Genomic DNA, 144,179 nt, shown 5'->3' with positions numbered 1-144,179 from the left:
TGTAGGCTTTCAAACAACGTATTATATCTTACATGATTCTTAGCTAGACTGGTATTTAAGTGTTGTGTTATTTTCCATTATAAATATATTAGTGTTTCTTTTTACTCGGAAGTCATGTGACTTCTGAGTCTTAAAACCATCTGTTGTAAATCAAAAGGACTTCCGGTTGATAACTGCTTTAAAAGTACTTTCACCGCGAAAGAGATCTGACGGATGAATATTAAAATGTGTCATATTGATTATTTCGTATAAATATTACATATACGATTGAAATTTTGAATCATTAGTATTGTGTGGATGTGTAATTCTTAGGGTAGTGATGAAAGCGCTGATCCCGTTGTAAGTAATTAATCTTTTTGGAAATACAGAAAGAATAAATTACCATCAGATGATTATAAAGTTTTTAAAATACCTATAAATATCTCATGACTTCCGAGGTTCAACTTTGTCATGATATCAATGAAAAGTAGTGCACCGTTCGCGTAAGATAACACGTTCAATAAGTCTTATTGTGTCATTTCTGAATCCAATTTAGAACCGTGAAACCTTAGCAACGGTCATTAAACTGACCCTACAATGAACACCATTGTAAATTACACCACGACCTATAAATACTTTGGCCCGTTTGGTTTAAAATAAACTAAGTTGATGCCTAAACCCAGTTTATAGTTAAAACAAGTATTTGAGTTTGAATTAAACTGTTTCCATAAAATGTATTTAAACACAGTTTAGCTAAACTTAGTTTAAAGAGTTTTTAATATACAGTTGAAATCTTAAACCACGAATCGTCAAATTAATAAAAGATAGGTCACTGCAGATAACTTTATGCAGATTGATAAATCATGCACCTTAATTTTCTTACAATTATAAAGTATTATTGTAATCTCATTCTTACGAAGTAAACACAAAAAAGTGTTTTAAAAAGGATTGTGCATCGTTTAAGAGTGCAAATGGAATACTCTGCATGACCAAAAGTTTACGTTATACCGAGCATCGCATGCGAGGTCGATATACGTTTCAGTCAGGTGTATCAGACACGCCTGCAGAAGTGGATCAGGGAAGTGAATTCAGAGTGAAAGTCGTCTTTGCGTTTACACATAGCTTTTCGTTCGTTTATTTTCTTTATTCAACTTTATTTTTATATTTTTTGCTATTATTTTTTTTAATTTTCTTTAATTCTATGTTCGATTTATCTTTTCTTCATTAAGATTTGTTAGTATTATTATTTTTCATCGTTCGTCTATTGTTAGTTAAAATGCACTCTATGAGCGTTCGTATATCGTGCGTTTTTTATGAGCGTCCGTTTATCGCTCGTTTAATCGCACGATGGGAGCGTTTAATTATCGTGCGTTTAAACGCACGATTTGAGCGTTCGTTCATGGTAGGAGTTATGTAAATGAACGCCCCTAGCGGATTTCGGGAAAAAACGTTGTCGTTGCCGTTACTATGCGAATCATTTCCCTTTGGCCACTGACTAAAAATGTTCGACGGCAATCGAAATTCCCGTGAATATTTCGTTCGTAAATTTTATTATACTAAATAACATAACCTTAGCGGAAAAGAGAGACCAGAAGATGTTGACGAGAAAGACAAAATAAATGCACACGAAAGTAATAACGACAATTTGGAATGAAGACAGGATAGAAGAGTAGTAGACATCTGGCAGATATGCTGAAAAGGTGTAAAATCTGTATATAATACTCCTCTGTTTTTGCATGATTGCAAATCTGAGCGAAGATATGGTCTTGGGAGCATTCTTTACAAAAAAAAGAGAAACTCCGAATAAAAATAAATGACCAGTTATGTTTCCGCGAATAAAATATTTATGAAAATAAGTTAGACGAACGATAATTTAAAATCATTTGTATGGAAAAGTGGATTCGCGTATATTATTACATTTTTGTAAGTAAAAAAAAAAACACAGAGAAAAAGAAATAGGTAAAAGGACTGAAAGCTGCGCTGATGTGTCTTGTCAAAGAGTCAAACAAAAGGAATATCGCCGAATAAGTACAGTTTACAAAATGTTATAGGATTAAACAGCTATTTATAGATATAGTTTTGGACAATTTAATTTTGGGGCGAATTTACTCGTAGTTAGATTTTAAGCGTTTGTAAGAGACAGAATACCACACGGTATATGAGACCAGGGCGGATTCACAGATATTAAAAGGTGGGTTCCAGAGAGGTAACATGATAATATATGCTTACAACTTATCGATGTAAGTAACGATAAGTTATCGCGAAATTTCGCGTTCGTCGAAATAATAAGTCAACAATTCAAGTTATTTCGCAAAAAGTCAACATGATTTATAACAATGTATACATTTTGTAGCTGACACTACTTGGCATTTTCATAACTTTAAACTATAAAAGTGCGATAGTTTATGTCGACAGATATCAATATGTTCACGACAAGTTGAGATAACTTGTCTCCATTTTGTCACAATAATTAGCTCTAATGTGATATTGGTAAAAAGCTATCGCAAAAATATATATGTCGAAGCTACATATTGGCATGACTCTATAAGTCGTGATAATTAACTCGAACGGTCGACATAATTATCCTTACTATCACGAAAAATTATCGCGACTTTTTGAGATAAAATTGTCATTTATGTCGACAAAATACACCAGTTATCACGACTTTTCGAGATAATTTTTCGCGACTTTTATTTATCTTGATGACAGCAATGGACTTCCATAGAATTCGAACCAAAATAATGTGGTAATCGGAAAAAAGTGTGTGTGTGGGGGGGGGGGGGGGGTCGAGGGAAAAAGCACAAGATATCAAATTGGTATCTCTACAACAAAATATAATTTACATCGATTGTTTAAATTAATCGTCAAATTGCAAACATAGGGTTAAGGTAGAAGAAAAGAATCGGGATCGTTTTCAAACGGATCTAACCACACAAGCTTGATGTTGTAAATTGTCAAAATTAAACTCATTAACATTTATTTAAATTCACTATTCTGATAACAAATGACGATCAATTTGTCTTTAAAGTAGCACAATAAAATTCACTTGGCACCGTAGCACTGAGCCAGTTTCTGTGATATTCAGGTTCGTTGTCACCTGGATGAATGAACACAAAACTCACTGACATCTTGCATAGTTGAACTACAAACTACTAGTTTGCCTTCTTTTAGTTTTTCAAGTCAAAATTCAATTTAGTCAACTTCAGGTGCCCTTTTTAACATGTACATGTACTTTTCATAATACAATTTGTTATCAGTTGATATGCTATAACTTAAGTGCTACAAATAACACCATACCGTAGACTGACACCATTCCTTAGAAACCTGCATGATCAAAATTACTATGCCCCATGAAATATCAGTTGCCATTGACAAGGGTTTGCAAAAGAGGGGAAGTGGAAGGGGTTACAGTAGTTTGACAGGTGCACATTACACAAGTAGAATGCATTTTTTTCATGTCTGACATTTATAAGCTCTGTGTCAAAAAAACAAACCCTAGACCCAACGTGAAAAATGACATGAAAAGCAGTTATTATGATGTATCTCCAACAAGATTGCTATGAATAGCTATACGTCCCCTGCCGTTGCAAAAAAAAAAATTGACATGCAAAAGTTCCATAACTCCTGTAAAATTTATTGAAAAATAAATGGCGGTGTAGTGATCTATTACATAAGTTGGTAAACAATCTTATCTTACAAAAGGGTGACGGACGGACGGACGGACGCAGTGGAGGGTAGAAAATAATTAGAATTGGTATGTACTACAATAAACTGATTAGGTTAGGTCAGAATTATACGTAATTCGTAATTCACCTGTATTTCTACGTCCCATTTCCCCATATGACAGGGAATAAATTCACTTTAAAATAATTCACAAAATCAGTATCTCAATTCTAAGGCACCTATTGTGTAATACTTTAAAAGATTTCCCAGCATTCTTATCACTGTCAGCAGGTGTCTCCTTCAGTAAGAATACAATTTCTTCATTAAATATCACCCCTAGACCAAATATCACATATGTTCATTGAGCTTTTTTTATCATTTAGGCCATACAATAATGCAGCGATCATGTATCCATTTTTTTAATTTTGAAGAAATCTTTTTTTTCGATACAAATACGTGTTATAAAATAAATGAATATACAGAAAATGCATTCAGTACTAGGTGGAAATAAATGAGATGAGTACTTTTAAAAGTATGGTTCTGCCTAAAAACCAAGCAGGAGGTGATTCATCATACCTTCAGATAATCAATGTAACGGTCGTGGAAGGTTGTCAAAGCCAAGGGGTGGTGTTGGGAATGGGCTCTCAACATCATTTTAAATGCCTCTTTCGGCGTGCGTCTCAAACAGCCTCTGACAACTAAAGTCCAACTCCAACCTTCACGACGGATTTTCCAACTGGTGGACCTGGTCCGGCCGTTTCGACTGACTGGAGAAGGGGCTCGTAAACTTTGTAGGGTGGCCCATATAGGAGAAGGAAAACTCTGATCTAAAACCTCCGCTGCGGCTACACCCTTCGACAGGGAAAGGCTTCAGGAGACAACCTCGATGAAAATCTAGAACTAGGAATCTGTAACTTCCTTCCTGTACTTCCAGGATCAAAACTTCTGTTCAGAAGCTAAGGGTGAGATAACTCCGACTGAAAACCTAGAGTGCGGAAGACGGAGGTGTTAGGCGATATAGCGCACTCGAACAGACCACAACACCACGCACAAACAGCCAAAATGACACTTGAAACCATAAACAAACGATTTGGTGCTCGCCCTGTGAGGACCCACCAGGCAGGTGCAGTGCCGGGCTCTCTGTCTCGAAGGAGCCTAACCAATGCTACTGGAGGTACCTTAGTTTCGTCTTGTGGAGTCGGGGAACAAACAAGGAGAGCCACTGACCATAGAAAGATCAAAGCGCCACACCAGATCTAGCTTTCTGTACTGACGATATACACCAAAAAATCAGTAGAAAGGTATGTGACCAGTTAGGAGGCAGTGATTATCGACCTGTCATGATATCCATTGCAGAAACAACAACATCTGAGTATGCTCAGCTACCAAGATGGAATTACAAGAAGGCAAATTGGAGTATGTTTCAAGCTAGAACAGATGCACGTACAAGGGACATAGAAATAGAGGGAAAGAATATTAACAATGTGGTGAAAGCATTCAACACTGTTGTATTAAAAGCAGTAAAGGAAAGTATACCAAGAGGTGTAAGAAAGGACTACAAGCCATACTGGTCCAGTGAGATACAGGCAACACACGAGTCACTCACAAGGACAAGGGATGATGTTGAACTAAATCCAAGTCAGGAAAATAATATCAAACTCCAAAAGTGCAAGGCCAAACATCTAAGAACAAAGATTCAATACCAAAGGAAAGGGTGGAGAGAGAAAAACATTATCTATGGATATGGAAAAAGATACAAAAAAGCTTTGGAACTTGACAAAAGCACTAATTGATGAGGGAAGCAAAGGTGAAAAGATCACGCTAGAAGTTGAAGGAAAAACAACCACAGGGAAAGAGGCAGCAAATGAATTTGCTAAAGGCTATGAGAAAGAAAGCAACATTGATATTCCACCATCACAGAAAAAAGACGTAAGAGCTGAATTGAGAGAAAAATCAAAGGTGCCAACACATGGACTTATGCAGAAATATATCACCATGTTTGAGATGAAGGCAGCCATCAGAAAAATGAAAATGAAAAAGGCACTAGGTCCAGATAACATCACCAATGAAATGCTTCAACACCTTGGCACCTTAGCATTAACAACTTAACTAGAGATTCTCAACCTGAGCTGGTGACAAGGTCAAGTCCCTCAATGTTGGAAAGAAGTCATAATGATACCAATATTGAAGAGGGGAAGAACAAGTCGAAAGCCTCAAGCTACCGCCGAATTAGCCTAACAAGCAGTTGCTGCAAATTAATGGAGCGTATAATCAACAAGCGCCTACAGACATACTTGGAATCGGAGCATATTCTTGGTCATGAACAAGCTGGTTTTAGACAGTACAAGAGCACAGAAGATCAGACAACACGTCTATCTCAAGTAGTCGAGGAAGCATTTCAATTAAGGAAAGTAACGCTAGCTGTATTGTAGATCTTCAGAGAGCATTTGACGAAGTTTGGAAAGATGGCCTTCTTGTGAAACCTCTTAGATTTGGAGTAAGTGGAAGAATGTACAAATGGACCAACTCATATCTGTACAATAGAAGGGCAAGAGTACTCGAAGATGGGAAGCATGTCCGAAAAATTCTTCTAAAACACACGTTTACCACAGGGAGGAGTATTGTCACCGACTGTCTTCATACTCTATATGAATGACCTAGTTCCAGAGCTACCCAATGGTGTACAATCAGCACTCTACGCAGATGATCTTGTCCTCTGGTGCTGTGAAGAGTATGCAACTACTGCAAGGTACAGGATACAAACAGCATTAGATATGGTAGTCAAATGGGCCAATGAGTGGTGTGTTACCATCAATAGAGAGAAAACAACAGCAATTCTCTTTACACTCTCAACTAAAACCCAATCTGTCAAATTGACCATGGATGACATCCATATCACAATGGAAGATCAACAAACATACCTTGGTATAACCTTCGATAAAAGACTTACATGGAAACAGCATATAATGACACCAGAAGCCAAAGCCAGACGAAAACTAAACACTATAAGAAAACTTGCTGGTACAAACTGGGGTGCTAATGAGAAAGTTTTGAAATCTATCTACGAAGGAAATGTACGTCCACATCTAGAATACGGCTATAGTGCTTGGATGAAAAAATTTCACCATTAGACTCTAGATAAAGTCCAGAATCAGGCACTCCGCATCATCGCAGGAGCCATGAAATCAACACCTATTGATAGTATGGAGGAAATTACAAGCATACAACCATTAAGTAAGAAAAGAGAATGTAAAGCTATGATACAGACTACCAAATATCAATGCTTACAAAACCACCCAATGAATAAGAGACTGAAACAACTATCCTCAGGCAGACTCAAAAGATCAAGCGTCACTCTAGAAACAAGAGTATTGCAAAGAAAACACCAAAAACATGTACCTAAGCATGTCAAACGTAAAGATTTTAAAATGAATGACAAACTATTTGCAGAGAAGGAGGACAATTTAACCATTCAGACAACAGTTCCGTTACTCAAAGATGAATAATCAAACATCGTCAGAAAAACCGTAACAGTGAGCATGCTGGAAGAAGAGTATCCATCAGAATTGTGGGCAATAGTTTACACAGACGGTTCAGCCACAAATGCGACAACATAAGGAGGGGCAGGTATCTACATAGAATAGCCAAATAGAGTACAATAGTCGATGGCAATACCAACAGGATTACATTGCTCCAACTACAAGGCTGAAGAAGAAGCACTCATGCATGCGGCAAATTACATCAAGGCAACCGCAGAAAATATGCAAGTAGTATTCCTGACAGTTGCCCTCTCCGTAATACAAGCACTGACCAAGAACAAACTACCACAACTTGAAAGAGCCATTTATGCCATCCAGAGCCTTAAAACTGCCATACTGTGCATACCTTCATATTGTGGAATCAAGGGAAATGAAAAAGCAGATAAGCTAGCAAAGGAAGGCGCTCAACAACAGCAAGATGAAAATCCTGTCTGCTACACAGAGATGAAGACCATCTTCACAATACCCCTCAGAAGCAAGATAGCTACCATCAACTAGTAAGATTTTAGCAAACTACAATCGTCAAGCTCAGGACAGGACACAACAGACTCAACCAACATATGTTCAGAGTTTTGAAGGTCATACCATCACCTATGTGTCCCTGTGGAGAAGCAGAGCAGAATACAGAACACTTTCTGCAGACGTGCAAGTTACACCAGGCACGGAGAGAGAAGATATGGGATAAACCAACCTCCATTACAGAGAAACTGTATGGACCTGTAGAAGACGGCCAGATTTGTTGAGGAGACTGGCATTCAAGTGTAATGGCGAACGACTTGAAGAAGATAATGCAGCGATCATGTATCCATTTTTTTTCAATTTTGAAGAGATTGTTTTTCCCATATAAATACGTGTTACAAAATAAATGAATATAGAGAAAATGCATTCGTAAAATATAGCAATAGAAATAGAATGGTTAGACAATGCTACACGTATTTGTAAACCGCCTTCTTGAAAAACCTTGTTTCTCTGCCTTTTCCGTATTTTTAATTCCCTTATCAACATCTTTGAATTCATTTGAAACTGAAGAAAAAACTGTCAAGGGCCTTCTGTTCACTAATTTTGCTAAACGTACTACACATGAAACAAGTGTCGTAGCAAGCTCAGCCTTTCATTTACAACCGTATAACATGTAAAGATCTGTGACGTCGCCGAAATAAAGTTTGACGTCACCGAAAAAAAGACCTGAAAAAAAAGTAAGTATTTCCACTTTAGGAGAGCATATGACAGGTTAACGAGTCCCGTTGGCAAGTGATTTTTATACATCTTTCGATAATCATATATTATTTTCAAAGAAAATTCTAGGCACCATTATTCCACAATACTAAGAAACAATTTGATCCCTGACTTTTTTTGAAATTTCCTTACATACTCTATGTATTTTCATCATTGTACTAGTATATTTCAAATCTATGTACTTAGAAAACGAAATCCTATACGATGTCATTTTTTTCTGTCATATGATTGCATTTGAGTCGATTTTTCCATTTGCAAAATTTCAGAAAAATTCTAGGACGCGATGTTTACGTATCTCCTACCTTAAACGCACGATAGATTGGTGCGTTTAGGTTGCACTATACAGATGGGATTGAGGTGCACTGTTTCGCACACAAAATTGACCCGGTCTAATTTTGTAAAACTTAAAAATAAAAGGTGAAACTTGGTGGAAATATTGATTATGGGTAGTAGAACATTTGTACATAAATAGATGAAATACTTGTAAAGGAAAGAGGTGTTACATGTAAATGCATGCCTTAAGCTATCCGGAAAAATTCAGGTCCTCGCCGGATAGGGTTCTATTCCCTGCACCAACTGGCTGTTTTTCAAAAATGCAGTTTCGCACGTTAAGAATTAAAATCATGAACAAATGAGCAGAAAAAGGTACACTATTTATTTGTTATTTTTTTCAATAATGCCATGTCTGCATACTTTTTCTGGCAGTTATTTTAGAAAACCTATCTTTTGACAATTGACGTTTGGAGGCACCAGAAATTCGTTTTGAAAACTGATATATTGTTTTATTATGTTACCATGGCTACATATTTGCATGCCAAAAGAAATTTTATTTTCATGAACTCATTAATGTAAGGTTTTGAAAAATATTTACTTTTTACAGGAAAAAAATGTTCGATTTGCTTGTTTAAATGCTTAATATCTTTGATTCCACATATTGTCATACATTTATCTGCAGTGACCTATCTATATAGTGGAACCCTAGGTATCGTACGGAAACCTAAACGTCTCAAGGAGTGTTTAAATATTATGTTTTTCAATAATGAGACCATTTAAGACAGATCATACCTTTTACCAATGCAAAGCGGTCGTTTTTTAAATTTTTATCTTAAATAAATTAACTAACATTATTTTAAAAAAAGCCACTTTTAATTTGTGGGAAATGCTTCTTGTGGAAGAAAATTACGCAAGACAATTAATAAAACAAAAAAACAAAAAACAAAAAAAAAAAAAAAAAACAAGAAGAAATTAATTATCTGTCAGAGTAGGTAAAAACTGTGAGATATTTAATTTTGAAACGTATGTAAGTTTTAAATATGTCAATGAGTGTCAATGCTACACCAGTTTTCAAAGACCCCGATGTAGCAAAAACATTGTCCACCATACATGGCAAATATGTTGTTGTACCAGCTGACAAAGCCCAAAACACTGTTTTTGTAGAACGTTTTTCATTTTCATTCAATGTTTATTATTAGAGTTAGACACAGAAAACAATAGCAGTAATAAGACATATACTGCTACCACACTTTCCAAAGAAGAGATAGTGGAACACCAAAAATGTGTGCTGTCCTCTTTTGGTCTATCTACCAAAAGACGATGATTATGATCTACCGTCTATGTACACTGAATTCCTAAACTCTACAAGAATCCATAGAAACAACGCTTCATAGCTGGATACGCAAAATGTACCACCAAACCTCTTCCAAATCTTTTAACTTCTATACTCACAGCTGTCAAAGAGGTTCTCCAATCCTACCTCGTCTGTTGTTTCTCCCGTAGTGGTATAAATTCAATGTGAAAGATCTTTAGAAACCCTATATTCAAGATTATTATCAGAATAACATTAAAACCTTTAATTTTTCAACTTTTTATAATTCTATTTCCAGTTAAAACAATCCCGTCTCAGACATTGTACATCGTTGTTACTCCAAAAAAAGCGGTACACTTAGATACATATATGTAGTACTTTGTAGATATTCTTCATACTTTTCAAAAACAATTTAAAATCATCTTCCAAACAAACAGAAAAAGATATCTTCAAAATGCTGGAATTTTTTATTCACAACATATTTGTCCAGTGTGGTGGACACATTTTCCAACAAACGGTCGGCATTCGAATGAAAAAAAAAATGTGCTTGTCTTCTTGTTGACCTATTCCTTTTTCTTATGAGGCTTATCTCATAGCTGATATATATCCAAATGAAGGAACATTGTTTAGCTAGATACTTAAATCTCAGTTTCCGCTATGTTGATGACGTATTATCGTTTAATAATCCTGGGGTTGGGGGTTTTATACATCGGATCTGCATCAAAGAATACTACAGATAGTGTGAAGTCAGCCTCATATCTTGACCTACTCTTAGAAATCGATAGTAAAGGGAACTATTGACCAAACTGTACGATAAATGCGATGACTTTTCATTTCATATTGTCAATTTTTACTCAATTTGTGGCAACATCCCTTCAGCACCTGCGTATGGAGTTTTAATATCACAACTCAAACATTATTCCAGAGCTTGCTGTAATAATGCAGACTTTTTGTGTCGCGCTAGACTTCTTACAATTAGACTTCTGGAACAGTGTTATTTTGCTACAAGATTGAGGTCATCACTAGATGAACTCGTGGATCATTATGGTGCATCTGCACCATAAAAACTGATTTGTTCAACGTGTCATAGTTGCCCTTTCCTCCTTCGTCTACCCTGGACTTGGCTTTTTATGAACTCTTACTATGAACTTTGCTGGTGTTTTTACCCTACCAGTGCACCTGGTTCATGATCCTTGTGTTTAGTGGAGTTCTTGTAGGTCATTTTACTTTTGTTACTTTATATGTATTATTTTGGTTATTTTATGTTCTTTGTTGTGTGTGTATGTTTTCCATGTCTGGTCATTGTCCCCAGATTACATTCTTTTGATTTCCACTAGCATCTTGGTTCTCTTTATTACTATTTATACTTATAACGCGTTATTGAAATCATGCATAAAATGAGTTTTGATAAGAATTGTCCTAGATTTTGACTTTTAAAGATGAACCATAAGAACTTCAAAGTATAGCATTTTGAGGGCTTGTGTTTTTCTTGAATAAGATAAGATGAGTTAAAATAAGTTTTATTATGATTTATTTAAATTTCATAACTACAAACATAAACTCCAAAGAGCTTTTTACCGAATATAATATAACATCAATACCGGTATTAGGCATGAAGACATTGATAAAAGATATATATACTAAATCATGCAGCAATCTGAAGCACATGACTTGCATAACATAAAACATAAACACTATGCAATACACAAGAGGACATAAGATCTGAAAATTGGAAGATAAAATTTACACAAAGTAAAAGAAAGTTATTTGCATACTGAACAGGGACATTCCGACCCAGTCAAGGATTGTATTATTCTTTTTCGAGTTAAGATAGATCAAACCTATTACACGGAGTATACTTTTCTGTCATCTTGCAAAATCATACACACACATATATACTTTTTCTTCTAAGTACTAATAGTGTTTAAAATGATGTGAAAATTATATATCTAAATTATTTTAAATGATTTTTTACATGAAAATTAGAATCGTAAAATTAAAGAAAAATATTTTTAAAAGACCTATATCAAGGGGAGATAATTGGTGGGACAATGTTCTATTGAATTGTACAGGGAATTTTTGTTTTTGTTGTTTTTTTACAATAATGTCACATTTATTTCAAAATTGCTTGTTACAAATAACTTTGGGATTCCAAGCATATCCTGATGCTTCCTGTACATTTCCACTAGTCAAACTAGCTGCAAAAGCAATAAATAAAACAAAATAAATAGAGAATTGTATCTATAAGGTACGAATCTACAATTCACATAGAACATTGAAAAAATAATATGCATATGCGTTCAGTATGTATTTATAAAACACAACAAACATAAATTAACTAAAATAATACATACAAAGAAACAAAAGTAAATGAGCAACTCGGATTCCACTAAAAACTGGGAGCATGGACCAGGTACACCGGTAGGGTAAGCGTCCTCTGATTGACACCCACCGAGTTGCTCAAGTTAAGTCCGGGGTAGACGAAAGAGGAAAGGAAAACTATGACACGTTGAACAAAGCAGTTTTCATGGTGCAGATGGATACACCGTAACGATCCACGAGTTCATAATGACGACCATAAAACTTCTGTAGTGATGACTTCAATCTTGTAGCAACATAACCCTGTTTCAGAAGCCTCATTGTAATATATCTAAAACGAGCCTCTTTGGAACTGAACGAACTGGAATTGTTTTGGTTAGAAAGATATATTGAAATTGATATGAAGGGACCTTAGAAGAAATCTGGTTTGGATAGGTCATTAGGTAATTCGCATACATATACAAATGTAAAAAGAAATATGTCATTCTTTCAGGCAGATTATACCTTTTGCACGAAGCATCTGTTAATTTCAGTCATTTTGCAAATTCATACGAAAATACAATTGATCTTATGTACCTAATTAGTACATCCATGTAGTGTTTGATATGATTTAAAAAAAAAGATAACTTGGGCACTGGTTTTCTTTTTGAAATATGAAGGTCAATTACAAGTATTCCTTTTGTTATTATATAAGAAATACAATCCATCGACATGTTTTTATTTATCCTACGACTAAACTTTCTACTATACAAATAAAGGGTTCAAGTTTAAAGGTGCCCTCGTCGATTGCCGCGCTCAAAAGATTGCTGAAAAACTATTTTGGATAAATTGTGCATTTTTAATTTAGAAAATGTGGTTGCAGGATAAAACAATACTTGAACATCGCCGAAAATATCAAAATATTCATTTGTACTCGCTTTGAAACAGTCATGTTAGCACGAGGAACCCTCACAATCTGACTTTCTAAAGCTCGTCAAATGAATTTGATATTTCACGGCAATATATACTCTACTTAACATTCATTCAACATCATCTTTGGTCATAAATTTGACAATTATGTAGACTAAAAATTTAAGAAAAGTCTGGTTCATTATATTAAGGATATTTAAGTAGATGCCAGTCTAGATCATACATAATAATCCAGAAATCACTTGAAGGCGCCCCATTTTGGAATTTCTGAATCCGCCACTGAAAAACATGCACTTGCTCCAACTTCAGATTTCGACTTCTGTGACATCAAGCAGCATCATGTGAAGCATTTTATGTTTTCGTTAAACATGTAGTTACAGCGATAATAAGAACAGGTACCAACAATTGTTTGGTCTTTGTTAGTCTTGAATGACCTGAATTGGGGCTACTTTTTAGGCCTTAGCATCAATTGTGCCGTTAGCTTCTTCTTTGGTTTTCTTGCACTCTTGATGGTCTTATCTACAAATGATCTTTTTCCTTAAACCATTTCTGAAAGAAGCTGATAGATACGCAAATAAGATACAAGTTATGGGCACAGTAATGCATCTATAGGCCCTTTCAGTTATTACTACTATTTCAAGTGCAGCTTTGGTTTCAAGGCTAGCCACTAAGTTTGTATAAACAACAGTGAAAAATTTCGGTAAAGCAGCAATGAGAAACATTATGGTATTGATAGTGACGACAATAATTATTCTCTCCGTATCTTTATTTTTGCCGTCCAAAGTTTGAAACTGTTTGCGGAATTGTTTTTGTTTCCACAGTTTTCTGATGAGAAAAAAGCAGCACAAGACCATACCTAGAACAGGTAATGCATCTCCAAGGACGAATATTACAATACTTATAGCTACCATTGTCTCTCCGTCTTGTTTGATTTTGTTTATTTTATATCTACAGACTTTCACGACCTGTTTACTCTTTTGATCCAATGTATAAGTTTCCTCTGTTTCGAAATAAAATAAAGACAAAGTTAAAAGACTGATGAAAACGAATGCAATGATTGAAAATGCAATGCCGATGTATTTTGCAGTGAAATATTTTCTGAAAGTAAAAGGCGCTTTAACGACCAATACCCATTGAAGGGCATGCGCAACTTTCACCCAGTGTCCAATGCAATACAAAACAACTGGAATAATAGATAATGCTACGCGATATAAAGTACAATATTCGTATTCGATGTAGTTTTTGTCTTCAATCGTGAAACCAACAATCGTTGCACTGTGTACGAGAAAAGAGCACAATTCCAACGTCGTATATACTGTCATAAAACCATATTTCTTCCAGAACTGGCGTTCCCACAAGAGAAAACTGGTGAAAATCATCAGAGTTGTTGACAATACCATTACTGCAGGTTGAAAATAGGTATAAAACATCAACAGAAGTGGTGGAATATTATTCCTTGGATGAATAATTCGACTATTGAATGAGGTTTTGAAAGATTTGTCGAGTAATCGGCCCTGTATTATTTGTAAATGGGTCAGTATTTTCTCAAAGATATCTATATAAAATATACAAAAAATCAATTATAGATAATGTATCTATAGTTCGTAATGTGTATAAAATTTGTAAATACAAATTATAGTTTGTACAAAATCTGACAGTAAAAAATTAAATAAATTTTGAAAATGGTTTTCATAATTTTTTTTTCAAAGATTCATAAAATTCAAACGAACTGTATATTCTTTTGGAACATGTCATATTACGGTCCGTTTGAAGTACAAAAGTAATCCAGGGACAAAAATCAAACATAGAAAACAGACACACACACAACAAAGAACATGAAGTAACTAAAATAATACATACAAAGTAACAAAAGCAAATGAGCAATTCGGATTCCACTAAAAATACATATATATACAAGCATTAAATTTTAGGTTTTTGATCATCATGATCAAACTACTTTATGCCATCGGTTCATCGATTGATTGTTCATTCTAAACGCCCAAGCAGCGCAATATTTCAGCTATATGATGTACATAAAATGAAAAATGGGATGGGAAATAAGGATAGTAGGGTTGTCAAATTTTGATTGCCACTGGGTTACATCACCTGGGGGATTACAACCAAGTTGCTCTGTGGGCAGAGCGCCCTAGCGCCCGGCTAGGGTTCTGAGCACTATTGAGTCGCCTTTTACGATAGGGTTAACGCTGTTGTGTGCCTGTTGTTTTGACACCCGGACCCGTACGAGACTCGGTTCATTAGATTGAGACTTCTATACTATTTCTAAACAATACATAAAATAAAGTCCAAATGTAATCCATTTAATATCATTAAATACATCTTCTTTATCAGTAATAATGTTTTAGGCAATCATTCATTATATTACTATAATTGATATCTTCAAAAACATAAAATCAAATAACAATTTAAGTGACCCGTTTTGGCCTGGAAAGATGTTTTGTAATTTGTCGAGAAACAATAAATGTGATGAGCATGTGCCATTTAACACAATTATTAGTGAAAATATTTTCATCATTTCGCCACTTAAAAATTGGCGGAAAAATTCAAATCGATAAAAAAGTGCCCATTATTTGGAAAGTCCTATGATCATCTAAAATTGTTTTCCAAGGATGATGTTGGTTTTATTTCAGTATAAGTTAGTCCATGGACCGCATAAGTAAACACTGACCTCCCCCTCCGGAATTTAAAGGACAATGATGTTTTGATACTAAAATATGTCGACTTTCATTATTAAGGTGTTTGCCACATTACTGCAAAGTATGATATTTTTAAAAAAGAAGGTCAAGTGCTACAATTTCAGTATTTTAGTTTTTACCGTGGTTAATTTTTATTCGGTCAGTAACTCGTCAAAACGTAAGAAATTTAAATTCGGTATGGGAGTTGTCAATCAAACCTCTTCTCAAAGCATTACGTAATTTGAATTGTATTCAGTTTTTATTAACTTAAAAGAATGCTACCCTTACCTCAATAAAATAGGAAACTTCTGAAAAAAAACAGCATTCGGAATTTAATGCTTGCTAAACTTTTTTTGTCGTAGAAATCTTCATTTCATTTATTAATTTGATTTCTTTTTTATTTCTATCAGAGAAGGGAAAATGGGTTGTTTCGGTCTTGTTTCTCGATTTTGATATTTTTAACGTTTATATCTGTTGTACCAGATATGGTACCCGTGCATGTATTAGTTCTTACCAAGTCATTATGAATAGTTATTACCAATTTTATGTGGACTTTCTATTTTGAAAATAAAATTTTGATGACCTACTCCATACTTCGATACGGTTCACCGGTTCAACTCTGCATGGATAAATTTTCATGTATAATATAGGGAATGAAGCCTCAGTTTTTAAAAGGTTTCGTATTTGGTGCCACGGCAAATTTCAGAAAATAATATGTCATTTATACTAATTTGTGGTCAAGACTAGTCTGCAAGGTTCGTGAATTCCCTCGACATAGACCACGTTTGACAGAATGATTAAGATTTGACGTTTCAGTAGTGCGTCTTTTTAAATATTGTCTCTCTTTGATAAGAGTTAGATTGATCACACGCTTTATATGGCAACGTCTGATAAAATTGTCCAGAGGCTTGAAGGTAATCATAAGAGAAGAATGGTTTACAAAATTGTCGACCACTTATTTTCCTAAATGTAAGGGTAATTTGTTTTCAGAATGCTGAAAGAGTAATCAAGGGAACCAAGGTTATAGCGGTAATAAAAAGAATTTAATCCGGAGACATAGACCATACATGGAAAACAGACAAACACAACAAAGAACATAAAGTAACTAAAATTATACATACAAAATAATAAAAGCAAATGAGCAACTCGGACTCCACTAAAAACTGGGAGCATGGACCAGGTGCACCGGTAGTGTAAGCGTCCTCTGCTTTTCTAGAAACACCCGTCGAGTTGCTCATTAAAAGTCAACTCCGGGGTAGACAAACGAGAAAAGGAAAACTATGTCCCGTTGAATAAATCAGTTTTCATGGTGCAGATGGATACACCACAACGATCCACGAGTTCATGATGACGACCATAAAACTTCTGAAGTGATGACTTCAATCTTGTAGCAACATAACCCTGTGCCAGAAGCCTATTTATTGAAGTTCTAGCGCAATACAAACCGTCTGCGTAGTTTCGGCAAGCTCTGGCATAACGTATGAGTTGTGATATGAACACTCCATACGCAGGTGCTGAAGGGGTGTTACAACAGATGAAAGGAGTTGACAATACTGAATGAAAAGTCATCACGTTTGTCGTAAAGTTTGGTCAATAGTTTTCTTTTACCATCGATTTCTAAGTGTAGGTCAAGATATGAGGCTGACTTCACAGTTTCTGTAGTACCCTTTATCTCAAGTTCTTTGGGGTAGATGCGATGTATCCAATCCCTGAAATTAGGATTGTTTAAAGATAATACGTCATCTATATAGCGGAAACTGAGATTAAAGGATCTAGCCAAACGATATTCTTTCTTTCGGATCAGATCAGCTATAAAGTCAGCCTCATAAGACTGAAGGAATATGTCAGCAAGTAAAGGAGCACAATTTGTTCCCATTGGAATGCCGACCGTTTGTTGAAAAACACGTCCACCACACTGGACAAATATGTTGTCGATTAAAAATTCCTGCATTTTGAAAACATCTTCCTCTGTATATTTGGAAGATGATTTGGAATTATTTCTTACAAAGTATGAGGAATCTCTACCAAGAATTATATATTTGTATTTAGGTGTAACATTTTTTTTTTGAAAAACATCGATGTATAATGGCCTATTCTTTTCACACCCGGACCTGCACGGGGCTCGAATTTTTCAGGATCCACATTGAATTAATACCACTACTGGAGTAACAAGTGTTGTGGTAGGACTGCAGACCCTCTTTGACAGTTGTGAGTAAGCTTACCCTTAAAAGATATTCATTTAATTGTTTATGGGTTAAGTAAAATATGATTTAATATTACAAAATCTCTTTTGGGGTCTTTAAAATATCAATGTTGTAAACGATACAAAAATCTTTGTATTTGTTTAATAAAATCAGTGTACGATATATATTTTTGTTTTAGGAAGATACCTGTATAGTTATTTATTTTTTCTAAGACAAAAAGTGACTCTTTAGGTTACAGACCACCAATTTAACCAATGAGCATTTGGAACGTACGCAAAAATAGTCCTACGCAGAAATTACCCCTGTTCCTCATAGTGCTGTGAAAAAATTTCTCATCTTATTTAAAAAATTTAAACAGTTTCTGAAAGGAAAAACATTTCTGTACATTTTATAGGTACATTTTGCTTCTTGTGATGTGAAGCCTAATCTCCATAATGATTTTTAAATATACCCCTGTCTTGTGAAAACACTGGGATTTCCCATGCTATTTATAGACCCTTCACTTCCGGTGACCAGTACTGCACTGCAAGTCTGCTAACCCCACATGCCATTCTGAGGATTGTGAGCTGACATATGTAGAATCATGCTGATATATAGTCCTCTGCAAGTTAAAGTTAAGGTAAAGTCCAGAGAAGCCATTGAATATTGTGAAATTAGCATAGAAGCCTATGGAAAGTGGAAGTAGTGGTTTTTAGCCTTAAGATGAAGCCATGGCAAAATGAAAAGTTTCTTGAAATAGCTTTAAACTACTTGAAGATCTTGTTAACTTTGCCATGAGAGGAATACACTACAAAAATCCTTCAAAATATGCATTTTTTTAAGTTATAGGTCCAAATTATGGAAAATTGGTCTTTTTGGCTGATTTTTATGTCCTATCTTGTAAAAAGTGTAGAAAATTTAGTAAAAATATCAAATATTAAACTTTGAGGGCTATATTTACCTAAATATGGTGGTAATAAGCACTTGAAATCAAGTTTTGTGTAGATTTGGGCAAAAATTAGGTTAGAAATGAGGAAAAACTCACTTTCATTACTGTGGTTAAGGCCATATCAGCATTCCCCTATGGCAACATGGAAAATCCATTATTGAGTACTTTTTTTGCTTTAGGTGCCCTTTACTGGTCATGTTTTAATGTGAAAACACTGTATTTACAAATTTAAATCCAAATATATCACCTTTTGTGAAAATTTAAAGATTTAGGATTTTTGACATGTGATCAAGAAAAAGGGGGAGGCATGTCAGAAATAAATTTTTAAAAATAGACCAATTTCTCAGAAAATGATTACTTTTAAAACTATTTCTTCATTAATATTGTTAAAAAACAAGTTGTGACTGATATTTTTTATTTGAAAAGTCAGAAAAAGTTCTTTGCAAATATTTAATGCATTTAAGTATGGTAGAATATTGTCACTTTTTTGCTCGCACAACTTGGTTACCCTATATTTAAAAATCAAATATTTAAAAAAGTGCTTTTCACATTTCACTGAAACTTTGCAAATGCATTCAGTATGTGTGTAGGAAGATACCTGTATAGTTATTTATTTTTTCTAAGACAAAAAGTGACTCTTTAGGTTACAGACCACCAATTCAACCAATGAGCATTTGGAACGTACGCAAAAATAGTCCTACGCAGAAATTACCCCTGTTCCTCATAGTGCTGTGAAAAAAGTTCTCATCTTATTTAAAAAATTAAAACAGTTTCTGAAAGGAAAAACATTTCTGTACATTTTATAGGTGCATTTTGCTTCTTGTGATGTGAAGCCTAATCTCCATAATGATTTTTAAATATACCCCTGTCTTGTGAAAACACTGGGATTTCCCATGCTATTTATAGACCCTTCACTTCCGGTGACCAGTACTGCACTGCAAGTCTGCTAACCCCACATGCCATTCTGAGGATTGTGAGCTGACATATGTAGAATCATGCTGATATATAGTCCTCTGCAGGTTAAAGTTAAGGTAAAGTCCAGAGAAGCCATTGAATATTGTGAAACTAGCATAGAAGCCTATGGAAAGTGGAATTAGTGGTTTTTAGCCTATATGCGTTTGTAGCAAGCATTTATTGTTAAGGAGTTCTAACGAGAGTTAAGGATAATGTTCATTACATTAATAGGTAGGACATTATTTTGTATTGTTTCCTCGATTTCCTAACAGGATTTTATGCTCTCCCCTTTCATCAAATATTTCAAATTTCTGTATGATACACATGTGTTTCAACGGATAACATACTATCAGCAGAGTATCTGAAGATAGATTAAAGCAAATTAAAGCTAATAATCGATTTAAATTAATTCATTTTGAGTACTGGTCCTTTGGAAACCGAAGCCGAAAAATATTAAAATAGACTTATTCAAAAACTTTCTTATATCAGGTTAAACGCACATATGACAAGACTTGAGTAATTTTTTTAGAAAAGCAATGTGTTGTTTCCTGAAAACTGGAAGGATATATTTTCAGTCGTGATTTTAAGAAAACCCGACATTTACAAAAAAAAAATGAAATTTTATCAATGAAAAATACAATTTTTCTTCAATTTAAATGAAATGAAAAGTCTTTGTAATTGTCATAAAAAAGTAAAAAGAATTATTGATTTTAAGCTACTATTTGAATATGCCTTGCAAAAAGTATAGAGATAAGATTTTTTTAAGATATAAAATGTACCCATAATGCTTTTACTAGATGTGTTTTTTGGCCGAAAAACTTTACTGCTGCATTCAAATTGATGTTTTTAACACAATATCGTTTATTCTATTTAAGCGTACAAATTGCAGTCTCTTAATAAAATCACTGTTTTGTTTTGTTTTTTTAATTTTTTAAATGATGTGAAATAAAACAAAATTTGTAAATGTATGTGAAGGAGGATACTTTTGGTTACTGTTTATCTATTGATCTATATTTTGTATCTCAGAAATCGGATGTAGTAATGATTGACAATCAGTTTAAACTTGTTACAAAAAATCTATATGAAATTTGAAGTGCAAAGAGTAATCAAGGGAACCAAGGTTATAGCGGTAATCAAAAGAATGTAATTCAGGGACAAAGACCAGACATGGAAAACAGACATACACAACAAAGAACATAAAGTAACTAAAATCATACATACAAAGTAACAAAAGCAAATGAGCACCTCGGACTCCACTAAAAACTGGGATCATGGACCAGGTGCACCGGTAGGGTAAGCGTCCTCTGTAAATTTATTACAGTTTTAATTTATACCAAGCAATCTTTGAAATTCTGTCTATGCTACAATTTTCACAAGAATCAAAAAACCCCGGTGCTAACAACACTTTTATTTTGTTTGTGTGTTTGTGTGTGTGTGTGTGTGTTTGTGGATGAATGAGATATGAAAATTGACATATATCATAAAATCCAATATCGACACAGTACAAATACAATATGTATGCGATTTTCTCGTTATATTATAAATCTCATTCAATCTCGCTCAATATAGTTCCGACCGATGTGTTTGAATTTGGATACTTTCTACCTATCTAAGCTTTTTGACGTACATTTTTGCTGACAGTGCCCTCGTAATGGTACGGCCAGTTCTAGATAAAAAAGAACCACTTATAGTTATTGTTTATTCATATACATAAATACATGCTATAGGACATTGTGGTGCGATTTGTCAAAAACAGGAAAGAAAGTGACATGACATGATCAGTAGCAGCACCATGAACATTATGTTGATCTGATTTCCTAACGACAACAAAAATGTTACTTACCATCTGACATTTTGAATCTTTTCTTGGCAACAAAAAAAATAATTAACAAACCCTTACTTAAATAAAGATGAATTTGCAATTTGAACCATCAGTTACTGCATTGATTTTTTGTAATAATAATTAAGAATAAAAGAGTCTGTGAAGTATCAGACCAATCTATCTCGAATGGCATCGGATTACTTCCTAAAAATGTGTGAACTCATTATATTTCGACAAGGTTTTTGTGGATTGTCTCTGATAGCTTCACAGAAGCTTATATGAGGCAAAAAAAGCGAAAAAAATCATGGTCACGATTTACGTATTCGTTACCACAATATGATAATCTGTGACCACAATATGATAATCTGTGACCACAATATTCTTATTAATGGTATCGATTGTAAATTCGTGTCCACGGATTATATTTTTTTCTGAACAAGCTTTCATAGCTACATGTAGGAGACGTTCACTTGGTTACTTAGTTGGCGATTCACTCAAGCACAGCTGTAATGTTTATTGATGCGTCAGAAAATTTTATCTGGTCCCTTTTATCTAAAAGAGACAATTTCTTAAAATATGGATTAGCACTAGCAACAGCACTAGTCTTGTCGTAGAAGGCGACTAAGTGGTATTCAGAACCCTGGCCGGGGACTAGGGCGCTATGGCCACAGAGCATCACGGTTGTATGCCCCTTGTGGTTGAATGGGGTACCCCTGGTGTGTTACATGCTGGGGTTGTCAGGCTATAATACAGAAAACCTGACCGCATACCATAGTGGTGCACCGTGTTTGGAAATATGCCACGTTCCTCGCACGTAAAAGAACTCTGCTGTGGTAATTGGTAGGAGTAGTAACCTTTGCACTCCCCCCCCAGGAGGCTAAATTGCCCTCTCCCTATTTTTAGTGACAATCAAAATTAATCGACCCTGTTATTCTTGTGTCTCATCCCATTTTTCATTTCATCTTCAACATTTCATGTTCATTTTATCATCCATGTCATGTTCATCGCCTGAATATAGCTGGAATATTGTTGTTCGGGCGTTAAACCCCAATAACCAATCAATAAGTCTTCGATTCTGTCTATTCGTTCTTCGTAAGGGACAATGGACCCAGTAGGTGACTATGACCTCGGACCATATGTATGCCTGATTGCATTGATCTATTTTAGCTTGATGCTAGAGCTTGAACAGTGTTATCTTGGTATCTGCAGCAATTTTATACCAGAACAAATACGTCCTTATTTCTTCGAACGTGTTGTGTTGACTAAAATGACCAGTTGACAACACACTGTGACAGTTTCCTGTCTTTAGATTTGCGGTGTAACTAAAAAAAGTATGGTGAGATTGGTTTTTACACAGACAGTACAGATCATGGCAATGCAATCGCAACTTTCGACTCTTTTTGTCAATTGAATGATTCTGAACATAACGTATATCCATAGTTGTACCAAAATATTTGTTTGGATTTAGGATATCTATGTGATTGGTTGGATTCCGTACAAAAACATTGGTTCAATTTTTATCAGTTGAAATGACAGGTAACGATGAGCCTATATTATGCTATGGTTGAATAGCAATACTTGCAGTTGGTGGACTGTCGGTTTTAATAGATGACAAGACAACTGATAATGTGGGTACTGTTACCTCCTTTAAGAAAACTTTGTAAATCATCTTAAGTTGACCAGATTCATGCCATAGAAATACTGAAAACGGAATCATTATAAAATGTATTACATTATCTTTTATCAAGCTTATTGCTGTTGAAATTTTCTCTAGAAGTGTTTTTTTCCAAATTTAATTGGACACGGATAGTTATTCCAGTCCCAAATGATAATGATGTTTAACCAATAGCTCTCAGGTTAACATTGTGTGTTTACTCAGATAGAGGCTTTGATTGAATACGGTATCTATAGCAGAGCGTTTTTGTTACAAATATAAGGACGGACATAGATTGTATTTCCAGATGATGTACCAGGATTATCATATAAACATACCTCGATTTTTTTTATTCCAAGCATTGTAGGCTTTTTTTCTTCTTAGTTGGGGTTATTCACTTTTTTATTATTTATATTTACGCTAAGCTAAGCCACTTCACAATTTATATTATGCTAATATATGATCAATACCCGCTACTGTTTAACGATCTATTTAATAGTCCCCTGTTTGGCGATAGTGGTCGACTTCTGTTGGAACTTTGTCTTGGGTACGAAACTGCAAAATGACAAATTTGACCACATGAATAACATTCACTGTTGCTTTGGATTCGCCTCTCTGGGCTTCTTGATTTTGACATTAACCTTGAATTGTCTGTACATCTGTAAGATGTAAATAATTTGATTAACTGACTTTATCATTTATTGATTGTCTTCCTTAGTTTTAACATTATATCACACTTTTCGAGCAATAAATATGTTGCCTTAACTACTACTCTTATCTTTTGTTCTAGACTTTCTTTGGAAGTTATTCTTTTTACTTCACTATGTTTTTCTTCAAAGAACCAAACGCTGATAGGCGAAAGCTTCTTTCATTTACTGTGTAGGCTCCTCCTATGTTCATAAGAATAATATAACTTGTGTACTGGCTTAGTTTAGTGTAAATATAAATAAGAAAAAAGCGAACAACAGTCACATATAAAAGGTAAAGGGGGACTAAATACGCATGAAAATACAAATAAAACGTAATAAAAACAGAATGTGCGGCCCACATTTTCGGGGTTACGACAAAAAGTATTATATAAAAAAAGAAAATTGTCAACCTAAACTTAAGACAACAGTTAACCTTCAATTTGATCTTGATCTTATCTTTATTGAAAACGCGTCAAGTTCAAGAAAAAAAATAACAAAATACAAGTGAAATTAATATGATATAATAAAACAAGTGAAAACAGCCATTGATAATAATATGATGCGAGTTATTTTTTATTTTATTGTTTGTTCTCTACAAGGCGATCTCACAACCTCCACTAAGTGTCGCCTATGCACATAAACTATTTTGCACCGTTTGCAAACCATAGCGTGAACCATCTTTTAATTTGAACATTTGGCTTGGTCAATTCCCGAAGTAACATATCGAACTGCGTGACCAACTGCTTACAATGCCTTGTGCCTTTCTAGCTGGCAGGCGTCTCGTAGCACTTTTGTAGAGAGAACTCGTAACAAGGTGTGATTTCAGACTCCCCCTTTTTCTATTGGCAATTCAAACAATCGACTTCGACATCGGACTGTGGATATCAACTCCGACAATAGTATGATATTTTGATGGGTCATTTCAATACTTTTTTATTGAATATTTCTTGGTGCTACTGTTTCGGATTTTTCCTGCTTTTTAAACCTGTATTCAGAGACAATAATAACTTCAAATATGTGATGTTGACGGTATGATCATTACAGAAGTTTTATGGTCGTTATAATAAACTCGTGGATCCTTATGGTGTATCCATCAGCACCATGAAGACTGATTTATTCAACGGGTCATAGTTTTCTTTCTCTCGTTTGTCTACTCCGGACTTGACTTTTTATGAGCAACTGGGCGGGTGTTTCTAGAAAAGCAGAGAACGCTTACCCTACCGGTGCACCTGGTCCATGCTCCCAGTTTTTAGTGGAGTCCGAGTTGCTCATTTACTTTTGTTACTTTGTTTGTATGATTTTAGTTACTTTATGTTCTTTGTTGTGTATGTCTGTTTTCCATGTCTGGTCTTTGTCCCTGGATTACATTCTTTTGATTACCACTATAACCTTGGTTCCCTTGATTACTCTTACTAAATTGCGGAATCACAGAGACCTTTGCAGGTATCGCACGGTCGGATGACTATTCGTAACTGCCCACGCAAATGTGTTCTGATTACCAGGACCTAAGGACTGACAAATGCCATTTTAACCCTCTACGAATATTCTGAGACACATCAGGGCTATAGTTCGTTCCACTTAAACAGGGCCCTGGGTTATGAAATATAAAAATAAGTGAATCAATGCATATTATATTAGAAACAAAATTTAGGCAAGATTGGAAGCTATTTCAGTCAGCACTCTTATCTGTCACAAATAGAACAATTTCTGAATAAGGAGTATATGCAGGTAGCGCACACAACCCGTGAGCTCCAATGTTATAAAGCAGTTTGAAATAAGGCGCCATCCACGACTAGAACTACGTCGTATTAGCAAGATTGTAGAGGACAAGTCTGCAGACGAAAAGATCTGTTCTATGAAGAATACAATAGATCAAATTGAATATTGTTAATTTAATTGATTTACGTATTTTGGGGCGACCCCCTATATTTATCTGTCGTAGTCCACAGTCAGGATTCCGATTGCGTGAAATATCTAATGGGAAAATAGTAGTGGAATAGTGGGGACATGGATCCGTTGTTTGGCAATATGAATAAATATTTGCGAATTAGAAAATTCTGGATTTCAACTTTATACGTATGGTATGTTAAAACGTCGACCGTAACATATTGCATAAATTTATCAGGAGAGCCTTGGTAGCCAACGCTTGCTTTTCCCTACGCTCGATCAGCAAAATCTTCTAGCTCTTTCTTGTTGTCTGTCTATCTCCTAATAATGTGAATCATGTCACTTCTCCCAAATCTCTGATTCAGCTTCCCATACGAAGCTATAAAGCTGTCTTTTACATGCTACGGTCTTGAGCTATAGAATGTCAAGGCATTTTCATTTAAACTGTCAATCACATTATCAAGTGTCTTTTTATTCTGATCATTCACAAAAACCAGCTACAATGTATATGCATAAATTGAGTTTAGAAGGGACGCCAATCTGATCCACCATCAAATGTCGACATTTTTGGAAATTGTCTAGACTCTTTTGAATTTTAATTTTTATTACGCCCCTCTTCTTTAAAGTTATTACATGTATTATACCTTGATTAATTATAAGAATCTACTTAACGATTTTCTGCTAGTTGCTTTACTATATACTAATACACTTTCCTGAGCGGACTGGTTTATACGTCTGTCAATCTCACATTTCATCATCTAAAATTGTATAAAACTATTATTACAAAAAAAAAACAAAAAAAAAAAAAAAACTGACAAATACTTAATTGATAACAAACTACAGTTGTTTATATATATGTACCCAAATGTACAACACAATATCTTGCCAATCAGCTGACCTTTATTTCCGGTTTGCACACGAACCTATAATATTTACACATCATGCACATATGCAACACACATGCAATGTGGGCCAAGGTAACATAATTTTTTGACTCGATTACTAAGAAGAATTTTTAAATGAAACACATATCATAGAAGTATTTCAGATATTTGTTTTGTTTGGCGATATATTTCTGTGGGTGTTTCTACCACAAAAAAAAAACAAAAAAACAAAAAAACAAAAACAAAAAACAGAGGACGCTTACCCTACCGGTGCACTTAGTCCTAGCCCCAAGAATTTTGATGAGTACAGGTTGCTCATTTTTTGTTGTTTCTTCGCACAACTTATTTTGGTTATTACGTGCTCATCCTTTTGCGTGTCTATTTTTCCTGTCTTGGTTCCCTCGAATAGTCTTCCGCATAATAATTTCCAACAGATTCGACGTAAATTTCAAATGTGAAAGTCATCGATGCAGACTATCAGCAAATAAATAAAATAAATAAAATAATTTTTACAACCATTTTCCCTTAAATACCAATGACAACCATTGTCAAAATAAAGATTATCTGCAATAAATAAATAAATAAATATATATATAGGTCTGACAAAATCCCAACGATGTTAGAACTGTCAAATTTGCGATGCAAAATTTTGGTCGTTCCCTCCGCGGGAGTCGAACTTGTACCGCTGTGACATCTATGGCAACACCGCCTCCACAAAGTCCAGCGCCCTAGACCACTCGGCCAGCTAGGCTATATAAAAATATAGCTTTTGCTGGCCGGGTCATTCCTCATCGTAGGATTAATCTAGGGCTGTAACTTAGTACACGATGTATGGTAGTACGGGACATTTCATTTAGTTGTTATTATGTAGGATAGAGGATCAAATTAATGATGCATGTCACAACAAATCAATATTATACAACGTCTCAGAATATGGCGACTCTATTCGCTACACTGCTCCATCGGATCAAATTGATACAGGGAAGATATGTAAACGTATAGATATATATAGTTCGTAAGAGAATGCTACTAGCGGGCGTAGGTTTTAATATTTTTTCTCTTCAGAACGACAGCAGACGCCTTATATTGCCACATCAGAAAGTACACATAAAATTTTTTTATACAAATCACCGATTATGGGACATAATAGTTCATTATCAATAAAGTAAAATGTAGTTTGAGTTCAAATACATCCGTCTCCCATAGGGAAAGCCTAAAATGATATTTACTTTTAAGGCTTTGAGTTTAGGTAAATACAATTTTAGGCTAGCGATCGCTCAAACGCCAGGAAGAATGATGTGGACCAAAATGGCTAATGCTCATCAAAAATCGTATACCAAATGGACTGAAATCAATTTAGTGGGTATTTACTTGCTTTAAGAAACGTTGCACTTAAATTATATAAATATAACGAGAAAGGAAATGGTCTATATATCAGAGACAACAATCCCACCGGGATGAACAATGTCAGCTCAAGGCCACCCATGGGTCAGGTCTTCAATGCACGACGAGGAACCCCTCAAAAGTTAGGACAGGCTAAAACTGGCCCCCAAACATTATATACAGGTACAACAAAATGGTTTCTCTATGTACTCCAGCAACATAAACGTAATCTTAACGTGAAAACGAAACAAGTCATACATAGGTAAGAAATTCCTTACTTGGGACAGGCGCAAAAATGCAGCGGGGTTAAAGTACGTTGACGCTATCACAACTCTTCCTTTTTTTTAATCTGGCCACCGTGGAAAAAGTATTAAACGATTTAACACAACTAAAAATTACTTGAAGTTGTTAAAACCGAATAAAGAAACTGATTATACGTTACACAAATGAACAAAGTACTAATAGCAGTCAAGTGACACACCGGCTCCAGAGTAGTTTAAACCTACAAAAAAGTTTTGTCCTGATCGTTTGTAATATCAATCCAAAGTCGTCCAATGCAGGGTTGAGAACCAAGGTACACCACACGTCATACAATTAAGACAAAACCCATGTCATGCCGAAAACTGCTTTTAAATATAGCTTGTTAGTTTCAATGTAAAGACCCTGTGATCAAGTCAAAGTTAATACAAGAAAATGCTATCTTTACCAATTTGACAACAATATCATAACTATATCCCTTACGAACTAGCCTATCTAACGGTTAAGTCAACTTATTGGGTGAGTATTCGCCTTGCTTTCCGTGATTTGAAAAGAATATTACCATAAGATACCCGCACGTATTAATCGTTTACAAGTACATTTGTATTTGAAAATGATTACAGCTGAAATATTGCTGCTCGGACGTTAAACCCCAACAAACAAACAAGAAAATGATTACCTTGTATCATCTTATTTACGAAATGTTGTTTAGAAGGGTCTTTATGTATTCTAGACATAAATTGTGATTCGTAACAATACAGAAACAGGTCTACAACAATTGGTCCACAATTGGTTCCTTTAGGAATTCCAATACGATAAACAGTATCGCCAAAGCGAAGGAAAATGTTGTCTAACATGAATTTGAGTGATGTCAGTATATCATAAGAAGAACAATTAATGTATTTTTTAAATGTTTTTCGCTACTAAGAAAACTCGAACGAATACGTTCACATCCCGATTTATCAAAAGACCATTTGATAAGATATTTCTGTGTTCTGAGATCCTGTTGTGGTGTAGGGTAAAGAGTAGAAAAATAAAAACTTTGAAGATCCAACATGGGCATGTATTTTATCAAGCACTTCAATCGACTTTTCAACGCTGCACAAAAATAATTAATTCCACTATTTCATACGCTTTGTAATTAAAAAATACAATTAATTTTATTTTTGGTATCGAGCGCACTAGTAAGTAAAATAGAAAGTCTGGCCTGTTGAACAATAACTTAAAGAGGAAATAAATATATTTTTTGAAGGTGAATGGTAATTGGAAAGCCAGTGCACAGTAGGAACTTTCAAGCTACTATATGTCCATGTAAATAACAAATTGTTTCTGGACGTATACATAAAATTATTGAGCGAACCCTTCGTTTACATTCATAAACAGTGTTTAAAAGTGCCAAAAAAAAAAAAAAAAAAAAAAAAAAAACACGTGAAATAATCATTCGTTTTTTTCATACAAAAACAGACAAAACCTTTTACAGAAACCAATGCACAATTACAACAAAACGAAATGTGCGTGCACAAGTCTTGATGTGTGAAGATCTAACATAAAAACAATCATAAATATTACCTATAATACTTGTTGACTGACAAAAATAATGAGCATAATATTCTCAAGTACACTTGAACGTTTGACAGGAATTTATTTGGAAAGCCGAAAAATAGTAAAACAAGATTATGTATTAGACCATCGCATCTCCCGTTGCAAGATACAATTCCAATAAACAACAAAACAACATCCCAAAGAAGCCTTACTGGTCCAGTGGCCCTTTTTACAAAAATTCGTAAGAGTAAAATTAGTCGTAAGTTATCACGTCACAATACTTTTATTTACTATGACGTCATTACTTACGACTAATTTTACTCTTACGACTTTTTGTGGAAAGGATCTCAGAATTTCACCATCGTATGTCAACATAACTAAAGCTTAAGCGTTAAAGAAGCAGCAATTGCTCAAGTAGCAAAGAGATTCATCACCTGAACCTAACGTAGACAACTAAAGCGGGAGAGGTTATCAAAATGCAGGATTCAAGCCAGTCATTGTTCTAAAGTCTTCAGAATGAGTATGCAAAATTGATTGTCATTATAATATTTTTTAAACAAATTCACAAACTATCTAATGCATATGAATGTACAATCCGTTTGATAACCTTTTGTTGTTTTTTAATTAGATTGTTTTATATTATTTTGCGAATATTTTTTAAAATATTTTTCTACTAATTTTAATTTCGTTGTCTATTTATTTGTTCTCTTTTTGGTTTGCCCCGTGGGGGTCCGGGTGTTAAAAGAATATGCCCGCAGCAGCACTACGCTTATCGTAAATAGCAACTAAATAGTGCTCAGAATCCTAGCCGGGGGCTAGGGACCTCTACCCACAGAGCAACTGGGTTGTGTGCCCCAGGTGGTGGAATGGGGTAACCCTGGCATGTTACATGCTGGGGTTGTCAGGCTATTATACGGAAAACCTGACCGCAACCCATAGTGGTGCAACGTGTTGGTAAAGATGCCACGTTCCTCGCACGTTAGAGAATCCTTCTGTGGTACTCTCCCGAAATAGTAACCATATGGCTCCGACACCGGAGGGTAAATTGGCAAACACTTCCCACCTCTCCTTATTTCCAGTGGCTATCAAAACTATTATCGACCCTGTTAGCCTTGTGTCCCATCCCGTATTTCATTTCATCATCATTTCATGTAATCTCCTGAATATAGCTGAAATATTGCTCCTCGTGCGTTAAAATCCAATAATCAATCAATCTTTTTGTTTTTATGTCATTGACATATCTGTTGTATATAAATTTCTTTGATGCTGAAATTAAAATACTGCTTATTGTATTTCTATCTAAGTTCTCCGACACACTAACGGCATAGGAATTGTAAAATACAAAGCGAACTATATTTTACACAACATTAATGTTAACTAAGTCAGGTGTATCAGAAAAAAAATAATGTACAAATAATTTCGTAATTATTTTTTGTCCCGATTTTCCCAAGTCTCACGAAATGTCAAAATTCCACAACTTTTGACTTTTGCAACGAGGCACTCTAACTACGAGTTTTCCATACAATTAGTATTACCATATCAACTATTTACATCTGTGTATATGCAATATGCATTACCTAAGCTTCAAGAAAATACCAATATTATTGCGATAATTATTGCATATAAATTTATATTAATATAAAAAATCTCAGAAAATGTCCGAGATGGCAACTCTAGCGAGTCGTATTTTATTTGCATGATACATTGCGATAAAACCCTAGAACTGCCTGCAGAAGTTTTTTGTTAATGAAAAAGTAAAAAAACAACTATTAAAAAAACAATTATTAAATTATAATTTATTGAAAATTCTTAAAATGGGTATATCAAACTATCATTATAGATAAGAAAAATAAATCTTCGGCAGAAAGAATTGTCCTGAGATAAAATAAAAAACAAATATAAAAACCAAACGTATAAAATGTCCGCCGCTGGCAATTTATAAAAGAAGGCAGAGGAATGTGAACAAATATTTGAGGAAAAGAGAAAAAGAACATGAGCGAATGAATTGAAATATATAAGAAAGCATAGAGAAATGAGGAAAAAGCTGATACATAATATTGCAAACTCGTCAATGAGTTTTCATGATAGAATGAAAAAAAGTCAATCAAGCACTACCAAGCACCCCAAACAGAAAGGCGTTTTGATGGAGTACTTTACACAGATGAAGTCCAAGCATCCTCCTACGATGAAACATTTGGCACAAATGAAAATAATGAGATCTCCTGAGGAAATGGAAGACAGTATGCTTGCAGAAAACATGCTTACTGATGTTAAAAATGTGTAAGCTCAAACTTAATCATCCAGACAAAAAGACGCCTTGATAGAGAAAAACAGGCGTCGAAAAGTTGATCGTACTTAATGACGTCACAATCTAAAATAACATTGTGAGCTCATAATTTACGATCGAGTTTACACTTACGACCTTTTGTGAAACCGACGCCTGGCAGCTGTGAAAATATTGAAAAAGTAAATGTAAGACCGCAAATGCGTATGGAACGCCTAAACTGCCTGATGAGTTACACATTTGTTTATATGTTGTCAATTCTTTGCTGTGGTTTTATAATTACATGGTCATTGTTTTTTTTTACTTTATGTAGGAACATTTTTATATTATGTCGTTTTGTCTTTACGTACTGCCATTTCGTCTTTACGTTCTGTAATTTTGTCTTTACGTTCTGTCGTTTTATGATTACGTTGTGTCAACATATATTTAGGTTATGCAGATTTATCTTTATGTGCTGTGGTTTTTTATTACGTGAGGTCGTTTCATCCTTATGTTTTATCAATCTCTAAATACTTTATGTGCATCTTTATTTTCTTTACGTGAAGTGGTTTCTTCTTTACGTGATGTGGACCAAAAATATTATGATGACATGTGACACCGGAACTTTTCGATCCTGTAAACTACAAATCATAATGAAAGAATATTTCATCGGCAAAAAAATGCAAAGAAAATGCAATTGGCCATTAACTACTCCTAATGCTTTGAACAAGCTACAGTAATTTGACGTTTCAGTGGTGAATAGTTAAAAAAAATAATGAGAAATCGCTATATATACTTACTTTTTTTCTTTATATAGTTCTTGGAAGAGATTCCTCATACTTAGTAGAAAAAAATTAAATAATCTTCCAAATGTACAGAAGATGTATTCAAAATGCCGGATTTTTTTTATCGACGACATATTTGTCCAGTGTGGTGGACGCGTTTTTCTACAAATGGTTGGCATTCCAATGGGAACAAATTGTGCTCCCCTACTTGCTGACTTATTCCTTCACTCTTATGAAGCTGACTTTATGGCTGATCTGATCCGAAAGAAAAAACATCGTTTAGCCAGTTCCTTTAATCTCAGTTTCCGCTATATAGATGACGTATTTTCGTTAAACAATCATAGATTCGGGGATGTGATACATCGCATCTACTCCTACTTGAGACTAAGAATACTACTGATACTGTGAAGTCAGCCTCATATCTTGACCTACACTTAGAGATCGATGGTAAAGGAAAACTAGTGACAAAACTTTACGACAAACGTGATGACCTTTCATTTGGAATTTCCCTTTCATCTGTGGCAACATCCCTTCAGGACCCTGCGTATGGAGTTTTCAAATCACAACTCATACGTTATGCCAGAGCTTGTTACGCAGAAATTTTGTATCGCGCTAGACTTCTTACAATTAGGCCTCTGGAACAAAGTTATCTTGTAACAAGATTGAAGTCATCACTACAGAAGTCATATGGTCGTCATCATGAACTCGTGGATCGTTGCGGTGTATCTATCTGCACCATGAGAACTGATTTGTTCAACGTAACATACTTTTACTTACCTCTTTCTTCTGCCCAGATTTGACTTTTTATGAGCAACTCGGCGAGTGTTTCTAGAAAAGCGGAGGACGCTTACCCTACCGGTGCACCTGGTCCATGCTCCCAGTTCTTATTGGAGTCCGTGTTGCTCATTTGCTTTTGTTGCTTTGTATGTATTACTTTATTTACTTTATGTTCTTTGTATGTATTATTTTGGTTACTTTATGTTCTTTGTATGTATTATTTTGGTTACTTTATCTTCTTTGTTTGTATTATTTTTGTTACTTTATGTTCTTTGTTGTGTTTGCATTTTTTCCCTGTGTGGTCTTTGTTCCTGGATTATGTTCTTTTGGTTTTCACTACAATCTTGGTGTCCTTGATTACTCTTTCGTTTGTGGTAGATAAGCATTTTTAAAATGATATGGGGTTTATGTATGCCAAACATTCATCGTAGTTACTTCTTTAAAACCTTATACGTTTTAAATTGATGGAATCAAACAAATCATGTCAAAGCATTGATATTTTAACCAAAAATATACAATTTACGTGCTAAAATACATAGTAATCTGTTTCTTGTATTCAACAATTTCATAGTATGTATCAGTTTAAAACAACTAGTTCTTTTTCGTAGGTATTCCTATCCTATAGATCAGTAACATATGTCATATACTCGTCGACAGGAAGAAAAACTGTTCATCCAAGTTCAAGCAATCAGTGTTTTAAAGCGATATGTCATGTGACTTTTCTTGTAATGTTCCTTAAGATGTGAGAACACTTGTAGATATTAACCCGTACATTGACAAATTTTCTACGGTTTCGGGGTTTTGGTCAGACAATAGAAATACCTCAAACCATTTGGTTAATTGATCCATAATCATTGATATTTATTTTTTTTCAATAGATACGTCTGATTGCATTGATCTAAAGTAGCTTGAAGCTACAGCTTAAGCAGTTCTTTTTTTTATTATGCAGTCATTGTATACCAAAACGCTTCCGTAAATTTCTTATTTCCTTATGAGTTTTGTGTTGACTAAAATGACCAGCTGACAACTTACTGTGATAGTTTTCAAGGATTTCTATTTGTAGATTTGCGGTGTAACTAAAAGAAGTATGGGTGAGATGGTACTTTCCGCAGATATTACAGAATATGGCAATGTAATCGCAACTTATGGCTTTTTTTGTCAATTGAATGATTCCGATCATAACGCATCTCAAAAAATGTACCAAAAGCTGTTTGAATTTAAGATATCAGTGATTGGTTTGATTACGTAGAAAAACAATTGGTTCATTTTTATCAGCTGAAATGATAGGAAACTATAAGTCTAGATTTTTTTTGTCTTAGAAATACTGAAAATGAAATCGTTTACACTATCTTTTAAGCTTATTGCTGCCCACATTTGCTTTAGAAAATCAATTCCCAACATGTTATCAACAAAATCCTATTTCAACAGTGCTTTTCCTTTATTTCATTGGCACGAAGACCCTGTCTGGTCTTTGTCCCCAGATTACATTCGTTTGATTACCGCTATAATCTTGGTTCCCGTAATTACCTTTTCTCCCAATCTCTTATTTAGCTTCCCACACAAAGTTATAAAGCTGTCTTTCACATGCTTAGGTATTAAGCTATAGGATGTGAAGCCATTTTCATTTAAACTGACAATGACATTATTAAGTGTCATATTCCCAAAATCAGCTACAATGCATATGCTTAAATTGAGCAGAGAATGCACGTCACTTTGATTCATCAGCAAATGTCAACATTTTTGGAATTTGAGTTTTATTTTTTATTACGTCCTTTTTATTACACATATTAAACCTTGATTTATTATGAGATTATCTACTAAAGGATTTGCTACTAGTTTCAGTACTATATACCAGTACACTTAATGGAGCTGATCGGTTTATAAGAGTAATCAAAAGAATGTAATCCAGGGACAAAGACTAGACATGGAAAACAGACATACACAACAAAGAACATAAAGTAACTAAAATCATAAATACAAAGTAACAAAAGCAAATGAGCAATTCGGACTCTGGGAGCATGGACCAGGTGCACCGGTAGGGTAAGCATCCTCTGCTTTTCTAGAAACATCCGCCGAATTTCTCATTTGCTTTTGTTACTCAGTTTATACATTCAGTTTATACGTCTGTCAATCTTACATTTCCTCATCCAAAATAGTTAAGTATTATCACAAAAAAAAGTCGACAAATACTTAAACGATGTCAAACTAAAGCAAGTAGCCAAAATGTTTATAACTTATGTATCCAAATGTACAACTCGATATTTTGTCAAAACTTTTAAAAAAGTATCTATTTTGTCTAGCAGATATTCTATGAAAAGTCATTTACATGTACTGTCGTTAAAATTTCCGACAACAATTACGAAAATGTTTTGTACATGGCAATGCAACGTTAATTTAAAAATGCACTTTATTGCTATCAGAACTTCCGATATCAATATTTTGGGGGAAAATATTGTTATCACTGTATCCGCCAACAATACTAAGAATTTTTGTGTAAGCAATAATACCTCGTGGTATTTAGACACGTCCGCACTTTTAATTGAAGTTTAAACAAGAATACCAATTACCTTATAATATCAGTACTATGGTTAATACATACCTATCATAAATTATAATATATTCAAGACCACTTGGTCAAAAGTTGCTGGACAGTCAGAAACACGTCCGTTCAGTAAGACATCTAAAACTTAACTCACCCATTACTCACAACTCTTGCCCATCAGCTGATTTTCATTTCCCGTTTGCCAATGCACCTTATGGTAATTACACACCGAGCACACATACAACATAAATTCCAAGTTAACAAAATTTTGATTCTACAAAGAATATTTAAATGAAACATATATCAAGGAAGCATTTCAGATATTTTTTATACGTTCGTAGACGTATTTCTGTGGGTGTTTTTAGAAAAACAGGATGTTTACCCTACCGGTGCATGCCCTCAATTTTGTTGTCGAGTTCGGGATGCACATTTACTTTTGTGTCTTCGTACGTGTGATTTTGGTTATTATATTATATTATATTTTTAACGATGAATGGGTTTTAAATTTATTTTATAATCAAGTACAATTTGCTGGTAATTCAACAATTGATCGCTAATAATTTCAGCTCAGTCAGTTTTTAACAACTGGTTTCTTTGCATAGGTTTTCCATCTAACCGAAACAAGAGACTACTGGTGCAGTCGATTCAAGCATTTTCGAGATTCAAGATTCGACACCCACAATATGACGGATATTGTTAGTTCCAGTTCGCCTGGGTTTGCGTTACGGTCATTGTTTAAGCCTATATAGCATCAATCGAACCATTATCGCTTTCTGTTTTTACTTCTGGCAATCTTAATGATCCACAACTGATCATCTTCCTGAAACCATTTCTGAAATTAGCTGAAAGATATGCAAATAAGATACAAGTTATGGGCACAGTTATGCATCTATAGGCCCTTTCAATCACTATAATTATTTCAATTTCTGCTTTTGTTTCAGGGTTCGCCTCTAAGTTTGCATAAACAACAGTGAAAAATTTCGGTAAAGCTGCAATGACAAACATTATTGTATTGATGATAACAACAACAATTATGCGCTTTGTATCATTATTTTTGCCGTCCGAGGTTTGGAACTGTTGGCGGAATTGCTCCTGTTTCCATATTTTTCTGATGAGAGAACAGCTGCACATGACCAGACCCAGAACAGGTATAATATCTCCAAGAACATAAACTGCAATGCTTATTGCATCTGTTGCCTTTCCATCTTGTTTAATTGCGTCTGATTTATATCTACAGACTTTCATGACCTGTTTACTCTTTTGATCCAATGTATACGTTTCCTTTGTTTCGAAATAAAACAAAGACCAAGTTAAAAGAGTGATGAAAATGAATGCAATGATTGAAATTGCAATGCCGATATACTTAACAGTGAAATATTTTTTGAAAGTAAGAGGGACATTAACAGCCAATACCCATTGAAGAGCATGTGCAACTTTCAGCCAGTGTCCAGTGCAATACAAAACAGTTGGAACAACAGATGTTGATATGCGATACAAAGTACAATATTCGTATTCGATGTAGTTTTTGTCTTCAATCGTGAAACCAAAAATCGCTGCACTGTATACGAGGAAAGAACACAATTCCAACGTCGTATATACTGTCATTAAACCATATTTCTTCCAGAACTGGCGTTCCCACAGAAGAAAACTCATAACAATCATCAGAGTTGTTGAAAATACCATAATTGCAGGTTGAACATAGGTATAAAACATCAATAGAAGTGGTGGAATATTATTCTTTGGATGAATAATTTGATTATTTAATGAGCTTTCATAATATTTTTCGAGAAAGATTTTCTGTAGCCGGTCCCGTATTTTGTCAAACAAATCTACATAAAAGATAAGAAAATAGGATATAGGATATTTATAATCAGTTTATACAAATTATAATTTATACAAAATCAGACAAAAACAACCAAAAAAAAAACCAAACAAACAAACAACAAATAAACAAATAAACAACAATTTAAAACAATCAAAGAAACTTTTATAACTTTATTTCTTGTACAGCATTAAGTGTTTGGATTTTAATCAGGATTAACTGTTATCTAAACAGCATATAAACAAAATAGTACAGTTTACAAACTAAACGATTTTGAAAAATTGTTTCATCAGACTTGCTTTCTTGAAGATCTATAAAACTCTTCAGGATTTAAATACCACATGTCATCTGTTCATCAGAAATGTTTTGTTACTATTTCTGAACAATATACAAAATAAAGTCCAAATGGAATTCCTTTTAAATCATTCAATATATATTTTATAATCAATAAACATGTTCTGGTCAATTGTTCAGTTTCACATAATGACCTTTGCTGTTAATACAATTTTAAAGGTCTTGTCTTAAAATCAAATGAAAAGTTGAGGGATCCCTTTTAGGTCTTTGAAGATCTTTGGTAATAAATTTGAATATTGGAAATTTAGTTTTTGCAAATGTGTCAAATATGTGATAAACATTTTCCATTTAGTAACACTTGCTGGTCAAAATCATCAAATTTCATTAATATGTATTATTAAAAAAAGGAAGTGGAGAGCAGTAATTTTAAGCAAGAAAAATGACGGGAAAATTAAAATTGAGAAAAAAATGATCTATTTTAGAAAAATCTTATTCATACCAAAACAAACATTTTCCGAAACTGATATTGGTTTAATTTCATGCAGTGTTATTGCAGTGTAAATAGAATTAGTAGCTTTTAAATGCAACTTCAAATTAATTTAATTAAGTTTTGGACCGGGTTTAAAGTTTTGAATTAATGTGAAATGAAATACCATTGTATGTGAAGTTGGATATCGTTTAAATATTGATATACAATTTGTACTTCTGAAATCGTTAGGAGTACTGATTGACACTCAGTTTATACATAGAAAAATGTTGAAATTGGAAATGTACGTTTATGATAACAATTTCCAAGAAAAAAAACCAACTCCAGTGCTAACAACAATTTGATTGTGTGTGTGTGTCTTTGTTTTTGTTTTTGTTTTTGTTTTGTTTTGTTTTGTTTTGTTTTGTTTTGTTTTTGTTTTTGTTTTTGTTTGTTTTGTTTTGTTTTTGTTTTTTTGTTTTTTTTGTTTTTGTTTGGGGGGGGGGGTTTGGTTGGATCTGAAAATCGACATATCTCATAAATTCCAATATGGAAACATTACATGGGCACTAATATTTTCTGTAAATTACGAGGTTTCTATCGATATCTAAAAATTCTCATCAAATCCCGATTGCAACAGTCAATGTTTGAATTTAGATTAATCTACGGTTTTTCAGTGATTGACATACATTTTTGCTGACATTACCTCCGTTTTAGTACGGCCAGTTTAGTTTCATTTGATTACATACAACATATGATGTAGATAATAATTATAATTGTTTAATAAAATGAATACAAGCTATAAAAGATAAAAATTGTCGTTCAGTTTGTCATATTATCGCACGATAGAGTGGAACCACCAGGTGCTACATCATGAATAAATTCAATTGACAATTATGTTCTTCCGGATTACAATGACAACAAAAAAATATTACTTACCATCCGACATCTTCTTGCCAATAAGAAAGCTAATCAACAAACCTTTACTGAAATAAAGATAAAAGTGTAATCTGAGTTTTCATCAATTTTGCTCTATCTATTTTCGTATCAACTTTTAAATAATCAGCGGTCTATGACCTAATAAGACCAAGCATTCTTGAATGGCATCGAACACGTTCTCAGAAGTATTTTTTCACTTTAATTCGACAACGATACTTTGCGAATCGTCTCGGAAAGCTTCACAGATCTTGGAGACGTTCACATGTGTACGTTAGACATCGATCATTTTACAGTCAAGGTTGGGGTCCAATTTCAAATTAAAGCCCCGCCCCTTAGTATGAAATTGATCTGTGCCTTATTGTTGAAACTCTCAAGCAAAGCTGCGGTGTAAACTGGTGCATTAGAAAATACTATTTAGGTGTCACTGATTTCATGATTTTGGACAGGCTTCAATTGATCATGTTAATTTGATACAAGTTAATACTGTCGTAATGTAGTAAGGGAAACAAATGTTTTGTCTTCCTTGAGGTAAAAAATCTGGTGAGAAAATATGAACAAGAGAGCTGCCTTCCAATCCATAGAGACCATAAAGGCATTGAGATATAACGATGATTGTGTTTAAAATTCGATCATTTACCAATTTATGTTATTATACTTCATATCAATTTGCTGAATTTTTAAGTAGCACTCCAGCTAAGAATCATGCAAAATGTGATACATGGTTGGAAAGCCTACATATTTTTATTTTTGATATTATGTTTCAAATGCTTCAGTAAACAGAAATTAACATTTGGTTTTTCGTACAACCCGTGCTCTTAGGAGATAAAAATTGTATAGGATGCACTATAGAATTCAAAATTAAGGGAGATAACTCTGTAAATGACACTCAAATACAATAGGATCTATTGGATTTTTAATGTTGATTATCTCTTAAGAGCAGATAGATTTGAATGAATAATTACACATTTCATAAAATAGATCCAAAAAATAACTTAATTACAAACATAAAAATATGTAGCCTTTTGGGGGGGTGTACCACATTTTTCAGATTTTGCATGATTCTTACAAAGACAGCTACTTAATTGGTTCAATACGAGGGTAATATTCTGTTCTATCACATGTCTGAGAGGGTGATAGTTTTTTTTTCTATTACCCTCTCGTGAAGAGCTTAACTGGTACCGATCAAAATTATGTACCAATTCAATCGTTGTCTGTAACTAATATGCGAAACGACCATATCAATAACTGGTGTAACATCGATCAATAAACGAATTTCAACAGACGTTAAATATTGCTTTAGTTAAAATGTCAAATCTACTACGAGTCTGTACCCAATACTTCCTAATCGTATTGTCAAATTAAAAAGTGACCGAGTTTTGAACTGGAAACGAAAGTGCTCAACTGAGAATTTATGCCATAATTGATACATTTCCATTCACTGCATTCTTGAAGTTTTTTTGTTTTTGTTTTTGTTTTGTTTTTGTTTTTGTTTTTGTTCTTGCTAATACTGCCTCGTAAAAACTTACGGTTACAGTTTGATTAAATAACTGATAAAAAAGAACAAATAAAACAATCAAATATGAAATAAAAGAAATTATACGTGTCCTTCAAATTATTGCATATGATTTAAAAGTTGATGTTCTCTTCAAAAAGTCTTTGAAAAAAAAAAAAAAGAAATCGTACATGTTTTTTTTTCAAAAGTATCTAATAACAGATGACATAATAAATATCAAAACTATTTAGTGAAGTGGTATTTAAATGGTATATTATAAAGAAAAAAAACTGTTATATTCGTATATGATTGCATATGCTGCATCATTTTTCCGCAATTTTGCATTACATTTTCGCAGAAATAATGTTACGTTTCTGCTTAAGAACCTTTGTCTCTTTAATATTATCTAAGGCTGTTTAATATCAATATCTTTAAATAATCAGGCAAATACAAGATTATATCAAATTTGGCCCGATGCTGATCTGGTGAAGGTTGACGCGAGGGTACTAAACGCGAAGGCCACGGATGCAGAAAACTTAATTAAGATATTATCAAAACTTTTTCGCAACTCAGAATCTATGAAGAGAGAATGGTGTCTACATTAGGGGGTGCTTTTGTGAAGTTACCCACCTTTTGAAATTAGTAAAATTGTTTCCCGAATGGCGCCCCTTTCAGCTTCAGCAAAATTTTTTCCGATGTCACATGAGAAATTACTTTTACCCCGTCACGTGATCAAACGGTCCGACGAAACACGTCATCAAACTTATACGGGCTTCTAAATTATATGAAAGACGCAGAATTTCTCTCGCATGCTGGTTTTGTTCAACATATATGAATTTTATGTCTATTTTTAATCGTTTTTATTTCACTTTTCACTCCTTCCTATGGACTATGGTCTGCATAAAAACTTGATCGCTGATGCTGAAAATTATAATATCTGCGAAGATTCCATGTGATGCCTAGGTAAATTTCAGCCACTGTCGTGGCTTCATTGACACAAACACGTGGATAAATATTTATAAACGCGTTGATAAATCATTTATATCAATAAATTGAATGAAATAGCAACACGTTATTAAATCTTATTTCGACAGAATTGCATGCTAGGTAAACGCAAACATTGATTACAATTACAACATTTTTGTGACCACGATAAACCACCTAAAGAGGCACCATGCATCTTTTTCAACACGTTAATGATTTATCTATTTCTTTATATCAATAAAGGAGTAAGTTCGGGAAGGATCCCTTTTGGCCTCGTTATTTGGGCATTTTTGGAAATTTGATTAAAGCTGATTTCTAGGTAGTAGGAGAATAGTAAAATGGTCACAAACACTGATTAAAAGATGTTTTTTGACGAGATTTATGACGTTATTCAAGAAATGGTAGTATGTATGTATGTAACTTTTACAACAAAAAAAAAAAACTTTAAGTTTTAACATTTCTGCAATTTTTAGATGTTTTTTGTGTGGAACGGAAGTGGCCACACATCTGTTGACTCAAGATATTTTTACACGGGTTGTAACTGACAATTATATGCAAAATATATAAAGATCGAGAGTCAACACGCATGTGGTCATTAATTGTTAAAAGATTGGAAAACTGCACAAAATTTTGTGTTTTCCAGCCGTTTTAGCAGATTTTTCCCAATCTCAGCCAAATTTGAAAGGCATATATGACTGTTCATGTATATGTTAAAATAATTAGCATAAATTAATCAACTATAAAACACTTTAAAGAGCTGGAAAAATAAAATAAAATTTTCTTCATGTAGACTGTTTTGAGGTCAAATTTTCCATTACCAAACCAACTTCTTCATAAAAAAATCGTTGAATTTATTGATATCAGTAATTATTGTTTTAGCATGTTGATAAATATTTATTAGCGTGTTGATAATTCATTTATTGATGTCAATATTTATTTTAACATGTGATTAACAATGTCATATTTCATTTATATCAATGAATAACGATTTAGTGTTATCAATAATTAAATCTTAATATCAATAATTAATTTGTTGATATCAACAAATGATTTATTGATATCAATAAATAGGGAATAAATTCCATAACGGCTTGACTTTATTATCTTATTGTAACCCTTGTATTTTCTTAGTCACTCTGTGCAATGCCGCATTGGGCCACTGATTTGTGAATACTTACATGGTCTGCCTGTTGCCTGGTCCTTTCACTACGCTTTGAATAAAATATTGTTAAACTAATATAAATAAACAATAGGCCTCTGGAGATAGTTTCAACTTTGCATTTAATACGTGTTTATTAAATAAAAAAGAAAACCATCTTTCCCGGAAAAATTATATTTTACCGTCGGAGGTTTTTGCTTTACGTTTCTCTTCAAAATGTCTGCGCCCATTCGCAAATTGTTGATTTTATCAGCTGACCTCAAGACGTAACAAGCATTACGATCTAAATTTTAAAATGGCTTTAATGAATTTTTTTCAACGAAATATACCACAAGGCAAACTGATTTTTAACTGTCATAAACGACTTCTTCATTTGTCGAAGAACCGTCTTTCAGTTACCCTTACCAGTGAACGTTACCCACAGTTAAAACGGGGTGCTTATTCTGAAGTCAATGACGAAGATCTTACTGTATTTGAGAAACTTATTCCTGGTAGAGTTCTAACTGGGACTTCAGAGCTAGATGGATATAACACTGACTGGCTAAAAACTTGTAGGGGATTTAGCCAGGTTGTTCTTCGACCGAAGAACACACTAGAGGTTTCTGAAATACTGAAATATTGTAATGACAGGAATTTGGCTGTTGTTCCTCAGGGTGGGAATACTGGTTTGGTTGGTGGGAGTGTACCTGTCTTTGATGAGATTGTTGTGTCTACTCAGCTGATGAATCAAATTATTAGTTTGGATGATATATCTGGTAAGAACTCAAGAGTTGTCCAGGACACATGATTTGGAGGCAGATTAAATAGAAAAATATCTCCGTATGCAAGGACATTTTGTTTAACATTCATAACTCTTGCTGAAGACTGTGTGCATCATTAGGAGGGAGACGGCAAAGTGAAATAAAATTCAGCCTCTACAGTCCCTGAACCGATCCGTGCAACGGTTTGATGGATTGATGACAGTTGACTGATTGATCGCTGACGGATCGATGACTGGTGACCGATACGATCCCAGTTTTGTTTTGTAAAATGATGAATGATTTGTTAAAAATAAATGTAAAATAAAATTCACAAAGAAAATATATACCGGAAACATAAAATATATTGACCACTCTGTGGTCGCGTGATGCGATCACCAGTTTGATAGATCGATTAAACGGATTGATGACTGATTGCCATTTTTGTTGCACGGAACGGTTCAGGTACTGTATATTATAGGATGTTTTCATATGTAAATCTTAAGTTTCCATACTTGCCAACTGACACAATTGAATCGTTTATTATATGATTTTGACCCAAATTCCAATTTTGTAAAAATGATCTAGACCCTGAATTCTAACCTCCAAATTAGTGTTTCAATATCACTTTGATCAGATCAGCACCAAAACAGTAGCTCTTAAGATCCTTTTTAGCTCACCTGTCGAAAGGCCATGTGAGCTATTGCCATCACTATGCATCTGTTGTCTGTTTTCGTTATCATCATCCAATAAATTTTTTTAAACATCTTTTCCTCTGCAACTACTCAACAGATTGTAACTAAACTTTGCAGGAACATTCCTCAGGGTATTTTTAACAATGCCTTTTTGGGGGATTTTTGATCTGGCAAAAAACAAGGCCACCATTACTATTAATAGACCATAAGGGTCAAATTGCAGAATTATGTAAATAACTCAGAATTGGTTGGGATTAGCTAAAATCTGGCTGGAGTAAAATTGTTCAGCATGATGAGTTGGACTTCTGCTGAAATTTTCTGAAAGATCTGGAGCCAGCTGAATGAGTTATGGGTCCTGAAATGGATTTTTTCCCTGAATTTTACATTTCCAATTACAGTTTCATTTAATTTACATTTATAAATATACATTTGTACTTTTTGCAATGAAAAACAATAAATTTAGCAAAAGTGATTTCTTGGTATAGCCAAGGAGAATGTTAACTTTATTAAGAGTACAATTCACAAAAAATAACTTAATCTTATTATGAAAGCATTTCCAGAACTGATGAGTCACTACAACTATTTGATAAATGTTCTTCTGTTTCCTCATCAGTTTTACAGAAGGGGCATAATTTGGATTCCTCAAGTTTTATTTTATACAAAAAACTATTTGTCGGAATAATTCTATATAAAAATTTATATTGAAAGTTGTATAGGTAGGAATCTTTACATGTTTTTTTTTTTTTCACAATAACAAAATATTCAGACCAATTAACTATCTCAATATCTAAACATTCTTCCCATTTCAAAATTTTTTGTAAAGGTAAATTTACAATCTTATTGATTAAATAATTGTACACAAGTTTAGGTTTGTGACATTCCATTAATTTCTCTGCAAATTAGTCTGTAGCTTATACAATACTATTAAAGTTATATTGACCGTTTTTTATTGTGTTTTTGATGTCTTTAGGAATATTTGCAAGTTTTTTATTTATCACACACCTTGATGCTTCACTATAAAATATTTCAAACCATTTACAAATTGATGGACCAAAATTAAAACTTTTCAAAGCTTTTTCCAAAAAATATCATTCAATAGAATCAAAGGCCTTTTCAAAATCTACCATTAGCAACAGTCCTTTGTGATTTTTCTCTTCCAGATAGTGCATTAAGTCATATAATAGGCATGTATTCTCATGATATCCAGTTAATGTAAAGGTTTATAACCATTTTAATGATCAGATTTCTTTAGAATGAAGGGTACATGTTCCTGCACAAGATGAACCTTCCAAAATCAATTTCTTTTCAAAACAAATTGTTTCTATGAACCACAATACCATCTATCCTCTTTAAAATGACTTAAGAATAAAAAGATTGGAAGATGTTCACTACATGTTCAAAAATAATAAGTGCAAATGTTTATGTTTTCTCAATTTTGTTGTTAAGTATTAAAACTTTAGAATTTCAATTAGGTTTGGAGGAAACCACCACAAAAGGGGCTTACTACGTTTAAGTTTTATGCATCAATTTTTCTTTTCAAAAACATTTTACATAGAGGTAATGGAGAAACAATCTAGACATTAACAGTGCTTGAGCCAAAATGGCCATTAGATGTTTATGGCACATAAAACCAGGGCAGGTAGAGTAGCAGGAAACAGACATATTATTTTTTTGGCCTCATTACAGGATTCAAACTCTTCATATCAGTCTCCCAAGTAACTCTAAAGAAAGTTTTATTGTTACTTCTATGGGCAATCCTAATCATGGCTGAGTTAAGACTTTTAACATGGACGCTGAGTGCGTGTTTAAGACTTAAAGTCTTGCATATTCCTGTTTGTCAATACATTATCAACATTAACTAAGTCATTATTTTTGCACATACTGAATTCTGTCCTTCAAAGAGGAAACCTAAAAGCTCACTTACTCTAGAAACTTGTACATGTATTTCAGGAGTACTAGTATGTGAAGCTGGATGTATCCTTGGCAGTTTATCAGACTATCTTTCTGACCATGGGTTGATTATGCCATTAGATCTTGGTGCCAAAGGAAGCTGCCATATTGGGGGCAACTTAGCAACCAATGCTGGTGGAATCAGATTCCTGAGATATGGGTCTTTACATGGTAGTGTTTTAGGATTAGAAGTGGTAAGGTCTGCAATTGGCCAGTATATTTTTTACTGAAGATTCTGAATTCATTGTTTGTTTTACGGGAGTCAGGGCCAGTTTGTTTAAGTAACAGTCTTTGTAAGAATCATGCAAAATCTAAAAAATGTGATACACCACAAAAAAGGCTACATATTTTTATTTTTGTAATTAAGTAGTTTCATGGGTCTATGCTATGAAATGTGTAATTATTCATTTAAATCTGCCTGCTCTTAGGGGATAATCAACATTGAAATTTCAATAGATTCTTTTGCATTTGAGTGTCATTTACAGAGTTACCTCCCTTAATTATAATAAGGCATATAATATGAGTGATATTGGTTGCTGTCTGATATCAACTTCCCAAGCTTTTTATACAACCACAAAACATTTGCAATTGTATAATGGAATGGCGATGTTGAGTCAATGTTATCGTTGTCTGTGTTGTTTTTTTCTAGTCCCTATTTTTTGTATGATAACTGGAGTATTAATTTGATTGATCTTAAAAAAAAATTATCATAAGGTTTCAAACAACAAAGGGATTTTTTTTTACATATACTGATTTATAGGGTTATGGGCCAAACTAATTGGGAATTCGGGACCAAAAAGGGGCCAAAGCAAGTTTTTCAAAGAATTGAACTAATTTAAAATGAGCAAAAGCATATGGATGTCTAGAATATTGCTCAACAATGTTCTATTCCCCTGTGGTCATACTGTGATTGATTTTGGATGTTAAGTTTTGAACCGTTTAGGAATAAGGGACCAAAGAGGGCCAGAAACAAGCAATTCTCTGGTGTCATGACAATATCTTGACTGTTAGACAATATATCTCTTTAGACGGCATGGCGTCATACCAGAAAAGGAGATCTTGGATTGATTTTGGGGGTTGTGACCTGAGTCAGTTAAGAATCAGGAGCTACAAAGGGGCAAGAAACAAGCATTTTTTTTTCTAATTTCTGGATGATAACTTAAGTAAAAGGGAATGGACCTCATAAAAATTATACCTTAAATGTTATTCACAAAAAGAATGGTTGGGTATACCTAGCAGGGCAATGCATCAGTACACCCAGCAGGGCAATGCTTCAGTATACCTAGCAGGGCAATGCATGAGTATACCTAGCAATGCATGAGTACACCTAGCAATGCATGAGTACACCTAGCAGGGCAATGCATCTGTACACCTAGCAGGGCAATGCATCAGTATACCTAGCAGGGCAATGCATGAGTATACCTAGCAGGGCAATGCATCTGTACACCTAGCAGGGCAATGCATCTGTACACCTAGCAGGGCAATGCATGAGTATACCTAGCAATGCATCTGTACACCTAGCAGGGCAATGCATCTGTACACCTAGCAGGGCAATGTATGAATATACTTAGTAGGGCAATGCATCAGTATACATAGCAGGGCAATACATGAGTCTACTTCGCAGGGCAATGTATGCAAACCCATACTTATCTGCATGTATAAAAGTCAGACCTCATGTTAACTACTGTTGTTTCTACATGTATAGAAGTCAAACCTCATGTCAACTCTATTTTTGTTTAAAAGTCTAACACATTTAAATAAATTGATATATGGCTGTCACCTAATCTCATTACTAAGTCTGTTAGGTTTGTTTTAATCTAAATCTCAGCTCATAACATAAACCATTGTCTCGGGTTTCTAGAAATTAATTATTTAGTCGTAAATAAAAGATCCTAATGCTTGTAAATGTGTATTGCATAAGTATCAAAATATAACATTGCATAATTGCTTAAGCCTAGGTGGGGAGTGATACAGTACAAAATGCTAGAAAACACCATTTACATAAGCACTTGTTTTTTAGTGCAAGGAATACATGTATGTAGCAATAAGAGAAAGTACAAGTATATATGGAAGGAATATTATGGGAACCATTATTTGTACTGTGAACAAAAAGAAGATAATCCAGAAATAATTACTGGATTAAAGAAAATAGATACACACAACAAAGAATATAAAATTTCCATTTTTAAGATCAAACACATTGAAATAAAAGTAAATGAGCGACAAGAACTTCACAAAAACTGGAAGCATTGACCAGGTGCACCGGTAGGGTAACCATCCTTTGCTTTTCTAGAAACAACTGGTGAGTTGCTCATAAAATGTTATATCCAGGATAGACGGAAGAGGTAAGTTAAATCCTTAGTTTCCAAAAGTGCCACACATGAGAGTCATATGATTTGCAGCACATGATTATCATATAAATCGTGAAAAATGTGATAATTGCATATGATTATCATGTTTTTCACAATAATATGATGATCATATGTTTCCAAACCAAAATTAAGATATGATGATTATCGTATGAAAAGAGCACAATAAAATTATATGTGGCACATTTAGTTGTGTGTAGGATGTTATATATGTGGCACATTTAGTTGTGTGTAGGATGTTAAACTTCAATCAATCAAAAACTTAGTTTCCGATTGTTATTTTCCAAAGCTTTTTGCAATAGTGGGAAACTATAGGAAGAATTGCATTTTACTGTCTGTTCAGGACTGGTTTCTGTCACATACTGCGAGTTCTTATTTTTGTGGGTATAAATTTTCGTGGTTAAGGGGAAAAGCACAAGTTCCTTGATTCTTGAATTTTATGGTATTGATGATCCTACTTATACAATTAAGGGTAAATAATCCTTATTGTTGGGAATCAAATTTCCTGATTTACCTTACCCATGAAATCCATAAAAATTTTTACCCCACAAACAAGGGTAACTTAAGTTTGTCTTGATGATCCATATTAAAAATGTGCACAGATTGTAGCTACAGTAACAAGGCAGGCACCTTTTGATTATATTGTAGAAGGTCAAGGTTGAGGTCTTGTTACTAATAATTCATTTTTGTGAGGTGGGTGACCTTGGCATTGTTCATGTTTAGGGAACTACCATTTGTTTTTTTTATATTGAGGACTAGGATGGAATTTGAATCTAAAATAACAGGATTCAATTTTTCGCTCACCTGGTCTAAGGCCAAGTGAGCTTATGCCATCACTTGGTGTCCGCGGTCTGTTGTCGTCGTGGTTAAAAAGTTTTTGACATTCTTCACCTACAAATTAAGTAGACCTACAGGATGTAAATGGCATGATTGTCCTTAAATTATTGTGCACAAAATGACCATTGGGATTTATCATCCAGTTTTTAGCCAATATCTTGAAAACTATGATAGAAAGATGTTCCTATGGTAAGTCCTACCAAAATCATCATCACTCAAAATTGTTGGACAATTCCTTGTTTATTTATTTCTCTTGAAAGGCAAAATTTAACCAAATGAGCAATTCAGGCTCCTGGGAGCCTCTTGTGTAAATAAAAAAAGATGGGTAGTTCATAAGGAGAAAATAAAAATCTTGTCTTGTCCTTGTTTTTCCTGTATTTTATAGTTTATGTTTCAAAAAGGCAGGCCCTATATTTTCTTTTCACCCCTTCATGAGAACAGATTGGTTGCTTCCTAAAGATGAAACTGCAAGGACTAGCTCAAAAAATAATAATAGCATATTTACTCAAACTGATTGTCAGCTTCTTATCCTTCAGGTCTTGGCAAATGGAGATATTGTAGACTCCCTATCTACATTACGAAAAGATAATACTGGGTATGATGTAAAACAGCTATTTGTAGGATCAGAGGGGACTCTTGGACTCATCACTAAAGCCTCAATACTCTGTCCACAAAAACCACAAGCTGTAAATGTGGCTTTTCTTGGTAAGTGATGTTCTTATCAGTGACAGATCCAGGATTTCAGGTAGGGGAGGGCATTAATAATATGAAAGTCTGAGCAAAGTGAGGCAAGACAATTTTTTGGAGTGAAAAATTAAGATTACATGCAAAACATTTTTTCCCCATTTTTAGAGGGATGTACGCCCACCATGCCTTTCCTTTGATATTTCATGCTGTAAGTTTTGTGTACTTCATACAGGAAGTCAGTTAGTGCTATTATGATTGGTTGGATTCTTATAATGATAATTTTCTAAGTAAATTTGTAGGTTTAATGTTTATTGAATTATGTAATGCCTTATCCTTAAAAAAAACTAAGCCATAATATGAGTTTTCTGGGCAAATGATGTCCAACTCTTTTGTAAGAATGTTTTGGTTTGACAGATTTTTAATATATTCCGGTTTTAATTAAGACAGGTTGAAGTTATTTATCTTATTAAATTAAACTTTATAAAGAGTATACAAATGTAGTTTTAAATAATTTTCTATTTTTTTGATGTACATTTAAAAAGAGCTACTCCACTTAGTGAATACAGACTGTATTTGTCTAATATTTTGGGTGACCAAGAAAGTGAAATTTGCAAAATATTTTCCCTATACCCTTTACCCAGAATTGTAGTGATTTTAACAATGCAAAGCAGTTTTATATGGTATGTATTGAAACCACAAAGTATCTTGGCCTTTCCAAACAATATTTAAAAGCAAAAATTCAAATTATTTTGAGCTAGAGTAGACTAATCTAAATCTCTTTTGGACTGTATAATTTGGTTAATAGAAGTGTTCAGTTTAAATACACAGGTACGAAATACATTTGAATAAATCTAAAGGGTCTATAGAAAGTGGCTGGTTAAGACAGGTTTTTTTTAGGGTTTGATTTAAACAGTTTTTTGCTGTATTTAGGGTTTGGTTTAGACAGGTTTTTGGTTTATTAAGGGTTTAATTGAGACAGGTTTTTGGTTTATTAAGAGTTTGGTGTAGACAGGTTTTTAGTTTATTTAGGGTTTAATTGAGACAGATTTTGGTTTATTAAGGGTTTGGTTTAGACAGGTTTTTGGTTTATTTAGGGTTTAATTGAGACAGGTTTTTGGTTTATTAAGGGTTTGGTTTAAACATGTTTTTGGTTTAGTTAGGTTTAATTGAGACAGATTTTTGGTTTAGTTAGGTTTAATTGAGACAGGTTTTTGGTTTTTTTAGGGTTTAATTGAGACATGTTTTTGGTTTATTAAGGGTTTGGTTTAGACATGTTTTTGGTTTATTAAGGGTTTGGTTTAGACAGGTTTTTGATTTATTTAGGGTTTGGTTTAGACATGTTTTTGGTTTATTAAGGGTTTGGTTTAGACATGTTTTTGGTTTATTAAGGGTTTGGTTTAGACAGGTTTTTGGTTTATTTAGGGTTTAATTTAGACAGGTTTTTGGTTTATTCTTGGTCAGGTTAAGACAGATTTTTGATTTATTCAGGCTTTTGTTTAGACTGTTTGTTTTTTGGTTTATTCAGGTTTGGTTTATTCAGAGTTTAGTTTAGACAGGTTTCACTGTATTATTTTTTCCTTTGACTCTTAGAGAAATTTTTATTTTCAGGTTGTGAAAGTTTTAATCGTGTTTTAGACATTTTCAAGGAAAGTAAGATAAAGCTGGCAGAGATTTTATCTGCATTTGAATTCTTAGATGCTGCTTCTGTACAGGTCGCAAAAGACAATTTAAAATTGACAGTGCCAATTGATGATAGCTTTCCATTCTATGTTCTGCTTGAGTCATCTGGTTCTGATGGCACCCATGACGAGGAAAAAATGAATCGCTTTCTAGAGGACATGATGAACAGAGGATATGTTTTAGATGGAACAGTGGCTTCTGAACCAACTAAAATACAGGTAAAACTTTTAAGTATCAGTCTGTATAAGAATCAGACATTGGATGAAACATAAACTAACCCAACACTTTGATAGTCCAATTTAACAACTTGAACCATCAAAATATAGAAATGAAGACAACAGTTTTCATTTTGGAGAAATCATGAAATTAAATTCTATTGAAATGCAAATGAATATTTCAAAAATCTAAATTGTTTATGACTGCAAATAAATGTTGTATAATAGTATCACCCTGCATTGTCTGTTAACTTTAACTGCATTGTTCGTTAACTTTAGCTGCATTGTCTGTTAACTTTAACTGCATTGTTCGTTAACTTTAGCTGCATTGTCCGTTAACTTTAGCTGCATTGTCCGTTTACTTTAGCTGCATTGTCCGTTAACTTTATCTGCATTGTCCGTTAACTTTAGCTGCATTGTCCATTAACTTTAGTTATTTATGATAATTTGAGTAAAACATGTAAAACTTGTCCAATATTTTTGAAATTTGAACACATTGTTCCTAGGGACATGGGGAGAGCCCTATAGTATTTTTAGGCTTTTGCCCCTCCCCTTTTTGGAAATAAGGGGCTAAAAGGGGGAAAATGGGTGTTATCATTAATTAGGAAAAGTTTATAATTCATGGATTTTTATGACTCAGATGTAAATGTATTTTTTTTAAATGCTATTTTGGAATTTGTGTATAGGGTAAGTTTATCTTTTTTTTAAGTTAAAGGGGTACAAATAATTTATAATTTTTGGTACAGTTTTGAAATTTTTAGCTCATGTACGCCATGTGAGCTATTGCCATCGCTTGTTGTTGTTATCGTCGTCGTCATTAACAATTTCTTCAAACATCTTCTCCTCTAAAACTGCTAAATAGATTTGCATGAAACATATAGTGATTGTTCCTTAGAGTATACTGCACAAAATGACCATTTGGATTTTTGATATGTTAAAAAACATGGCAGCCGTTACTAAAAATAGAACATAGGGGTCAGACAGCAGATTTTTGCATATAGCTCCAAAACTGTTTGGTTTAGCCAAATTCTGACTGAATAAAAGTATTCAGCATGATGAGATTTATCTGTGGTCAAATTTTGGTGAAAATCTGTTGACCCATATTGGACTTGTTGCCCATTTTGGAGGTTTTTTGCTGTTTTTGGTGTTATTACTTTCAAAAATTTTCTTCTCAAAAACTACCATACATAATTCAATGAAAGTTGGTATTTTTGTTTTTAGGATATCCTTATCAAAATGATTGTTTGGATTTTTGATAGGTTAAAAAACATGGCTGCCATTACTAAAAATAGAATATAGGGGTCTCACAGCAGATTTTTGCATATATCTCCAAAAGTTAGGTTTGGCCAATATCTTTCAATTGATGAAATATCCTTATTATAAGGCCTATGAAAGTCTCCAAGAGATCAAAGTTGTCAGATGACTCCATGTAAGGGTTATTGCCCTTGAGAGGTAAAAAATGACTTTTTTTTTTTACAGTTTTCAGCCTATATCTTGAAAACAATGATAGAATGAAACTTTCAGTTGCTGAAATGATTCTTATTATAAGGCCTACAAAAGTCTCCAGGGAGCAAAGTTGTCGGACAACTCCATATATCGTAAGAGTTATTGCCCTTGAAAGGCAAAAAATTACGTTTTTTGCAGTTTTCTTGAAAACTATGATAGATAGAATGAACTTTCGATTGATGGAATGATCCTCATGATAAGTCCTACCAAAGTGTTTATGTAGTCAGAATTGTCAGACAACTTCTTGTTAGAGTTATTGCCCTTGAAAGGCAAAAATTTAACCTGGTGAGAGATTCAGGCTCCTGGGAGCCTCTTGTTATTCAAGTGTCCTCATGTGCCCCAAGTGGACAGAGTTTGACATGCTGCAGTAGTATCATGCTGCACCATGTGAAGTTCTTTATGTAACACTCCAATGGAAAATTTCCAAACATACCTAGTAATGCAGAGAGCAAATACTAGTAGAATTTCAAATAGAGACATCTTTGAGTGAAATTATATTGTCAGATTTGTGTATTTTTTTACATACATGTTTCAGATTTTTCACATATTGACGGATTCTTTCAAAGACTTGTGCTTAAGGAGGTAGATCTAAGGTAAAGGACACAACTCTTGCAAATCATAGGAACGTTTGTATTAAGCATTTTACATCAATATCATGTAAGCATCATTGGTTTCATTCTGTTTCAAATGAAAGCTTCAACTCGGATAGGCTTTGATGAAATTGGGTATGATACAAACATATCACAGATTTCAAGAGTCATGTCCCTTACCCTACATTTGTAGGTCTACCTCCTCAAACCATGACCAAATTCACTATACATCCTTTTATCCTGTCACCTTTTTAATATATTTTTTGCTGTTGATGACATTTAAATCATTTACATACAAATGAGACACAATGTAGAAATATATTTTAATTATTTGAAGGAAAAATTGTATTTTTGACTGGTATTAACTAATGTGAATCATTACTAGTATACTAAAATGCAACAGGAAAAGTGTTCTTAACATTTATAATCATAAAGTGGGGGTAACTTTGTTTCACTTGTAAATCTTGGTTATTACTTCATTAATATGGTAATGATAATGGTTATTAAATAATATTTGGGTATATTATTAGTGCCACAAGAAACTGAATCCAGTGGTTTTGCCCAGGGACTGTATTATAGTAAATATGAAGTCCCTGCTCTGCCTAACGATTTTTTATTATTGATCATATGAATTTGTAAAGAAATGGACTAATGTATGTTTAGAACTGTATGATTTTTTAGGTGGCTTAAGGGCTTTTTTTTACTAGGACTAGAGTTTGGTAGGTACTGTATTAAAGGGAATTCGAAAGAACTGAAGGTCATATGCATGTGACTAGGGTAAAAAGATAAGATTAGGAAACAACCACTTTATTATAGTGGAAAAGACATTCCCTATCCTGCTTTTGGGAATACATTGGTCTTATCTTTTTCCTCTTCAGCATGCACACTATTTTTTTGTTGTTGAAGTATTGAAAATAAAATATTTGGGAAAGAAGAGATTCTGCCTTTTAACTTAAATTATGACCTGTCGCCTTTTTTTAATCACAAAAATTTAGATTCTGCCTTTTTATTTCAATTTTAATCTTGCCACCAAATAAAAATCAAATTGTGGTTCCTTTATTATTGACATGTTGGACATAGTTGGTACTATCCCCTGCCACCTTGTTTTATCACAAATTTATTGTCCAAGAATCAGGCAATGTGTTCTCAGGCCAAGAAAAAAATTATATGTGTGTTTCCAATGACACTCTGGAAAAAAAAGTAGGGTACTGGTAGTTAAATGGGATTTTTTTCTTTTTCAATTTTTATACATTGAGTCTATGGGAGATATATTCTGATTGTTAACAGTGTTTTTTGAAAGATGACAAAAGAAACTTTAGGGTACACTATTTTTATCTGATCAGTAAATGGATGGATAGGACACTTTGCTGTGTACCAATTTTTCCCTATTTTTGCAGTGGTCTGAATAAATATTACACACCAAATTGATTTTAAACACTATATATCGCTGATCATGTTTTGAAACTGCAAAAACTGATACCTGTGAATATGTTCATTTGAAAGAATCTGCGAAAATTAAAAATTGTGAAAATAAATACATTTACAGTACATGTAATAAGAAAACACATTTTTTTTTTATTTAGCCTTACCATCATTTGTGATTTGTTACAGTATATTTGGTCTATCAGAGAAAGATTAGCAGAAGGACTGATGCATGATGGGTATTGCTATAAGTATGATGTGTCAATACCTTTATCACATTACTATGGTTTGGTCGACGCTGTAAGGGAGAGAACTGAAGGCTATGTGACTAGGGTCATAGGTTATGGACATGTTGGAGATAGTAAGTAGCACTCCACATAAGAATCATGCAAAATGTGATTCATGGTTGGAAAGCCTACATATTTTTAATTTTTGATATTTTGTTTAAAATGTCATAGTAAACAGAAAGTAACCTGCGGTTTTTCATACAGCCCATGTTCATAGGAGATAAAAATTATTTAGAATGCACTGTAGATTTCAAAATTAAGAGAGATAACTCTGTAAATGACACTCAAATACAATAGAATCTATTGGTTTTTCAGTGTGGATTATCTACTAAGAGCAAGCAAATATGAATGAATAATTACACATTTCACAATATAGACCCATAAGACAACTTAATTACAAAAATAAAAATATGTAGCCTTTTTTGAGGTGTATCATATTTTACAGAATTTGCATGAGTCAGCACAAACTGAGAACCAATAAATTGTGCAGAATTGAAATAGCCACTATTGTTAACACTGAAATATATTGCCCTTGAGATGGGAAAAAAAAATAAAAAGATTTTTACAGGTTTTAGCCAATTTCTTTAAAAAATTATGATAGATAGAGAAAAAACTTTCACTGAAGAAATGATCTGTTAGATTACGCCCACAAAAGTTTTTTGGGTTGAAATTGTAGAACGACTCCATATTAAAGTTATTGCCCTTGAAATGGGAAAACTTTTTTTTCATTTTTTTGGTGATATCTTGATAACTATAATACATTTTATTGTAGATATAAAACAAAGACTTTCAATTGATGAAATGATCCTTATGATTAGCCCTACAAAAAATTTCCATATGTGTCGAAGTCATGGGATGACTACTTGTTGAGAATTATTGCCCTTGAAAGAGGAAAAATAACTTTTTTTTTGCAGTTTTTAGCCAATATTTTGAAAACTATAATGGACATATATATATATTATTTTTTCAGGTAACTTACACCTGAATGCCACAACGCCACAGTATAGTCAGGAGGCCATGGACTTATTGGAACCTTTTCTCTATGATTGGGTTGCTAACTTCAAAGGAAGTATAAGTGCTGAGCATGGACTTGGGTTTAAAAAGCGGGACTTTATCTATCACAGTAAATCGAAATCTGCTGTTCGTGTTATGTGCAACATTAAGCAGGTTCTTGATCCAAAGAGTATATTAAATCCTTATAAACTTCTACCATCAAAGATAGATAGTTAAAAACTTTTCACAAAGCCAAATTTTTAATCAGAAGTACATTGTAGATGCTAGTCATAAGTGCTTTGTTTCAGATACTGGGCAAAGCAAATCTGTGTTTTTATTGCAAAACAGTACATATCGGGCAAAGCAAATCTGTGTTTTTATTGCAAAACAGTAGATATCTGGACAAAAGCAAATCTGTGTTTTTATTGCAAAACAGTAGATATCTGGACAAAGCAGATTCTGGTTAATATCAGTATGGTACTGTTATATTTTGACATTGGGTCTAGATCTATTGGTGTAATGGTACCATGCTATCATCTTCATTTTCATAGACATTTTGGTTTATTAACGATAATGTGAGTATAAGTGGATATATTCTTATGAAATTTAACCACAAGGTGCCATACCACAAAAGAGATAGGGCTTTGGTTTTTGGAATTAAGGGACAAGAAACATACATGTACATTTTCAAAATGTTTGGACCAAAGCTTGAATGTAAGAAAGTTATCTATTAATTGTACCAAAAGGTGCCATATCTCAAAAAAAAGGCCTGAATTGATTTTGGGTGCATTGTGACTTGAACTGTTTTAGAATCAAGGCTAAAGAGGTATCAGAAAAAAGATTTTCATCTGCACTCTGCAAAGGATCACAAAGTCATCCGAATTTGCTAGTGGGGTTTTGGGGGCATGCCCCCCCTCCAGGATCCGCCACTGAATGATACAAGGTAGCAAATGTTTTAAGTATTAGTCTTTATAAAAATCAGACAGGAGTTGATTCATGCATGTCAAAAACCCACTGAACTTGCTTTTATTTCTCATTCTGAAATCGTTACTGGTCACATGACCAGTTTTAGTTTTTCATTGGTTGTTGCGCTTTTGAGGAAATATTGTATAGATTGTACACTAAATTAGAACTTTGAAAGAGTTATTGTTCTAGATTTGGTTGAATTTAGTGGGAGATAAATGTATAATTTTCTCATAAGTAACGACTTGAAAATTGAAAGGGCAAATGTTACGCAAAAATGCTTGTGTAGATTTAAATATCATCGTATGTTCGGTGGGTTTTTCTTAACCATGAAACACTTTAATATGGGCGGTGTCTGAATTTTGTATGTACTGGTATTTAAATATTATTTGCCAAATTTGTAAAACTGTTGAATTTATACATTGGTTTCTTTGTGTTTTAAAAATTATGGTTATGGGTTAATGCATTGATTCAAAATCTTGTTCTCAATAATACGAGTTCATACAAGTATTATAAAAATGATAGTTTATGTTGGCTAGCATGCATTTAATGGCATCCATATTCAGTTTAATATTGAGTTAATATACTAACCAGAATAATTCAAGTTTATGTGATAATTTTGTTGCTTTTAGATTGTTGAAAATAAAATTGTATTTTTATAGTTATCTCTTCGAAGTTTATCAGTTGTATACGGTCACTAATAACCAGGAGCCCTTTTCGTTTCATATTTCACTGCTTCATTTTCTGCTCTCGAACACTATACCAATGCGTGCATATACACCTGGTCGAGCTTTTAAAAATACAATGTTATTCAAGGTTGTAAACATTTGCTTTATCGCCCTTTGATTGGCATGAACATATTTTTATCACTTCAAACTGTCTTACTACCACTGCTTCCAGAGATCTTGTAAAGTTCTGTAAGGAACAATTAATGGTTTTTTGGTTGAAACAATTTAGGGAAAGTGTTTTCAATTATTACTTTTAAGTCTAGTTTCTAATAAGCTCTTTCAGTTGTTTGATAAGAATTCGAAAGTTTATTCACCTACATGTACAGATTTTTGACTGACGTTTTCTAATATACCCCAGGGTGGAATCAGTATTACAGGTTAGGGTGAAGTTAATATAATTTAAGGTAGAGTGAAGTGAGGAAAAATAACATTTTTTTTCCGGAGAAGGACTAGTGTAAAATCAAGTTATATCATGGGAGTAGAATTACTTTCCAAATTTTAGGGGACGTACGCCCGGCACGCCTTTCATGGGATATGCGCATGTAGCACTTTTCATCTTTCCGTTTGTCCTCACTTCGTTCAAAAAGTCAAACACTCTTTGTAGGATTTTAATTACTTAAAAAAGGGGAACGTGCTCTGTGAATGAATGTTCGAAGTAATTCTGTGATATCCTTCGAAAAGTTGCGTGTCCGTCTGTCTGGCTTCCAGAAGATAACTTGAGAACGGTTCGATGAATTTTTTTGAAACTTTGTACAGTTGTATAGTACCTTAAAAATAAAGTTATTAGTAAGTTTATTTTTTAGCAAAAAAAATCAAAATGCAGTTTTCGAATTAAGCCATTGGGAACATCTTGCCATCCTCCAAAGCAGTTAGTATACACTGTCCGAGGCAAGCGTCTGTGCGTTTCTGCCATATCAATGAACTATAAAATAATACCTCCCATCATCATTTTCTTGTTCTGGCTATGAACAATGTACAAAGTTAAACCCCTGAACACTTCGGGGGAAATTACCAACGGCTTTCCAACGTCAAAGACTTTTCCACTAAGTTTGTCCTAAACCCGATCACAGTCTGTCCAGAACATGGTAATTCAATCAATGTAAATTCTATGATATTAAGAATTCTTAAAATGACTTATCCATGGCATGGTGATATTTGAGGTTATCGTGGAAATGCAATGTACATTGTATACATTCAAAACTGGGGGTGGGTCATAGATGACTCTGAAATGAAACTTTTGCTGAACGTGAATTGAAAATTCGCATTTAAATTTGACAGAATATTAAAGTAAGCAAAACTGTGATGGAGGTAAAATTCTAAAACCTGTATGAAAATTCCTGCGAGTTTTCCGGACTTTTACGTTAAACTAGACCGGCCCGAAACAAGTGATTTATCCACATAGCAAAGTTACTTGTCCCTGCATTGGACACGGTCAACATCTGTGGCCTTCCTCGGGCTATAATAAGGTCATGATACTTACTGAAATTATATACCATTATAACTAGTAACACTGAAATAACAAAAGTCAATAGGTTTGTTAAAAGGAGCAGGTTCATTAAGGGCTTGCATTAGCCTTTATAAAACTGAATTAATTATCAAGTAATGAATGTGTGAATTTTGGAATTAAAATTGAATCCATACCATCTGAGATTACATAAGAATTTCTGATAACTTATCATTATAAGATCGAAAGGATTGCATGATGTTTATCCTAATTCAGAAATTTTGTTTCATTTTGGACTTCTTGGTAAATTTCCTGTCATATATTCGGCTAAGAAATGTTGTCCACACCCAAGAAACAACTTCATATTCAGTAAATACATTCTTAATTGCATATCTTATCAAACGCAAAAAATATAAAGGTGTTTCTTTGGTATGAATGCGTCCGGACAACGACAAAATTTACTATTCTCGGCAGTTTTTGTTTAATGACGTGTAATTATGGCAGAAAAATGATGTCATCACCACAATGAACTTAAGCCATAACTTATTCATGTTCTTTATATTTATATAGAAAACTATGCTTTGACCAGTTCTTGTGTTTTTTTACAACAGAATTGATACTTTGGGGCAATAATCATGTCCTAATGCTCCTACCCCTTTCAGGTTTCCCAGTGTCACCATTACATTATAATACAGACGAGACGATGGTGTGACCAGTTAAAATAACAAACTTAAAACGTGCTAGAGAGGTGATTACAATCACATACCGTAAAAATTAGAGGCACGGAGAAAAAATGTAGTTTTTGACAGTCTAATGGCAAAAACACAGACTTTACCTACATTGCCTCTAATTGAGAGAAAACTAGCATCCTCCACAATTGATTCCAAATTGTGTGTGAAATATGTATACATTTAAGTTAGAGGTCATCAAACCCCGTCTTTACACGGCGTTTTTAGTACAGATCTGGATTTATTTTGACGCTCAAATGGAAGTGGCAATGATTTTGGATTGTGGGCGGTGTACATAAGTTTACTACCTATATACCCAGACGACGTCTATTCGGATCTTGTGTCAATAACTGCTTCCAAGTGTAACGTCCGTCCCCGGAAGTAGAAGGTCTACCACGTTATTATTTTTCTTGGATATATGGATTTCTACTGTTTTTCAAGAGTGTTTCGAACAGTTACTTGTAAACGTTTGGGCATTGGTCTTGACGTGTCGCTTAATTAAACCACCCATCTTCGTTTGAGAATCGTTATTGAGATTTTAGCATTATTATTTGTATTTCTTCAAACCATCCACGCTCGTCATGACTTATGCAAACAATTCATCATTTACATTAGACTTCTTAATTTTCATTTTATTGTGCCCCATTCCAAGTTTTATCAGAATCGGCATTAAAATTTGACCAGTGATTATCGCACGAGACGATTTTATATTGACCACTGTGTTGAATTGCGGAGTTCCTATCTTCAACCGTACTGCTCTGTTTATGTTCGCAAACATAAAGATATAGATAGAATTCACCTGTATGGGATATGGGCATTTGTGGTAACGGTGTTTCTCCATCCTGGAAGGTTTAATCGGTGGAGATTTTCGTATAAAACAGTTATAAGGAATTGTACCTTATGGCTTAAAAAAAATCAGCGTTTCTTTTCCTTGCGTTTTCACTGTGTATTCGGACGGGACAATGGAAGAAAAAAATCTACAAGAAATGAACACATCAAATGGAGATAAAAAGTTTGTTCAAACTTCAGACGTCGAACTTCAGTAAGTTATCTTTATTTTACAATTTTGAATTAAAAAAAAAACCACAAGCATTAAAAAATCAAAGTTTAGATTAATTGCAAACTTATTGCAGAAATCCATGTCTTTTCACATTAAAATTACTTCATAATTATTTTAAGTCAAATAATTAAATGTTTGTCGTATTCCCTTGACCATATATAATTGTGCTATTTATAATTTTTATGCCAAGTTACTTGAAGGTAATTTTGTTTTGTTTATCGAATAAATACGACGTTGTGTTTTGGGTACTGAATTCCAGAAAATTTATTTAAAGCCACCCCCCTTATTTTTTTCTGGAATTTAGTACCTGACTGTTCCAAGTCGTTATTTCGGTCACGACTGTTTAGTTTTCCTTTAATTTACACTGTAATACTTTCATGATAATTCTAAATGTACATTGATGTACGGACAACCAAAATTCAAACTGGGTTGAAAATGCATACATAAAACAACCCATAACACCTGTTACAGTTCATCCAAATTAAATGGAATGACGGATAATATTTAAGCGCTGTCTTCCAAATATGGGCTGTATTGATGTGTTACACAGTTGAATATACGTATAAGCTACATGATGAATTTATAAATCCCCTCTAATGTTTTATCTACGACCTCATTTAAAATGTATTGAATATATTATGGTGATACATTGTATGAATTAATATATATGTAACACAAGATATATGTAAACCTTTTTTATATGTAAAAAGTTTCGTCTGTTTGCTTCCTTAAATTAGTGAGTTCGATTACCCCGGACTGGACTTTTTATGAGCAACTCGGCGGGTTTTTCTAAAAAAAAAAAAGCAGAAGGACGCTTACCCTACGTTTCACCTGGTCCATGCTCCCAATTTTAAGTGGAGTCCGAGTTGCTCATTTGGTTTTGTTACTTTGTATGTATGATTTTAGTTACTTTATGTTCTTTGCTGTGTATGTCTGTTTTTCATGTCTGGTCTTTGCCCCTAGATTACATTCTTTTGATTACCGCTATAACCTTGGTTCCCTTGATTACTCTTTGATTACCGCTATAACCTTGGTTCCCTTGATTACTCTTTGATTACCGCTAGAACCTTGGTTCCCTTGATTACTCTTTGATTACAGCTAGAACCTTGGTTCCCTTGATTACTCTTGTATATGTTGATGTTACAATAGTATGCTCTTCATGTTGATGGAGAAATGAAAGATACCAATCAATCAATCAATCAATCAATCAATCAATTAAACAGTGATTTTACAATAGATAGACAGTGAAAACTATCTAAACATAACCCTGAATAATCTGATGTTTCCAAATTCAATACATTTTGAATCTATATAAACCACGTTCCTAAAATGAGTACAATACTATAACAAGTCTGACTGCTGCTACAGAGTTCATATATATGTCACTTATAATACGTTATGAAATGGTTTTGTCTGAAACGAATTTGTAAATAAATAATTAACTATCTTATTTCAAAGCGACTGAAAGGCACGTGTTTTTCCGTTCATTTTTTACCCCCCCCCCTTTCTCTCCCCATTTGAAGTGTACGGTCAGTACGTTCACACACACTGAATTGTTTTCCATCAATTACTGTTATAAGATGCGCCAAGTATTGTTGTTGTTGTTATTAATTATTTCCAAAGTTCAATATAACGAGAAAAACTTTTTAATTGCCTTTTCTATAATTATTACCCATCTGTACAATTGTTTGTCTGTTATACAATCTGACCGGATTAACCTTTAATTTGTATTTAATATTGTACTTTGAAACCTGTCTAAACAAACCCTGGATAATCCCATAACCTGCCTAAACCAGACACCTTTTCAAAATCTCTTTACATCAGTAAATCATTTTGAACCTTGGTAAACCAAACAGTTGTCTAAACCGGACCAATTTTAAAAGTCTATTTAAGGAGATAAGCATGGGGTAATGGGCATATAATGTTCAATTTCATCAAGCTTTCATTTGAAATGGAACGAAATGAATCCAACTTACTTTGATGCTTAAAAATGCGTTCCACAACCGTTCCAATGATTTGTAAGAGTTATGTCCCTTACCCTAGGTGTACCTCCTTAAAGTGTTCAGTTTAGACAGGTTTCACTGTAGTAAGGACTTTGTCTAGAGTATCTTTATACATTTCTGTCTGTACTAAATTCTTGAAGTGTTATACAAGAGTATTCACAACAGCCTCATCCCTTCTGTCGGTAGAGCTGTAATAACTTACATACATGCACATACGAGAGTATTCAGAACAGTCCGATCCCTTCTGTCGGTATAGAGATGGGTAGATTCTCCAGAAATTGTTCGGTGTAGAAATTAAGGTAAATTACTTGAAAACAAATATCGAATTTAAATATATGATAAATAAATAATAAATTGTCTTTAACGTACACAATCTCACATAATTGCAACTACTTTAGTCAACATTCATAGAGATGGTGTACTTACAAGCATAAATCTAGGCGATTTCGATGTATACATGTATATTAGAATGTGGCGTTTTGCCCAGGTAGTGTTTATTTAAAGTCTTAATCTGCAATGGGTAGATATTAAGAAACTGAACGGTTTAGGCACCAATGCACTATATAAAGCATTGCTCTAGACTCAATTTTAGGAATGTCATAATATTAAAAATAATATGCAATGTCACGCAAATGAAAATTATATAAACGCATATTGCTGGTTGCATTTCACGCACGTCGCTTTATGCATATGAGTTTTTAACGAATCATGCGTGTTTTTGTGAATTATGCTTAAAAGTTCATGCGTAAGTCGGTTAGACCGTATTATAGTTGTATAAGCAGTTTTAATTGCGTGTGCTTTGCATGGCCAAGTGCCACTTTACATTTGTTAACGAGTTTGAATCTGTTATCTTAAGACTTGAACATAACTAAGAAGTAAAGAAAATTAAAATCTCTTGCCAAAGATTAAAACCTGTTGTACAGTAACCGATGGTACGATTTCAAGATAGGCCCTAGGGGTCTCCGAACTAACTCAGACCCTTATACATGTTTTATTATATTTGCGTAGGGATAAACATGTATATAAAAATTTTATATGCATGATATGTTGTTTCTAAAAGACACAAAAAAGCAAAAATGAAAAAAAAAAAAAAAAAAAAAAAGTAAAATGACAACATGAAAATTTGAGTTTTTTGTAAATTAAACCACATGAGCAGTTTACGTAGGGAAGCTACTATTTCAACTTAATATGGGGAATTATCAGGGGCGGATCCAGGATGTTTGGTTTGGGGGGGGGGCGCACAGTAAAAATAATTTTTAGATTATATTTTTGAAATATTCTTCTAGAGTGGGTGCAATGCAGATATCTTTTGTGGTAAAATTAGCAAGAAATTACAGTTTCAACCTAAAACCGCCTAAATCTACCCCTGACAACCCATGTTTTGCAAATTTGTTTTATTCCGGTTAACAAATTTATCAGCAGATTTTATGTGTTTTGAACTGTTTTCAAATTATAGGGGGTCGAAATTTTGCAACGCCCAGAAACTTCAGCTTTTTTTAAATTTTAGTCCGATTTCGAAATTCTTTCATTATTGGATTCCTCATGAGATTTCCTGCCTGCGTTTTTTTTCAATATCTCTTACGGTTTTCGAATTATAAGGGGTCAAAGGGGCTACACCCCAAAAATCGACTTTTTTAAATTTTTGTTCCAATTTCTAAATTTATTTCTCCCTTCAATCATGCTGCGCTCGGCGAAGCTTTTTATTGTCTGGTGCTTTGCTTTAATATCTAATATTTGACCATAGCTTATAAAAAATGATCCCGCACGGAGAAATTTTCGTTCTAAGCCACATATACAGAATTATTATCAAGAAAAAGAAAATAAACATAAATCGTTATGATAATAAATGAAAAATGTCGGAAAATACATGCTTGTAGAAACTGTCACAAACTGTTCTTTAAATCGTGTGAAAGACAAGAAGAATAAATTACGAATATATCAATTGGCAAGGAAATTATAAAGTTCCTTCTAGTCCATGCTGTGAACAAATTTCTTGATAAAATATTTGAAGAATTCGTCTGACTTCAACGTTGCATTCTTTAAGTTAATCCCCATATGTTTCACCATTAATTTTGTCACATCTGAGTTTTTCTAAGATTTTAGAATGATGTGGTTCCACATGGTTAATGGGAAAAGCAGATCGAATTCGTTTGTAGAAGATCAATGATAAAGCAGAGAAAACAAAAACGAATAAGGTTTTGCAATCCAACGCGTCGACAGGTGAAAATGCTAGAAATAACAATTCTACGCATTAAAAAAGAAAATCAGCAAATGTTTGTAGTTCATGTCAACGATTTTCGTTTGGCGGTGGATCATAACAATTCAACCGACATAACCATTATCTTTATGAAGAAACCCAAATTCTATCGATGATTGAAGTATTCATTTGTTTTGTTTTTAAATGAACTTTTAGACAGAATACATTTGTATAAATGATTTTAACTTTCTATACACAGTATACTGTGAAACCTGTGCAAACCGGAGATCTTTGGAACCGGAGGAATTGTTCCATTCAAGAATGTGTTCTGTTTATAAAGGTTCAAAATGCATTGAAATAGAAATTGATATGAAGCGACTTAAGTATAAGTGTTTGTAAAGATCAGGCAAAATGGGGAAAAATCAGAAACATGCATGTAAAAAACCCACGGATCTGACAATGTAATATCACTCAAGAATAGTTTCTCTGTTTGAAAATAACAATATTTAATCTCTGCAGCACTGGCTTTGCTCAGAAATTTTTCAATAGAATGTTATAAAAATGAGGTTTTTGACAGAATTGTTAGCCCTTGAATTGTTAATTTTCAGTGCATTTCAATGAAATTGTAACTCAATGGTCCAGCATGATATGGAAAATCTTGTCAGTTTTCCTTGATTCTGATGGTGCAAATAGTCAAATTACATTATCAAAATGATGTTTTTTTTCTTACCATGTTTCACCCACTGCCTGATTTTTACAAGGACTGACACTTAACTAAGAAAAAATCTGATTGAACAGTTCATCAGTTTATTTAGGGTTCGGTTTAGAAAGTTTTCACTGTACGTACACGGTAATATACGTTAACCTGTTAAGTACCATCCTGCATAAGAATCAGGCAATGGATGGCACATCATAATTCTCAATGTAGTCTATTTAGCCTCAAATATATTCAGTACATCTAGAAAATTACCTGAAGCATCTGTGACGTAGACAATTTTTGACTGCTTGTAAAGGGAAAAGTGCTGGGAATTTTTTCAAAAATTATAACTAAATTTGACCTGTCAATATCTTAAAAAAGCAAACTTCATTAAAAAAACTTTTATTTTATGGTTATTTCTGGATGTTATGAGGTATAATACTTAGATAATGCAAAAAAAAAAAAATATATATCTGCGTTTTTATTTTTCATTTTATTACCTACATGCTTACAATACTATGCAATATTTTATTGGAACACGCTCATCAATAACAAAGTGATGGGAGGCCTATTATATGATACAAACTGAATGCAAAGTTTTCATTTCCAACTTCGTAGTTCCCCATTGACTCATTTGATTTATTTTTTTCTTTTTTTTTAATAAACGGTAAAAGAGGACTGGTTGTAATATCGTTACACGTCAGTACTCTATCATGTTTTCTTATCCAAGAAAGATAGGAATTTGTGAGCAAAGGAATCGGTGCAACAGGTCTGAATTTAGGGCAAAATCGTGTCATTGGGTCGTCGGTCATGTGTTAATGATAAATTAAAATTTAGTGTTTCCAAGATAAACACTGCATGCCACGAATAGTGCACCAAGTCTGCAAAGGTATTTCATAACTACAAGACAGGATCTGTATAGTATTATGATCTTTTGTATTCATGCTGTGTACAGATAGAATTAATCTTATATGAAAAAAAATCACATTATAAGTGTTTGAACTAACCCTGAGCGGAGATGCCTTGATATTACACATCGGTGCATTCCAAAAAGCTACAGTTAGACAGAAATATGATTCGAAATGTTCTTCAGAGTTAGGAATCATTTTATGAAATCAATTTGAGAGTGCCGATTTAGCTTAGTGTAAACTGAGTAGGAGCTTGCCGCGAATCGCGAGCTTGTTGTCTACACTCGTGCAACTGACCGCCGTCCTATCCGATAAGATAAACCGGTTATTTCTAACCTACGAGGGGGCAAATCTCTGTTGCAACAAAAATATAATCATTTACGACTGTCGCCTGTGAGGTGTTAGCTCTTGTATAACTCATGTTTTACAAATTGGTTGAAAGAATCACAAAAAACTAGTTGACAGAGAAGACGTTTTTCTAGATACACATTAGAAAAAGCGAATGTAAATAAACATACCTGTGATGCAGCATAATTAAAGCTTAAAGTGACAAGTACAGAAAGTTTATAACTTTCAAATTAAGTCCTATATTGAAAAATGTAAGAATTGATGTGAAAAAGTGAAGAGGATAGGTTTTATAGCATTATAAACGTTTCAAGGTGAAATCTAAAGAAACTGCAGTTAGAACAATGTTGTAAAGTTGATCTGGTACATGGTCACGGAGAAGCGTCGGATCTGCAAATATTTTATTGGTCAAAGCATTGTAATCAATTTTGAAAAGAGTACGATGCACGCATGATCACGAACATTTCTTAAAATATCACAACGTATTCGGATATAAGAAGTGTGATGAACGGCCACATTGACAAGTGGTTTCGCTGGATCTTCATATTACCAGCAGTGGCGGATTTAAGGGAGGGTTCCTGGTGTTCCACCCCGACTTTTAGGGAACAGTTTATTATTTTAAGAGAAAGTGGACAGATATGAACATACAGTATAAGCTGTTTCTGTTCAATGTTTTGGGATCGGATCCCTCACATAAAAAGTGTATGTACTGTAAACGTATTAATTTTCGTGGTTGCTAATTTTTGCGGTTATCAGTTTTCGCGGTTGCTAATTTTCGCGGTATAAACAATTATTAGCGTTATAAAATGTTATCAATTTTGCGGGTACTATTATTCGCGCTGTTCTGTCCACGGCGAAAATAGCGTAAATTAGTACGTCTCGAAAACTAATACATGTACGTTTACAGTAATTAGATGGAGACTAATATTTCTATAAATCACAATACTAACACTCGTCGGCACTAAATTTGTATTCAATATGAGTATTATTTACACTGTTGTCGTCCAAACGAAACATATATGGAATGCTCTACCCCATATTACAACGCAAATGATAACATTAATCCCATCTAATTGGGTTAGATTTTCAGATAACACTAAGTAAATGGTCTTCCGTTGACTTCGATAACATTTGTTTAATAGTTATGTATCGTATCATAAAATAGAATAAAATGACAAATTTCATTTATAGAAAGCCAGATTGAGCAATTCGTCACAGGACGATATTTTATTTCACAAAAATTCAGGCCATACTGAAAATTACGTCAAAATTCATATCACCTGCTGTATCAACCAGGGATCTCTATATCATCCCGAGAACCACAAGGTCGAGAGTTGATACAGCATATGATGTCGTGATCATGACATCATTCTTTCTAATTAGACTTAAAATGTGTTTCTGATAGAGATGCGACATACGACTTGTGACAAAGACCACGGGGTGTAATAATATGTAAATATTGTAGCTGCAATTGTAAGAGGTGGTAGAGCAGTTTTTTACCCAGAGAAAATCGTTATGACCCCGAGGCGTAGCCGAGTGTGACGATGTATTTTCAAGGGGTAACAAGGGGACTATTTATCACCCTCTGAGTTTTTATAACACTGAATGTTTCTTTGTCATTCTTTATCAAACTTCAAGGAAAAAATCATTAAAACAGGTTGATGACGTCATAGCCATGTTACAAAATTTGATCTATGAGATGATGGACATTTTTTTTTATCAAAAAGCGTGTTACTTCTGAAATTGAATTATAGCAGAATATTACCCTCGTATTGAAACAATCAAAATTGAGCATAATGACATGAAATATAATAAAGGGTAAACGAATCAAGCACTTATAATGCATGCACAACAACTCAAATTTCTCATCTCTATATATGGTATAAAGATGTATACATGTACCAGCATTATCAACAAACCACCATTTTGAAATAATATTGTTCATGGTAAAGTTACTGTAGATTTAAATCGATCATGTCAGGTTATGGGTTTTCATATGGAATCCACTTCATATGATTGTCAAGTAGAAGTGCTGTGTGAAATATCGCGTGAATGTTCAATTAACATAAATTTTATATCTTAATTGAGTCTGCATTCGATTGTAGATTTAAAAAGGATAAAAAATGCACATCTCTAGAAAAAGGTTTGGGATTACTGGTCTTCCTGGCTTTAGTAGCTGTAGTAGCTCTGGCTATAATAGTTGCCACTCGATCTGATGACGGTATGTATATATATTGTATTTCATACAAAAAGTTTAAACAATTCCACTGGATTGGCATTATGTGGTTTTCTTTTCCTTCCTAGCTCCACCCCATAAAAATGATTGGTAATTACGACATACCATATCAAGATACATTTCCCTCTTCACTTTTCGGCCTCACCTTCTTCGTATAATCCGGTAATAGTCTAGCAAGAAAATAGCATCTCCCGCCACGAGTCAGTATTTGCAAAATACCGACTAAAATGAGAAGCTAACTGTGGGTCTGGATATTCATCAGATATGAAAATATTCATTGATCATAATCTCATTGACACACATTTAATTGTCCGTTCTTGGGTCAGAATCCTCTGTTCTATTTTCTAGAATATAACGAGAATGAATATGGCGAATATGTCAAAGAGACAACAACCCCACCGGGTCAGTTCAGTGGCATCCACGAAACTTCAATAAATAACGGGGAAACCCTCACACCACAGGTCAGGCTATAGGTGGCCCACAAACAACGTTATACACAGGTGCAGCGAAATAGTTGCCCCATATACTCCGGCATCGTAAACGTAATGTCGACCGAAATGAATTAAAAAAAGATGATCGATAAATCATTCATAAACTACTAAGTCAATATTTACGAATACTATTCAATCAATGTTATCTTTTCCCTGCACATACTTATTTCTGACTCGTTCTAGATTCCTCTTCACCCCCGACGGGATCATCGACGATGGACAGAAAGTTGTGTACGACGAGAGATTGTGTTTCTGCAGGTAAAAAGGGCAACTACGAGTCATTTAAAAGCTGAGAAATCTGAAACAGAAAATTATATAAGGTTTACGAAATTTACTGCTCAACAACATTGCATGGTTGCAATATAAAGTAATATTCATCTGGTGTTACGGCTTGCAGTTGAAATCAATGTTTATTAAAAAAATTAACACTATAAAAACATTATTTGTTACTGGGTAATTATATTGACTTTTTCATGTAATGAATCTCTCTAGCAGTCATTGTCGTCAGTTGTTAGTTAAACAGTGAGCAAAAGAGGTTTATCTTTTATCAGGAAAAATGCCAGCCTTTTTTGCAGAAGGAAATACAAATGAAATGCTTAACTGAAGTATCAAAATATACTTGACCTTTAGGTCTTCTTCAGGGAAAACATTTATATTGCTACGACGCGCATGCTCGTTGTCTGTCGTACTTTTAAATCATTGAAGAAATAAAATAACTGATTTTCCTTGTTCCATTCATGTTTCAGCATCCAGATTAACCGAGTCATTGGATGAATCTGTTGACCCTTGTGATAATTTTTATGACTTTTCCTGCGGAAGTTGGCGGAAAAAGACGATCATTACCGAAGATAGATCCAGCATTAACATGTTTGGAGTAGTCAGAGATGACGTGGAAGTTACTTTGAAATGTTTGTACAAAATTTCTATAAGCAATTATAGTTGATTTTTAGTATGAGACATATGTAGATTACATTCTTTTGATTGCCGCTAGAATCTTGGTTCCCTTGATTACTCTTTTAAACTTTTCTATGAGCCTTTGGCTTTACTATTTCAACTAACTTTGTGATGTATTGCAAATAAAATAAACAAGGAAGCATTTTCTAATAGCACAGCAACACATTAAAGTTAAAAATATAAACCGCTTATAAAAATAAGGCAAAAAATGACATGACACAAAATGGGCATAAAATTGTTTCAATAAACACCAAAAGCGATAAATATATTTTACTAGACCTCTTTGTTTTCCAATATTACATTTGCATCCGCTCAAAATTCTGTATTTGCATTTCGTAATTATTTTGTCGCCTCTCCGTACTTTATACTTCGGTACTTCCTCATTTTTCAGATTTACTAGAGGAACAAGCCAAAGATGGCGAACCAGATGCTGTAAGAAAAGCCAAGGATATGTACAAATCATGCATGAATGAAGGTTATACACTGTTTGTCACTTCCGGAGTACCTGGTGTCACTTCCGTTTTTTTGTGGGAGTTCATATTGCTAGTGGTTTAATTGTTTGTGCTACGTCTTGATTTCCTTATCTTCAGATTTCATATGTATATCTGTCTTGGTTTCTTGTTTTCATGTTCAGGCCAAATACTTAGATTCGACGTAATTTTATTGTTCCACTGTTGACACTTCGGTATTTGGTGAAATCAAAAGAAGAACCTTTCACGATGGGCAAAAATATATTTATATCTATTTTTTAAAGATCAAACTAAAGGCAATGTTATAGCAAATGGTATTGAACGCGATATTAAGAGCTTGACTTCAAAACGACGAAAAGAGCTGAAAAAACCTAACATTTGTAAAAATACATGGACTCTAAAGTAATTTAACACAGTAACGCCTTACCCTAAGGTGTTTGTACCATAATAATAAGTTTCTACTAGCTTTTTATATAATTTTATTTTCGAAATAATTTATAAATATTCTATAGTTTTCACATTTGGATGCGCATCTATTACACCATGTTACTAAAGAATATTTCAGTGCATATTGCATATTGTTGGAATGTTTCAGAAAATATTTTATATTATATTTTTGAACCTTTTTTCAAATTATGTGATCGGTAAATACTAGTACCAGATCTCTTTAATTTATCTTCTTTTTTAGATTTAATTGAAAAGTTAGGAACACGTGTACTAACGAATCTAATGAAAGAACTGGGTGGATGGCCAATGATTGGCACTTTTAATGGTATAACATGGGATAGCAATGCTTTCAACATCACCAAAGTCCTCCATGCTTTACTTAAATATAATAATCGTATTTTTATGGACCTATATGCCTCGACAGACACCAAGAACTCATCAACTAGAATACTCTATGTACGTAAAAACTCAAATCCTGAATAATATTATGCAGTGAAACCTGTCTAAACCGATCCTCTTTGAGACTTAAGGAGGTAGACCTAGGGTAAGGGACACAACTCATATAAATCATTGGAACGTTTGTATTTACCATTTTCCATCAATCTCATGTAAGCATTAAAGTAACTTGGATTAATTTTTTTCTGTTTCAAAGGAAAGCTTGAAAGGCTTTGGTGAAATTTAATACGATACAAAAATATCAGTGATTTCAGAGGTTATGCCCCTTACCCCAAGTGCTCCTCCTTCTTAAGGAATGGTTTGGTTAAGGAAGTTGGTCGGTTTATACCGGTTCAATTGAAATTGATATGATGGTATACCAGATGAAATCTTATTTGGACATATCATCAGATTTGTCAAGTTTCGGTTAATGTGGTTTCATTGTATTGGGGTCTAAACATTGTTAAAACTAATTGTATGTTATATTATTTGTTCAGATTTTGATATTTTGGTATTAAACAATCGATTCGATAAGATAAAATACTGTTATTTTCGAATATTACGCTGTTATTACTTCTTGGGTCAAGAATGGTTGACAAGTCCTAATAACAACATATGACAATGTGACAATGTTTATTTTTAATTAAGTTCTAACAGACAAAGGACAAAGTTGTTAGCAGCTGCTAATCGAATTTGCTGCAACTGTAAAATTGAATAATTTGTGTTGTCTTCATTTTATATTTTAATTGTCTGGTTATCAGATATATACTATGCGTTTTAGATTTCATATTCGTTATCTTCATACTAGTAATGTCTTCTTTTAACTTTCACCAATATTACAGCTAGATCAGTCAGATTTCGGAATGCCAGGGAGATCATACTACCTTGCTGATAGGAATGATAGCATGATAAAAGCTTATGAACAACTAGGTATTTCGATTGCAGTTGGTCTCGGCGCTGATCCCACCACTGCAGCCGACGACATGAAAAAAATTGTTGATCTTGAGATTGAACTAGCGAATGTACGTCTTAACATCTTCATCTAAACGAAGAATATTTCAGGACCCCCTTTATTTTACCGAATTGTTAAACGCTTATTATTATTTCCAATTCTCGCGGTTTAAAACATACAGGCATTGGTCTGAAATATTGATTTTGAGTATCTTTTACATTTTCACAAATGTATTGCATCAAACAAATATTTATAGTGAAGTGTACTTCAACGCAAACATTAATACAAATACTACAGTACATATTTATTTAAGAGTAATCAATTGAACCACGGTTATAGCGGTAATCAAATGAATGCAATCCAGGGACAAAGACCAGATATGGAAACCAGACATAAACAACAAAGAACACAAAGTAACTGAAATCATTCACTCAAAGCAACAAAAGCAAATGAGCAACTCGGACTCCACTAAAATTGGGAGCATGGACCAGGTGCACCGGCAGGGTAAACGTCCTCTGCTTTTCTAGAAATACCCGCCGAGTTGCTCATAAAAAGTCAAGTCCGGGGTAGACGAAAGAGGAAAGAAAAACTGACACGTTGAACAAATCAGTTTTCATGGCGCAGATGGATACACCGTTAAGAAATTATATCATACAACCACATTAACGAAGACGAAGTGATATATCTCGTACAATTCTGATATGGTTATACACATTTGGAGAAATCTTTTGTAACCATAAAAGTACTTCATTAACCATTTGAAAAGCACAAGTCATTACTCACAATTTCTGTTAACGTCATTATGTGACCTAATCATGATTTGCATTGATGTTCCTTTTAAAAATATTAATTTATTAATTGTAGCAAATGTTACTCAAAACCGCAACCCTGACACCTGTTTGCTTCCCGGCCATTCATCATATATATATTTAATATTAGATTTGTTATATAAGTGGTGAGTTGTATTCTTTTTATGAACGATCTAAACATCAACCATAATATATTTACATTGATATTCTGTCATAGATATCGATACCAAATGAAGAACGACGAGATAGTGAGAAGCTGTATAATTTAATGACACTTTCTGACTTGCCCAAAAACTTTACTACAGCTAACGTAAGTAAATTGTAACGTTAACGCTTGTATACGTGCGAGTAAAATCACACAATTCAAACGAGCTCCCCTATCATGTTTTTTAAATGAAAATATTGCTTTTTAAGCTACGGGAACAATGTATGTTTAGAGCTAATATAAGAAACTATGGGGGTGTTTCTAGAAAAGCTAAGGACGCTTACCCTACCGGTGCACCTGGTGGTCTTTGCTCCCAGTTTTGAGTCTTTTGCATTTTTTATTTTGCTCATTTACTTTTGTTATTTTGTGTGTATTATTTTGGTTATTTTATGTTCTTTGATTTGTGTGTCTGTTTTCCATGTTCTTCGTCCATGGATAATATTTTTTTATTTCCACTAGAATCTTGGTTCCCTTGATTATTTCTCTGAAACAGTTTCATAACCATAAAATGATAACAAATTAACAAGGTACGATCCCCACAAATTGCGTATATATTTTACCAACTTCGACGCATCCATATAATCGAATTCCGTATTAGTTTATAGTTAGTGTTTTAATTTGCTAGTGTAATCGAATAAACGTTTAAAATACTACTAAAATAGATTATCAAAATAAAATTTGTATTATTACAGATGTCATTTGACTGGTTTAATTACGTACAAGGAGCACTTGGGGCACCACTTGTTCAAATTGATATTCCACTAGATGAACCAATTATAGTTCGTGCTCCATTATACTTTGAACGACTATTTACTACTTTATCAAAGTATGATAGAAGGTTAGTTATATGATATTCAATATTCTCAAAGTATTGAAAAAATCTTTCAAAGACAGAACAGTTTGAGACAAAATGAGCCAACTACTAAAGAAACAACACACATAAAAAAAGAAAACAACTACACCAAACCAAACGAAAACAAAACAATATTGACTAATACAAACATATGATGTCTTTGAATGTTAGTATTATTTCATTTATACTTTCAATAAATTTTCTGTTAGTATATACATGAACATGCTAAAACAGCAACAAAACAAAGAAAACAAAATTACAAAAAATACAACAAAACAAAAACAAAAACAAAAAACAATACACAAAACAAAACAAAAACAAACAAACAAAAAAATTTAAAATTTAAACAAAAATTTAAAAAGAATAGATGGACGAAAACAATTTTTCTTGCTTTTATATATAGAACTATTGCGAACTACATGGTTTGGAGAATAATGCAGAACAGAGCAAATAATCTGGGACAAAAATTTAAAGATATAATACAGTTATATAATGAAGTAAGTGCCCACTTCCATTCATTGTTTTTTGGTTAATCGTAACATAGATTCCTGAAGCTGAACAGTTTTAGCATCGGTATAGCATCACCAAATTGAACTCTTAATTTCCCTTCCATACTTTAATTTTTACCATTTTCTCTTATAAGCCCTTTGCACTGTTTCCACATTGCTGTGTATGAACGTTTCGTTTTTTTGTTATACTACAAAATGATTACTAAAAAAAAAATGCATAATTTCACGAATCATTTTTTTTCATTTATCCTTCTGTTTGTGTTTAAATCCGATTTCTTCGGCATCTTAATTGTTTCCCTTGGAGTAATTTTTGGTTTTATTACCGGACTTTACAAATATAGCAACATTTATACAAGATTTATCCGTATTATGAATTTCATTAAAATAAAGCACCAATTTACAGTCCATTTGCCATAATAATACAATGTTAATGTTCATGCTATATACATGCAATAAATATTGCAATAGAAAATAACTTTCAATAGCGAAGGTAATAACGAGGAAAAATTCGTGGTTAACACAACGCCGGAAACATCAAAAGAATAATAAAAAACGGCAAACACCAGAATATGTACGGTAATAAAAACCACAATAACTGACTGAAAACGGGAGTTGAACGAAACTGCTCCGACATGTTGGCAGCTGCTTTAAAAGTGAATAAAAGCAAATACTATCATCTAAACCAATCTTTAACAAACTGCATGTAATCACATGTTAATTTGATTACTAGATCACGGGAATTGTAGAAAAACAACCTGGTTTGAAATTCAATCTCCGATTCTAATATCAACACACAAAGTATAAGTTTATATGGTAATATCACAAAACTATTTTTATCTTATATTTTAAAGGTAGTTTATGGAACTGCAACAGCTCGAGCGCGATGGAGGAGCTGTACCTCTTACGTCAATACAAATTTAGGTTTGGCTTTGGGACGACTGTTTGTACGGGAAGCATTCGAGGAATCAGCAAAGAATGATGTAAGTGCAATTTGATAAAATATGAAAACTACCTTACAAGGGAGAGTTATATTTTTACAACGTATCTCAAATGAATAAAATCATCTCGTAGGCAAAATAGGCAATCACAAAGTTACTGATATACTCTAGGCAACTGTCAAAAGGAATAGTCAAAAGGAAAGTTCTTATAACAATTAACAATATCAAAGCAAAGTTGGAAATAATTGGACTGGTCATGACTTGGCATTTACGATGGATAATCATGATATTAATAAAAGTTTTCATTTCATTTTGTCAGACTTTGATATCCTTTAAAAAGTTGTTCATTATTATTCTATCGATATATGGTTGAACTGTATAACCTTTTGAACTTCTTTATTTATTCCAGACATTAGAAATGATTAATAATCTTATGGCATCATTTACGGAAATTTTAGAAGATGCCCAGTGGATGGACGATGCGACTCGCACAGTTGCCAGGGAAAAGGTATGAGTTTAGTGTGTGCATAATAAAAGGGTCTTTATTATATGATGATATACATTACCCCGTTAGAAAAGTGTTTAACACCTTTGAAACTGCTGTATGTAATTTGATGAAACTTTCACAGACTCTTTAATACATGATGCCACTGTACAAAACCTATTTTCAGTTTCCGTCTAAATACATGAAATGTTTCTTAGGCTTTCCCATATGTTTTTTTTTGTGACGGAGCGGTGGTACCATGAAGCGAGCTATGCTTACAGTTTTTTTCTTATTTAATTTATTAGGTTCTGTTTATCGAATTTACCTTAAAATGTGTATTGCATCGGTTATCATGTCATTAAATTGTATCCTTTACAACAGCTTTTAAATTTTATTTTATCATTAACCACATTGAACGATTTCCACATGTGCGGTCTATACCACAATGAGCAAGGTTTAGATATCCAAGGAAATGAAGATGAAGAGAACTTTATGTTCTTGTAGACAATGACCAATCTATCCAAATGTATTAAGCCAGGCTTCTGGAAAAGATGTTAATAGTTATTTTGCGGAATTAAATCAAAATTACAAAATGGATGTTTTATGACGCTTACACTACCGGCGCATAAATGGACCATGCTCCATGCTTTTAGTGTTGGCATGTTATTTAGACAATTTCACGTATGTACGTACGATGTGTGATTCCATTTCCTTAGTCTTGTTATAATCCACGAATTATGTTCTTTTCCATTTCCGTTCGCATCTTGGTTCCATTGATTTCCATCTGTAACATTGACCCGGTTTTTTTTTATTAAATGTGCATCGTCTTTTTGTTTCCGTATAGGCTGAGCATATTCAAAGGAAAATAGGTTACCAGGATGATATCATGGATGACAAAATTCTTGATGAAATCTATCAAAATGTAAGTCCTATTTAGATTACTATTTCCCATTTACATTTAATATATAAGTTGATTCAGTTTACAAGCTATGTTGAATTCAGATTTTCATTTTGTCATTCACTAAATTCTTTGAAAGAATAATGACTCTGATGAAATAGTTTATAGTGGCCGTCACGATCGAGGTCTCCAACAGCGTCATTAGCATCCGTAGTTATATGAAAAATATACATGTTAATTTGTTTTGTTTTGTTTTGTTTTTTTTTGCATTTGGATTGTTCTGATTCGCTTACTCATTTTTTGTTGGATTGGGTGCGACATACATATTTTAATTTTGACACCATTCTAATAGTCTTTTCGTTGCTTTTTTCTCTTCCAGATAACTATATCAAGCGATACATATCTTGAGAATGTATTAAATGTTATCAGTATAATCTCAGCTGACAGTTTCATTTTTCTCCGGGAACCAGTTGACAAGAATGTGTGAGTAGTACAGGAACACCAACATCTTTCTATGAAACTGTCAAAACTGAGAAATAAAAACTTTTAGAGGCTGCAAAACAAAAGTCAGTCAACGATCGAAGATTCTGTACTAAGTAACTACATATATCACAATGGAAATCCAAATGACGTATATTTGCAATGATACTCCGACTTAAAAAAATGCAACTTTAACTAAACAAAAATTAGAAGTATTAGCTGCAAGCAAGTCTCTTTGTACATATACAGGTTTACATATGCAATATCTAGTAGCAAGTGATTTGTTAAAGTTTTTTTTTAGTAAAACTTGAGTTTAACTTGCAACAAATATTGCTTCTGTTATATACTGTCATCCATATTCTATTGCCAGATGGAGCTCAGCCCCAGCTACCGTCAATGCTTATTACAGTTCTGTATATAATAGAATAAGTAAGTTAATACATTTTTTTTGTAATATTAATACATTGTTAAAGAACTTACTTATTGATTTTATGAAAAGTTTACTTCAGGTGTCATTTTGTCGATTTTTATTAAGCCGACATTTTTAATTGATAAATAATGCATACTGTATTTGCTTAAACTACTTGTAGAAACCATGTGGAACACTAAATTATTTAAAATACCTCTGTATCGCATACTTTTTTTTGCTAGGGGGTGTATTTTTGCCCCACTTTCCTTCATTTATTTATCATGGTCGTCTCTTTTTCAAGTTTCTTGAGGTCTCTATTGTAGGACTCGACATGTGCTGTTATTTTGCCTTTACGTAGAGTATGTCCTAGCCATTTTCATTTCCTTTCGTTATATCTAACACGATTGTTACCTGATTTGCCTTTTTTTCTCAAGGTGTTCAATGGTGATTTTATTTGGCCACTGTGTCTGCAGAATGTTTCTAAGGCATGAATGTTTGGACCTGCGTCATATTGTCAACTATTAAACTATGTTCTGCTCCATAAATCAAAGATCGATTTTACATTGATATTGAAAATTTTGCGTTTGTCCTAGTTTTAAATTGCCTGTATTTCTTTATTTTTTATACGCCCGTCTAAGACGAGAGGTATTATGGTATACCGTTGTCCGTCCGTCCGTCAGTCCATCGTCAACACTTCGGACAATAACTCAAAAACACTTTCACCAACTTTTGTGAAACTTTGGTGAATTGTTCATATCTATGGACGTAAGCTTCCTTTTGATTTTTATAAATTTCAGATTTTTCGTTTCCGTGTTGTGACTTTTTATACTTAAAAAAGGGGGGATTTCAAGTTTTCGCACAATAACTCAAAAACGATTTCACGTACTTTTATGAAACTTTGGTGAATTGTCTATATCTATTGACATAAGCATACATTTTATTTTTATAAATTTCAGATTTTTCGTTTCTGTGTAATGAATTTTTATACTTAAAAACGGGGATTTTCAAGTTTTCGGACAATAACTCAAAAACAGTTTCACCAACTTTTATGAAACTTTGGTGAATTGTTCATATCTGTTGATCTAAACTCCTTTTCGATTTTTATGAATTTCAGATTTATCGTTTCCGTGTTATGAATTTTATACTTGAAAAGGGGGGATTTTCAAGTTTTCGCACAGTAACTCAAAAACACTTCTATGAAACTTTGGTGAATTGTTCATATCAATTGAAATAAGCTTCCTTTCAATTCGTATAAATGTAAATGCCTTAATAAATATATAAGGTACTTGGTAACCTTGTCAGAAAAGTGTGTTTTGAACAAGATAGAAATGTATGGGTTGAAAAATCAAGACAACAAACTTAGTTAAACTTGAGGTAGCCTTGATAGTACCAAATTTTGTGTGCATTTTTTTTATTTATTTTTTTAGGTGGGTGGGGGGAGTACTTTTGACAGGACTCACAGTATTTCTAGTTAATCATATAAATTTATTAAAAGCATAAGGACAATTAAAAAAGGCAACGGGCGTAGCATGCGCTTAAAGCGCAGCTCTTTATTCTTCTTGGCAAACAAAAGAAGTGTAAGCTTTCGTAATTTTACATCGTCATCCGTGCCATTCAGATACCTAGTAGTTAACAACACTCACCAAATAGATAAATGACATCACATTTTAAAGTTGCGTATTATCTTTTCTTCATTGTTGATGTTTTTAAGTAGTTCTCATAACTGTTGTTTTCTCTTTGTTAATATGGAGCTCTATCTTTTTTTGCATCTTTTGCTAAATTTTATGTGTTGTTCTTGTATTGGTTCTTGAGTATGAAGTAGAAGAGCAACCTCATCTGCAAAATCCATGTCATTGAGTTGGTTCATAAAATCCTATTGGATAACTTGTGTTTCCTTGATGTTGTTTCATTTATAGGTAGTCAAAGGACAAAATAACAGCGGACCTCAAGCATACCTGTCTTGCATCTGATTGGATGTCAGACTCTTCACTTGCGACCCCTCCATGTGTGCACATGACCCTTGATACCACTATACATTTTCTGCATTAACATCACACATTTTTATGGTATTCCATAGTGTTCTAGTATTTTCAATAGAATTCTTCTATTAAGACTATAAAACGCTTTTTAAAGTCTATAATGTTGACACAGAGTGAGCTGTTCCATTTAACTGAATGTTCAGTTGTCAAGCGCAGCGTCGTTATTTACTCTGTTCATGATCTTTCTCTTCTGAATCCTGCTTATTAGTTCTTTTGTATACTGTTGTCCAATATTATGTATGAATATTCTGGGAAAGGGGTAACATGGTTGCTCTGTAGTTTGTGCACTGGTTCAAGATATTTTTATTGTTTTTTGATAATATAGCCTTTTTCCATTCATCATCTCCCAGATTTTCTAGCTGCTGTTTGAGGGTCTGCTTTTAACGACTCTGCTGGTATTATGTCTGGATCCGGAGTGTTGCTTTTCTTCAAAGCCTTTATAACTTTAATGATTTGTTTTGTTCATGGTGCTTTTCATTCTATATCAAAGTGATGTGATGCTGGCTGTATGTCAGCCATTGTTTCTGATACAGAGCGAATTAACCGTCCTTTAAAATATTCTGTCCATGTCTGTCTTTGTTCGTCCATCGTATGCATGTAAGATGTTGCCATTTTTGGCTTTTCTGTTTGGGTTTTTCGGATTTTGAATATTTTCCTCACAAGTGACGTTTATATCATACAAGTTTTCTTTGTTTTGTTGTTTCTAGTTCTCTTGTAACAAGCTCTTCAAAATGATGTCTTTTGTGATCCTCCAACCTGTTTTTTTATGTTTCGTGTTGCACCCTGCCTCAAACGTTACTTTTCTTGTCTGTCACGTTAAAACAATGCTCTAGGTTTCTTGCCTGTGTGCAACAGGAATTCAATAACAAATTGAACTGAATCTTGAATTTAGATTAAACAAATGATCAATTCCACCATGTACGCGAAATTTAATTTCAAGGAGCCATGGAATCAAACAACCGCTGAAAGTAAATACAAAAAAATATTTAGAATCGACAAAAAATAAGCAAAGAAAAATTGTAAAAAGCATCACAACTGCCTGGACTTGGAAAAACTTTGGAATCTTGACCCAGGCGCTGGAATTTAAAGCGTCTTTTTATTTTCTAGAAACACTAGTTGAATAAAATTAATATTTTCATTTCGTAACCGCTAGAATCTTGGCACCCTTGATTACTGTTTCTCCGCTGGAACATTTGTTCCCTTGATCTTGATTAATCTTTCTTCAAATACATAATCGTTTTTTTGTTGTTGTTTTGTTTAGTGTTTCCTGCTGGAATCTTACAACCACCGTTTTACAGTAGAGGTCGCTCCAAGTAAGTCTACAGCTGTTCGGTGATTGAAAATAATCAATTATATTGTCTTCATAAAATGTTATTGCAACATGAATTTGATACACAACTCATCATTGCATCTTCCTTGTTACGTTGTAGTTGAATAATGCATTACTAGTATTTTATATTCTAGAAATATTTTAGCACTAATCGCTGGTTTAAATGTGTTGCTTTAAGTAGAAGGAGGCGATTTGTTCATGTCAAAGTAACACCTTGTATTTTAGAAACAGTTACAGACCATATAGCCAATCTTCGTTCGCTTGTTGCATTTTTTAGATAAAATTATATTAATTAGAACTTTAGCATGAGTTTGCTTTATCAGTTACCATTTGGAGTAAATTTTTGTGACAGGACGGCAGTCTTGTGCTTATTATTTACAAAAAAGAAGTATCAATGTAACCTCATTGTACTCGTCCAAGAAAAGTTAACTGTTCAACGTTCTTGTATAGTGTCATTTAAATATGCGTTGACAGAAAACTGGAAATGAAAATTAAAATCTTTCGATATATCAAATCATCAAATAGTTTGATTAATGATGTGCCTTTTCTGTTTTGAATATAACTAGACTTCTTGGTTCTCATTTGAAAAAAAATTCTCTTACTGCTTGCATGGCGTTTAAATTGCTACGTACATATATATTAACAAAATCTACTTTGTCTAAAAGAAAATTTACTGTGTTCAGTTATCTTTTTTTCATAAACATGATGATAATTCAAATTGTTACGTACAGATATATTAATGAAGTTGACTTTGTCCAAAGAAAAAATGCTTTGTTCATGGCTATTGACGTGATTGAATAATAAATCAAAGTTTCGTTTTGTGCAAATTTCGCAGCTTACTTTTGCTCGGTTTCTCTGATCGTCGTTCGTTAATTCTTGTGGCAAAAATAATAAAACACAAACATTCAACAAATATAACATAATCTTATTAAGGCAATTGATTATCAAATTATTTCGACGACTGAAATATTTTCGTCTTTTTACCCTACACTGCCAACATGCCACCTATGATTAATATGATTATCATATGATAATTGACATAATAGTTATGACCATCACCTGATTATCATATGTATATTGTATCGTACACATTGTGTCTGGTTTGTGATAATCATACATGATAATCATATATGTAAACTGAAACATGTTGATCGTATCACTCTCAATTTATATTCATGTATAGTTATGTCGTTCTCTGAAACTTTGGTGAAGTAAAAAGAGATATGTCTTAATTAAACAATTGAATACTTTTAGATCCATGAACTATGGCGGAATAGGTGTTGTAATAGGTCATGAACTCACCCATGGTTTTGACGATAGAGGTAAGAACTGCCGCCTTCTATATTACGATGGAGCAATGGACTTAAGATTATATTGAAAGTAATAGCACTAGACAATGATTGCATTATAGAATATATTTTTGCTATTTATCCACCACATCGAAACTTTTATTGATTTCTTTAATTCTTAGGCGCTGGCCGCCAATATTGTCTAACTTGTGGAAAGGAAATGTTCATGTTACATTATCAAAATATTGCTAACACTTTCATTTTAACGTTTTACAGGACGACAATTTGACAAGGATGGCAACTTGGTTCAGTGGTGGTCGAACGAGGTTATAGATCGCTTTGAAAAACAGACACAATGTCTTGTACAACAGTATGGAAACTTCACAATGTCAGAGGCAGATAATATGAAGGTAATTGGTATGACATAGATATTTATTCAAACCTTGCCCGAATAGAGCATAACACATAAATTATCTAAACAGGTTCCCCTTTACTGGGACCTAATATATATTATTTCAAAGAATGCATGTCTAAAATTACCCTACATACCCCATTTTTTATCTGTCAACCCGAGCACATTTCATTGATATTTTCTGTTAGTTTAACATTATATCTAAATCAAGAAATCCTCCCATAGTTGTATACATATATAAAATATGAAACTAAAATAATTTTACCTATCTACCTAACTACTTTATTTTACGCTTACCCTACCAGTGCACCTTATCCCTTCACGCAGTTTTTAGGTGAGTACGGATTGCTCATTGACTTTTGTTAATTTACATGTAAGTTTAGTTATGTCACGTTCTGTGTTGTGTGTCTATGTGCTTGTCTATTATGTATCCTTCGTATATATTCCTTTGATTTACGCTCAAATCTATGTTCCCTTGATTACTCTTGTTGCTACAAGATTGAAGTCATCACTACAGAAGTTTTATGGTCGTCACCATGAACTCGTGGATCGTTATGATGTATCCATCAGCACCATGGAAACTGATTTATTCAACGGGTCATAGTTTGCCTTTCCTCGTTTGTCTACCCCGGACTTAACTTTTTATGAGCAACTCGGCGGGTGTTTCTAGAAAAGCAGAGGCCGCTTACACTACCGGTGCATCTGGTCCATGCTCCCAGTTTTTAGTGGAGTCCGAGTTGCTCATTTACTTTTGTTACTTTGTATGTATGATTTTAGTTACTTTATGTTTTTTGTTGTGTATATCTGTTTTCCATGTCTGGTCTTTGTCCCTGATTACATTCTTTTGATTACCGCTATAACCTTGGTTCCCTTGATTACTCTTTCATCAAATGTAACTTTATGCTGATATATTTTTCACGACCTTATTGGCCTTGTCGTGTTGGAGTAAAGATTGTATAGTAGTGTATACGAATCGTTTGCAAATAGTTTCGAAGCACGTGTATATGTAATACTAGAGACACAACAATTAGAACCTAGAATTCACTGAATCCTGTACATGAAATTTAAATCATTAATTAATTAAATACTTTAAGACTTTGTCTTGCAATACTAGCAGGAATGATCCCCTAACTAGGGCTTCACGAATGTTTGTGATGTTTTTAAATGTAGGTTAATGGTATCAACACATTGGGAGAAAATATTGCAGACAACGGAGGATTGAAAGAAAGTTTCAGAGTAAGTTTAAATTGAAACATACTCCCGTGCAGTCTTTTTGCACAAAACGGATTTTGTTTCAATATCATTTATAATAAATCACAAGAGCGCTACAAACTAATATGCATTACATTCCAATAAGGATTCAGAGACAATTGTCAAAAGATTTTTTAGATTTAGAAACGGATACCAATCCTTATAGTTGATCCAAGGTAAAAGGAATATAGTCATAATCTCAAAAGCACAATAAACGAATGATTTATGAAAAAGTAAAACAATCCACACTCTTACAGCGACCCCCCAAATAACAAACAAATGTTAGGCTCCATAGACAGTTAATGTGTTGTGTCATCTAGATAGTCCAGGTGCCTTGTTTTTACAGGCATACAGGACGTGGGTTCAAAAGAATGGTGAAGAACCAAAATTGCCAGGGGTCAGCTACAGTCATAACCAAATATTCTTCATTAGTTTTGCTCAGGTAAAATGTAATACTTAGCATTATTTAACTGATTCAATTTGTAGGCATTTTATGTCATCTAAGATTCAGACATTTTTTTTTACAATTTTGAACTTAACATTTAATTTAAAAAAAAAAAATCTAGCACAAGTTCACAGCAAGGAATTATAAACATTCTTGATTTTTTCGTAATGATTGCTAGTTTGGTATCATTACATCAATCTTTTACAAAATCAATGGCACATGTTTTAGTATGATCGAAAACTGCGATCGGTTATATAGAAAATCACTGGAGCGGGCTCCCCTAGGCCAGTCAGTAACCCAGCTCATTTGGATTATTCTGGAACCTCTACAGTTAACTACTGCTGAAAAATATTCCATACACCAAGTTTCGATTAATGATTATTTTACTTTTGACTGTGAATACAATAATAATACGAACTACAATGTATTTGACGTTAGATTTTTTTTAGTCGTAAACAATAATCATTTTTACGTAAGAGTATCTACTTATAGGTTTGGTGTGAAAACATAAGAAAGGAATCGGCAATTAACAGAATACTGACAGGTGTTCATAGTCCCGGTAGATTCAGGTATAACTATTCCAAGATTTTTTACAGTCATTTAAAGGTCATTCATAAAGTAATGTTTCTTCGGCGTGGAAACTTATGGCGGTGTCCAATACTGACCTATATATTCATTCTTTGTATGTTACAAAAAAAGAATAGTTCGTTAGTCTTCATTACGATGTCACCTGTTTGTGTCAATTTTGAGTTTTTTTTAACTTTATCTGGTCGTTATGTTCGGGTTGCAAAAATACGAGTGAAAAAACTTCCTTGCAATTTTTATGTAGTTCCGTTTTTTGTTGGCAGCATACGGGTGACTAAACGTTTGGTCAGTCTAATTGCCAGTAAGTAATCACTAACATCAAAAACAAATGTATTTCCAGGGTGATTGGAACTTTACAGAACTCACGAGATTTTTCAGAAGCCTTCAACTGTAAGAGAGGCAGCTTCATGAATCCTCACAAAAAATGTTATGTTTGGTAAAATTGTTGTAATCTTGTATATCTACTATTTTTATAATAAACAGACTTTTTTACATGATTTGTTCATGCTATAAAGCAAAATGTTACAACATGACATTGTGACTCATAAATGGTGCACATCCCCCTGGCATCAATAATAAGCACTATGTGTCTCAGCTCGTCTAAAACTAGGTTTTGGCTTTAATATGTTCTTGCTAAAAACATTGACATTTTGCCTACAAAGTATACGGTAGAGATAAAATCTATTGTGCTTCAACTTTATTCAGCAGTGGGAGACATTTGAATACCAAGAGTAATTTTGTTCATACAAAAAGAAAGGCATCATGGCAGTCTATGGAATCATCATTTATTTATCGATATTAATCACCAGTAAACAGTACCAAGACCAATCGTCAATCATCTTAGCATCAGTAATCGATTTCACAAAAGTCATTAGTGTGAAATTAACGATAAGTAGTGATGTAAGAACACGAAATGGCATAATGATTAAAACGACATAACTTAGGACAAATTATACTCCTATGAACTCTCTTCGACCATGACTCTCTTGTACACTTGTCAATTATCTTTTTTTAAACAACAAGATTGAAATCGTAATTCGAAACCATATACATTTTTCATATTACTTTAAAAGTTTTACTAAATATTCTATCTAATCATTAAAACCAATTTAACATCATCAAGACAATATAACTATAATTTACTTCAAAAACTTTATCAATTAAACCCTCATAATGTTATATGTTATGTTTGAAAAAAAAATCAACTTTAACCAAATATACAGCATTCAGCAAAGTAAAACAACTGAAATGCATTAACTGTCAGATGAAATTATCCATTATTAGCAAGTGAATAAAAATGACACACAATGATATATATAAATATGTCTGAAAAATTCTCAAAGATGTTAGAACTGTCAAACTTGCGATGCAAATTTTTGGTCATTCCCTCCACGGGACTCGAATTCGTACTGCTGTGACATCTATGGCAACACTGCCTGCACATAGTCCAGAGCCCTAGACCACTCGGCCAGTGAAAAATATAGCTTTCGCTGGCCGGGTCATTCCTCCTCGTAGGATTAATCTAGGGCTGTAACTAAGTACACGATGTATGGTAGTACGAGACCACTCATTTAGATGTTATTATGTAGGATAGGGGATCAAATTAATGGTGCATGTCACAACAAATCAATATTATACAACGTCTCAGAATGTGACGACTATTCGCTACACTGCTCTATCGAATCAAATTGATACAGGGAAGACATTATCTTCCCTGTATCAATTCGATCCGATGGAGCAGAGTAGCGAATAGAGTCGTCACATTCTGAGATGTTGTATATATCTATCTATATCTATATATATATATATATATATATATAAAGTCTAAAGGAATCTGCCAACCAGCAAACTTAATGGGTATTGGATCGTCCAGTCATGACGATGCAGCACAAACAATTATATACTTTATTATAGTGTGTTAACATCTTTATCGGTATCGTTGTACAATCCTTTAGACTTATATATACACACACGTAACGTTTCTTCACAGCAAGAAAATCACTATTGTCAACAAAGAGTTGCATAATGTAGATATAAACTTTATAATAATATATTGTAACAATGCATGTGATGAATCAAATAGCAGAATTCAAAAGCCCAGAGAATATATAGATGCTGACTAGTACACTTAAATTACAAATAAAATAAAGTTCAAGATCAAAGATACTTTTTTCAAGAGATTATTTGAAAATTTTACAGATCTAATGACTATGATAAAGAATAGCAAGTTTCCTTTTCCTACACTTTCAGTAAAGCTACACACAATGACAGATGGTAGCTTCTTCATAAAATAGCCCAATCAGACATGAAGGATTTCTTAAAGTTTTCACATCAAGCACCAAATCATTGTTGGTATATGCTCGATGTATTTTTTATTTTGTCTCAAAAGTTTTTAAGTATCTGTCTACAACACCTTACTCTGTTTGTTTATTCTGTCAGCATCTAAAGAAAAAAATATTATTATCGGTATTATGCTATTCTTTGTTTTCAACCTACAACGATTTTAAGTAGCACTCCAGCTAAGGATCATGCAAAATGTGATTCATGGGTAAAAAGCCTACATATTTTTATTTTTGATATTTTGTTTAAGTTGCCATAGTAAAGAGAAATTAACATGTGGTTTTTCATATAGCCCGTGCTCTTAGGAGATAAAAATTATATAGAATGCACTGTAGATTTCAAAATGAAGGGAGATAACTCTGTAAATGATGCTCAAATACAATAGAATGTACTGGATTTTCAATGTTGATTATGTCCTAAGAGCAGGCAGATTTGAATGAATAATTACACATTTCATAGTATAGACCCATAAAACAAGTTAATTACAAAAATAAAAATATGTAGCCTTTTTTGGGGTGTATCACATTTTTTAGATTTTGCATGATTCTTACAAAGACAGCTACTTAACACTTCAATAAGATAACGAAATATACATCAACAGTCTCTGAAAAATGTTTATATACAGATGCATTTAAATGAAAAAAAGAATTATTCACACCACACATTATACAAATTCAAAAAATACTACATGGGTAAGCAATTAATTTACAAACTGTATTACAAGATTTGGATGGTGAATTAAACAGAGACCAAGTAAACTGGAAACCTATCACAAGATTCAGTAAATTGTAAAATGCAACCGATAAATCAAAATTACAAATGACAAATTTTAAGTGCAATGCAGTAAATTTCATTCTAATGGGACTGTTAAATATATCTGCGTGAAAGGAAGCTAAAATACCATCCAATTATGTTGATTGTACAAACTAATATTGCAATGAAATTAACATAATATGGATTATCAAAAATCACACAGAAATTGTTAATTAAAAGCATGTAAAATGGAACTAAGAAAACCGAGACAGAAATGAAGTATAATGCCTTGAAAAATACACAGAAACCTAATACAGATGACAGCCTAGTCAGTATCATTGAGGATAAAATAAGGTATCTTACTTTTGTTTTTGATTTTTCTTTTCAAGCTGTCGTAAAAAACTACCTACTAATATTTCCAATTTAAATTGACCATTATATAAACCACAAAACAAACATTAGTGAAAGTTTCAGACGTAATGATTGGATTTCTTCAAACATACTTTAACAAACATAAAAAAAATGAATACATACTATACAAAACAAGATGATGAACGCTCTGTTGTGCTAAAAATACACCCACACAACAATTCTGTGAAATAAGTTGTACCCTTAACAGGAAGGAGATAAAAATAAAAATACCATATATCTAAGCATTCTCTCCAACTGAAACTGAGCTATCGGTTATAGAAAAATGTAACAGACAGACAGACAGACAGACAAGGTGAATGCAATATATCTTTATAAAGTAGATGAATATAATTTTCAACCCATCATACCTAAATTTCAATCTTTCACATGAGGAATTTTTGTTTATTTCCAGAGTTATGAAGTTGTGGCTTACATCTAATTTGGTGCTTTTTTTATTAATTAACAGAAATACTGGACACCTCATGGTACAAAATCTGGTGCCTAACAAAATATGAATATTATGATTGAAATCAATGGTGAAATAAGTTAAAGAAACTTTGGAACACAAATATAAATAAATGGCACATATATATTGCAAATGGAAAAAACGATTAAATGTTATTCACATCTATAACTAACCTAATGTAAATTTAACTCACAACTATTTGTGGAATTGTTATTGCAACATTGAAAATTTTCATTTTTTTAGTATTAAAATAGTCAACAAAAAAGTCCAAGCTAGGAAAAATATTGCAAGTTTCCATCACTGCAATTGTCAACTAATCCCTACAATACCTTCAAAATTATTGTACAAACATGTCGAACATAACACAGGAAAAAGTTACTTAGAAAATAAGATGTTCAACAAATACACAGCAAACATTTAAAAAGAGCAGATAGGTATTTTATTTTTCCGACAGATACTAAAAAAGGTCAAATCTTAGAAGAAAATGTGATAAAGACTTTCTGACTTGAAAATGAAGAAAAAAAGAGGTAGGTTTCTTAAACTAATAGGTAGATAAACAGAAATCAACATGTTTCAACACTGGCCTTACAATCTCATAAATATTTTTGATTATAAGAAATACTGTGCAAATTTCTACACAAGTACTGCAAAATTCTAAAACTATTTTCTATCTTGTCATTCACATAATGTATTATGTTGCAAAAGAGCAAATGAAAGTATTGTAAAATCTAAAATTATATTGTCCAGTTTGTAATTTTTTTTCATCATTGAGAATATAAAAAAAAATATTGTAATGTTTTCTTTTATTTTTGCACATTATTAATATTGATCATAATTCTACAGAAAAACATTCATTAACCTTGCGTTATATATAAATATTTATAATAAAGTAAACTATATACAATAATAAATAGTAAATACAAAATGTAGAATCATTCATTTACAAGTTACAAACAGTATATATTTTAATATCTAATCTGTTTTCATTACCAATATTCAATTTGATCTACTAATTAGTTCCCTTGCGATTCAAAATATAGATGGCTAAGAGAGAAAGCAATCTCAAAATTTAGGCAAAGAATGTCACAATCAAAATTGGGTCGGGCATGCATATTTTGGTAATTGACATTTAACAATACTGTACTGCAATGTAATCTCTAAAACATTCATCAAGCCAAAATTAAAATTGCGCTTGTTTAACATAGCCTCGCTATCTATAAAGTATTGGCCCCACCAGAATTTGTTTACACGACCTTTGATTTTTTTAAATAAAGACAGCATACATATAGCTTATTGAATCAATCTGTTTGGGAATTCAAAAAAAAAAAAACAAAAAAAAAAAAACATAACAAAACAAAAAAAAAAGCAAAAACACAGAATTATTTCCCTACCCAATACCCAACATGAAAGTATGGAGTATGCAACCTTTAAAAAAGTATTTCAAAGTAACTATCACCTAGGGCCTTTGGGGTTTAAAGCCATGATTGCAACATATCCTGCATGTTAATGGTTCCAATACTAAAGTTTAGTATTTATGGAGGAACTTGTTGGACTTCCTTGTATGACACACAATTCAAAAATAACAAAAGTTCATGTACTGAGTTTCCTTTAGACTATTTACACTGCAATTTTACCAAAACATCAGCACTGCTAAAAACTTTTTCGAATTTTGATTTATTTCCTATGTATAGCCTCAGAGAAAAATAATGCCTCAGAAAGATATGTTCATAAAATAAAAACACTGACCTTATTTTTACCAGCACTCACAACACATTTAAAGCAGATGGTCTAAGGAAAGTTATGGAGTATGGAAATGCACAGAGTCATACCAAACCTGTGATAAGAATTGTGACTGCCACTTCATTTCTAAAGAGTTGATGGCTAGAAGTTAAGGGGTGGATCCAGGATTTCAGAGAGGAATTAAAAATATTAAATGGTGGGCGAAGCAAGCAGTGTTCTAGGATATTTCAGAAATTGAGGTTTTCTCATGAAAAATCCACATAAAATCAACTTTCCCACAGTCAATGACTGCTTTCCTAACAAAACAAATCCTTACAGCATATGAAGTTTTCAACTTGCCACAGGAAAGTGTAACTAAGTACCTAACTTTCCCTGACCCAAATTTCACTTGCCTTGGGTAACGGGAAATAGGAATCCTAGAACACTGGCAATGCAAGACAATTTTAGGGGAAAAACAAAATTTTATGCAAAACAAAACAAAAAATTCCAATTTTAGAGCTGGGGGAGAAAACTTATCAACATTGCATTTAAATCCAGGTGTTGCTATAACGTACTGTAATCATCAATTTTTCTGTCACTCTGCTATTTGTAAAAAAATCAAATGATTGCCATACAGAATGGTCAGGATAGATGTGTGGTAAATTAAGATGACAAAATAAAATGTGTGGTGATATATAACATGTACCTTGGATATAATATAGTGAACAAATGTTTGGCCAAGATTAACATATTTTTTTTATTATATCAAACCAAATAGGACAATGAGTACTCAATTTTTTTAGCAAGAGGGATGAGAACTCTTAAACATATAAAAAGTCAGTTGCATATTGCTAAGAAAAAGTGTGAAAGTTGTAACCTAAAAGAGAAGGATGATGTTACTTTGTATGATTTTAGTTACTGTATGTTCTATGTTGTGTATGTCTGTTTTCCATGTTGGGTCTTTGTCCCTCGATTACATTCTGTTGATTACCACTATAACCTTGGTTCCCTTGATTACATAGATAGAGTATATTCACAGATTATTAAAGCACTTTTAGAGCCATCATGCAATTCTATAATAAAATTTTAAACAACTATTACAACAAACGTTATCAAAAAACTAATTTTGAAGGATTTATACATGTACTTCTGACATGCTTTCAAAAAGATAGAAATTTCAATAATCAGAATATACACAGAAAAAAATATTGAATAACTAGTTTTTCTTTTATATTCTCGTGTACGTGTATAACTAAAGACAATGTACAAAATATAGAAAATAAATGCACCTTACCAAAAGGGAGGCTGTATGTAAATAAATAGTCTTTAGTACAAAAAGATCAATGAATTAACACTCTAAAAGGAACAAGTGTTTTCACTTTAATAACAAAATTCAAGATTTTTTAAACTTAAAGGTGGACAAGTATGTCAATCATGTCATAATTTATAACCTCAAAAGAACAATTTTAGTCTTTAAGTTCTGTAGTCAGAGGTAACTTGGATTATAGAAATTTTTACACCACAAAACTAAATACATGTACATCTCCCTACTTTTGTGCATGATTTAACTTGCAATACAAAAACATGTATAAATTTCATACTAATATCATCCCCCTCTTTTAAATGTGAATTTTATTTGTGAGCTACACAACACTGCGTAAGTTAATAAGATAAAAAGTTGATGTAAAATTGTGAACAGTTAGAAACAGACTCCATTTCTGTCCATGAAAAATCCGAGTCCACTCTGGTTGTAGATAATTGATGACAGACTAGCATAACTTTCAATCAATATGGGGCCTTCCAATATGGTGACTTTTTCTCCTGGGCGTTTCTTTTTATAGCAATCACTGACAGCCTGCACTAAATGTTCATAAAACTCGTCCACATTGTATGTGATGGTTTCATTTTCCTGTAAACAAATGTTTAAACGACAATTAGATACAAAATGTAAAGTATAAAGTCAAAGACAGAAACAGAGCTGGTAACAAAAAAAAGAAAGGTAAACTCACACACTCACATACATTAAATTTTAAGACTATTCCATTGTAAGGGGTATGTCATCAAGAGTCAGTTGAGCATTTGGTTAGGGGAATTAATTATGTATGCTTGACTCTAGTGACTCGGGATATGTGTGTAGGTTAAGACTCTTTTACTGAAATATTGCAAAGTACAGTGTAACTACAAATTTATGTTTCAACAATTTAATAATAACAATAGCCAAAAGTAACCAAAATATAAAATGCACTATAAAGATTGTCACAGTTTCTGGTTCTATAATGTTAATTTTCAAATTAACAATGTCCAAATTCACAAAATCCAAATCTGTGACATTTGATGTATTAATCTCGGGTCTAATTCCTTAATTGCTTACATATGAATTAATAATTAACAAAAATAATAGAGACAAGATGAATGAAAAATATTTCATAAAATTTCTGCAAAAATTTCAAAACTTGTGCAATGAATTTTGCACCCATGTCAGATAACAAAAGGCTATGACAAGAGTTAAGGAACTTAAGTCATACTGAAGTCATATAAAAAGTCATAAGTGTAAAATTTATCATAAGTTATGACACTATTTTCCATTGTGAAACCATAAGTCACAATTACTTTCACTCTTACAAGTTTTTGTGACACATGTGACACTAGACTTTTATAAATTTAACACTAAAAGACGTATAAATATTAAAAATTATGACAACAGATTCTTAATAAGTGTAAAATGGTAATGTAGTATGAAGTAAAAAGTGGTTGAGTGAAGATGTTGAAAAAGAATTTATACCATAAATTGTATCATAGTCATAATCAAAGGTCCAGAAATTTTGACAGCCAATGCCGGACATTTTAACAAACTTCAGCAGACATTTGTGTCAGTCTTTTATCATGTTCAGATCGAAAATAAACTAAAAAAAACCCTTTCTTATGTTGTTATTTTAAGATAAATATTGGAATTGTGTTATTTCATCACATAATCTGTTTTTTTACAAAATATCACAGCGAGTGAACGAGTTAGGTTTCGACCACACATGGACGTTACATTATGTAAAAAAAACATTGTATCTCTCGGACTTTTTCGTCACAAACAAACAGCCGAAAACTTCTGAGTGATGAAAAAATTATCGATTATTAATAAAAGAAAATCACGAACAGACTTTGTATATTGATGATGGTCGGTTGACTTTTATGTTAAAATGATTCAATCGATGAATTAATAATTACACACAGCCGAACAGCCGAAAACTTCTGAGTGATGAAAAAATTATCGATTATTAATAAAAGAAAATCACGAACAGACTTTGTATATTGATAATGGTCGGTTGACTTTTAAGTTAAAATGATTCAATCGATGAATTAATAATTACACACTATGACTAATTCGTAGTTTCAGTTCCATGTGCTTTCGTTACCTCTGAAAGATCGGCAAGAAAATGGTGGACTTTGCTTTTTACCCTTTGACCTTAAGGACGCTCTTCTATGGAAATGCAAGTAACCTGATCGTAATTCTGTTTTCTGATTGGCCAAATGCTGATAAATTAGTGGCGTTAGAAAAAACTGTACTGTATAGAAAATTTGAAATTATGTGTCTTGTGTTTTTTTCTTGAAAGAAATGTACGAACTTTGAAGTAAAAGGAACACAATTTTAATGCGTCGGCTATCTTTTTTTTAAAGATAGTACTCGTTCATAATTAATCAAGTAATAAATGCATGAAAACTCTCCGAGTTACTTTAATTAATTCGTATACGCAATGGGACTGCAAGTGTAACGTTAATTCAATTATGCAATCAACTAATCAATTACAGGTAAATCACAGTCACAGGTGGCTGCACATTGACACACACCTGTCAATTTATTTCAAATAAACAATTAGGAGACTTGAAGACAGAATGTTTATACACTAATAAAACCACGCAGAAAATTTTTATGTCCGATATTGAGAAATGGTCGTCAGCCATTTGCAATATTTGTCAGTCAATGATCGGCATTTTTTACTGTTTCCGGACCCTTGGTCATAATAAAACAAATTTAGTTGAAAAATAAAAAATAAAAATAAAAATTTAAAAGAATATACGTCCAGACTATGCCCAAAACATAAAATTCTACTTTACTAACAAAACAACTGGTCTAATAAAATAAATTTCCTTGAAATTAAATTTTTGAAAACTGCTACTACAACATTTTTTTTCTAAACTAAACCATAGAGACCAATAAAATTGGTTGAAAAAGTAGGATATATTTAATCCAAAAATACCAAACCCTATGGTCCAATGAATTTGTTTGTTTCTCTTAGATTTTGGGTCTAAAATATAAAAAAAAAGATGTTTAAATATAGTACTTTTGTGCAAATTTTGCTTTGGAAAACCAGTGGAAAAAAATCACAGTCTAATCTTACTAATTTTTTTTCTATGCTATGCACACTCTCTTGAATATATATTTTGATAAGTCATTTTTAAAAACCAACAGTAAGATCTGTTGTTTAACAATCATGTGACCCTATCAAAATGACATAAAGCAATAAAAAAAAATGTTACCTGTAAACACCTTAACTGATTATAATTTGAGCTACATGCAAATGTGCAACGACATATCGTAAATGGGTATAAATTTGCATAGTAAAGAACCGATAACTCCAGAATTCAAGATAATGACTTTCCGGTTAAAAAAGAGTTTTGTTAACGTATCTTCCAGAGATTGTTTATATATAATATATTATATTTTAATGGTTTCAAGGTTTTATTAACATTGTCATAGTCATTCATTAAGGATAGCGGCACTGATAAAAATTCTTTGAGTTCTATTGCCAGTTTGACTGTTTGAGTGACGGCTTTCTTTGACTGCACTTCACCCAAAATTTTGAATGAAAGCCATCAAAAGTGAACTAAACAAATCTAATTTATACATGGTACATGAACATTTTTTTCTTGAAATATCTTTATATAAGGCGAAGTGGACGATAAGTCGAGGCTGACAATTTGCTGAAAAAAAGATTTTTTATACTGACTTATAGTCAGAACAATACGGTATATCTTATAATAAAAACCCTACTAAATTCAAAATACCTTGGGGTTGTACAATACAGGATGGTGAGAGAATGTAAGGTAAGGAATGGTAGAGCAGAAAGGGTTCCACTTTTGTGCCCATGACAGTTCCTCGTTCTTATTCCATCGAATCTGTATGCCGCCATGTTCTCGTTCACTGTGAAATATAAGTTTAATCATAGAAACAGAAATCGGCAAAATCAGAAGTAATAAAGTGTCATATATGGTAAAATCAAGTTTGAAGGGTGGAATTCTGTATTAAATTGAAGAAAAATCATGTCTGTTGTATGAAAGAGAAATTTACAAGATTGCTGCAACTCACTCATTACCTTCAGCAACTTTCAAATTTTTTTACCCCAATAACAGCCTAATCACAGCCTATGCTTGAAATTTTGAAGTACCGAAAAACCTGATAAAATTCACGAACAAAATAAAATATCCTGCTAATAACAATGATAAAACAATAACAAATTTACAAAGTGTTAAAATGAAAACCCAAGTTTTCTTCTCACTAGTGACTTACGGCATTAGACTTTTTTCAGGATATCTGAAATCTCCGATTGCAATATGATCCACCATATGTAACAATAGCCTCCGCCATTCTTCTAACTTGCTCAAAATAAAGTTGTACTTAAAGACCATTATAGAACATTCTGTCAATATGACTATTTTCTCTCTTTCCATATTCCAATGATCAATTCTATAACAATACAAAAAATGCTACATTTACAATCAATCGGAACACCTCAGCTTTTCTAGTTACACAAAAAAAGCCCTTGGAGGCACTAGGCGGATGGATCTGTCTGGAATTTGAAGGATCTGATTTCAAAATTATAGTTAAGCTGGTTGAATTTTTTACCATTACTTTTTATCTTAGCTCCTCCCTTCGCATCAAAATTCTTGGAAGAGTTGTTTTCTTTATTTCTAGTGCTATCCAACTAAAATTTTTAGCACTACCTGGTGGATAAAACTATTTTGATTCATGTATGACTACAATTCTGGCAATTTCTTCAAGAAGAAATTCTCCTTTCTGCATCCAATGTTATATTTAGTGTAGTGGAAATGGCCGAGTAGTTCCAATTGCAGTTACAATGACAAATGACATTTTGTTGGGAGGATTGGTGTATAACAAGGTACCTTGAACTTCATATTATATTAGCAGGTCCGAAATATTCCATTACTTTTACTGAACCTTTAGAAAGACTGTGTCAAAACCCTCTAGACAAAAAAAAACCCACCATGAGGAATTATTTTATCAATTATGAACAATATTTCTCTTAATATTGAAAGTGTAAAATTTGAAATTTAATTTCTTTGCAACTTATATTACGTGGGCTGATATAAATAAAAATGTATAAATACTGGAATTGTAAAATTTAAACATTTATTTTGTTTTGAAATTTTATTTAGTCTAAGTTTTTTTTAAAGTTTAGATGAATGGTATAATCAATTAGTTATAATGTATTTTGATCTTTTCATGATGTTCATAATTGCTTATTTAACCACGATAACAACTTTCAATTGGTTTGTAATTGAAATCAATCAGGAAGTATTTAATTGAAACCATTTATTTTTGTGTTTTAACTTCAAAAAAAGAATTTAAAAAAATACACAAAAAACTTCCTAAATACACTAAACAGAATTAAAAAATACCCAAACCAAAAAAGAAAAAAAAATCAATTCAAATATGAAAGGAACACACAACAAAACAAAAAAATAAAAAAAATATATATCAACATTAAGCTTATTATAAGATGGGGGCTTTTGTCTAGGGGTGTGTGTTTTGTCCTTGGGGGATTTTATCCAGTGGGGGGGGGGGCTATTATCTAGGGTTTTTTTGTCTGGGGGGGGGCTTATGTCCTAGGCCCAAAACTTAAATAAATGTTGATATGTTTTTTTTTTTTAATAGTTCTAGTTTACATCATGGTTTGTGCCTCAGTCTGTCAGCCTATACATAAAATTTGTAAAGGATTTCATAACATACTCTGTCAATAAGTATTTTCCTATTATTTTCCCATCCAGATCTTCTTTCACATGTTCTTTACACTTATCAATTGCTTTGTCGAAGTTGGTTTCCTGGAAGTACATATACATTGTACATAAATAGTGCACATACGTGTACATAGTATTCAATGAAAGTAACAGATTTTACTTCATACCCAATATTATAGATATGAACACTCTAAACATTACGCTTCACACTATACGATAACTTCTGGTTACTCATTTTAGACCTTTTGACTTCAGAAAAAGGATCAAACAAGAAATATGAGAAAAATTTACATCATTTTCTTGATGAGAAATAAATTGAAACCGACTTTTTCACATCTCATGCAATTTTCAGTTCATAACATACTGTAAGAATGAGCATTTTAACAAAACATTATTTGGGTATGGGGAAAAGTTCGTATGGGTACGGGTTACACATTTTAGACCATAACATATTTATCGAAAGGTTGTGATGAACCTTAACATTATGTTGCACACAAGGGTTTCTTATTTTAGAGTGTTGAGTATCAAGTCAAGAAAATCAAGTATCGAGTTTAAAAAGTCGAGTATCGAGTTAAAAACTGCATACATATTAATACCAACTTTCAAAATGTTACATAAACAGTAAAAACGTCCATGGAAATAAAACTAAAATGTTTAAAGCGTTGTTTTTAGGTATATCTCTCTTTTTCTTTTCAGGGTCTGTACAGCCGAGTCCCAAACGCAAGACACCCCCCCTTTTCCCCCAAGCGGTCAAAATAAATCTGTTAAAAATAACTTCATCTAACTCGAATATCAACTGGATAAAGATCTTTGGTATATTTCTTCATAATCTATTCAGATTTCTCAGATCAACTTCAGGTCAGTTAAGTGAGCGATTAAATGTGGTCTTAGTGTTATAACGTGATTTTTGTTTTATTTTTCATTCAGGGCTACAGAGACCCAAGCCATTGATATGTCGATTGAATGTTTTCATGTGAAAGTATTGAAATCGAGTGCAACCCCCAAATGGATTCAAAGAGCAGTCTTTAATTTGTATTTAAGAGAGAGCAGCCTTTGAGCAAGTTGGGAAATTAAGAAAATGTACTTTTTACTTCATATCCTTTCTCTTCAAATAACCTACTGAAAATTACGTTTTACTAATTTTTCATACATTTCATATTTATCGTGTCAAAAACTTTATGTTTAAAGACTTTATATACAATCCTACAAAATAGATGTGCTAGCATTATATTGTTATCAGTATTTAAATTCATTCTATTTATCTTCTTTATACCTTTAACTGCTAAAAACTTAAAAGAGAATGTGTCCATTGGACACAAATGTTCCCGCCAAAGTCCAAACTCAATTTTAGTTGCAACATTGGTAAAAGATGTGGTGCTGAAGGTGCAAACCAAATGTGAAATCATTTCCAAAAGTGGTTGCTGAGTTTTATTTAGCTGATGAAAATAATTTTGGATGTACTTATGGACGACGACAAAATGATGCACCCCATGCCTATTGGCCGTTTGGAAAAAGGAGAGGGGGCTAAAAACACTGTAAATACTTAATAAAAATAGATAATACGGAACTTTAATATATTTTCTGACAAAAACATGTGATTTTTTTAGACGAACTATAAATAAATAGAAAAAAAACAGTAACTTGACATCCCATATTACAAGGATACAAAAATGAAACATAGCAGTAGAGCAATGAAACTAAAACCTAACTAGATTTTTCATACTTGTTTGGTTAGATGGATATTTAGTGAATTTTTAAATTGGACAGCAGCTGGATTGATTGTTCAAGCAAATTCGACTTATTGCAGTGAAATTTTAACATATTGTAACCAATTTCAGACCAAAAACAGTAAAGTGGGCGTTTGTAGAGAAAGAAAAACAACGATCTGTCCGCTCGTCAGGCTCGCCTGTGGACGTTAGAATGCTGACAGAAACGAAAATAGACGGAGATGACCAATCGATATACTCATGAGATGTTATACAATAATATCAAAAACTGAAGTATGACTGTTATAGAGGAACAAAGTTTAATAGACTATTGATAGTAAAAATCCATAGAAAACATATTAAGATTTTCTTTCCTTTTTTCTCTAAAATATTTGTGTTTGAGGGTTTTTTCTTTTGATTTTCTGGGATGATTATTTTTTTTTCTTCTCTGACAAGACGTCATATATATACATGTCATTTTAAAACAGGAGTTTAAACAATACTTGTACGACTATTAAGCGACTACGTTTTTCTTTTCAATGTTTCTCCAATCAGCAATAAGCGTTGATTAAAGATATTCTAGGTTTGAACAGTCAAGCGTGCATACGACTTTAAAGGAGCTTTTATTATTTTGAATATTTCATATTAGCTTTACAATAAGACTTTGTGGAATTTGTGCAAAAATAAAGAAGGAAAACTACCAAAAAAGTCTGCCGTCAAATGTATCTGTGCAATAAGTTTTGGCACCAAACATTTCACGAGAGCCTTAAAGATTTGCCATTTTTAATTACAATTTTTTTTAAATCTTTCCAGAATTTTAAAAATTCACAACCCCCATCTTTTTTCAATAATTTTTCAGACGGTTACCAATTTTTTAAATTCTCGACTTTTTTTCAGAATCCTGAATGCTGCATTTTCCGATGAAATGATACTTTGTACAATAGTTTCACAGAAAGGATAGATATTGACAATTTATCTTATTAAAAAAATCAAGCAATTTTCTTTGAAAAAATTGAGTGGTCTCTAACTTATGGCCAAGTGTATATTTTAGGAGTTATCAACAGGGACGTAGCTGCCTATACGCAAATACGCAGTTGCGTACTTTCGGATAAAGTAACAAAAATAAAAACACACATTTTAAAGATGAAATAAAGATTTTATGCAATGACTCACTGGGGGCCTTGAGCGACCCCCACAAGATCCCTCGCCGTAATTTTGCGTACAAATAAAACAGGCCTAGCTATACCCCTGATCAAATAATTCGAACTTTAATTTTGCTTTCTAGGAAAATTGAACCCAAAGCAAAGTAACCTTAAATATTCGAAAACATAGCTGAATTCATGAGACTCAAAAATATAAGGGAGATCAATTATATCATATGGTGCAATTTATACTTTACTTCCTATTACACCATTCTTTTTCTTATATTATACAAATAGATTTTTCCTATTTGTGAAAAATACCATGATCAAAGTATTTATTACCCATATCATACATTGTATAACAATTTGTAACTCCTCAAATTTTGTAATTTCGTCTTGGATTTTCTGAATATTTTTTTCTGTTTGGACAGAACTAACTTGATTTAGGAAACACTTTACTTTTGATAAGATGTGGTTTGGAACCATTTTTCGTCTCCCACTGACAAAAAATTTGAACGGTCATGTTTTATGTGCGTACATGTCTACTGTATACCACCTGGGCTATATTTACTGTTACGCTCTTGGCATGGGACATTTCTCAGATGTTTAAATATAAAAAAACTACAAGGGAGTGTCTTTTCATATTACTTTTTATCTTCATGTTTCACGTTAGTTTACCATATTTATATCTTTTCAGTAATTGTGTTTTTTGAACTCGATACTCAACTTTTTTTACTTGATACTCGACTTTTTGAACTCGATACTCTACTATTTTTACTTGATACTTGACTTTTTGAACTCGATACTCTACTTTTTTTACTTGTTACTCGACCTTTTCAACTTGATACTCGACTTTTTTTACTCAATACTCAACATTTTCAACTCGATACTCGATTTTTTTTACTTGATACTGGACCTTTTCAACTCAATACTAGACTTTTTTTAACTAGATACTCGATACTTTAACAGAAGTGAACATCGTTGCACACACCTTGTAAGAGAAATACTGATCAGACATCAGATCAGTCTTTATGACGCCAGGTCTCATAGATGTCTTACTAGATGTACTTCTAACACTCTGTCTACCAATAACACTCCCAGGACGATTTCTGTTGAAATTAGATCCGGGTCCAGCATAGCCGACACCAGGCTCTTCACCATTTTGCGTGCCAGGGGCGTCTATCTGTAGCGTTGCACCCTTGAATTCTTTGGTACCCGGAGGCTTATCATCATCAAGGTGTTCATCAACAAAATGTTGACCGTTTGAGTTGTTTGCCATTTCGCAAATCGATCTGCGAAAATTATATTTGTATCCTTGACGTCAGAGTCACACTTCCGCTTGGAAGATAACTATAAATTTATTACTTTGTCTTCGTGAACGAAACTGAACGTTGCATAGTTGTATTCATTTTATACTGAAATGATTTCCAATTCTAGTATAGATATATAGAAATAACTCTGTTAACACATATATTGTATTATAGATGAGACATTTTTTGTAACAGTAACCGGTCAGATGGATTTTATTAGTTTACATTATTACATTACCATAACGCCCACTTAGGCTATGTAAGGAATGTTACATGTACATTTTTATTTGAGAAAAATATTTAACAACTAAAAAAAGTTAAATGATGAAAACCGAAATAACTAACTGACAAGGTACATAGAAAATGCGAAACGAAATCGAAACGAAACAAATTGAATCGAAACGAAGTGAAGTGAAATCGAAACAAAACGGAATAAATAGACATTCAATGCAATACATATAAAATTATTATGCATCTGACATACAAGTCAAGTAAGGTTGATTTAGAGTCAGAGTTTTAATGCAATAAAAACGTTAAAGTATGTTAGTGGAGCCAATCGCTTGTTCATGCTTAAGTTATTGTATATGTTGCGTTATTGTAGTGCAATGAAGATGCTTTCTTGGTTTGGTCAGTGAAGGGTTTCAATATCGTTACTATCTTGGTCTCTTTGCTTTTACCTCATTTATTCCAATTTAAAAGAAAACTCTCAAGACTTAATGGCCCCTTTCAGTTGACGTGTATAGGATGAAACAAATACATTTACATTTGCATTTATCATATCATAAAACCACCAATGGCTTAATTTTCTCCAGAATAATTTAGACTGTGCCGACAAAGGAAGAATAGCCCACTTATTAAACTCATTTTTTCAATAGTTTCAATATCAGAATATATTTCTTTTGCTACCACTTTTTTATGCGCATCTCGATCGATCTAGGCAGGCAAAAATTTCTAATCATAAGTTGAAATCCCGGATCCACCCCTGAAATTACTTAATGTAGCATACACTGTTTCTAGGTAAACATTTTTTCTCAACTCTTGTGGACAATATACTTTTATCTTAAATTATAAATTTAGTAATAAAATATCTTGTTAGCAAAGACAAAGAAATATAACTGGCCAAGTTTTCAAATCTTCTATAGGCACAAAAACCTTTTATCTTACTCCGCTAAAGGAATTTAGAAAAAGGAAAAGGGTTACAATTTTTGCGAAATTAAAACTTCCAAGCTAACCAGCGGGTTCACTAGGTTGTTGCTTTGAAGACGCGCGGTAAAATGTGTCGGCGTTGGAAGTCAACATTAAAGTACTAAAGTCCTTCTGTCTGAAATTCTGATCGAGGCCTGATTGTTTTTTTTCATGGCATATTTCATTTGGGATATTCCGAATATCTGGACACATTTTTCTGAATCAGGGAGTGTAATGTCCCATCCCATTTTTCATTTAATCATCATTTCATGTTCATTTTATTATCCCTTTAATGCTCATCGCCTGAATATAGCTGAAATATTGCTGCTCGGGCGTTAAACCCCAACAACCAAACACACAAATTGGCATTAAAGACGCCCTTCCATGGAAACGCAAATCACCTGAGGGCGATTCTGTATCCCGATTGGACAAACATTGATAACTTAGTGGCGGTTGAATTCATGACTCCGATCGTGTGGAAATATTTCTTCCTCTCTACCCTCCTCACAGCCGTAGTTGTCCGTACAAATTTCATCTTCCACCGAATACGATGATCCTCCGGGGCAAGTCAGAGCGAAGGTGGACTCAAAACCCTGACTTGGGAGGATGCGAATACAACCGATAAAAAAAAAAAAAAACAATATGGCAATAAGTTACATAAAATGGGGCATTATTGATTTTCAATGTCCATGTAACAAACTGTACCAAAATTTGTTTTGGCATACTCTAAACCCACGCAATTAAGAAAATGCGCTATAACTCCGAATGGCACCCTCTATTTGTTCCTCTCTCTTACAAGTAGATTTTAATAACGCGCTCCATCAGTTGCGTTAACTATATGCCCCTAGCGGAGCACACTTTAGCTCAGTTGCTAGAGTAACTGCTTACAGTGCCAGGGGTTCTGGGGTCGATGATCATCTGCAGAGACAATATAATACTGACATGCATTTAGTAATATAAAATCCCTGCAAGCTGGTATATTGTTGTGAATTTTGTAAGGTGCACCGTGCTCTGCTCTCTTGTGTGTAGTTCAGTATTACAGCCACAGATTTTTTGTACGACCCAAATTCTTTTCTGTTTTTATTTTTTCCAACGCTGTATGTTCTTAATAGTATTTGGCAAGAAATAAAGAATTTCGGTTCCATGGACAACGTCATAAATTTTTAGAAAAACAATATAACTCACAGCTTGTTATCACCCAGTCGCACATATAGAATGATAGTTTTAAACTATTCTTTCTTTGTCACCACAATTTAAATTATTGTGGAAAATTAAGCCGTTGGTGGTTAAATTTCTATGATCTGAAATATGCAAATATTACATTTGTGTCCTTCGTCCTATAACGACATGCTTCGAGATTTGAATAAGTGAGGTAAAAGCAAAGATACCGTGATAATAACGATGAACATGATATTGACAACCATCATTAGAACAAACCAATTAAGAAAATTTCTATATTTCACTACAATTAACGCAAAAAAAAAAAAAATACAATAACTTAAGAGAAAACGAGCAACTCGGACTTCAGGCACGAGACCGCAATTAATTTTCAAGTGCATTTCAATATACACATTTGAGCAGATTAAAAAAATTCCACCGGCGCAAACTGAATAAAACTTCTCTGGCCTAAAGATATGTACAAACAGGATTTTATATATAAATTGTAGAAAATTTTACCATCATTTTCTGAAATTAATACATATAATTCGGAGATGGGGTAAACATGACAAATGATCTGAGTTAAAAGTCCTAAATTTTAACCTTCTTCCACTGAACCAAATCACAACTTTTAGTCAGAATTGATTAATGAAAAAAAATCCCATGTAATTTTAACCTATTTTCTACCAATTAGAGGCAAAACTTCAGCAAATAAGTTTCCAGTAAAAATATAAAAAAATGTGGAAGGTACCTACTACCAAAGTTGGAACTATATACAACGAAAACTAAGGGGAATTAATTGTGTTCGCGTACCTTCAGTAACATAGTTAAGTTATTTTATTGTTTTAAAATAAAACCCCGAATCTGAACAAAGTTTACTAGTCTTGACCTGACTTGACTTAACTTGACTATACGCCAGATGCATCTTCAACTGTATTTTAACACATATTTGAAAATGTGTTGTATTGTCTTTTTCGATTTATTTCGTAATGTTTCAATTTGTTTCGTTTCGTTTTGATTTGATTTCGTTTCGTTTCGATTTCGTTTCGCATTATACACGTTGCCACCTGACTGGTTGGCCGATCTTTCATTTTGGAGCTAGATCTAGACGTTTTGGCGGGAAACTTCACACAACTCAAGAGTTCGAGATAAAAAAGTGACTTATTTGGTGCTTCTACCTGCTTCTGTCATATTGCTTAATCCATTTTGTTTTCTTTCAAGCAGATAAAACAATGACTGAAGCAAATGTAAGCACAGAAATGTGGAAACCCCTGCAGTTCCTGAGTGCTAGTTCTGGTAAGACTTGAAAATGAAAGAGTACTATAAAATACATTTAACTTGTAAGCAGGAACTCTTATTTTTCTGTCATACCGTAAACAGTCCCAGATACACAGGGTATTGCTCCAACTATCAAATATGCAGACTGACTAGTTTACCAGACGAGCTGCATATTTTGTGGGTGGTGGATCCAGGGGGCCCGGGCCCCACATGGTATCATATGCTTTTTTCTCATAGACATAGGTAGTGAGAAACTTACAAACTGGTTTGATAACAAAAACATAGGTTGATTTAAATGTTAATTTTGATATTGTTCAAAAGTGTTAATACAGTCGAACTCTGAAGGGTTGAAAGAGTAACCAAGGGAACCAAGGTTATAGCGGTAATCAAAAGAATTTAATCCAGGGACAAAGACCAGACATGGAAAACAGACATTCACAACAAAGAACATAAAGTAACTAAAATCATGCATACAAAGTAACATAAGTAAATGAGCAACTCGTACTCCACTAAAAACTGGGAGCATGGACCAGGTGCACCGGTAAGGTAAGCGTCCTCTGCTTTTCTAGAAACACCCGCCGATTTGCTCATAAAAAGTCAAGTCCAGGGTAGACAAACGAGGAATGGAAAACTATGACCCGTTGAATACATAAGTTTTTATGGTGCTGATGGATACACCATAACGATCCACGAGTTCATGATGACGACCATAAAACTTCTGTAGTGACGACTTCAATCTTGTAGCAACATAACCCTGTTCCAGAAGCCTATTTGGTAGAGTTCTAGCGTGATACAAAAAGTGCGTAGTTTCGGCAAGCTCTGGCATAACATATGAGTTGTGATATGAACACTCCATACGCAGGAGCCGAAGGGATGTTGTCACAGATGAAAGGAAAGTTAACAATTCTGAATGAAAAGTCATCACATTTGTCGTAAAGTTTGGTCAATAATTTTCCTTTACCATCGATTTCTAAGTGTAGGTCAAGATGCGAGGCTGACTTCACAATGTCTGTAGTATCCTTTATCTCAAGTTCTTTTGGGTAGATGCTATGTATCAAATCCCCAAAATTGGGATTGTTTAAAGATAATATGTCATCTATATAGCGGAAACTGAGATTGAAGGATCTAGTCAAACGATATTCTTTCTTTCTGATCAGATCAGCTATAAAGTCAGCCTCATAAGAGTGAAGGAATAGGTCAGCAAGTAAAGGAGCACAATTTGTTCCCATTGGAATGCCGACCGTTTGTTGAAAGACACGTCCACCACACTGGACAAATATTTTGTCGATTAAAAATTCCAGCATTGTGTAAACATCTTCCTCTGTATATTTGGAAGATGATTTGGAATTATATTTTACAAAGTATGAGGAATCTCTACCAAGAACTATATATTTGTATCTAGGTGTACCATCTTTTTTGGAAAAACAACGATGTATAATGTTTTTGAGTCGGGATTTTAACTGAGTATGGGGAATAGAAATATACAGTGTTGAAAAATCATAGGTTTTAATGCTATTATATGCAGATAATAGTCTTGAATTGATTGTCTCCAAATGATCTTTCCAATTTTTCAGGATCCACATTGAATTAATACCACTAAGGGAGTAACAAGTGTTGTGGTAGGACTGTAGACCCTCTTTGACAGTTGTGAGTATAGAAGTTAAAAGTTTTGAAAGAGGTTTGGTGGTACATTTTGCAGATCCAGCTATGAAACGTTGTTTGTATGGATTCCTGTGAAGGGCTTTGTCTGCAGATACGACAACATATTTGTCATGTATAGTAGACAATGTTTTTACTACATCGGGGTCTTGGAAAACTGATGTAGCCTTGGCACTCATTGACCTACTTAAAACCTTCATTCGTTTCAAAATTAAAGACCTCACAGCCTTTAACCACTCTGACAGAGAATCAATGTCGTCTTGTTCTTGTTTTATCCATTTTCTTGCATAGTCCTCGACGGCATCCACAAGAACTTTAAAGTTATAATTCCAATTTATGGAGCGTGGTTCACGGTACTTGGGACCTTTAGAAAGGATATTACGCAGAGATTCGTTTTCGATAATGGTTAAATCTGAAATCTGGGATAACTCAAACTAATTTCGAAGTCCCAGAAAAACAACCCTTACTCCAATACAATTTTACCTTGGATGACTCAAACTCGGATGAATTGAAACCTTGGGTAACTCAAGGTTTTCAATTAGTCCCCTTGATAGAACTTCAAGGTTAATTAATCCTGATGTCAACTAATTAGTCTGAAAACGGATTGCTTTATTGCAAACCATGATCGAAATTTGTATTTACATAGATTAGCATGGCTTTTGAAATTATTTGTTGACACTCTTAATGGCTTGATTTGTGTATATTTAATCCAAAATAACGAGTGTAGTGAGAAGAAACGAATTTATTAATCACGTCAGAATTTACACTAACAATGATTTTAGATATAAAGATAATAATAAAAAAATATGGATGAATTGTTATGGTACCTGAACATTAAATGAAACATCAATCAGACGATGGGAAGTGTATTTTGAACGACTACATTCGTTTTGCTAGTGAATCTTAAAAATTTTATTGCACTGATGTAGAGCACATGGTTTGACAATACTCCTGATTGTGAGTCATTCAAAGCAGCATTTTGTTGTTTTCGGTGTAGAAATAATAAAAAGGAAATATCCCGAAACACTTGGTGACCTTCAGTATTAAAAACATGATACACAACCAAAAAAAAAAAAATTGTCCGATATAAACCGCAAAACATCAGTAAGTATCCTGTATAGTGAAGTACATGTACGTGTACAAGCTAAACAAATGATGTAAATCTAGAAAAAATCATCGACCAAACTATTCCCAGTCATACTCGACCTCGGGTAACTTGAACAGTTTTGCCAAATCTAGAAAAAATCATCGACCAAACTATTCCCAGTCATACTCGACCTCGGGTAACTTGAACAGTTTTGCCAGGTCCCTTCAACCTTACCTTAACAAGGTTGGACTGTATATCAGGTCGAAATTAGAAGAGGAAATGATTCATTTAATTTCAGCTGTTTTTCTACGATAGTTTTTGATACTTATTTCAAACTCCTCTATCTTTTCTAGAAAAATTACCAATTTGAGAAGTTATTTAGAGATTTATTAGAAAAAAAAATGTAGAAAAGCCAGGACCTGGATTTACATTTGTTACATGTAATTATGTTAAGATAAATGTTGTGAATTTTTGTATGAAATTCTTCAGAATGTGATTTACATGTATATTTATAGGCACAGTCAATTTTATAGTGGTAATAAATTTATCCTCCTATTACATGTACAATGTGTAAGATATGTGTCATAATAACTTTTTAAATTGGGATGTTGATGAAAAATGAATGTGTGACACGTTTATTTGATGCCGGAGCAAGATACTCCAAATATTAAATTGTTTTTCAATCAATGTATTCAAAAGAAGATAGAAAATAAGAATACTGTTTTTCATGTTTTTGTTTTTTGTTTTTTTTTTAACAGATACATGTTGCAAGTATGACTTAATTCTGCTAAATCAGCCTTATCCTTGTGATACATCCTTGTTCAAGAGTCTTTGGAACAAAGGTATATATTATATATTAATTACAGTGACTGTAAAGGATCATAAAATGTAGATAGATGCACATGTACATTAAACAACAGGGGACACATTGTTTCAACTATTAAAAGTACAAGTTTGGAAAAAGTCAACCAAATAATTAATATTGGTAAAATTTATCAATCATGACCCTTTCACTATTTAAACTTGAAACAGTTATGTGTAAAAGATCAGCACATTTTGTTACCGTTGCAGATCATAAAAAAAAACTTGGTACAAAAAGTGTCCAATTACAACAAACATGTAATGAGAAAGAATCCGGCAAATGCATTTCAAACTTCAGACATGCTACACATGTTACATCTCAAATTAAATTTCCGAGGATTTATAACCTTTGCATTTGCATAAAGAAAATTAAAAAATGTGGAAAGCTTATACAAATATATACCATAATGGTATCAGCCTTTGTAACAAGACCACCTTTCTTTTGATAAAACAACAACACATACATGTATATCAAATACAATCTAAAACTATACAACATTTAAAGACATTAAAAAAAAATAATTATTGAACCCTGGGAAGGCATAACAAAATGGAACAATACTTTTTTTCAACCCTGTGTGGGTCCAGGTGTCAAAAGAATTGAGGTGTGCTGCAGCCCTAAGATCGTGGTAAAAGGCGACTAAATAGCGCTTAGAACTTGGGTTGTGTACCCCAGGTGATGGAATGGGGTACCCCTGGCATGTTACATACTGGGGTCGTCAGGCCATAATACAGAAAACCTGGCCGCAAACCATGTGGTGAAACGTGTTGGGAAAGATGCCATGTTCCTTGCACATTAAAGAACCCTTCTGTGGTTACAGGAGTAGGAACCATTGGGCTCAACCACACACCGGCAAATTGCCTGAGCCTAATACCCACCTCTCCCATTTTCAATGGCAATCAGCCCTATTATCCTTGTGTCCCATCCTATTTTTTTATTTCATCACCATTTCACGTTCATCACCTGAATAAAGCTGAAATATTGCTGCTAGGGCATTAAACCCCAACAACCAATCAATCCTAAATTTCGAAGATCATACAAGTTAAATCATTTTATAGAAAATGCATCCACACTTGTAAGCCTCAGCCAATCATATATGCATTTAGGAGACTGCAAAGCATATTAGGTCCAAATCATTTTATAGAAAATACATCAACACTTGTAAGTCTCAGCCAATCATATATGCATTTAGGAGACTGTAAGGCATCTTAGGTCCAAATCATTTTACAGAAAATACATCAACACTTGTAAGTCTCAGCCAATCATATATGCATTTAGGAGACTGTAAGGCATCTTAGGTCCAATAAATTATCAACATTTCTAGAGTTTTCTGTTAAGTCTGAACTATTGTCCCTGTGGTTTCTGAGGTGTAGGTTAAAGAAATCTTTCTGGCAATTCAAATGGATCCCACAGATTCATAATTTAAATTCCAAAAGTTCATTAAAAACACTATTTTAAATTCCCAATGTGAACAACTAGGGATTCTCCACCATGTAAACAACTGGGGACACGTTCAACTATTTACATGTAAGTACAAGCCTGGAAAAGGTGAATCAATTAACTGGAGTTGGGCATGCCACTATTTCAAGTATTTAATTCACTGTTCTAAATATATCATTTATTATGATGTTATATACATGTAGATGGTACAATAATTCATAATTAACATAAGTATATGTAACACATGATGTTAGAAGATCGTAAGATAATGGTAAGCTAACTAAAAATACAATGTGCACAGAATATGACACACCAAAAACAACTCTCACAAATTATAAGTAAAAGATTAAAAATTCTATCTCTGATCAATGGCTAACTTTCTTAAGTTCAATCGAACCAAAATATTTACTTGTCAAAAGCAATTAATTAAACCAGTGTAATGTTCAATGTCATAAAATGTTATCAAGATAAAACCTGGAGATCTTTATCCTGTGATGCTGGTGGTTGTGAGAAAGTCTGTGCATACAACATTAATCTTAAACTTGATCTAGCTAATTATGTGTACCATTTTCTGACCCATAATTAAGCCGATACATAACATTAAACAAGGATGGATCCAGAGATTTTGTGAATTACGGAGGTAAGACCTAGGGTAAGGGGCATAACTCATGAAATCAGCGATATGTTTGTATTATATTCAATTTCACCAAAGATTCTCAAGCTTTTGTTTGATGCAGAATAAAATTAATCCAAGTTAATTAGATGCTTACATAAGATTGATGTAAAATGCTGAATACAAACATTCCAAAGATTTTTAGGAGTTGTGTCCCTTACCCTAGGTCTACCTCCTTAAGTGTCAGTCTCTGTAAGAAACATGGTATGAAAAAACTCATCGTTTTGATAGTGTAATTTGACTATTTACACCATCAGAATCAAGGAAAACAGACAAGATTTTCCATTTCATACTGGACCATTAAGTTACAATTTCTTTGAAATGCACTGAAAATGGATATTTCAAGGGAAGATAACTGTCAGAAACCTAATTTTTCTAACATTCAATTGAAAAATTTCTGAGCAAAGCCAGTGACGCAGATATTAAATAATGGTCTTTTTAAATAGAGAATGTATCCTTGAGTGATATTACATTGTCAGATCGGAGGGGTTTTGGCATGAAAGTTTCTGATTGTTCCCATTTTGCCTGATTCTTACAAACAATTATACACTTAACAAAGTTTTATTTAATCTGGGGCTGGTAATGTAGTTGTGAATTTTGAAAATTTTATCATGAAAATAGTGGAAGCCGCTTAGTCTGTAGAATGCAGTGAGTTTGTACATGCATGTACCCAAATTTATCCAGTGAGGGATGTATTTCCGTGCAGGTCCGGGTGTTAAAAGAATAGGCCTGCAGCAGCGCTAAGCTTGTCGTATAAGGCGACTAAATAGTGCTCAGAAACCTAGCCGGGGGCTAGGCGCTCTGCCCACAGAGCAACTGGGATGTGTGCCCCTGGCGTGTTACATGCTGGGGTTGTCAGGCTATAATACGGAAAACCTGACTGCAAACCATAGTGGTGCACCGTGTTGGGAAAGATGCCACGTTCCTCGCACGTTAAAGAACCCTGCTGTGGTATTCGATAGGAGTAGGAACCTTTGCGCTCCGCCACAGGAGGCTAAATTGCCCGACCATACCCATCCCCCCCTTTTTCCAGTGGCAATCAAAATTTGTCGACCCTATTGTCCTTGTGTCCCATCCTTTTTTTTTTTTCATTTCATGTTCATTTTATCATCCATTTCATGTTCATCGTCTGAATATAGCTGAAATATTGCTGCTCGGACGTTAAACCCCAACAAACAAGTACAGAAAATATATACTTTTGATAGTTATATTTAATAAATTGTAGTTTATTGAATGAACATTTAATTTTACATAACCTAGCTTGTATAATCACCAACTTATTCTTTCAGTTCCAATGAATCTACAACACATAACTTACTTTTTTGTAACAATTGCAGTGCTCATTTTAGCCACTAGCCTGAAGCCCGAGGCTAGTAAATAATAATCCAGGCTAGTGAAATGATATGTACATTTCTTGTTTCGGGCTAATTGAATCCTATACAGTCCTCTATTATTCGGGCTACTTGTTGAGAATTTTGAAGGAAAGGACTGCAAATACTTTGAAGTATGTAGTCATACACTTTTGAAATTATTTTTCATGTGACAATTTACTCAGAATTATTGTTATTTGGTTCACCATTACTAAATGGTGTGCAAAACAGAAACATTTTTGTGATAAGTTACCATGAAGTTTTTATCATGCTCATTTGTCTTTACATGTAGCTAAAAATTCAAGTTGTTGGGATGACTGCAAGGACAACCCTGATTTTCAAACCTTTTTGTTCACGATTCAGATGCACCGATTTATGTTTTTATACTTTTTATTTTATTTGTTTTAGCTCACATCAAGGTTGTTGTAGATGGCGGTGCTAACAGTTTATATAACAGCTTTGTTTATGACCGTGATGACTATTTACCAGATCTTCTCACTGGAGATTTTGATTCTATACAGATCAAGGTGAAAAGTTATTACAAGGAAAAGGTATGATTTTTATACATTGCCACATGAAGTGATGTCCGGTATGATGTGATACCCTCTGAAAAGTTGCATGTCTTACCGTCCATCTATCTGTCCCCCAATGGTTACTAGATGATAACTTGAGAATATATTGAAGAATCTTTTTCAAACTTTATATATTTATTGTGTGTCATAAAATACTGATAACATTTAAATTTCAGTTTAATTGGATTATTTACACAAATTCAAGTAATGTCCATCTTAAGTTATTTTTTTTTAAGTCATTAATATGATATCAGTCACACTGAAGTCATTTATTTGTTCACTGTCACATATATGTCATTGATTTGTTTACAGGGTTTGACACTAGCATTTCTTTTTAGGAAATCTACAGTACTATATGAAAGATAAATTCGGTTGTCCTCAAAATTATTTTGTGGTCCTGTCCTTAGGACTAATAAAATTTTTAAAATTAAATTAGGTAGCCCAAATGTCTGTCAGTAGAAGTTTCAAGTTAGTTCTCTCTCAAATTAGGTAGGCACAGGACTACCAGACCACTGTTAATGTTGGACCCCGGTTTACATTGATTTTTATCAATCGCCTGTGCAGAGAGTGTATATACATGTACATGTGTATTAAGTAGCTGTCTTTCTAAGAATCGAGGAAATTCTGAAAAATGTGATACACCCTAAAAAAGGCTAAATATTTTCATTTTTGTAATTAAGTTGTTTTATGGGTCTATACTATGAAATGTGTAATTATTCATTCAAATCTACCAGCTCTTAGGAGATAATGAACATTGAAAATCCAATAGATTCTATTGCATTTCAGTGTCATTTACAGAGTTATCTTCCTTAATTTTGAAATATACAGTGCCTGCTATATAATTTTTATCTCCTAAGAACATGTAGGTTATATCAAAAATTGAATGTTTATTGCTGTTCACTATGGCAATTCAAACAAAATATCAAAAATTTAAATATGTAGGCTTTTAACCTTTGAATCACATTTTGTATGATTCTTAGCTGAAGTGCTAATTAACACTTTCAAAGCTTTACATCTCTGTCACACTCAGTGCTGAACCCATTGCAAATGTCAGTACAGTACACTGGTAACAGCTTTGCTGGTTTGTAATATGCAGTGTTCATGCCCTGTGAATAATTTCACACCTAATATAGAAGAGCCTATAAGCTAGTGGAGTAGTACATTATATACCAGGAAGGCATAATAGGTATATGGAGAAGATTGTGATTTGACTACTGTCAAACTGGTGTCTATGATGTGATTACAGAACTTTACATTGATGTCACTGATTTGATAACTTTGCTGTTACTCTGATTGTTAATGTTGAGGATACCCCCTTATTTGAATAGTTCACTACCTTCCTGTCATAGCTATTGAATAATCCACATTCAGGCAGATGCTCTATTTTACTCCCATTCAAAGAGTGGGATGTATACTGGAATCACCTTGTCTGTCCCTCCGTCATTCTGCTGCAATGATCTCGGCTCCCAATGGATGGCTTCATTTCAAATTTGGTGTGTGGCTTTATATACATGTAGACAAGGTTTAAGTTGTAAGCAATTTTGGTTGCTGTCTGATTTTAAATTGTGGTTTGTGTGACTTGGCTGTATTACAATATGGAATAATAGAGAATATTGGGTGCTGTTCAAAATCAATTCCTGTATGTGTGGGGTTATACCAGTAGCATGACAATGCGTGGAACTTCATATTATGTTTTTTGTTTTTTTTATCACATTAACAATAGTGTAATGGTTTTGATTGTTACTAGCTCACTGATGTCATTTTTAATTAACTTTTTTTCAGAGAGTAGAAATTGTGGGGACCCCAGACCAGAACTTCACTGATTTTACAAAAGCCCTCAGAGTTTTATCTGAAAGATCCAAAGATAAACAGGTATGAGACATGGCTAATAGACATACAGCTAATAGTGAATTAAACTTAGGTAGTTTGTTTTAATGACATATTTCCAACTCTACTAGATACCTTTACAATTTAGAGGGGTGAACAGACTGTACATGTAGGGATGTGAAATGATCTTTTTTTGTGTATCAAGATATATTTCTTGGACCAGCTTATTATAATCAGATTTATAATGTTTGCCTTGTACGATATGTTTTGTTTATTTAAACGATATAAATGCACACGTCTGACCCTCGACTTATCTGGCAAATTCTTTTTTCGTTGATTTTAGTTAAAATTATGCAAATTGACTTAAAATCCAATAAATACGGTAACTTTTTTTACAATGTACTTGTTTCACCAACAGTGAAGGTTGTAGTCCATCCATATCTGTCACACCTTGGGGTACCTACTATTGTGCCTTACATAGTGATTAAAACTCTTTATCCATGCACAAATCTTCATGCAATACCCGCTATTCTATTTATTGTCATAATGTGATGATATGAAGTTAAAATAAAAATCTACATGTATAATTTACAGGTAGATTCAGTTGTAGTTTATGGATCATTTGCAGGAAGGTTAGACCATGTGTTTGCTATGGTCAACACCTTGTATGAAGCCTCACAGTTTATTGATAAGAAAATATTCCTGGTTTCACAAGATACTTCTGCTTTCCTTCTAAAACCAGTAAGTGTCTGAATGAGATATTGGGTAATTACCTAATTAGGTGAGGGTAAGATCAACTTGAGATACAGGATTTGTCATATATTACAACTGATAAGAAATTGTTTATTGCAAGTGATGAACATAATTTGGTAGTGATTAATCAAACTTTTAATGCAGGTTTTTAGAAAAATTTGGATATTCTAGTTGGTCAGTACTGTCAACTAAGTTGTTATTTGAGCACATATTGCTTCGTTCTTCAAAGGCATACCCTAAAAATCATACTATTACATTTGAGCAGTACCTATGACAGCAAGTGTTCACTTGTGTTGAGTTACTTGTAGTTAATGAAACTTTATGATGTGGTGGAACTGTATGAGGAATTTTCATAGTTTTCAGGGTTTGACACTAACTTCATTTTCTTGGTGGTCAACAGGACTACTTCAGAGGTAAAACAGGTAGTCCATAGAAAGTAATGATGGTTCTGTACTTAGATCTTATGAAAAATATGACAAAATTTAGATGGCCCATAGAAGTACCATGAAAATTTTTCAAGTATGCATTTCCAAAATAAGGTTAGGTGGCACAGGACTACCAGACCACTGTTAGTGTCGATCCCTGTCTTTCCTATATATTATATATATATTTCAGGGCCATCATACAATAGAAGTGGACCCTGATACCAGCTGTGAATGGTGTGGACTGATACCAGTAGGAGAGCCTTGTGATTCTGTCACAACTCAGGGCCTTAAATGGAACTTAGGTATATGGGTCAAAACTAAGGACTGTGTATGGACTTGTCTTCATATTTTGTTTGTTAGCTAACATGAATTTGTATGGCAGTGAAGGATTTTTCTGAATTTTACATAATCTTACTGAGATAGTAATTTGACATAAAAAGCTCTGTGCATCTCTGAAATATATAAATCATACTTTTTACAGTTCATTTCTTGATGTACAAAGAAACATAGTTGTCAGACCAAGAATAGCATGCTAGACATACAATCCCTAAAATTGTGAAAAATAATTACCCTGCAAAACTTGATTTTCATAAATTCCAAGCCCTCATAATTTTCTTACCTCATTTCACTCGGCATTTAATTTGATTTATGCCCAACTAACCTGAAATCATGGATCTGGTCCTGTTTGTAACCTGTTATTTTATCTGATATTTATAACATTTTGGATTGTATCTTAAGAAAAAAAAACTTTATTTTGACCATGTTGACAGAACATCATATCTGGCCCTATCAAATTCAGTCTCCCTTTCAAAACTGCCATTATTTTTTAGAATAGAATATTTTTGGATATTTTATAGAAATTGCTAAGTCTATCCACATAGAGTATCATATGTAGATGTGGATGAAAGATTAGAATTATATTCGGACACCTGCACAAAGGGAGCTAACCATTTAACCCAGAGGTATTCTCTTTCTGAGGTCTCACTAACCACTTCTGGGTCAAATGACCACCCCCAATGTAGTACCAAAAAAACACTGAAACTTGAGATATGCATTGTAAGTGCATTATTTGTGTGTATTCTGATCAAATGTAGTCAAAATAAAGCTGAGAATGTGTTCTTTAAAATCATATTTGTAATTTACTACAAAAATGTATGAACATTGGTCATCGTACCATTATAATAATGATTTTGAAAGCCTTACTTTCGAAGCTTGTGATGGTATGCAACTTGAAGGTATCATTTGTCTTGGGAATTCACAGTGAAACATTGAAAATTACTTGTTTAACATGTAAAGTAAAGGAAATGTTAGAAGTGGTCAATGAGACCTGAGTTTGCTTTCAGTTTTTCAAGGTAATATTTTTTTATTATTTATTGATTGCTATATATATATCTGTTCTTTTCTTCAGATAATCAGAAGTTAAAATTTGGAGACTTAATCAGTACATCAAACACACTTGCTACACAGAAAACCAAAACTGTTACCATACAGACTGACAGACCTCTTTTGTGGACAATGGGCATAAAAATGGGCCAGGTCAGGGATAGTTCATAAACAACCTTGAAACATCTAACAACATTACACCATCACCATCAGGTGAATGTTATAGTTCATAACATTAATACTTTTGCAAAAATATTGGAGTCATCTGAGGTTCGAGTCAACCGAGGTTGAGGATAGCCTGGAAATAGTTTGGTCAATGATTGTTTCTGCATTTACATCATTTGTTGTGCTTGTACATGTACATGTACTTCATTTTACAGAGTACTTCGTGATGTCTTGTGTTTCATACTGGAAGATATTTTTGGTGTGTTTTATTTTTTGTTTTAAATATTGAGTTATTCAAGATCTCGACTCTTCCGAGTTCGACACATCAAAGTTGTTCTGTACATGAACCAAAGTGTGGTCATATATGATGAATTGTGATGGGGAACTCTTAAAATTCTTAGGGTTAATTTTCCTTATCAATGTTTTCAAATGATCTCAATAAAGAAAAGTTCTCCTGAAGTTTTAATTTTACCCTCATTTTACTAAGTTAAAGATGGTATATTGGAATCATGCTAATTGATCTGTGCCCATGTGCATAAACATTTTAACTCTGACAGCTGATTAAAATGGAAGATCTAATTTGTGCTGTGTAGGAATGGGAAGTCAGATTATATCATTCTGAACATGAATAATTTACCAATTGTTTCAGAAAATTTAAACAATGCAGCATAAGATTGTTTGTTTGTTTGTTTGTTGGGGTTTAACGTCCGAGCAGCAATATTTCAGCTATATTCAGACGATGAACATGAAATGGATGATAAAATGAACATGAAATGAAAAAAAAAGAATGGGTCACAAGGATAATAGGGTCGACAAATTTTGATTGCCACTGGAAAAAGGGGGATGGGTAAGGTTGGGCAATTTAGCCTCCTGTGGCGGAACGCAAAGGTTCCTACTCCTATCGAATACCACAGCAGGGTTCTTTAACGTGCGAGGAACGTGGCATCTTTCCCAACACGGTGCACCACTATGGTTTGCGGTCAGGTTTTCCGTATTATAGCCTGACAACCCCAGCATGTAACACGCCAGGGGTACCCCATTCCACCACCTGGGCCACACATCCCAGTTGCTCCGTGGGCAGAGTGCCTAGCCCCCGGCTAGGTTTCTGAGCACTATTTGGTCGCCTTATACGACAAGCTTAGCGCTGCTGAAGGCCTATTCTTTTAACACCCGGACCTGCACGGGGCTGCAGCATAAGAGACCTGAAAAAGATGATCAGGGTAAAATATTTCATATAAACACAGGTCTAGTAACCATGCCATGTTCAGAATGATATAATTTGACTTACATTCCTACACAGCATAAATTAGATCTTCTATTTTAATCAGCTGTCGGAGTTAAAATATTTATGCACATGGCCACAGATCAACTAGCATGATTTCTATATACCATCTTTAACTTAGTGAATGAGGGTAAAATTAAAATTTGGGCAAATAAATTAATTTGTCTGTGGCAGACAAGAGGTGTCCAATGTTTACATAGCAATTATATGAACCCTTGGTTGATTTCTTTTTTATATAATTAAAGGTTATTTCATTCCATTGTACAGAACATGCTGAAAAAAACCATATGATTCAGAAAGCACCAAAATTGAATTAACATACACATTTTGACAGAAAACCACCAAATAACCTGATGCCAAAAGTATTCAAATTTACGGTATTAGGTGATACCCAGAAACCAGATAGGAAACCCCAATAGTTAATAAGATGCGAAATAGGGTGTTCACAATGGCATGATTTCTCGGATAATGAGTGTCAACAAGGCTGAATTAATTCCATTCAGCTGTTTAAGAGGACTTGTGGATAGAAACTAAGGACTGACAAGCATGATCACGATATACCTCCCACCAATTGAAATTGGATGTATTATATGCAATTTTCCATTTTATCTCTTCCAGCTTGGTCAACTGAAGCTTTAGGACACTGTATATCCCATGCAGAAAGGAGACACTGATCTATGCATCCTTAAAACAGCATTGGACTTAGACAATTATGACGTTGACTCTGATGATGACATTGAGGGACGTGATGAGTTTTTCTGTTCTACTTTCACGCTCCATGGAGACATGTTCTCGTTAGATCAATATTGTGATAAACAACGTCAAGCTTTCAGATGGAAATTTTTAAATCATGCAGGAATAATATATACATTTGGTATAATAACTCATCTGGTCACTTACCTTATGATGGTAATCTCCTACTTAGATCTGCTGACAATACAACGAAAGTGCTTACACCTTGCAGAATTCTCTCACAAATGAGAGAGGCTTTCCTAAGTGGTGAAGTGGAAGACATTGTAAAGGTTGTGGGGACCATGTCTTTATAGAGAGTGTTGATATTGTTAAGAATAGAAAAACTCTACCAATATCTCTGGATTGTGGATCTCGATTTATCGACTACATGCAAACCTATTTTTCACTGTTGTAATATCTTGGTGAATTAATTCAGCCTGTTATTCTGTGTTAATTGGTCTTATTTATGTACCAATAGTTCAATGCAATTGATTGGTTCAATTTTCGTGATTACACTGCTTTAAAACTAAAATTCTATTTTCAAATTTAGATGCATTCAAAGCATTGAAAGTCCTTTGGATTGTAGCTTTCAACACTTTCAATAACACATGAAAAGAGACTGAATACACTTCACTGTTTCGAGTGTACAATGAGTAATGTATCATGAATTAAATAAACTGAAGTTAGTATTTATACTTATGAATGGTTCTGACCTAAAAACCAGACGGGGGTGATTCATTGTATCTTAAGATAATCACTGAAATGTTTAAATACATTTGTTTGGTCCTAAAAACAACTCTTCGTATGTACATGTCCTTGGATCTGCTACTTACTGTGATATATTTTTTGACTGGCTATAGTGTAAAAATTCTGGCAGGAAGTTTTTCCGTACTTTTTCAGTAGTAGAACATAACCAAATTTTAAGTTTTAATATCTCCAATGGACTACTTTTATTTAGCACTTATATTTCCTAATATGGTTTTCATGGGGCATAGAGAAGGATTTGCAATACAAATTATTTGGAATTAAGAAATGCAGGACTCGCCCATTATAAGCCTCTGCCTGGTTTTTAGGCAGAGCTCTACTTAATTCAATGTATCTGTAGCTGATGTTATAAGGTACCTTACATGTTCGTCCAAATTTTTCTGCTTATAGTTACCTAATGAGAACTGAATGTTCATACCAATGTTCATCTAGATAGAAATGGTGGGGCATGCATGCCACTTCAAATACCCATGCCCCTCTGAGCATGAACTGGAAATTTGATGAGCAGCATCACTCAAGCCATCTCAAGTATAAAAAAAAACATTTTAAAACAATTTTCTTTTTCCCTCCATAGTGATACAAGGTGTATTAAGAGCATTTCTCTGTATGCAACAAAAAGAAAGGAAAAAATTGAAAACACAGTCTCAGACATTACTTATTTTTACTGTATGGATTAACATGGAAAACAATCGACACTTTTTAATTTGGTACACCCATTGCCATAGTTACTATTATTGAAGAAATTTCACTGCACTGCTGGAAAGGTTATTCAATGCCTTTTTGCAACTGTTTTGTTTCCGAAAGGTCATTCAATGCCATATTTAATTGTTCCATTTCCATGAAAACCATTACTGAATTTTTACTTTTAATAACTGTTCTGTATTGAGACCTAAATTTTAACCTATTGTAGTTATTTGTCATAGTTGAAATACTGCTCTTAAAATCTGTGGTAAAAAAATAGTCAAAAAGTACCTATCAAAAATGTTCATTTTTGCATTGTAAGAATGCTTCAAGAAATTGCTTCGGTACAACTTTTCTCTATATTATAAGAGAGAAATAGACACATGTTATTCTTCCATTCTGAGAAAACTGACCTTGAATATGGTTGCAACTGCAAAAGTAAAATTTGTTTTGATGTTTTCCATTTCCTTCAAGTAGTAAAAATGTAAGTATACAGTCAGGATATACCTTTAAAAACAAAATGTATCTTAGTGAAAATAAAGGTCAAGGTCATGAGAAATATGCAAGTTTATAGAAACAAATTATGAAGATGACCTTTTACACTACATTCAAGTGAGAAAATTTTGACCTTGAAGTTTAAAATATAGCTTTTTTTAGTAATTCTTTTTCACTAATAGTTTCAACCTGCTTACTTAAATTGAATGTATTAATGACGTGCTGTGGAAAAAATGCTAAAAATCATCACTTAACGAGAATTACTATGGTTACCAAGTTTCTGTACAAATATTTCAAAATTCTGTTACATGTGATACACATAAAAAAAAAGGCATCACATTTTTATTTTTGTCATTAAGTTGCTTTATATGTCTTTATGATGAAATGTATTATTCATTCCAATTTGTCTGCTCTTAGGAAATAATCCACACTGAAAATCCAACAGTTTCTATTGTAATATTGCGTCATTTACAGGGTTATCTCCCTTACTTTTGATCTAAGAACAAAGAGGTTATATGAAAAGCAATATGTTAATTTCTGTTTACTAAAACATTTTTATTTTCAAAACAAAATATCAAAAATAAAAATATGCAGGCTTTTCAAATATGGTCACATATTGCACGATTGTTAAAATAAAATTACTCATATCTAGTTTACTGTAATTTTTTTACCCACTTTTGAAAGTAATGTTTATCTACTGATGCAATTTTGTACTGTTTGGTATTAAAAATTGCATAAAATGAATAAGGTGACTTCTTGGAAACCATTTTAGACACTTTTTAAACCCTAGCATGTGAAAATATGAATGTGACTACCTATAAAAACTGGTTGCATTATTATCATGGAGTTGTCATACCATCTAAACCATACATTAATAATGTCTGCATTAATGATTTCCATGGTAACAAGTCCATTAAAAACAGCACAATTTGAGGTAAATAATGAAAGGTTTCCATAGCAACAGGTTTGCAACATTAAAAATTCTGCTGGTTTCGATATATCATATAGACATATCTTAGTCATTTTAAAGATTTTTTTGAAGTTCGAGGTTTCCACATGATTTGATTCATAAATAGAAGGGCTCTTAAAGCCATTTGACAAATCTGAGAGTCTATGGTACATATAACACACCTGGGATAGCACATTATGCACTAAAGTGCCCTCCTTCTGAACCTCTCAATTTTCAAATCATACCCAGAACATGGATACCACTAACAAAACATATAAAGTGAATTAATACTTAAGTATATGTACATGTATATGATTATTTTATTGAGGAACTTTCAAACTCTTGGCAAACAAGGCAGCCATTGCTTGATCAGTGTTTCCATTAGATAAAGTCAGTTCTCGTACCACATCTTCCCGCGGAAATCCAAAATCCATCAACCTTTTAATCACAGATTCTTCAAATTTAGGTGCATTTGAATTGTCAGATGGAGTCGGATTATTTTTACTGCTACCTGTATTAGTTTGGCTTGTTCCTGGTGTTGATGATGATGATGCTGAAATGTGTACAAAAATTTACTCAAGCTACTAAAAGTATCCACATTTTACAACAGATCAAGTTGGAGAATGGGATTCCACCCGATTGTGTAAATAAATTGCATATACTTTGCTTAATATTTATTGAAAAATTCCTAAGTACCAGTACATGAAAAATAAAACCTCTATAGCATTCTGACTATATACCCAGGTATGGATTCAAAGGGGCAGACCCATTGTACACCCTCCTAAAATTGGGAAAAAAATGTTTCTTGGGATGAAATATTTTTTTTTACAAATTTTACCTCCCTGAATTTTCTGGCCTTGAGATGCCCATCCCAACCTGAAATCCTGGATCTGATACCAAAGGCAGATCAAGAAATTTTCTGATTTACTATATAATCAACCAAAACATTTTAAGGATTTGAGGATACATGCCCCTTAATCTGCCAATGAATTTCCCAATATAATGTTACTGATAAATTTAAAGACCTCTCACCACATAGAATAAATAAGTGATGTGCATATATGTATATTCAGGTAGTACTGCCATAGATGTTGAACATGGTGAAATGATTAAGTTGTCAGAATGTGGTAAAAATTTAAAGAATAAATTTTCAAGAAGTAACAAAACATATAAGAACCAATTTTATGTTTGTAGAAATGTGATGTTGATAGTTTTTTGGATAGGTGTAAGCCATATTTTTAATTTCATTAATTATCTCCGCATACTTAAAGAACTTTTATTCAAATATGACATTTTCTGAAGATCTTTATATAAATCTTAGAACATCAAATATCAACGAAGAAAATTATGCAATCAAATATATATTTCTTGGTGGAATAGGAATAAAACATGATGTCCCTTATTTTTTGGTGTTCTATCAGATATAAACTACAATCTCTTGGAACATGAAAGAACTCAAAGAAAAAGTATACAGTAAATTCAGAAATTATAATAATATGCAATGATTATATGGGTCAAAAGTGTTGTCTTTTTTTTCACTTTTGGGGAAAAATTCAACACATCAAGTTTGTTCTGAATTGTGAGTTATATTTACATGTACTGCGATTTTCATAAGTTGCCTTTACATAAATAAAAACATCGCAACAATTTCTGAATTTACAGTAACATGGAGTTATAAAGTGCCGTATTTTGGTGTGTATTATGTGCACATTTTTACATAGAAATTATTTCCAGAATATGGGGGTGCGTATTATACATCACTACAAAAGAATTAGAAACAAAATTAAAGATTTTGGTACGTGAAAAGACATTGCGTAATGTAAACGAACAAACCGGAAGTGAAATGTTATTGAAAGAAATTTTATCTAATCATCAAATACATCTTTAAGTATTAAATTTTTAGTGATATTTTCTTCAAATTATGTTTCAAACAAGGCTTGTACAATATTTCCTTCTTCTAAAGCATGGTTAGAGATTAATATGAAACAACTACAAAGTTTAAAACCAAAAAGTAACTATTTCCTTTTTTGTCAAAACCTCCTTATCAAATGCTTTTACAGCTGAAAATAATTATTCTGATACTTATTTTGTTTCTTACAAATTTCTTTCTTAAAAGTATGTTTTTAAATGAAAAATTGTGAAATTTGAGTTACAACCAAAATTGGAAATGTCCGATTTTCCTGACTTTTGATTTTGTTTCAAAAGCCATTTCATACATCCTGTGTCAATTTTATCATGCTTCGAAATTAAAATTATCCAATTTATGTAGCTACTGATGTTTACATGATGTTTTAGTCTGCATAGAAGTTTCTTTCCTTCACATTTTCATAGGAAATGCCGCATCAAGATAAATAGAGTGACCAATCAAGTGCAAAATATCGATTTTTTTTGTCCTATAAAATTTTACTGCAACATAAGTCTAAAAAACTTTTTTCACACATTTAGACCTTCAATATTGCACTGCGCACAATACATAAATGTGCATTATACACACCAAAATACGGTAACTCAACACAGTATGCCTTACCATGTCATGCTCTTTTTAAATTAGCTTTAAAATAAAACAAAGCAAAATAATAATTTGGTTTTCACAATTTCATTGAAATGATTAGAATCAGACAAAAGAAGTACTGACAACATAGTTTTCATGGAGTACCACTTTTTTTGGTATTTATGTGTTGGACATATGAGTATGGAAAACTTTGACACTGTGAAACAGTTATCACTTTCATAACCATGAAAACAGGTACTTCAGACATAGCTAATTTACAGAAATTGCCAAAAATTTGCTATGCAGAAAATTAATATATTAACAGTATTTAAAGCTATTGTGAAATATGTCTTGTGAAAATGTCATTTGGGAGGATCAATTCATAACAAAATGTAAGTTTTAAGGGAACACATTGAAAAGTTGCGTGTTCATCCATTCCTACCAGCTACAAGACAAAACAATGATTGTTTTTTCAAAAACTTGTCATGTAATGAAAACAATAAACTAAGTTTAGTTTTCAGTAATTCACATATATGATAACTTCAAATATATTTTACTTTGATTTATACCTTGATGTTCATTTTGTGATTTATTTATGGCCTCGGCTAACTGTTTGTCCTCTTCCTCAGAGATTTTTACGGTAGACCCAGGAGACATTGGACCAGAGTTAAGACGAGCATGAACAGGAAGAGCAGATTCATCCAGAAACTTTGTTTCTGTACCCGTTGTTCCAATAATTAATACATTTCTTTTCAAGTCTATGGAGCACTATAACAGAAAAATAGCATAGTCATAGAAACTATACAATAATAGGTCTATGTAAGAATTAGGCAAAATCCATGCTGCATGAAACATGCATGTTAAAAACCAACTGATCTGACAGTCTGTTAGTACATCTTGCCAGAAGGTAGAATAATGATAGATGAACTAAGTAACTGCTATCCTATGGGTCCTACAACCCCTCCAAATTTATTATGAGAGATTTATTATTGTAACATTGTAGAATTTTTGTCCAAATCCATTTGGAATTATAGGCATGAAAGTGCTTAAATTTTTAAAGAAATTTCAACTTTCAAGGGAGAGAACTCTCACATCATTATCTGGTCACCATTGAATTTTCGAGAAAAAAAAAACGGCTGTGAAATATTACCTTATTTTTCAGAGTATAAGTCGATATTTTTTTAAGCAAGTTGTTAGCTTCAATTTATCATTCACTTCCACTTATGTAATGATTTTTCAAGAAAAATGTTTTTCTTCGATGCATTTCATGATGTCTTTGGAAAATGAAAGCGGTCAATCACACTAGGAATCAATGATCAGTGGTCATTAGTGCTGCTGACTTGTGGCTTATACCAACAACTTGAAATGCATGTCTGACCCTTGACTTATCTGGCAAATTTCAACGTATCTATGTATTTTTCATTGATTTTGGTAAAACATTGGCAATTAGACTTACAGGTTGAAAAATACAATATATGTACATCACGCTTTATTGATTGTAACAGTTTATATCAGATCTATATTACTTGATGTTCACTGTGACAGTTTATATCAGATCTATATTACTTGATGTTCACTGTAACAGTTTATATCAGATCTATATTACTTGATGTTCATTGTGACAGTTTATATCAGATCTATATTACTTGATGTTCACTGTGACAGTTTATATCAGATGTTCACTGTGACAGTTTATATCAGATCTATATTACTTGATGTTCACTGTGACAGTTTATATCAGATCTATATTACTTGATGTTCATTGTGACAGTTTATATCAGATCTATATTACTTGATGTTCACTGTGACAGTTTATATCAGGTCTATATTTATGTTCACTGTGACAGTTTATATCAGATCTATATTACTTGATGTTCACTATGACAGTTTATATCAGATCTATATTACTTGATGTTCATTAGCCCTCATTTTTACAATAAATATAATAGAAATGCAATGCATGTGCTGCAGGTAAACATTTCATGTACAAAGATTGATTGATTATGGTTTAACATCCCATTGCAGATATTTCAACAAGAATGATTGACTAACCAAACAGACCCTGCTCTCTACTAGTCTGACAAGCTGAGACTTTCTTTCTTTGCTAGCTCACAAAAGCACCAGCCTAGAGACAGGCATACAATCCCAACTCAGACACATTATTCTGACTTCACGCCAACCAATTTTCAAATGTATGATGTGACTCCACCAGCATATAACCCATGACCTCCCACACATGAAATGAGCATGCTTCCTGGAGACCATGGGGGCAGTTTATGTACGAAAGAGGTTTAGTTTTATTGTGGAAAGAGTAATCAAGGGAACCAAGGTTATAGCGGTAATCAAAAGAATGTAATCCAGGGACAAAGACCAGACATGGAAAACAGACATACACAACAAAGAACATAAAGTAACTAAAATCATACATACAAAGTAACAAAAGTAAATGAGCAACTCGGACTCCACTAAAAACTGGGAGCGTGGACCAGGTGCACTGGTAGGGTAAGCATCCTCTGCTTTTCTAGAAACACCCGCTGAGAGAGTCCAAAAAACACAAAAGTATTACCCAAAATCTCGATTTATACTATTTGTAAGACTATTTGTTACAATACCTGATGTCTTTTAAGCATATCTAATCCTAAAAGCATATCCATTGGTTGATCTTTTAATATTGAAAATGATGACTGTAAAAAATCATTGCCAATTTGTATTTGTCCTGTAAATAAGTAATTTATAGACCGTAATTATAATTAAATACAGGTACATGTAATTAAATCAAAAAAAAAAAAAAAAAAATAGATGCCATAGAATTTCAAAAAGAAAGATGAAAATTTTGGTACATGTGTACATGTGTATTACACATGTGTGAATTCCATGTATTGACTTATGTTCCATTAAAAACTCACTTTTTGTACATTTATTAATTTATTGCAAGTTTCAACTATTCATTGAAATGGTACTTTAAGATACAATAATGCATTCTTTCAAAATTTGAATAATTTGGATCATGCCTTAAGGGATATGCATATAATATATTTATAAAACATCTACCAATTAGGCAAAAGGTTTTAATCTTGTTCACCGATTAATAAAGTTTATATTCAAATATTAAGATGTCTCGGACTTTTGTATATAAATGTGTTTCGATGAGTTTAAGTTTTGTATCGTGCCAATGACTTTCAACAAATTAAATCAGATTTTTTCCTCACATTTTGGAAGCACAGTTCTTTATGCCTTTCAAAAACACTGTAAATTCTAAAATTTTCTTGCTGTTGACTAGAAAAAGTAACAATCCAACAAATAAAGATACTCCTCTGTATTTTGTACCTATATGAACTCTGCCAATAATCTGTTGTGTACCAACACCTTTAGCTATACCACCCCACCTTCTATCCACAAGTCTCATTATATTGCACCTTTCAGCACAGGCCTCACTCATTATTGTCATTTGAGCACCTGCAAATAAAGTGACTAAATATTCAAATTGTAATACTAAATTCATGTCTCGGAATTTCCCCATTCTTTTATCCGACAAGGCTTGGGCAACCAACCCCTGCTATAGACCCAGCACAGCTTCGAAAGTGCCTAAGTGGTATTCCCAGCATTGCTTGGAAAAACTTCCGCTGTGATAGTACAACAATCTCGAAATTCTGGGTTATTCTCCTTTCATTACCAGATTTGAGAGAAAATGAAATTCTGCCCTAGAGCATAGAACACCCATCCTCCATTTTTTCAGAGTTAAATATCTATTAATCATTAAAAAAAAAAAAAAAAAATTATGAACGGATGTGTAGACAGACAGATGGACAGCAGAATACCTAAACATTTTCACTACAAGAGGAGCTTTAAAAAGGCTTATATTTCAATTATAATTTTTACTTATTTATCTATGGATAGAGATTTCCTTTTATATCACTGGCTTAAACTGAGTGGGAAGTTAGACACGCTAGTAATCCAATTGATCTATTTAGACACCTTTATGTTCTGTTCGCATTTTTTGCTAAAAAAAAAAAAAACAAAACTACTTTAAAAATCTGATACATTTATTACATGAAAACAGATAAGTCATTTCAAACATAAAAATAAATTGGTCAATTTAAAAATAACTTCAAGACTTTAAATTCAGTTACTATTAAGGTTTATAGTCAATTAGTCAACCCATAAAATGATTTTCAGCAGTAGTTCCAGAAATTCTGAAAAAGAGAGCTTGTTCCAGTGACTTTTATGTAATCAACCAAAGTTTTCAAGAATAGATGGGGAATATATCTACCACTACAACCTGTGCACCTTCATATTCTATTATAAATTTACCTGAATCAACAAAGGCTTTAACATTGACAAGACAGTCAATATATAACATGATAACCTGTGCACCTTCATATTCTTTTATAAATTTAACTGAATCAAAAAAGGCTTTAACACGATGACCATTGACAAGACAGTCAATATATAACATGACAACCTGTGCACCTTCATATTCTATTATAAATTTACCTGAATCAACAAAGGCTTTAACATGATGACCATTGACAAGACAGTCAATATATAACATGACAACCTGTGCACCTTCATATTCTATTATAAATTTACCTGAATCAAAAAAGGCTTTAACATGATGACCATTGACAAGACAGTCAATATATAACATGACAACCTGTGCACCTTCATATTCTATTATAAATTTACCTGAATCAACAAAGGCTTTAACATGATGACCATTGACAAGACAGTCAATATATAACATGACAACCTGTCCAAAACTTTCAGGAGCATACTCTATTGCTGTCTCCATATTAGACTCTACATTCTTCATCCTGATTTAAAAAAAAACATCAATGGTGAATACATAAATAATTTATTATAATCCCAGCTTTGGGCAAAAATATAGTGATCATTGTGTCCTTCCTTCTGTTCATTCATACCTTATTCGTTTTAGTTTTCTCTGTAAATAATTAACCCATCCACTTGATATTTTTGAGAGAAGCTTTATCAAAATAGAAGTTGAATTTTTTTAACAGGTTATAAGAAATAACCTATTCTGCAGAAGTTTAAACATATACACCACTTCAATGTAAACTGGTCTAAAATACCTGTAGGTTATTTCAGATAAACTGTTCAAATTAAAATCATATCATATCATACAATTTCTAGTACAAAATAACCTGGTTAGCTAAAAAAAACCTAGCCAATCAGAAAGCCTGTTACAAATAAAATTAAAGTATGCCATAACATGGAATATGATTTCAGACTTGAGCAACATCAACTTTCTCACTGACAATTTTATAATTTGACCATATGGATTCTGGGTGTCGGAAGCAAGATAGGAAAAAATCCTGATGTCAAGGTTAAATACAAAAGCAAGGGCAATAACTCTAAATTGACATAGTTTACCACTGGACCTGATTTCCTCTGCTATCATTTGTTGAGCCTCAGCACTGAATGGATCAGCATTAATAAGTCGAATTCTTTCCATCTCTTTTTCTTTCCTTTCTTTTGTCTGTCTTTGGAGAACTTCCTTGAATTTTTCTAAAAATTATATACAATTCAATACAAATACACAATTAATATTTATATACTTATAAATTGAACATTTATCAGAAAAAAAAAACACCTTTGTTAAAATTGATTAAGCCATTATTCAGTGTTTTATAAGTGCTGGAATCTATAACAATCTGGAAAAATTGAAAAAAACAATGTGGGCACATGGTTCTTGGTTTATTGAAGGTAAATTGACAGTTCTTTGTCTTAGAGGTGTTAAAAGAGGCACAAGAAAGAGTTGAGATTTAATACAATAGATTGATAGAAGGAAAGTGAATTATCTCATTCTCCCTTTTTTTGATGACAAAATTGCAATGCATTTCATATAATTTATAACTCGAATTACTGACAAACACAAAAAAGAAATAAATAAATTCCATAATTGCATTTCAGACAACATTTTGAATAAAATTTCATGGAATGTGAATTTTTCCAACATGATTCACCCACTGCTTGATTCTACAGATAATAGCACTTAAATGATAAATTCTTTGTTATTCCACCTAAAATTTGATTCTTACTCAAAAATGTAAACTTTTCTCCTGGATGGTAATGGACAGTAATGAATAAGAATGTAACCTTCAACTTTAGAAACACTGAGAGACTGATGTTAGTTTGACAAGAAGTCAACATGCAATACTAAGAAAGGATCTTTCCTTGTTACGTTTTACAAATTATAAAATGTGAGTAACTTGAGTACGTGCCTTTAGCCAGTAGCCCTATGATCAAGGGGGAAAGGCTGATTATAGTTTGAAAATTTGAAATTTATTGTTTATCAGTTTTATTGCAGATATTTACTATTTGACTGCAATCATGTACCAGGGATGATATTATGAGGTCAACAAACAAAAAGAAAATTGACAAAATTGGAAGTAAACATACAGTAAAAAAAGAATCATAACAGTATAATCTTGATTTGAAATAGTGGAATACTACTAAAAAGTAGAAAAAATCATCCCTGATGAATATAAAAAAGATATGTGTATTTCAAAGTACCAAATGTTCCATTAATAAGAGCCTCAGCAAGTTCTGGGTTTCTTTCCTTCAGTAAGGCAAGTTCATGTGGATTTTTTAGCAGCAGTTCTCTGATATAAGCTGGGTCTTCAGGGTCAGGCGGCTGGGTCCTTGCTGCTCTAGGTTGACTTGAGCCAGGTACTGGTACACTTCCAAAATCTATGTCAAAAGCTGAAAACAGAAAAGAAATTTAAAGGTCAAGAAATTGTTTTCATTTTAACACATGTAGAATTACGGACCCGATATACATGGGACCAATTTTTTTGCAAAACATCTGCAGTATAATAAAGAAGAACAAGGCTTAATTCTAGAACTTTATTGATGAAAATTTGTCAATAAAAAGTGACTGTAACAATATTCAAAATAAATGTAGATTGATCTTCAATTAAAAAAAATAAACAACTGAAATAATTCCTTTATTCAGGCCTACATGCAACTTATTGAAGCATGCCCAGAATCACCTCAGTGATATTTCTTAAGTTGAGAAAATGAGGTCTTAATTTAGTAAACAATAAAAAAACTAACTACAAAATGTACAATTCAATTATGTGATTTATGGGATTAAACATGTGAAAGCATCACATCTCAACTTTATAAAAGTTGGTGTTTTAAATACATAAAAACTATATATATGTACATAACTAAATGAAAATATGAAAATATATGCATTTCTTGAATTCCAATACATTGTTGATATTTGATCTCAACAACCACACCTTATTATTATTTACAATTACATGTTAAACTCCTAGCATTACGTAAATTAACAAAGACACCCTTAATATTCAATAATAGATGATGGTCAGACAAAGATATCCTTAATCACCTCCTCCCGGCACCGCTTGAGGTAATCCTTGGGCTCCTCTGTTGTGTTGCAGCAGTAACATGTCCCCATTTTTAATCCCATAACCCGACAGCGTTCGCTTGTCGTCAGTAAGTGGCTGTCCATTCCACAAAATAGCTATTTCTTTTGCTGGTATGCCGATTTCGAACTCACATAATGCTTTAAAGTTTTCTAATTCTAATTCCTCGCTAACATCAAGAGTAAAAACTTGGTCAGTGAGTGTTGTCACTGTAACTTGCATTTTCGAAACACTGTACTCGGCTTGACTTCCTGTGAATGATATGCGCAGGCGTCGAAAATAATATCCACTCGTACCATATTATTATCATCCCAATTAATTTCGGACTAAGATATATGATCTCAGTTGACCCAGCAGGCGCGTAGCTGCCGTTAGGCAAAAAAGTTTTTGCCTGCACTTAATTTTGCTATTTTTTTTTTAGATAAAATACATCCAGGAGAGGCATAAATGATGCTCTAAAACGCTATCTCCTGGACCCCCTAAGCGGCCCCCAGACCCCCTGCCGTAATTTTTCCTACACTTCAATTTGGCCTCAGCTACGCGCCTGCCCAGGGACTTTCCATTACAATATACATTCCCTGCAGCTGGTTGACCAATAGATAAAAATGGTTAGTGAAACTAACTTTTTGAGTACATCATAGGGAGTCATGACAAATTATGCGTGCACTAAGTTTTAAGTGGAAAAGCCTCTTGTTATTAAGGATGTTTTACAGTCTACTATAAAAATCCTTGTTGTTATATCTGTGTAGTTTTAAAATGATGGAACAGACCAGGGAATTTATATTACATTCCCTGCACAGACTCTTGTGTAATGAAAAGAGAAAATTGGAAGATCGACCCTCTACACAAGAGAGCCTATACTTGTTTACTTTGTGAAACCTAATAAGTTATATATATATAAATCACTTCGGAAGAAAATATCAGGCCATGGCAATCCGATTGGTCTTCAATGAACGACGAGGAAATCCTCATACCACAGGACAGGCTGCAGCTTGTCCCAAAACATCATAACACACAGATACAGCTAAAGAGTTGCCCCTAGTATTTAAGTAACATAAACAATAAACTAAAGGTGAAAACGCAACAATACACACAGAGGCCAGAAATCCCCGACAAGGGACAGGCACAAAAATGCGGCGTGGTTAAAGTACTTCGGCGCGATCACAACCCCCTTTAAAATATGGCCATTGTGAAAAAAAATATTACACAATTAAACACACCTAAAAATCAGTTCAAAAAGGTCTGAGCCACTTGTTACAAAGGAAACTGAATATAAATTGTACAAATGTACATACTAAGGACCACTAGCAGTTAACTGACATGCCAATACTAGACCAGGTTAAACCTACAAAAAGTTATGACCCGTCGTATGTAAAATCAATCAAATTCTTCCCATGCGGGGTTAATTGAGAATCACGAGACACCATAAGTCATACAAAAAGGACACAACCCATGTCGTGCCAAAAACTGCTTTAAAATATAATGTTTTAAGTTCTATGTAAAGACCCTATGAACGAATCAATGTTAATACAAAAAAATGATTTGACAGCAATATTATATCATAACTGTATCCCTTACGAATTCAACGGTTTAGTTAACTTTTTGGGTGAGTACCGAGCTTTCCGTGCTTTGTGTAGAATATTACCGTAAAACAAAGGGCAAGAGATACCCGCACGTGTAATCCTTCACAATTACACCTGTATTCCTTGTAACCGGTTGTAAAATTTTGTGAATGTTTTTTTGTGATACCGAAAACCTTGATGTAGTATTTAGTAATTTCTCGGTTATATAAGGATTCCTTTCGATTAATCCGAAACACTGTTACAAATACGAGCAAATTGAACCAATTGAAATGTCCACACCATATGATATTGATAAGGGGACATCACCATCTAAAAGCGGACAGTTGACAATAGGGAATGAAAAATCACCCCTTTTATCGTAAATTCTAGTATTAAGTTTACCATTTACCGATATGAATACTAAGATCAAGAAACGGACATTCTTTATCATAAATATTTGCTGTATTTAAAGACAGTTCTATAGGATATATATCGTTAATATAAATATTGAAGTCATCGTTGTCAGAACCAAAATATCGTCCAAATATCTGAAGGTGTTATCAAATTTTTCTACCAAATGTTATTTGGATAGATCTTTATTCATTCTAGCCGTATATTGTGATAGTATAAAAGTATAAAATAATATATATATACTTAATATAATAGTTTTTGTCTCGTTGAGCTGGCTTTGTGTATCCTAACAATTTATATAAATTTTGGGTTCTCCTATCCTGACATTTAAGTACTTTTCTGTGTATGGACCAAGAAAATTGTGTATAAGGCGTTGCAAGTGAAGAAGAAAAAATGCAGAGATTTTATTGCATTATCCAATTACTGATATCTCACACATTCCAGAAATAACTATGCATCAAAGTGTTTGCCTTTTCAAGATATTGATAGGTCGAATTTAGTTTAAATGCACTGTGAAAAATGGGGATGGGGTGTGATTCCTATATAAGCAGTCAAAAATGTCTACGTCACAGATGTTTAAGGATAAAGTTTGATAGGCTTTCGGCTGTTTTCTAGATATATTTAGAACACATTTGCGGAAACAAAGACCAATTTTATAAAAATGACGTGCCACATATTGCCTGATTATTACACAAAATGATACTAAAATCTAATTCTATTATTCTCTATTTTAACATGATGATCTGTAAACGTCGGCGATTATCAACTAAAAATAAAATAAAATATCGAATTTATGTTCAGAATTCGAACGTGTCCTACCGTCTCTCTCTGTCTCTCTCTCACAATAACACACACACACACACACACACACACACACACACACACACACACACACACACACACACAAGCATAATACATTTGGATATCCTTTAAAGTTTACCCTGTCACGTCTATTGTTATAGCAGATTATTGTCAAGGAGATTTTTGTGGTGTTAACAAATTTCCGTAAACAGACTCACATATCTAGCTTTAGTAGAACCGTATTATTTTCATCATTATGACCTTGTTAACGTTTGATATTGAGTCGACCAGTTTAATACATGGCATTTAATAGAATGTTTTAAGTAGCAGTCTTTGTAAGAATCATGCAAAATCTGAAAAAAATGTAATACACCCCTAAAAAGGCTACATATTTTTATTTTTGTAATTATGTTGTTTTATGGGTCAATAATATGAAATGTGTAATTATTCATTCAAATCTACTAGCTCTTAGCAGATAATCAACATTGAAAATCCAATCGATTCTATTGTATTTAAGTGTCATTTACAGAATTATCCCCCTTAATTTTGAAATCTACATTGTATTCTATATAAGTTTCATCTCCTAAGAACACCGGTTATATGAAAAACTGAATGTTAATTTCTGTTTACTATGCCAATTCAAACAAAATATCAAAAATAAAAATAACGTAGGCTTTTTACCCATGAGTAACATATTGCATCATTCTTAGCTGGAGTGCTGCTTAATGTATGGTAGTCAACATTTGCACTACAACTTCTTCTGCGCAGTCTTTGATGTATAAATGAAACGTATTTGATACACGAACAGGGGCGTAGCTAGGCCTGTTTTATTTGTACGCAAAATTACGGCGAGGGGTCTTGGGGGGAGGGGAGTCGCTCAAGGCCCCCAGTGAGTCATTGCATAAAACCTTTATTTCATCTTTAAAATGTGTGTTTTTATTTTTGTTACTTTTCCCGAAAGTACGCAACTGCGTATTTGCGTGTAGGCAGCTACGCCCCTGACGAATATGTGGTAAAGTGTATGTGGGTTAAATCAACATTTTGTTGATATATTTGAAAAAAAAATTCTAAAGGTGATTATGCAGTTCGATAATTAATGCTTTTCAATTTGGATAGGTACATTTGTGTGCATTACTACTGGAAGGACGACGAAATACAACATTGAAATGGAGAAAATAGCAACTAATTTGTTATTCTGTTACGTTTTAACAAGTTTTTTTAATGTAAGGGAAAAACATGGGATAAGAATTCGGCCAGTTTCGTCACGTTATAAATGTTTATAACCAAATAGTTTTGGTTCGTATTAGGAAATGTTAATTTAAATTATTTTACATCATTATAAAGTGAGAAACAAGCAGGTAAGCCGTCTTTTGATTATTGTACCTGCGGGAGTGACGTTTGATTTTGTCAACAAGTCCAAAGTAAGTTTATATCATAGACATTTTATTCATTTTTTTTAAAGTCGTTAAAAACTTTTTACAATTGGAATCGGCCGAGCATCTTTCCCTAAGCTGCACTGATTCGATCTGCAAGGTTAATTGTAGTTTAAAGACTAAAGAGATATTTTTAAGCTTTCCAATTAAATATTTTTTTCTATTGAAATGACCATAACAGTTTCCCGTATTTGGAGCGTACACCACTTTTACTATATTTAAGCAGAGTTTATAATAGATTGAATCTGTGTAATTCCGCCAATTTAAAAATATCTATTTTCATTTTCCCCTGCAATTCCAATGTATCTATTTGCTTCCGTTCATGGTCATTAGCTATACAGAGAAACTCCATTTCACACTTACTGTCGCTTAGAAACTGCAGCACAAATTGTACACGTGATACTACATGTGAAATGACTATAGTTACATTACAATTCGAAGTATGTCGTTTGAGCGGTGGATTTTTTTTTCAATTTGTATGACTTCTATATGAGAGTGTCCTGATTCTGATGAAGAAATAAGACCTATATAAAGGAGACCGTGATGTTTATAGAAAACGAAGTAGTGGTAGTTACGCGAATTTGACCTTTGACCTTGGAGGCACTAATTTAAGTTCTGACAGAAAGTTTTAAGTTGTCTCTTATCTTTTATAACATAAAATATTTATACTCGAGTCTTATGTATTATGTAGAAAAATAAATCCGAATTGATGTAAAACTTTAAAAGAAAATATCGTTTTTAAAAACTTACAATATATTCACCATCGTCCTCGTACATGTTACACCTGCCTCCATAGATAGAATCACAATCGTAACTTTTTGAGTCAAGTTAAACCGAGGCCTTTAGGGTTGTAGTAATCATGAATAATTCCCAAGTCATACAGTAGGATGAAAGATGCCGTTTCCCTGAATTATAAAAGTCTGTTTTTTATTCAAACTTAAAAAAAGAACTAACACGAGAAAAAATGTTGGATACAAATATTAGTTTCCATGGAATAATCGTTTTACATTTTAAAAGTTAATTTTAAAAGTTTTGCATGATTATTGTTTTTTTTCAGTTTCAGGATGATACAAATTTTGATATTTTTAGTTGCTGCAGTTTCCGCTGTAATGACCCAAGCAATATTGCCACTTGGGGAAACCGGTAAGTATGAGCCAAACACACCAGTACATAAATCATTCTCATTTAGATCCCTAATCACTTGATAATGTGTGCCTTTGAAAATTATTCACTACTTGATTCAGCTTCAGAATATGTTTTGATCTTGAACTTTGTTAATTTTATGCCGTAGAAGGATATCGGTTATACAAAATATGTGGTAACACCGCCTTTTATATTATTATATAGCCTAGCTGGTCGAATGGTCAAGGGCGCTGCACTTAGTACAGGCGGTGTTTCCATAGCTGTATCAATTCGAGTCCTGCGAAGGGAACGACCAAAAATTTGCTTCGCAAGTTGGACAGTTCTAACATTGTGGGGAAATTTTCAGACTCTTATATACTCATGTTATTTTTCCTGTATCAATTTGATGTAGAAGTGTAGCGAATATAGAATCGTCACATTCTGAGAAGCATATCAAGTCTAAACTACACCCAACTCTAGAATCGATGCGAGGTTGCAAATTTGCGATGCAAATTTGGTCGCTCCCTCAGCGGGATTCGAACCCTTTTTCTTCTCTGACATCTATGGCAACACCATCTGCACTAAGTCCAACGCTCTAGTCCACTCGACCAACTTGGTTATATAAAAATATAGCTTTCGTTAACCGAGTGATACTTCCTCGTAAGTAAATCTAGAACGCAAACATTATTACATGATGTAACTGAATAGGACAACCTCTGATGGTATTGAGTAAGACAATAGAGGATCTACAGAGGAACATAAATATAGGTTAAACCGGGAAAGGTTTTGGAATAGAACTCCGTTCCTTACATCCACACGGAATTACTTTAAACATATTAAGTTCTTTACAGTGTTTGTTTATGTTTCTAGTTGATATTCTCACAAAGCTCAAGATTATCTCGGGTTTCAATGTTTTACTTTCGACAATAAATTTAATACATCACAGGTATTCACTAAATGGTGCAGTGAGTTGTATTCATGTTATTCACCACCCTACACACTCAGTATATGCCTAGCACTGAATAAGGTCATAACATCTTTATCGGTAATTTGACAATATTTCGGTTTAAAAATTCTCAAAATGTAAAATTATATGTTGCGCACAATATCTGTCATTTCATCTATTTTATATCTTTTTTAGAGCCGATAGAAGGACCATGTCCATGTATTTTGAGTTGTTGTGTCCATAATCTCCAGATTAGACGCCCACCTGGTCTCATTGTAAATGCGAGGCAATTTAGTTATGATTGCTGCGGATGCATTGACTGCCCTCCTCAAGTTCCAAGGAATCCCGAAAGTGAATTTCCGGTCGTTGCTAGACTTTATGGACAGCTTATTGAATTGGATGTTGATTAATGAACTCTTTAATAAAGGCAAATGTACTGTTCTAAAGATCCTTTCCATTCAATGAACTGTCTATCCTTTTCATCGAATCTGTCACAAAGACCTAGGGTTAAAGTTTTAAATAATTCTAACTAGCGAAACATAACAAAGTCAAATCAGTCTGAAATTGACTTATTAGAAATCTACTCCAATGAGATTCTTTTCAAAGTTTACTGTGACAAACGAAACGACCATCATCACCGGTGTCAAAGTCCCATTCCATTTTATTAATTACCGTTCAATCTACCACTGCAAAATCAATTTCCATACATTACTATATGATATTATATTATATCATACTTTATAATATTGTATTATATTACTAATGTTATGAACATTAATAAACGTACTTAGATTCTTCTTATAGAAAAAAAAACTTTTAACAATGTTATTTTAAATATACCATTGACAGGTTCACACTTTAAAAGCCCCTCGACGTGTTTCAATGAATTCAAACGTAGATTCATTCGGCGCTAAAATAATACATTTGCTACTGCACTACCAGTAAACTAATAAATACTCCTAGCTTTAAGTTGATTGACAATAATAAATGAAAAAAAATCAAATCTGCGTGCGCATGTTTAACAGATGTATGTTTTTGAAGCATTATCTATGGAAGTCTATTTCTGTCATCAAGATAAATAAAAGTGGCGAAAAATTATCTCAAAAAGTCGTGATAATTGGTGTATTTTGTCGACATAAATGACAATTTCATCTCAAAAAGTCACGTTAATTTTTCGTGATAGTTACGATAATTATGTCGACCCTTCCAGTTATCACGACTTATAGAGAGTCATGCCAATATGTAGCTTCGACATAAATATTTTCGCGATAGCTTTTTACCAAAATCACGACATTACAGCTAATTATTGTGACGAAATGGAGACAAGTTATCTCAACTTGTCGTGAACGTATTGATATTTGTCGACATAAACTATCGCAATTTTATAGTTTAAAGTTATGAAAATGCCAAGTAGTGTCAGCTACAAAATGTATATATTGTGATAAATTATATTGACTTGTTTTGTAAAATAACTTGAATTGTTGACGTAATATTTCGACGAACGTGAAATTTCGTGATAAGTTATCGTAACTTAACACGAAAAACTAGCTTTTGTCGAGATATAAAGTCAATAAGTCAAGTTATTTCACGAAAAAGTCAACATAATATATCGTAATTCACATGTTTTGTTGTTGACACTATTTGGCATTTTCACAACTTTAAATTCTCAGATTGAGATAGTTTATGTCGACAGATATCTTAGTCATCATAACTTTTTACGACCAATTGAGATAATAAATCACGATTTGTCATGCTAATTAGCATATAACGTCGTTGTATTAGTATAAAGTTGTCATATCTTATCGTTAAAATATTTTATGTCAAAGGCACAAGTTGTCGCCGGTTCCCTTAAAGTCGCGATAATTCATGTAATTATATCGAACGGTCGACATAATTATCTTAACTATTGCCAAAAATTATCTTGACTTTTTGAGATAAATTGGTCATTTATGTCGACAAATTACCCAAATTATCACGACTTTTCGAGATAATTTTTCGCGACATTTATTTATCACGATGACAGAAATAGACTTCCATAATTATCATTTTGAAAAACAGCATTTAATACGAAGCAAGCATTTACATTGCAATACGAAAAAATGTACGTGACCAGATCGATTTCGCAAATCGATCTTGAATTGGAGATAATAAGAACCGAGAATAATAACTAATCGATGGGTCACACGGAAGATCAGCCATATTTTAGTAATATTGTATTTTAAGTTAAGTTATTGAAAAAAGAAAAGAATATTATGTCTGTTAAAATGATGTATATACACATCAAAACAATATATACCAGTCACTTATTTTTTTTTAAAATACAAACGAAATTAGTATTATTTTGGCTATCGCAGCACATTCATTCGTCGCCTTCTCCTTCGTAAAAGTGTTCTTTTGTCTAATTATATGTCCTAGTTATTGGATCACGACTCTTAACGTCCTACATTTACAATCAAGCTGTAACACTTGACTTATATAAGCGATCTGTTAGCGTTCATTTCTCTCACTTGACAGTGTAACGGGGTTGATTTACATAGCAAACCTTATACATATAAGACAGGAGCTGAAACATGCCAAAACCCAACAAAAATCACTTTCATTTCTTATTCAGAATCACATAACCCTCTTAGTTTGCCCTTCGATTGTTACGTGTAAACAATATAAACTCTAAATGAAATACAAAGACTACCAAACATATATTCTGCAAATTTCGATATGCTATTCACATGTTTCAAGGAGTAACGTCTCATCAGCAGGTATTAGAATCA

At 33.2% G+C, this 144,179-nt stretch overlaps 5 protein-coding genes and 1 long non-coding RNA gene across 10 annotated transcripts; 4 read left to right on the top strand and 2 right to left on the bottom strand.

Annotated features, from left to right (window-relative positions):
- The first annotated feature begins 43,836 nt into the window (after window positions 1–43,836).
- LOC148601533 (D-2-hydroxyglutarate dehydrogenase, mitochondrial-like) lies at window positions 43,837–59,247 on the top strand. The gene is made up of 6 exons (XM_088556491.1): window positions 43,837–44,406; window positions 47,034–47,227; window positions 50,776–50,944; window positions 52,535–52,824; window positions 56,529–56,700; window positions 57,597–59,247. Exons 1-6 carry the CDS (start codon window positions 43,947–43,949, stop codon window positions 57,854–57,856), a joined length of 1,545 nt encoding a protein of 514 aa, XP_088412617.1. The 5' UTR covers window positions 43,837–43,946; the 3' UTR covers window positions 57,857–59,247.
- Window positions 59,248–61,562: 2,315 nt separating this feature from the next.
- LOC148601532 (neprilysin-like) lies at window positions 61,563–88,105 on the top strand. The gene is made up of 22 exons (XM_088556490.1): window positions 61,563–62,524; window positions 70,798–70,913; window positions 71,603–71,677; window positions 72,166–72,327; window positions 72,765–72,848; window positions 73,532–73,746; window positions 74,568–74,747; window positions 75,704–75,796; window positions 76,384–76,529; window positions 76,948–77,041; window positions 77,905–78,033; window positions 78,401–78,499; window positions 79,320–79,397; window positions 79,753–79,856; window positions 80,224–80,282; window positions 83,563–83,614; window positions 84,886–84,953; window positions 85,197–85,330; window positions 86,503–86,568; window positions 86,930–87,025; window positions 87,521–87,597; window positions 87,954–88,105. Exons 1-22 carry the CDS (start codon window positions 62,445–62,447, stop codon window positions 88,051–88,053), a joined length of 2,307 nt encoding a protein of 768 aa, XP_088412616.1. The 5' UTR covers window positions 61,563–62,444; the 3' UTR covers window positions 88,054–88,105.
- Window positions 88,106–88,376: 271 nt separating this feature from the next.
- On the bottom strand, window positions 88,377–104,513 carry LOC148601531 (tumor protein p63-regulated gene 1-like protein). The gene is made up of 5 exons (XM_088556492.1): window positions 104,171–104,513; window positions 100,324–100,415; window positions 98,863–99,039; window positions 98,361–98,496; window positions 88,377–95,211 (listed from the first exon to the last, which is right to left on the bottom strand). Exons 1-5 carry the CDS (start codon window positions 104,456–104,458, stop codon window positions 95,002–95,004), a joined length of 903 nt encoding a protein of 300 aa, XP_088412618.1. The 5' UTR covers window positions 104,459–104,513; the 3' UTR covers window positions 88,377–95,001.
- A 3,378-nt stretch (window positions 104,514–107,891) lies between these two features.
- LOC148601530 (thiamine pyrophosphokinase 1-like) lies at window positions 107,892–123,029 on the top strand. Of its 2 annotated transcripts, none has more exons than XM_088554681.1 (8): window positions 107,892–108,128; window positions 111,615–111,698; window positions 115,610–115,752; window positions 117,556–117,645; window positions 118,195–118,341; window positions 118,969–119,080; window positions 120,187–120,314; window positions 122,227–123,029. In XM_088554681.1, the coding sequence occupies exons 1-8, from the start codon at window positions 108,065–108,067 to the stop codon at window positions 122,245–122,247; spliced, it is 789 nt and encodes a 262-aa protein (XP_088410807.1). In that variant the 5' UTR covers window positions 107,892–108,064; the 3' UTR covers window positions 122,248–123,029. The 2 variants fall into 2 exon arrangements, with proteins under 2 accessions (XP_088410807.1, XP_088410808.1); XM_088554682.1 differs by having other exon boundaries at window positions 120,187–120,374.
- A 2,503-nt stretch (window positions 123,030–125,532) lies between these two features.
- On the bottom strand, window positions 125,533–135,387 carry LOC148601529 (protein DDI1 homolog 2-like). Of its 4 annotated transcripts, none has more exons than XM_088554680.1 (9): window positions 135,100–135,387; window positions 134,256–134,444; window positions 133,121–133,247; window positions 132,408–132,535; window positions 131,049–131,177; window positions 130,334–130,437; window positions 128,291–128,489; window positions 127,758–127,781; window positions 125,642–125,780 (listed from the first exon to the last, which is right to left on the bottom strand). In XM_088554680.1, the coding sequence occupies exons 1-8, from the start codon at window positions 135,356–135,358 to the stop codon at window positions 127,762–127,764; spliced, it is 1,155 nt and encodes a 384-aa protein (XP_088410806.1). In that variant the 5' UTR covers window positions 135,359–135,387; the 3' UTR covers window positions 125,642–125,780; window positions 127,758–127,761. The 4 variants fall into 4 exon arrangements, with proteins under 4 accessions (XP_088410803.1, XP_088410804.1, XP_088410806.1 ...); XM_088554679.1 differs by having other exon boundaries at window positions 125,644–125,783; XM_088554677.1 differs by lacking the exon at window positions 127,758–127,781 and having other exon boundaries at window positions 125,533–125,783.
- A 3,857-nt stretch (window positions 135,388–139,244) lies between these two features.
- LOC148601528 (uncharacterized) lies at window positions 139,245–142,094 on the top strand. The gene is made up of 3 exons (XR_015917190.1): window positions 139,245–139,331; window positions 140,401–140,486; window positions 141,607–142,094. It is a non-coding gene; the product is annotated as an uncharacterized LOC148601528 (long non-coding RNA).
- Window positions 142,095–144,179: the final 2,085 nt, after the last annotated feature.

Source organism: Perna viridis, chromosome 12, assembly GCF_037379345.1.
Source record: "Perna viridis isolate PV_CMFRI_1.1 ecotype Kerala chromosome 12, ASM3737934v1, whole genome shotgun sequence".
In the NCBI taxonomy this organism is placed as follows: Eukaryota; Metazoa; Mollusca; class Bivalvia; order Mytilida; family Mytilidae; genus Perna; species Perna viridis.
This window is presented reverse-complemented; position numbering and strand designations above follow the sequence as displayed.

Coding starts and splice junctions, on each gene's coding strand:
- LOC148601529 (XM_088554677.1), bottom strand. CDS start 135,358: ATGCAAGTTACAGTGACAACACTCACTGACCAAGTTTTTACTCTTGAT. Junction 134,445..135,099: donor TCAAGCGGTGCCGGGAGGAG/GTGATTAAGGAT, acceptor TTCTGTTTTCAG/CTTTTGACATAGATTTTGGA. Junction 132,536..133,120: donor ATGATAGCAGAGGAAATCAG/GTCCAGTGGTAA, acceptor TTTTTAAATCAG/GATGAAGAATGTAGAGTCTA.
- LOC148601532 (XM_088556490.1), top strand. CDS start 62,445: ATGGAAGAAAAAAATCTACAAGAAATGAACACATCAAATGGAGATAAA. Junction 73,747..74,567: donor CATCAACTAGAATACTCTAT/GTACGTAAAAAC, acceptor CCAATATTACAG/CTAGATCAGTCAGATTTCGG. Junction 79,398..79,752: donor TTGATGAAATCTATCAAAAT/GTAAGTCCTATT, acceptor TTTCTCTTCCAG/ATAACTATATCAAGCGATAC.
- LOC148601530 (XM_088554681.1), top strand. CDS start 108,065: ATGACTGAAGCAAATGTAAGCACAGAAATGTGGAAACCCCTGCAGTTC. Junction 108,129..111,614: donor GTTCCTGAGTGCTAGTTCTG/GTAAGACTTGAA, acceptor TTTTTTTAACAG/ATACATGTTGCAAGTATGAC. Junction 120,315..122,226: donor TGGGCATAAAAATGGGCCAG/GTCAGGGATAGT, acceptor TATCTCTTCCAG/CTTGGTCAACTGAAGCTTTA.
- LOC148601531 (XM_088556492.1), bottom strand. CDS start 104,458: ATGGCAAACAACTCAAACGGTCAACATTTTGTTGATGAACACCTTGAT. Junction 100,416..104,170: donor ATCAGTATTTCTCTTACAAG/GTGTGTGCAACG, acceptor ATGTACTTCCAG/GAAACCAACTTCGACAAAGC. Junction 99,040..100,323: donor GGAAAATACTTATTGACAGA/GTATGTTATGAA, acceptor GTATTGTTATAG/AATTGATCATTGGAATATGG.
- LOC148601533 (XM_088556491.1), top strand. CDS start 43,947: ATGGCTTTAATGAATTTTTTTCAACGAAATATACCACAAGGCAAACTG. Junction 50,945..52,534: donor TGTAAATGTGGCTTTTCTTG/GTAAGTGATGTT, acceptor TTTTATTTTCAG/GTTGTGAAAGTTTTAATCGT. Junction 56,701..57,596: donor TTATGGACATGTTGGAGATA/GTAAGTAGCACT, acceptor TTATTTTTTCAG/GTAACTTACACCTGAATGCC.